Below are 123,264 nucleotides of genomic sequence, written 5' to 3'. Positions count from 1 at the left end.
ACTACTACTACTATTACTATTACTACTACTTTTACTACTACTATTACTACTACTTTTACTACTTCTACTATTACTACTACTACTATACCACTACTACTACTACTATTACTACTACTATTACTACTACTACTATACCACTACTACTACTACTACTACTACTATTATCTATATAATAATAGTTTAAGGACTCGACTTTGTTATCCCTTTTACGCCGCACCCAGTGACCCGATGCCCACGGCACTAATGGATTTACGATCTACGAACCGCGCTCTTTGTTTATCACGTACAGCCATACTCGAAAAATCTGAATTAGCCGACGTTGGGGCCCAAAAGCATCCGATTAACTGCCGATACGACGCCATCTTACGACGCCATCGTATTGGCGTCTGCTGGGCGAAGGCGAAGCAAGCCGTCCGCTGATTGGACAGGCGAAGGCGAAAGCAAGCCATCCACTTAGTGGACAATCCAGAGCATGCATTTGTGCCGGTGTCGGCGATCGTTGTTCATACACGCACTCTTCATTCTCATCTTTCTTCCTAACTCTTACTCGGACAAGCAAATCCCCTATGCCATCCATAATGGTACACTCTATCCATACACCACATCCTCCCTTCCGTGGATGTTCCACGGGTTTCGGCTCGTTACTACTATTATTACTACTACTATTACTACTACTACTACTATACCACTATTACTATTACTATTACTACTACTACTACTATTACCACTACTATTACTACTACTTTTACTACTACTACTTCTATTACTACTACTACCACTACTACTCAGCTAAGGGGAGTGCAGCGACATTCCTTTGGTGGGGCGAGAGGGAGTACGGGGGGTTCACCCATTTGCACTTCGTTCCCTTGGGGGATCTCGGGGAAAGGTGAGATTAGGCCAGGAATATTTTTGGGAATTTTTGTTCATGGTCTTTTTGAGGCCAGTCCGTAGCCTGCCTTGTTTTTTATAATAAAAAAGGTTTAAAAAATCAAACATTTAAACAGCCTTGGACGTGCACCTTGACCCCACGGCCAGGGCACACCGTCTATGAAGACTGTGCCATTAGCATACACATGCACCTCAACCCCAAGGCCGAAGCACATGGTCATTCAAAACACATGCATCCTGAACCCGAAGGGCCACCATGCATGGTCACAATACCACCGTGGGTTTTAACACGGGTATTTGTTCATGGTGCCGGCGATATAGCTCGCCTACTCTTCATGAAGGACACCAATTATAATGTCTGCATACGATATTCCGAGTTTCACGTCCATCCGAGGGGTGGAACACACATTAATGAATCACCTTGCCTGTAAAGCACCGTAAAACACCAGGATGGTCAGTTTATACCTGGGTCGGGATTCGAACCTAATTGGCCAGCTTAGAGGCGTGTGTGTGTACCTGTGGACCATCCTGGCAGCCATTGCAATGCTTTGTGTGAAAAATACAAATAAGCCGAAACATCATGTCGTGTACCCGAGGGAATGAATGTGGGTGATTAGTCAGTTATCGGTGACGTCATCTAAGGATTAAAACGGAGCGCACGGCTTGGCATGTCTGTACCACGTGGTGTCAGTTATCGGTGACGTCGTCTAGGGATTAAAACGGAGCACACGGCTTGGCATGTCTGTACCACGTGGTGTCAGTTATCGGTGACGTCACCTAGGGATTAAAACGGAGCACACGGCTTGGCATGTCTGTACCACGTGGTGTCAGTTATCGGTGACGTCATCTAGGGATTAAAATAGAGCACAAGTTCCCCGCCAATGCCGCGCTGGAGGATGTTATTTATTTATTTGGCATGGGGCGGTGTACTTTGAATGTATCTGCACTTGTTATTGTTCGTCTTTGAACTTCACATCATACAAGTGATACAAATCGCCCTCGCCCCTCCCCTTTTGGTCCCCGCCCCCTCGCCACGCCCCCATTCCCTCACACTTCCAATCCCCGACCATTCTAACCCCATGAGCTAATTTTGATGCAAAACAACAGTTCCGACATATTCTGGCACAGCGACATCATAGTATGTATGTGTATCCACTGTACAATAGTCGGTGGGCCCATTCCCATAAGACCCTTAAAATGCAGTTTTCGTCTGCACCTCTTAGATATTAGGTGTCTGTGTTTTATTTTGTACGTATTTGTATATGAAACAATTTTAGCTCGGGAAACCCTCTGAGAAAGTGTCCATTCTGCTTCAAAATTACATTTCAACGGTGTGACCCCCCCCCCCCCCCCCTGAAATCCGACCGATCCGAAGCCAACAATTATAAATTGGAACATTGTTTTTCCTGTGTATATACATCTTGTGGATCATTTGAAGCGCGTTTCTCAGTTACTCTGACGTGCTGAGTGCAGATACAATGACCACAGACTGTTAAACCTTTTTATGTTGGGCCCATCTGTGAAATCCAAGATGGCCACAACCGATTATGATAAAACATTTTAATTCTCACATGTTCTAATCTAGATAAGGTACATACGTGTATGAACTATCGTTTTGTATGTTTCCAGACATGAGGATACAATGCCCACATTATTTCTTTGGTAAACTACACATAATTGTTGGTAAATGTCAAGTGTATGTCGAACAGCGCTGCAGCAAATTCGAAAAAAATTACTTTCTTTCATTTAGAAAGCAAGTAACCTCAACATGACACCAAACGCAGGTATTCATGTTTTAGTTTGCTAAGAATTATTTGGAGCAGATATGAATCAGAAACAACCAATGAACACAATATAGATATTGTTTTTTTAGCATGGTGGATATATATTATTCACCATATTCTACAGCTAGTGTTAAGATTTCAAGTACTAATATATGTTTACAGTAATTATATAATACTAGCAGAAGTACCCGGCATTGCCGGGCGGGGGAGGGGAGGGGGAAGGGGAGGGGGGGGGAACGGGGGGGAGGGGAGGAGAGGGGGGGAGGGGAGAGGAGGGGGAGGGGAGAGGAGGGGGAGGGGAGGGGGAGGAGAGGGGGAGGAGAGGGGGAGGGGAGGGAGGGGGAGGGGAGGGGGGCAAGAGGGGGAGGGGAGGTGGGGGAAGGGGGAGGGTAAGGGTGGAAGGGGGAGGGTAAGGGGGAAGGTGAGGGGGAAAGGGGAGGAGGTAGGGTGTAGAGGGAAGGAAGGGGGTAGGGTGGAGGGGGAAGGGAAGGGAAAGGGGGGGAAGGGGAGGATGGAGGGGGAGGGGACGTGGGGGAAGGGGAGGATGGAGGGGGAGGGGAGGGGGCAGAGGAGGGGGAGGGGGAGGTGGAAGGGGAGGGAGGAGGAGGGAAGGGGAGGGGGAGGGGAGCGGGTCAGGAGGGGAGGGGGAGGGGGGAGGGAGGGGAGGGAGGAGGAGGGGAGGGGGAGGTGGGGGAAGGGGAGGGAGGAGGAGGGGAGGGGGAGGTGGGGGAAGGGGAGGGGGAGGGGAGGGGGAGGGTAAGTGGGGAAGGGGAAGGGGGAAGGGGATGGGGAGGGGGAAAGGGGAGGGGGAAAGGGGAGGGGATAGGGTGGAGGGGGAAGGGAGGGGGTAGGGTGGAGGGGGAAGGGAGGGGGTAGGGTGGAGGGGGAAGGGAGGGGGTAGGGTGGAGGGGGAAGGGGAGGATGGAGGGGGATGGGAGGACGGAGGGGGGAGGGAAGGACGGAGGGAGGAGGGGAGGGGAGGTAACATTACATTACACACACACAAACTGTGTTTTATGTTCAATGGTCTGGCGGCGGGGATGGAACATCACGTGATCGCTCTGAGCGAATCAGCGCGCTGCCCTGCCACTGGCTCAGATTCCATGTATAATATTCCTCGCTGAAATGCGCTGAGGTAAATATGAATAAAAAATATGGATCTCGTCAAATATTTTGAGGTAGGCCATGTTCTTCCCAGGCTCAATGGCCATGTCTATGCCAAATATCAAGCATGTGAGCCTCTCCGTTTAGAAATCTATAGGTAACATTACACACACACACACACACACACACACACACACACACACACACACACACACACACACACACACACACACACACACACACACACACACACTGTGTTTTATATATATAGATTTATCATATACTTCCAGATCTGAAACAGTGATTCGTCGACGTTGAGGAGCCACGATGCCACCGGTGAAATGGAACCAGTGCGTCTGTCGAGTACAGTGAAACTCCAGGCAAGGAAGTCACGTTCACAACAGCTTCGTGGGGTAAATTGTGCGATGCCACGAAACGTCGGAAAGACCATGTCTACGAAACCCTCAAACAGTACATTGACGGAACAGTTCCACTGCCAGTCGAAGCCAGTAGCATCGTGAAACATATCAACTGCTACAAAGTGTACACCCTCGGAAAGAGTGCACGCTCGATGGAAAAGAAGCGTGTAGCTCGTTCACCACTTGAGGATGCATTTGATGAAATCGCCGGTTGTTCCCCACAAAAAAGATTTACACGCTCTAAAGTTCAACCCACTGATCTGGGAAAGTGTATCATATGCCAAGAGCTATACAAACAAGATAAAAAAGACCGACGAAAAAAACACAAGGCCACACCATTCACATTGCTCTCTGCAGTGGAGAAACTCAAAGAAGCAGCAGCCGTACGTAACGACAGTCGTATTGTCAATCATCTTGCAGGAGGGGCACGTGGTGGCACAGATGCCATCGCAGGGGATTTACTGAAGCGTGACGTATGCTACCATGATTACACAAATTCTTATGCTCTACGGGTCATTTCAGCAAAGGCTTCTTTACCTAAAGACTCCAACCACAGTAAAGATGCTTTGCATGACATCATCACGATGATCCAAAAGTCGGTAGTTGATGAGCAAGCAATATGGACCATGGCGACAGTACGCAACCTGTTCGTTGCAGCTTTGGTTCGTCATGGATCGTGTACGAATCCCAGTTTGCGACATCTAAAAGACAAACTTTTAAACCACTTCGGAGACAATTTGCGTTTCTATCGCCCACCCAGAAAGAATGAATCCGAGGTGTTGTTTTCATGTCAAATGGAAATAGGAACGGTGATTCAAACCTGTCAAGACATGGAACGTGCTTTGAAGGATAAAGATGTCGAAGATGATTTCAATTTCTCACCAGCAGACGACGAGCAAACGCCTATGCGCAAAGCATATTATCTCAGTCTACATATCCGGAAGGAACTCGAAAAAGTTGAAAACATGAGGTGGCCACCAACACCTGATTGCTGCACAACAGAGTTTGCGGAATCCTCTATTCCAAGCATCCTTTTCAACATGGTATCTTGGATAGTCTCCGGAGAAAAACACTTCACTGAAACGCTTGTGAAGCTTGATGATGCCAAACACAAAAAGGTGCTTTCCATCTGCCAAGACATCCTACATTGCTGTAGAGGTGGTAGAATTCTGACCCCGAAGCACGTTTCATTGGCCATGGCTGTTCGAAGAATAACAGGGGGGTACAGAACTGGTGACCATGTTGAACAAATTTGGTCACACTGTGTCTACAAGCAAGATACAAGAAATCGAAAGTGCCATAGGGGAACTTCGCCAACAAGAAGGAGATGCGCAAATCCCATCAAATATCGTCAAATATCGTCAAATATCGTCAAACCTTGGCTGTTATCACGGCTCTGTCCCGACCTCCAACTCCCAGATGCCATTTACACACAGGTAAGATATTGCTCTTTAGAATAAAGATTAGTATTTTTTCATATGTCAAACTTTTAAAAGGACTTTAAAAGACAAGTATTTAAAAGTGTTTGAGCTCTCCCCTTCGGACTTTGTGATTCATTGAAATCAAATTAAAGCCCAGGTACCATCATTCCAGTCGTTAGAATCCTCGGCTTACGCCTCGGACAATACCTCCTTCCAACACGGTACCTGTCGTGGGCTTTATTTTGATTCAATGAATCGAAAAGTCCGAAGGGTCGTGTTCACACCCATAAATAATGCATGCGTCATGAAAATAAATCAATAATATTTTTGAGAAAACATCATCAAATAATGCCTTTACCGAAACGAGCACCTTTCTTGTTGTTGCAGGTGGTGCCTGGATGGAGCCGACAAAACCAGATCCTGTGTCGCACCGATGAGGGACAGCTTTCCCATAACATAGGGTACATGCCTGTGATCAACGAAGCACCCGGAGATCTTTCCACGGTGTAATACAGCTTTGACCAATGCGAGCAACGTTGTGGACCTGCTGGACTGTCAGGCCACTAACACTGAACACGGCAGACCATCTGTTGTAATCACATCTGACCAAGCTGTGTATGCAAAAGCGGTTGAGGTTTGCAACAATCCGCGTGTAAAGAATGACCTAGAGAATATCGTAACATAACAAGGTTGAACAGTCTGTGGTCTCTGTATCTGTAATCAGCATGTTAGAATAAGTTAGAAACCCACTTCAAGTGATTGTAAAGATGTATACACATGCGAAATACAATGTTCTAATTGAAAGTTGTTAGTTTCGGTTCAAGAGGGGGTGACACGGTTGAAACGTAATTTTGAGGCAGAATGGACACTTTCTCAGAGGGTTTCCCAAGTTAAAATGTTTTCTTATACACATATGTACAAAATAAAATACAGAAACCTAATATCTAAGAGGTGCAGACGAATTTTGTTTTTTTAAGGGATCAGCCCACGGACTACAAGCAATTACACAAACCTCCACCAGGCTGAACAGTTTTTTGTTTTTTTTGTATACGAGATCGAGGCTCGTGAAAGAGCTAACATCAATCACACAAAAAGTCAAACCGACACACAAAACACAAAAAATAAGGGGAGCGGCACACAAGATGGGGAGAGAGGGGGAAGGACACAAACACAACATTTGAGAGCAGGGACAACGGGAGAAATGTGGGAGGGGGAGGGCTTTGGGGGAGGTGGGAGAGTATAAAACATATGAACACTGCAAGGACTTCCAGGAAAGAAGTTGGAATTTCAAAAAGAAAGTGTATCTGGGGTAAATTAGCGGGGGTAGAAAAGATCAAGGTTTTGGATGGGGGAAGATAAGAGATGGTGGTGAACAGCTGTTTTAAAGACCTGGAGGGAGGAGTGGGATTGAAGGGAGCGGGGGAGTTTGTTCCAGATGCGGGAGAAAAGAGGAATGAAGGAGTGAAGGTGAGCAGAGAGCCGAGATTTTGGCAGTTTAACCATAAGAGGGTTGCAGGCAGATCTTGTGCGACCTGTAGGAATATTTGGGGGACAGAGCACAGAGAGAGCTGGGGGAGCAAGGCCGGAGAGGAGTCGGTAGAAGACAGAAAGACCACCAACCTGCCTGCAGTGAGTGAGTGAAAGGCCCTCGGAGTTAACTTCATCGCAGGAGATTCCAATGATTCTAAAACCTTTGGTTTCAACAGCGTGAAGCCGAGCGAGGTGTGAGGCAGGAGCACCAACCCAGAGGGGAGAGCAGTATTCCATTGAGCTGCGGATGAAAGCCTTGTATGTGGTGAGGAGCTCCGGTGTGCCAAGGAAGGACTTCGCACGACGGAGGATGCCCAGTCGGCGACTGGCTTTGGAGGCCAGCTTGGAAATGTGGTTTTCCCAAGAAAGATCATGGCAGATAGTGAGACCCAAAAGCTTGAGCGACAGAACTTCTTGGAGAGGATTGTTGAGAAAGTAGATGGGAGGGTTTTCCAGTCGGTCCTTTCGGAGAGACATTGTAAGAGTTTTACGGTTTAAGATTTAAGATTCATTGTAAGACATTTACGGTTTGTATCCACTGATAGGCCGGATCTGGATTCGGACCTGAACCAAGGTCGAATCAGCTTGTTCTTGTTGCTTACCCAACTCATCCACCAAGTTTCGTTATCATCCGGTTTGATGACGTCATCACATTGGATGCTTATCTTACACAAAGCATTATTTACTCTCTTTATATATTGTACAATCCGGTTTGTTTGTAATAACAAATTCAAACCGTAACAACATTCTGTGGACACCTGTATGCCACAGAATGCGTAATTCAGGTGTCATTATTGAACCCAGAAATTTCACCTGTCTGATATTATTACCCTGCGCTCGCGAAGCGAAAAGTGGGGTTAAGCATTCCTGTGCGTACGTGTGCCGTGTCTGCATTTTAAAAATTCATTTTCTCAGCAATCGTTGGTCCGATTGACATGAAATTTTACCATAGAAGCGCCTCCGCCTGTATAATTTTTTTTATTCACAATTATGACGTCATAGGACACGTGGTACGGACGCCATCTTTGAAAAACGTTACACCTCTATATCTCCCAAACCACTCAATGGAAAAAATTGAAACATGGCTCATTTCAAGTAGTCCCCATGGAGAATAAGTTATTTGATGGTGATGTCATCGGTGCCTTAATTATGACGTCATAATTCGACAAGTTCAACGCTTGATCTGATCGGTATGAATAAAACAAAAATTCCTCTGCAAGTGTTCGTCCGATGGACACGAAATTTTCAGAATATGTGGCTGCTCCTGTATAATTTTTTTTCATGATAATTATAACGTCATAGGTCACGTGGTACAGACGCCATCTTGGAAACATGGGAGATTCCAATGATCTTGAAGAGCTTGGCTTCCACGGCGTCAAGCTGAGCAAGATGTGAGGCAGGAGCGCCAGCCCAGAGGGGAGAGCAGAACTCCATCATGCTGAGAATGATGTGAGGCAGGTGTGCCAGCCCAGAGGGGAGAGCATTACTCCATCAAACCGAGAATGATGTGAGGCAGGAGCACCAGCCCAGAGGGGAGAGCATTACTCCATCAAACTGAGAATGATGTGAGGCAGGAGCACCAGCCCAGAGGGGAGAGCATTACTCCATCAAACTGAGAATGATGTGAGGCAGGAGCACCAGCCCAAAGGGGAGAGCATTACTCCATCAAACTGAGAATGATGTGAGGCAGGAGCACCAGCCCAGAGGGGAGAGCATTACTCCATCAAACTGAGAATGATGTGAGGCAGGAGCACCAGCCCAGAGGGGAGAGCATGACTCCATCAAACTGAGAATGATGTGAGGCAGGAGCACCAGCCCAGAGGGGAGAGCAGTACTCCATCAAACTGAGAATGATGTGAGGCAGGTGTGCCAGCCCAAAGGGGAGAGCATTACTCCATCAAACTGAGAATGATGTGAGGCAGGAGCACCAGCCCAGAGGGGAGAGCATTACTCCATCAAACTGAGAATGATGTGAGGCAGGTGTGCCAGCCCAGAGGGGAGAGCAGTACTCCATCAAACTGAGAATGATGTGAGGCAGGTGTGCCAGCCCAGAGGGGAGAGCAGTACTACATCAAGCTGAGTAAGATGTGAGGCAGGAGCGCCAGCCCAGAGGGGAGAGCAGTACTCCATCAAACTGAGAATGATGTGAGGCAGGTGTGCCAGCCCAGAGGGGAGAGCATTACTCCATCAAACTGAGAATGATGTGAGGCAGGTGTGCCAGCCCAGAGGGGAGAGCATTACTACATCAAGCTGAGAATGATGTGAGGCACAAGCACCAGCCCAGAGGGGAGAGCAGTACTCCATCAAGCTGAGAATGAAGGACTTGTCGGTGGACAGGAGTTCAGGTATGCCAAGGAAGGACTTTGTACGACGGAGGATGTTGGAACCCTTTGTTGTTAAAGCCAGTCGGTATTGTACATACTCGTTGTGCTGATTTGGTAATTTATACTTGAATATCAAAATGTAACTCCACAGAACAAACTAAGCCATTATACACCTACTTGGCCCAACTATCAATCAGGAATGAGGTTTTCTTCCCCACCACCATCGTTAATATTTAGATTTTGCAGGTGACGTGAACCTGGTTTTTGAAGCGATTACTTTTTATTTGCCAATATTATGTCACATGAACACTTTCATCTAGAAAGTAAAAATGGCCAATGTATGTGAAAAATTTCTCTCTCCAAAACAACAAACAGCATCAAAGTTACTCAAGAGACCTTCAACTCCATAGTAAATGACAAGTACCCGTGATATAATCTTTGAACATAAACTTTGATTTAAAATTTCCATACATTATGGGTTGCACTCAATTGTAGCATATAGGTAAGATGTGAGGCAGGTACTGTGACGGATTTCGGAAACCCCCGGGGTGGTGCATACCGAAGCACAAAGAACCACAGAGCAGCTACGTCATCGTATTTCTTTTCGCTAAACTTGGGAATCTGACGTTAGGTATTGGAGGGAAATTTGCATTGTGCTCGTTGCAGTGTCAGCTCCATCGCTACCTCCGCCACCGAAGGTGGATGGAAGTTATGTGTTCACCCCTGTCTGTCCGTTTGTCTGTCTGTCCGTGGGTCTGTCTGTCCCCGTTTGTCTGTCTGTCCGTGGGTCTGTCTGTCCCCGTTTGTCTGTCTGTCCCCGTTTGTCTGTCTGTCCGTTTGTGAACAGGATATCTCAAAAAGTTGTCGACGGATTTGGACGAAATTTGGTGGACAGGTTGTGTGTGTGACATGGACGAAATTATTAGATTCTTCACCATTGAGTGATAGGGCCAAAACCAATATATATTATGATATTTCAAAACTTTTTGGACGACTTATGACAAAACTATGTGAATGAGTTGGGTAGGTGACAAGAACAAGCCGATTCGATTTTGGTTCAGGTCCGAATCCAGATCTGGCCTATCAGTGGGATACAAAACATAAACTGTTCACCCTGGCGAAGGTTTGCTCTCTACCGAGTACCGTTCTACTTGTGGACTGCTATTGGTTGATAAATGACAGGATGGTAGTCATTGGGCCACTTCCTTGCTTGATGTTCAGGATTTAAAAAGATAAGAGCACGGACAATCCCCATAGGTTGGCATTCATGGGGAGGAGAAAATTCCTCCTCAGGAAATTCCCCACTGAGTGCGAAGAGAAATTGTTGTGACGTCGTTGTAAATGTGAACTTTGTTGCAGTGCTTTTAGTCCATGAGCCACACCAGATATTGGTACCACCTGGGGTCGCAAAATCTCACCATGTTTTCTTGAAAGGCATATACCCATAGATGGAAAAAAAACTTTGAAGCCAAGCTTGGAACGGTAGCTTAGTGCTAGTAATCACCTCTTAAAGATGGAGGACTGGGCCCGATCCGGGACCCGAAATTATGGGGTAGGGGAAATATAAATTGCGATATCGTTTGAACTAATGGTCCAATTGTTACAAATAACCACTCAAAATGTTGGAAATTTTATGTTGTACATAACTATATCTATTATTTGCCAATATGCTAATTATGTAGGTCACTAGAGGTCAAAAGGTCACAAAATTTGACCCCTGCTTAAAATCTGGCCATCCGTCCAAAATAATCACCACAGTTACCCGACCAATGGGAATTTCTCAGCCAAAATGGGCTCAAATAGAAGTTAATAAGTGTCCAAGTCCATTTTATGCCTAAAAGTGTGGATTTTATTTGTATTTGAGCCATGGTACATAACGGAATTTGACACATCTTTGAAAACGGCCATTTTTAGCCTGAAAAACACAGGCTAAACACATTAACACCGATGCTTTCCATATTTGATGGTCATTTTAACAATCGGTTTGTTTGTGTTTCACACTGAATGAAAAACGTGAAGATAGAACATGGCGATTGTGATATATGACAGGTTTGACTATATGTTCGGCATGAACGGCATATAAATCAAAATGGCGGAGTGTGGAGAGGCAGCCGCCACATCGCCATAATGACATCAGACGTAATGACATCAGACGTAATGACATCACCCTGTCATGTGACCAGATTCTCAGCTCTGATTTGTATGCGTTTGAGGGGACATACATACGTACATAGTATGTACATACATACATACAAACATACAAACACTGTTCTAGACGGCTCTGCCCGATGGGCTACGCCGAAATAACGTTCCTCAAGTGCGAGGCACCCTCGTCAATCATATCAGTTGTGCCAGGTCCATATGCAAAGTTGACCGCAAGTTTAATGTGGGTAGTTGTTTCAACATTGCAAACAAGATATGTGTGGAATTTGCCTTGATTGTCAAGTTTATCAAGTTATCTAGCTCTGTCAAGTCGTGTCCGAATTCTGGTGACATTCATGATCAGATTTCTCCAAATATCCCTATCCTGCACTGCTTCCACAAACTCTGGCAGAGACAACTTGGTTGCATCCTTTATCCCATCCACCCAGTACACCATCCAAGGTCTGTCTCTTCCTCTCTTCCCTTAACCATGACCATACCAGTGGATAAACTATCGGGAACACCTCTTTGTGGTGTTTGTACCCCCCAATGCATGCCTCCGCTTTCTTTCTTTTCTTTCTCTCTTTCTAAATCTGTCATGGCCCTGATGTTGTGAAGGCGGAGGTACACCATCCTGGATGTGGCGGATCCATGGGTCCCTCCTGCGAGATCGATCGACTGTGTCCGTGCCGTGGAGTGCCACAACCAGTTGACTTCCCAATACTATCGTTTTCTGTACTCATGAGGTGTCCAAAGTATTACAGTTTCTGTTTTAACATCAGCATTTCTAATGGACATGGTGGTCTAATTTCCTCAAGAACTGATTTGTTTATTACCTCCACCACCAAAGGTGGATGGAGGTTATGTTTTCACCCCTGTGTGTTTCTCTGTCCGTTTGCTTGTGAACAAAATATCTCAAAAAGTTGTGGACGGATTCGGACGAAATTTGGCAGAGATGTAGTGTATATGAAAAGGACGAAATGATTAGATTTTGGTGAAGATCCGGATTCGGATCCGGCTACTAGAATTTTTTAAGTGATTCTTCACCATTGGGAGATGGGGCCAAAAACTATACATAGCAGGATATCTCAAAAAGTTATAGACGGATTTGGACGAAACTTGGTGGACAGGTTGGGTATCTGACAAGGACAAATAGATTCGATTTTGGTGAAGACCTGAATATGGATTCGGATATGAGAATTATTTAATTTTCTAAGTGATTCTTCACCATTGGGAGATAGGGCCAAAATAGTCAGGTTCACTATGTCAATAAATTATATTTCGTTCAAAATCATGGTAGATTAGCAAACCTATACATTTTTGGAAAGGTTATAGCATAAGGAAACTAAAAATCAATGTTTACATTTGGAGAGATACCTGTATGGCGGCCATTTTGGATTTTCAAAATGGCCACTGTAAAATACATATTTTGTTCTATTTCTGCCTCTAATTACCCTAAAAACTTTTTAAAATATACTAAACCTATATTTTCAGGGACAAGGAATCCAATGAAAGTATCAAATTAGTGCTATGGGGAATGAATGGTAAGACACGAATCGAAGGTTTTGAATTGCAAAATACTGTCTTTATATTCGCGATAAGTTGCATAATCAAATACATGTTATTATTTTGTACAGGCAGTTAATAACATCAAAATGTGTCACAATAATTCATATCACCAAACATACACAGGCAGTCAGCAAAATCATATATACACATGCGGTCAGTATAACTTCACATCTACACAGGCAGTCAATGACAAAATATACACAGGCAGTCAGTGGCATCAAACATACACGATTACAGAATATGCCATTTAGAGTTCGTCATCACTGTCCTGTGCGTCGTATCCGACAATATAGTCCGCATCGTTTTCACAGCCCGTTCCACACAAGCAAAGGTCGGTCAAATTGATTGGCAAATCGAATTGGTCGAATGGTCGATCGAATCGATTGGTCGAATGGAATTGGTCGATTGGTCGAATTGGTCGAATCGGTCGGAATTGGCAAATGTAAACATTGATTTTCAGATTTTCCATGTAATAACGTTTCCAAAAATGTATAGGTTTGCTAATCTACCATGATTTTGAACGAAAAAACATAGTGAACCTGACTAAAAACGATACATAGCAGGAGATCTCAAAAAAGTATGGATGGATTTGGACGAAACTTGGTGGACCGGTTGTGTGTTTGACAAGAAAGAATCGATTCGATTTTGGTGAAGATCTGAATGTGGATATGAGTTATTTAATTTTTTAGGTGATTCTTCACCATTGAGTGATATGGCCACCTAGGCAGAGGTATGCTCTCTACTGAGTGCCATTCTAGTTCTTCTTGCAGTCTATGGAATGTTTAACATTAATCTCAAAGGCTAGATTTCAAAACTGTCAATCTTCTTGGCAGGTTTCCAGAATGACAATGTATATCTGTAGACATCATGTGTTTCCAGCTTTGCCTTCAGGTTTTCTCCTTGTAGTTTGGGTTAGGATACCCTGTTTCCATTACAGTGGAGATGTACAGATTACATACATAATGCAGTTTCAGAATTTTTTGGTCTTGGATGATTTGACTGTCAATCACCTCTCACACCTTGGTGAAAACCTGGCTCTGTACCTCCTCAACATCCCTCTGGTTAAGTTTTTTGGCCTCATCAGTCCTTCTCCAGCACCCAGGGTCTTGCATGTACTTATTGTGACAAGTGCTGTGGAACTTTGGTTAACAAGCAAATAAATCAAAGCCTCTGATCCTCTGATCCTGGTTGTTTATCCTTTCTCTTTTCTGCGACCTCAAGCACTGATTTCCATCCATCACATTCAAAGTTCGGAGTTGTTTCTGTCGTATAAACTCCTTTCTGCTGCATAACCTTTCTCCCTTCCTTATAACATAAAATAAGCGTTTATACAGTCACGTGAAAAAGTATGTACACCCCATGTAAAGTTTTGACTTTTTCAACATATTTCAACATACAGCTATTTGATCTTCATTTCAACAACAGTGATAGATTAAGGTGATACAATATAACAAATATCATGAAACATTTACATTTTGTACTCCATTGTATAATTTAAATAAACATAAATGCAAATTTCGCATGTGGAAAAAGTAAGTACACCCTTGGCTCTAATAGGTGGTATTGCCCCCTTTGGCAGAAACAACCTCAAATAGGCGTTTCTTATAATTGTCTACCAGTCTCTGACATCGACTGGGAGAAATGTTTGCCCACTCCTCCATGCAGAATTCTTTCAGCTGTGCGATGTTTGAAGGGTTTCTTGCATGCACAGCTCGTTTCAAATCCCCCCACAACATCTCGATGGGATTTAGATCCGGGCTTTGACTTGGCCATTCCAGAACCCTCCATTTCTTTCTTTTCAGCCATTCCTTGGTGGATTTACTGGTATGTTTAGGGTCATTGTCATGTTGCAAGGTCCACCTTCAGTTGAGCTTCAACTTTCCAACAGATGGCCTCACATTATCCTCAAGCACCCTCTGGTACAATGACGAATTCATCGTGGATTCTGTGATGGTGAGCTGCCCAGGCCCTGATGCAGCAAAGCTGCCCCAAACCATAATATTTCCACCACCATGCTTTACAGTTGGTATCAGGTTCTTGTGGTCAAATGCTGTCTTTGGTTTTCGCCAAACATGTCTTCTGGTACTGTGGCTTAATAGCTCCACCTTCGACTCATCTGTCCAGAGCACATTGTTCCAGAAGTGCTGATCTTTGCATCGGTGTTCATTGGCAAACTTTAGTCTTGCCCTGATGTTCTTTATAGACAGCAAAGGTTTCCTCCTGGCACACGTCCCATGTAGATCAAATTTGTGCAGCCTCTTTCTAATGGTAGACTCGTGCACTTTGACATCAACAGTGGCAAGAGTTACCTGTAGGTCCCGTGATGACATTCTGAGGTTCTTCGAGACTTCTTTCAGCATCTTGTGCTCTGCTCTCGGGCTGATCTTGCTGGGGCGGCCTGGCCTGAACAAGTTGGCAGTTGTTTGGAATCTTCTCCACTTGTAGATGATCTTCCGGACAGTCGAATGATTGATTTCAAATTGTTTGGAGATCTTTTTAAATCCCATCCCAGACTCGTAGGCATCTATAACCTTCTTTCTGAAGGCCTCAGAGAGCTCTTTTGATCTAGGCATGGTGACGCCGCACACTTCAACAACAAAGAGCAAACCAAACAAAATGTCTGAGGTTTAAATAAGACAGGTTCCTCCAAGATCCCCTCTAACGATGTTCTAATCATTTGCACCTGAGCTGGTGCACCTGATTCTAATTTTAGGTATTTGAAGTAGTGATAGATGTAGGGGTGTACTTACTTTTTCCACATGCGAAATTTGCATTTATGTTTATTTAAATTATACAATGGACTACAAAATGTAAATGTTTCCTGATATTTGTTATATTATATCACCTTTATCTTTCAATATTGTTGAAATGAAGATCAAATAGCTGTATGTTGAAATATGTTGAAAAAGTCAAAACTTTACATGGGGTGTACTTACTTTTTCACGTGACTGTATATACTTATACCAAGTTTGACCAAAATGTCATCACTGGTTCACAAGTTGATGTGACAACATAATTTTAACTTAACATTACCTCTAACCTTTGACCTCTTGGCCCCAAAATGTAATCAGTTCATCTTTTCATCATTATACACACTAGACTGGACGGATTTCTGAGAAATGTGAATGTTAGGTGTATTTTAGGGTAAACGTTGGGAACCTCACTTTTTAACATAATTAGGGTATGCTGAATTCGATTAACCCGATTCCCAAGCCGAATTTTGAGTTTTTGACCTTCTAATTAGCATAAAGAAAATGGCCGCCAATTTGCCATTTTTGGACAATTTCTTTGAACAAGCATTTATACATCATGTATATACATGCAGCTCTTTTACTTTAACTTTACAACTTTTACCCCAAAATGCACCCAGAAGCTTATACATGGCCTTTTTCCATAAATCCGTCTCGTCTATACCTGCACTAAGTTTGAATTGGATTCCTTCAGCCATTCTCAGGTTATAAATCTATTACAGACTTTGACCTTTGACCTCAAAATCAAATCGATTCATTTTTCCATCATCTATCTATAATTCCAGTAATCTCTGTGTGTGTGTACGTGACCGCTGTTTCTCGACAACCACGGGTCCGATATACTTGAAACTTGCCAGGTATATTGCTGGGGACCTGAGGATGTGCCTTTTCAAGGTTTCATATTAATCGGACAAGTAGTTAGCGAGCTATGTCCAAAAAACGATTCGACCAATCAGAGAGCAGCGAGCTCGCTTTGGCTTTGCGAATGGACCAAACCATTTCATGTAAATAGAGGGGGGGGTTCTACCGTACTCGCAAGCCGTTCGCTTTGGCTTTGCGAATGGACCAAACCATTTCATGTAAATAGAGGGGGGGGATTGTCACCGTACTCGCAAGCCGTTCGCTTTGGCTTTGCGAATGGACCAAACCATTTCATGTAAATAGAGGGGGGGGATATAATTTTAGATATATATATAGTACGGGCATGCCCTAGTCTATCTATAATTCCAGTAAACTCTGTGTGAATGTGTGTCTGTGTGTCTGTGACCGCTGTTTCTCGACAACCACGGGTCCGATATACTTGAAACTTGCCAGGTATATTGCTGGGGACCTGAGGATGTGCCTTTTCAAGGTTTCATATTAATCGGACAAGTAGTTACCGAGCTATGGCGATTTAGCCGTTCGCCGTTCGCTTTGGCTTTGCGAATGGACCAAACCATTTCATGTAAATAGAGGGGGGGGTTCTACCGTACTCGCAAGCCGTTCGCTTTGGCTTTGCGAATGGACCAAACCATTTCATGTAAATAGAGGGGGGGGATTGTCACTGTACTCGCAAGCCGTTCACTTTGGCTTTGCGAATGGACCAAACCATTTCATGTAAATAGAGGGGGGGGATATAATTTTAGATATATATATAGTACGGGCATGCCCTAGTCTATCTATAATTCCAGTAATCTCTGTGTGTATGTGTGTGTGTGTGTCTGTGTGTCTGTGACCGCTGTTTCTCGACAACCACGGGTCCGATATACTTGAAACTTGCCAGGTATATTGCTGGGGACCTGAGGATGTGCCTTTTCAAGGTTTCATATTAATCGGACAAGTAGTTACCGAGCTATGGCGATTTAGCCGTTCGCCGTTCGCTTTGGCTTTGCGAATGGACCAAACCATTTCATGTAAATAGAGGGGGGGGTTCTACCGTACTCGCAAGCCGTTCGCTTTGGCTTTGCGAATGGACCAAACCATTTCATGTAAATAGAGGGGGGGGGGGATTGTCACGGTACTCGCAAGCCGTTCGCTTTGGCTTTGCGAATGGACCAAACCATTTCATGTAAATAGAGGGGGGGGATATAATTTTAGATATATATATAGTACGGGCATGCCCTAGTCTATCTATAATTCCAGCAATCTGTGTGTGTGTGTGTGTGTGTGTGTGTGTGTGTGTGTGTGTGTGTGTGTGTGTGTGTCTGTGTGTGTGTGTGTTTGTCTGTGACCGCTGTTTCTCGACAACCACGGGTCCGATATACTTTAAACTTGCCAGGTATATTGCTGGGGACCCGAGGATGTGCCTTTTCAAGGTTTTAAATTAATCGGACAAGTACTTACCGAGCTATGGCGATTTAGCCGTTCGCCGTTCGCTTTGGCGTTGCGAATGGACCAAACCATTGCATGTAAATAGAGGGGGGGGGGTTCTGTGGTCGTTGCGAATGGACCAAACCATTCATGTAAATAGAGGGGGGGGGGTTCTGTGGTCGTTACTGCCACGTGGTTTCAAAGTTTTTTTTTGCTGTTGTTGTTTGCACGCATGTTTTTTTGCACCCACGTACGGGCACGCCCTAGGATGTTTACACACACACACCCCTACACAAATTTTTTTTTTTTTTTTTTTTTGGCAAGGAACGGGCACCCACGTACGGGCACGTCCTGGCTTATATATAGTACGGGCATGCCCTAGTCTATCTATAATTCCAGTAATCTCTGTGTGTGTGTATGTGTGTGTGTCTGTGTGTCTGTGACCGCTGTTTCTCGACAACCACGGGTCCGATATACTTGAAACTTGCCAGGTATATTGCTGGGGACCCGAGGATGTGCCTTTTCAAGGTTTGAAATTAATCGGACAAGTGGTTCCCAAGGTATGGTCACCGTACTCGCAAGCCGTTCGCTTTGGCTTTGCGAATGGACCAAACCATTTCATGTAAATAGAGGGGGGGGGGGGGGGGGTTCTGTGGTCGTTACTGCCACGTCACCGTACTCGCAAGCCGTTCGCTTTGGCTTTGCGAATGGACCAAACCATTTCATGTAAATAGAGGGGGGGGGTTCTGTGGTCGTTACTGCCACGTGGTTTCAAAGTTTTTTTTTGTTGTTGTTGTTTGCACGCATGTTTTTTTGCACGCACGTACGTGCTTGCCCGTACGGGCAAGCACGTACGTGCGGGCACGCCCTAGTAGTACATAATTGCACCAAATGTGGTCAGAATCCCATCACTGGGTCTCAAGTTATCACAGTAACAGGATTTTTACCGAACATGACCTCTCACCTCATGACCCCAAAATCGAATCAGTTCGTCTTTACCTCATTATACATACCTGCACCAAGTTTGACGAAGATCCCCTCAGCCGTTCTCAAGTTATTGCGGTAACAAAAACAAACATAATACCTCTGGTGACTTCGTCGGTGGAGGCATCAAAAAAACCTCATCTATGCCTCATGAAAGAAACCGTTGGGTGTGTGACATCCACCATCGGCCATCGACCAGACTGGTCCTCCGGCTTAACGTCCATCGGGACGGCACACACATTGATGCCAAGAAACGCCAGGATGGCAGTTTATAGCTTGGTCGGGATTCAAACCCACGCTGGACAGCTCAAAGGTGTGTAAGCATGTTTGTTAAAACGCAATCAAAAGTAAAATCAGGATTTTTATGCCTCGTCTCATATATATATATATATATATATATATATTTTTTTTTTTTTTTTAGCTCCTCGTAGGAATTTGATTCCTGTTTATAAAAATTGTAGATTAATTAATCTTCAATGCATTTCTACTTATTCACACATACATACGCATACATATACTTATGCTAACATTCGGGGTCTGCCTAGAAGGCACGTAAGACATCGGCCATTATAAAGCTCGCAGTGTTAAGTGTGGAAAAGTTCTGAGGAGATTGCGGCTGGCTCAATAGCGCAGCGGGCTGTCACCGCGAAAGTGATGGAGGCCCTAGGTTCGAGCCCCGCATTGAGTCAGAATTTTTTCACACTTAGCCCCATGCAGGAATTTGATTCCTGTTTATAATATATATATATATATATATATATATATATATATATATATATATATATATATATATATATATATATATATATATATACATACATACATACAGAAAATACAATAAAAAGTTCGCGGTAGTTTTCAGTGTTTATTGAGCTCATTTTTCATCATCGCCCAGAACCAAATTGTAGCCAGAATGAACAATCGACTAAAAATTTAAAGCCAATATCTACTCTGGTTGAGATGGTTTGGTCATGTGTTGAGGAAGGATGAAAGTGACTGGTTGAGAAGAGTGATGGAAATGAATGTCGAAGGAAGTAGAGGACGGGGAAGACCGAGAAAGACTTGGCTAAAGATGGTGGAAGAAGAAATGCGGGCAAGGGGGTTAACAAGGAGAGATGCAGAAAATAGGGCAAAATGGAGAAGATTGTCATGGGGACCGCAAGGCTAACCCCCGCTCTAGCAGGGAAAATGGCCTTAAAATGCATGTTGTTGTTGTTGTTGTTGTATCTACTCTGCTAGCAAGAGCAGTGTGGATTGTTTTTATTTTGTTTTTATAAAAGTTTGTTTTTTGTACCAAAAAGAAACAAAACTCGAAGAATGACCGAGAAGATGACAGTGGACTGTGGATTGAGGCACATGCACCACCTGGTTACGCAGTTTGTGTTTTGTTTGCAAAGAAAATACAACTACAAGATAATGCAAAACTTTAAAATATATAGACGTGGTGCTTCTGAACTTGAAAGTCCATAGTTATCCAGTTCTGTCAAGTTGTGGCCCAACGTCCACTGACATTCATGATCAGATTTCCCCAAGCATCCCTATCCCAGACTGCTTCCTGATGCTCTGGCAGAGACAGCTTGGTTTCATTCTTTACCCCATACACTCAGCACATTGTAAGGTCTCCCTCTCCCTCTTCTTCCCTCAACCATTCCCAGTGTGATAGTTGACTTCTCCAGACTTCCCTTGTCTGCACGCATGTGTCCAAAGTATGACAGTTTCCATTTAACATCAGCACTTCCAATGTACATGGTCTCATTTCGTCAAGTGCCGATTTGTTTCTTCTTCTTGCAGTCTGTTCCACTCACTCTAATCTTACAACCCAGGAAGATGAAATTTTACATTATTTCCACGTGATCGTTTCCCAATCTGAACACGTCGATCTTCTCTTTTTGACAAGATTTTAGTCTTTTTTAGTTTTAAATAAAGACCGGATTTTTCACTTTCCTTCTCCACTACCTGCAGCAGTTTGATGAAGTCCTCTTTACTTTCTGCCAACAGAAGAGAGTGGCATCATCAGCATACCTTAGATTGTTGACACATCTGCCTCCAATCCTGACTTGAGTCTCTATGCCATCCAAGTTTGATTTCCTCATGATGTACTAGAGCTAAATAGTTTGCCTCCTGAGGCAGGTACTGTAATTGGAGGCAAGTACTTGACACTATACAGAGTGAACAAGTATGGGGAGAGAATGCACCCCTAGCTGTCCGATTTGCCAGATCTTTCAAGGCTCTTCCGACCACACATTCTATCACCACTGGTTCTCGCTAATATTCTTTCTCCGAAGCCTGCAATCATATTGCTATCTCATTTGTATTGCGCTTCGGTAAAATCCTTCCATCTTTCTTTCATCTGTGCTTCTTCTGTCAGACCTTTTCCTGTTCTACTCTCATGGACCCCAAACCGAGACCGAAACTTTCCTGTGATCGCTCTGAACTTTAAAAAAAGATTTTTTTTCCCCCTTTCTCAATTTGACGTGTAGTTTTGCCACAAGGAGTTCATGATCTGTCTCACAGTCTGTGCCTGGCAGAGTATTAGCATATTAAATAAATAAATAAATGAACAGGATTATAATTAAATAATTGACATGTGGGGAAATTACGCGCCCAGACCAGGAATCTAACCCAGGTCCTCTGGTGAACCGTACCAGTGCTCTGCCTGGGTGACCCAGAGGAGGTCTGTGGTGTTTGTAATAGCGAACATGGATTTGTCCCCCCCCCCCCCCCCCATTGGAGGAAGACCCTCTCATGAGCAGGCTATGCTCCTATGATTGCAAGTGAGTGCCGAGTGCCCCGGAAGCCATGACAGAAAGAGAGTGGCAATTCTATGTGTGGGAAATTGCATGCTTGGTCAGGGTCGCCCAGATAGCTCAGATGGCAGAGCACTGGTACGGTTCGCCAGAGGACCTGGGTTCGATTCCTGGTCTGGGCACATAATTTTCTACATATGCCAATTACCAGCAGATTGCTCAGCACTTCTCCATCTACTGTTGATTAGAATGTAGTCAATCTGATTTCGTTGTTGCCTATCAGGTGACTTTCATGTGTACAGTCTATGTACGGGTTGTTTGAACCATGTGCTTGCAATTACGAGATCAGTCCCCACACAGAACTCCAGCATTCACTCCCCTGGTTCATTTTGGATGCCAAATCCGTGCTTTCCTGCAATCCCTGGTGCTCCTGCTTCTCAATTTTTGCATTCAAGTCTCCCATAATAATAAAAAATCTCCTTTTGGCACTTGTTCTCCCAGTTCCTGCAACATTCCATAAAACACCTCCACATTTTCTTCATCTGCAGCAGAAGTTGGATTATATATCAGAATGATGCCTGTGTGCACTGGATGGATGTCATTTCAACCTCACTGTTATTAACCCATTATGGACGAGGTTGTATCCCAGTACTGACTCTGCTGTCTTCTTGCAAATCACTTCAACTCCATGAATTTTACATGTTTCGTGAACAGAACAAAACACTCTGTAATCGTCAGATTGAAACTGCCCCAAACCAGTCCATATAAACTCCATTGTTGTCCTGTCCATCTCTCTTTGTTACATCTACCTTTCCCCGATTCATTGACCTTACATCCCATGTCCAAATTTTGTGACCATTTGAGAAGCCCAGAGTTCGATTTTCAGTTCTGGCAACCTCAGCGACTGAATTTCCTTGTGGGTTTGATCCATTCCCATGAGTACCTTGGCCCAACTCGGCCCAAGGTACACAGTACTTGCCTCCAATTACAGTACCTGCCTCGACAGGCAAACTATTTAGCTCTCGACAAGTCTAGTCTCCTATTCTATTACGGATGATGTCCCTGGTTGTCAGGAATGTGGAGGTGACACAGGCTTGATGGGCCAAGTGGCCTCCATCTTGTGTATCCTAATCTCATCTTTCACCACTTCACACATCGTTGCCAAACTTTAGGCAATAATTTTTGACTTGAACTTTTCCTTATGTATCTAAATTTACTTCCAACTTTGATCTCGTTTGGTCCAGTCAAAAGTAGACTTTTATCAAAGCATTCACCATGCCGGATGACATCATGAAATCCCAGTAGGTTGTTCTTCAATCCCAACCATCATGTGATTGTCGACGTCTCCATTTATTTCGTTCCTCATGGGTTTGGTGTTTTATGGCCTTTACCACCTACCCAATCGCACTGCACATCATCCCCCGTCCTTGATGGATATATCTGCTAGTAGTCAGCATTTACAATTCTACATCCAGATGAGCACAGCATCCCATTTTTGCATCCAAAAACATCCCCAAAACCCCTGAAACTTGCTATCCCATTTTTGATAATTAAATAGATAAATTAGAACAAGGCTGATGGTGCCAATTGACCAATGGAAGGCATAGAATGAAAGCACCTTTTTCATTTACGGTACATTCATTTCAAAATAAAAATGCAAAACAAAGTCGAGAGCCAGAATTAAATATTTACCATAGATATTTCACATCAGCAAAGCAAGTATTTATCGATTTTGAAAATGATTTTTTTTTGACGATTTACAAGTCCTTTTGCATGAAAGTTTTACTTTGGAGCAAAATATAGATTCATTTATTTATTTTCGCAACACTTACATACTGGCAAGCTCACAAATTCATTATTGTAATTCTCAAGCTTTGAGTATTATGGCAGCAAAATACAACTAGAACTGCCACTTTATAACTGCTGGCAGTGATGACCGGGTACTAAGATGTCCCGCTTTGATCAGACACGTGACCCATGACGTCCCCTTTTATCCTTTTGGCCTGACAAATTCGCTCCGGTTGGAGGGGGAGAGGGCGAAAGTTAGGGTGGGTGGAAGTTGGAGGGCCGGGGGGGGGGGTGAGGGGAGAGTTGGAGGTTGACGGGGTCGAGGGAGAGAGTTATTTGGTCGGTGGTGGGGTGAGATAGTTCTTGGGGTTGTGGTGGGGGAAGGGGTCATTGTTTGGGTTGAGGGGTGAGAGTATTTGGTGTTGAGGGGAGGGTTATAGTTCTTGTGGTTGAGATAGAGGTCTTGGAGCCATGGGGAAGGGGAATATATTGAGGTAGGGGTGTAGGGTTGAGGAGTTGAAGAACAAGCTGGGAGTGGAGAAGTGGGGGTCAGGGCATTGTGAGAGGGGGTTGGCCTATACACCGGCCTTTTTCTATCCAAGATGACTGCCAAACCATGTGAACTATGATGTCATTTCCACAATATTCAGCAATGGTGCGAGGTGATATTTGTAAAATTTCATATCGATAGGTTAAGCGGTTTCAGAGAAATATTTTTTTGAATATTTCCCCTAGATCCAATATGGCTGCCAAACCATGTGACCAATGATGTCTTTTTCACCAACAATATATCCCCATGTGTAGTCAAAACATATGGTTAATATTTTGCATCGATCCATTCAGTGCTTTCAGAGAAAGGATTTTTAATTTTTTGCATAAAATCCAATATGGCTGCCAGACCATGTGACCTATCAGAATAGTTTGTAAATATATTCCCTAAGGCTAGTTGATCATGTGTGTGGAGTTTCACATTGATCTAGTATGCCGTTCTGGAGAAGAAGATTTTTTAAGGTTTGCATTATCAATCCAATATGGCGGCTGAACCACGTGACCTATGATGTCATCAATTTATTTTTTTTCTCAGCCAATTTATCCCTAGATCACCGTCAAAATTTTTCATACTGATTGGATTAAGCGTTGTACTTGTTGAATTATGACGTCATAATGAAGGCACCTATGACATCATCATTAACATACGTTATATTCCCCATGGTGCGTTCTTGACAATGTGCCAAGTTTAAATTTTTTCCATGGAGCGGTTTTGGAGATATAGAGGTGCAAAGGTTGTTATTTTTCCAAGATGGCGCCTGTATGACGTGACCTACTATGTCATAATTATTTTAAAATATATATATATACACGAGTCGGTGCCCCAAAGATGAAAATTTCGTGTCAATCAGACCAATGGTTGCAGAGAAAATTACTTTTAAAGGGAATAAACCCACAAAATCCCGGCAGAATAATAATAATAATCTTAACAAAAATAATAGGGTATGAAAGCCTGAAAGGCATGTGGTACCCTAATAATCATCAGCTTGTTTTCTCAGCTTGTGTATTATGTTTGTCAGCTTGTTATTTAAAGTCAACTTGTTACCTCGGCCACCAAAGGTGGATGGAGGTTATGTTTTCACCCCTGTCTGTCCTGTCTGTGAACAAGATATCTCAAAAAGTTGTGGACGGATTCAAACAAAATTTAGCAGAGAGGTAGCGTATGTGACAAGGACGAAATGATTCGATTTTGGTGAATATCTGGATCCGGATCCGGCTAGTAGAATTTTTTAAGTGATTCTTCACCATTGGGAGATAGGGCCAAAAACGATACATAGCAGGATATCTCAAAAAGTTGTGGACGGATTTGAACAAAACTTGGTGGACCGGTTGGGTGTCTGACAAGGAAGAATCATTCAATTTTGGTGAAGATCTGGATCTAGTTAGAAGAATTTAAGTGATTCTTCACCATTGAGAGATAGGGCCAAAAACGATATAAAGCAGGATGTCTCAAAAAGTTATGGAAGAGTTCTGACACTAGGTGCATAAATTGGTTAGGTGACAAGAACAAGCCGATTAGATTGTGGGTGGGGTCTGGATCCAGATACTACTCATCAGTGGGATACAAAACGTAAACTGTTCACCTGACAAAGGTATGCTCTCCACTGTGTACCATTCTAGTTTTTTTTTAATGGCTCATTGCAAGTAGGGGACAGCACAAGTGACCCTCTGCAATGATATCAAGGTAAGGAAGTGAGATTTATAATGAGACAAACGTCTTAAAAGACAAAATTAGAGCACAGGTATTTAAAGCTTGTATGTTACATGTCAGTAACAATTCAAAGTTGCATTGACTGACAGCAATTTGGTGACGATTTCATCTCGATATAATCAGAGGTTACATTTCATTGCAGAGTTCTTTTTGATGTGATGAACGCTTCGCAATACCATTTTCACTCTGCCACTTTATCCTGCACGTCGATGGACACATCCTCTCTTCGTTCAGTCACTTGATCCGTGTTCAACTCTGACAAAAACAGGTGGGAAAAAAAAAATAGAATGGGACATTAATAAGCAATCATAAAAACCACAATATTTTGCAAGCACAACAAGAAAATTGATTACTCTTTAAGTGGTGAAGCCGCTTCAATATTTGGCTATGTCCGTCCGTCAATAATGAAGAAGAACCTTTCTAACCCACCCTGGTAAATTCTAATGGGTAATTCTAATGGGTTCTGAAGGGCAATTCTGATGGGTCCTAAAGGGTAATTGTAATGGGTTTAATTTGTCTCGGCTTTGCCTATTTCATATTTAAAATGCCAAACTGAACCGCTTCCTTCGGACACGGTTGCGGTTTTTTTGACCGCAAAATGTTATATTTGTCCTTATAACTCGTCCAACTTGAAATGATGAAAAGAAAAATGAAGAATTTATTTTTTAAAGATCACCAAAAGCCATTGAGCCACGGCAGAGTAATCAAGTTTGTTTAATATTGCTATTATATCATATCTTTTATATCAGAGCCAGTTTGTTTAATACTACTTTGAGCAAACAGGAATTTTAAGTCGACCCATACAAGGTAGAATAATCTTCAATTTTTTGGCAATGCAGGACAGTATGTTTTACGCACTTGAATTATTTTGGCACTTGGGGGCAGGTGAATGAATGAATGAATGATCGTTTTAAGGCCATTTTCCCCGCTATAGCGGGGGGTAGCCTTGCGGGCCCCATGACAATCATGGCTCCCTGTTTTGAGGCAATGTTTTTATGGCCGGATGCCCTTCCTGACGCCAACCCTTGGTCACGCTCTTACGATGCGCAGGGATACGGTGTACCTATTCTAAATCGGGGTACACACCGTGATCATTCATCCCAGCAAGCTGGTACTCAATTTGCCGACCTCGGAAGGATGACAGGCTGAGTCAACCCCCCTGGCGTTAATTCAGCGATCGACCAGGATTCAAACTCAGGATCCTAGGATCCCAAGCCGGCACCCTAACCGCTAAGCCAACACCAGGCTACTTGGGGGCAGGTGCAATTAATTATATTAATTTTCTGCTACAACGACCAGTTGATGGAACACATCTGTTATTACAAAAATCTACTGCATATATAAGCATATACAGAAGACTCAAAGGACCGAGAGGTACGCACACTCGCTCTAAGCTGTCTAGCCTGGGTTCGAACCCCGACCCAGCTGTAAACTGTCATCATGGTGTTTCACAGGGTGTGTGATTCCATCAGTGTGTGCCGTCTCTCAGATGGACGTTAAACAGGGAGATATGTCTGTGGGTATTAGTTGGTGGACGTTAAAGATATATCACGGTGAAGGTCCTTTGTGAAGAGTAGATGAGCTATCGGCGGAACAAATTACAAATTCCTGGCCCAACTCTGTGGTCGAATGTCAGGCCTGGCCAGCCAGTTCTTGAAAGACTTTGGCCAAAAACCTCCCCTGGCCAACCTCACAAGAATGTGGGAATAATTGTGGCCATTAAAGAAGAAGACTCACCAAGGTCACCTTCTTGTATAACATTGGTTTTGCTCTCCCCCTCATCAACAGGGGGTATTGAGACCTCCAAACTGGGTGAAGCTTCATTTTTCTATTTTAAAAACAAAAGCTCCATTACAAGTTTGTAAAATACTTGTTTGAATGAGTTAGATATCCATCAAAATAACTGAGCAGTTTCAATGATAGTTTAGAGCATTAAAACAGATTACCTTCAAAGCTGAGTTTTTCTGCACCGTAATATCACCACCAACACCCAATCCTTCTGCCGGTTCAATCACCTCTGCATTCACATTTTCAGCATTTCCTGGAGAAGGAATTTCATTCGAACAACAGACTTCCTCCGAATCAGCAAGACTCGTCCCTGTTGAGCAATCTTCTTCATCTGGTATGTGCTCTGCCTCATTGCCCTCCGTGATACAAGCTTTCTTTTCACATACTATAATGTCTGTTTCCTTGGACACAGTATCATTTTCTCCATCCACATTGGCACAGCGAGCCATTAGTGGTGGTTCAGCATCTTTCGAAGCATCATCACTTGGTGAGACGCCATATTCTTGTTGCGGTAGTAAAGACGACAGGTGGGAGGACACTTCATGTAGACTTGGTGAGTTGTTATGATCCCCCTCTTCATGTAGACCGGGTGAAATGTTTTGATCCCCCTCTTCATGTACATTTTGTGAGATGTTATGATCCCCCTCTTCATGTGGACTTTGTGAGATGTTATGATCCCCCTCTTCATGTAGACATGGTGAGATGTTATGATCCCCCTCTTCATGTAGACTTTGTGAGATGTTATGATCCCCCTCTTCTTGTAGACATGGTGAGATGTTATTATCCACCTCTTCTTGTAGACATGGCGAGTTGTTTTGATCCTCCTCTTCATGTAGACTTTGTGAGATGTTATGATCCCCCTCTTCTTGTGGACATGGTGAGATGTTATTATCCCCCTCTTCTTGTGGACATGGTGAGATGTTATGATCCCCCTCTTCATGTAGACATGGTGAGATGTTATGATCCTCCTCTTCATGTAGACCTGGTGAAATGTTTTTATCCCCCTCTTCATGTAGACTTTGTGAGATGTTATGATCCCCTTCTTCTTGTAGACATAGTGAGATGTTATGATCCCCTTCTTCTTGTAGACATGATGAGATGTTATGATCCCCTTCTTCTTGTAGACATGGTGAGATGTTATGATCCCCCTCCATGGTTTCCTCCATGTTAGCATGAGCCAACACCTCAGGCTGTGGAACATCTAAACAAGAACTCTCGACTGGGATGGGAGTGGACATACCATTCGGGGTACATTCACCTTCCAGTACAAAGGTGTTGCGTTCCCCAGGACTACACCCATCAGGTGTTGCCTCGTGGTGTTCTTCTGCCCTCAAGCTTTGCACATTTGTCGGAGTTTCTCCTTCGACAGGGTTGTCACATACTGTTTCTGCAGCGCCTTCTACATCGCGTTCTTCTCCTGGCATGAAGGTTTCCAGTGGCAGAGGGGCAGCAAAATAATCTGCCGAGTGGGACGGCAGAGTGCTGTGAATAAAAGTTGGTCCATCTGATCCTAGAGTTGAAAAGTCATGGTTCTGTGGGGAAGCAGACTCCACCAAATCGGCCCAATCCCCTAAAGACTGATAGCCATTGCCTGGTGAGATGGAAGATGGAGGTGTGGAAGGCTTCACACCTGTATCGAGTTGACTTCGCTCACAACCCTCGATAACAGGATCACGCTCAGGCAGATCCAGGTGTAGCGCTGGTTGACCTCGTAGTGTTCTTTGCTCTTTCGGTCGCATGGCTTTGGTGCTCCGGCCTCGGGGAGGCTTCATGGCCGAGACAGGTACTGAGGTATTTGCTTCATCATTAGAGGCAACTGAAGAAGTAATAGCACCATCATCTGAACCTTCTGGTATGTCGTCCCGGCCTCGACCTCGATTCTGAACCGGCCGATCTGCAGGTACTGGTTGCAGCACATCCTGCTGGATGAATGGGTACACCGTTATTTATCTAAGCAAATATATCGTATCCAAATATTACCTTTCATGAAGTCATGTTTACAATGCAGGATATGAAAGTGGGTGAGGAGGGGGTTATGAGTTTTAAAAAATGAGTTGGACAAAATTGTTGTACATGTAAATGTTTAGGGGAAAGCAATGATTGGGAGGGGGGAGCAGGGGAGGAGGGGACAGCTTCATAAATGGGGTTTGAGCAAGTTGCATACATTTTATGTAAATTGGACTGAACATTGCGAGATCCCCTTCAACCTCCCAACCCCTTCAATACTCATGACATTGTTATTTTTAAAATACAACAAGATAACTCGTGAAATATATATTTCAGGATATCTCACTTGCTTTCTTGTCTGGGTTCAATCCCCAAAAATGTCAGATTTTAAAACTACTGCTTTGATGTTATGGCAACAAGGAGAAGATGCATTTATTGAGCATACTGTTGTGGAAAGAAACAAAAAGAACCACCTCTAGAGGCCATTTTTCCCTGCAGAGCAGGGGTTGGCCTTTTTCGGGCACCTTGGTCCCCTTTTTGAAGCAGTTTTACGGTCGGATGCCCTTCCTGCCGCCAACCCTGTTGGTCGCCTTTTTACAACAAACAGGGAATTACCAGTGAAATGGTACTCAATTTGCCGACTTCGGAAGGATGACAGGCTGAGTCAACCCCCCTGGCGTTAATTCAGCGATAGCCGGGATTCGAACCCAGGATCCTAGGATCCCAAACCGGCACCCGAACCGCTAAGCCAACACCAGGCTGGAAATTGTTGTGGAAGGAAATTAATTGCGTACGTAATTTGTGTAAGTTAAGTGGATTTCCTTGAGCCTCCACCTGTTGTGGCAAACACAAGTTTTAATTGCTTACTTAAGCTTCATAAATACATACGTATATTAATCAGCTTTAATTATGTTCTATGGAACTTACTAAGTGCAACTATTTACTCAGAGCTTTTCATTGACAGGTCATAAATTCGGCTAAAGGCAAATGGTTGCTGGAGCAACCTGCCTGCTCGGAAAAGCTTCCCGCCGTTTGTAACTCTTGAAAATCTTGGAGAAGTGAAGGCCAAATCCATGTTGCATGACGTGCTCCACGCCTGGTGAGCCGATAATTAAAATTACAAAGCATACTTTGTTTTCCAAAAGGTCTGTCTATGAGTTCGTAAAACTTTAACTGTATACCCAAAAGGTTTAAACCATAGAATAAAACACTTTTATTTATTAGTAAGTTTGTATAAATAAATAGTGCAGTTCTGAAGTTACATTAAAAGTGTTAACATTTGTATGAGATTAAGCAGTCGTCCTCCCACTGGAGAAGAGATGGTTGCCTAGCAACTGTGTTGGGGAATCAAATGATTTGCACACTTTCTTTCAAGCCAACACAACTGTGGGTTATGTGAATGTTCTCCCAAGATGAAAGGAATGGACAAAACCAGATTGCCTTTATCACGCTTGAATCTCTTGCAACTTTTCTTATCTCGTTCCCCCTTCCTCTCTCTGCTCCCCTCAGCCCAGCCCCATTTTCATTTTCTTCACAAGTATAAGAAAGGCTGTGCTGCACAAATGCTTTAGGATTTTGCTTCGGAATTGTTGTGTTTGTGTGTGTGTGTGTGTGTGTGTGTTCTTTTTGGATTTCGATTCGTGCCAAGTGGTTTTCTGTATTCCTTTGATGTATATCTTCCTTGTAACATAAGCAAAGTCCTCCACGTTTCATTAAAAATCAGTCGATTGTCTTCTGAACAAGTTTGGACATTAATTTTTGAGTCTCTCTATCATTCAAGGCTAAATTACTTAGTTCCACAACAATACAGTCACTAAGGTTGGGAAGCAAAGTCATTTGTTACATCTCGATCTATATTTTTCAGATTGAAGATCCTAAAGTATCTTTATAAAAAACAAGTACAAAAAGTTTTAATTAAAACAAAAGCCGCGTCGATGTTACACAATGCCTAGATGCAGCTGTGCCTATAACGTTGATGTTATAGGCACAGGACATTCCTATTGATTCGATTACTTGATGTTATTTTTGTGCAAAGTGAAAATATATCTCGGCAATTTCCTGTGTGTGGCGACGAATTTTTAATATATCGGCATTTTCCCGTGTGTTATTTCAGGCGGTGTATGACTGACCATGCCGCGATTTAAAAAAATATCTATCTCGGCAATTTCCCGTGTGTGGCGACACGTGAACGAAGCTATGCTCCTCTCTCCACATTATTGTGACGACGTATAAATTAAATATTTCATCATGACGATTGTCATCAAATGGACGAATTTTTAATATATCTCGGCATTTTCCCGTCTGTTATTTCAGGCGGTGTATGACTGACCATGCCGTGATTGTAAAAAATATATCTCGGCAATTTCTCGTGTGTAGCGACACGTGAACGAAGCTATGCTCCTCTCTCCACATTATTGTGACGACGTATAAATTAAATATTTCATCGTGACGATTGTCATCAAATGGACGAATTTTTAATATATCTCGGCATTTTCCCGTCTGTTATTTCGGGCGGTGTATGACTGAGCATGCCGCGATTGAAAAAATATATATTTCAATGGACTTGAAGTTACAGGCCTTTGAGAATTCATTTCGTTCTATAAAGGGCAACTTTCATCGGATTTTCTTCCCGTTTTTTTTCAACCGAGTCTAAAACTATGTTAGCGACTGTGAAAAATGAAATGATATATCGAATTTGATTTGAAATAAAACTGTGTGAGAGAGGAAGACACCACGGGCCTACAAAACAGGCCTCAAAGCTATGCGAGTTAATAAAATGGTGGATATTTGTTTATATGAAGCCTCTCCCAAAATGGGTGGAGCTATGGTTCCCAGAATGGGTGGAGCTTTGAGGTTTTGTCTTCTCTGCAAGAACAACATGAAGAAGAAGAACAACAAGAAGAAGAAGAAGAAGAAGAACAACAACAACAACAGCAGAGGGCACTCTATGAGCAGCGTCTGCGACGCGGCTAAAAAAAGTAGGTAATAGCGTGCTGACTTTTCGATTTGCTTTCCATCTCACTGGTTAGATTTCTTACTTTGGGTGAGCTGTGCAAGTTGCACTGCATGCAATTGTTTGAAATAATGGAGGGTGGATATGGCACGTATAATAGGCCAAATGTCCACCAATAGTTTCCATATACAAATAATATTTCTATGACCCTGCTATTCATGTGTGAATGGACATCCTCAGCCACCTTCCAACACTGCACCATCTTGATACCTCCAGCCCTACGTGACAACCTCATAATGTCCCTCCTAATACAACAAGCATTCTGAGTATTGCGCTGCAATACATGTCGCCTACCAAAGTTCAAAGTGCCATAACTTTGTCAAAAATGATCGAATATGCAAATTTATGCACGGTTGATGCTGGTTTTCAAACTTGATCTGAGGTATGCTGAGACACATGTGTGTCACGCCTCGCCTCATTGATAAGCCCGCAAGGTCGCTCTGTGGAGCAGCCTGCACGTATTGCACTGTGTGAATTATATAAATTATTACCAACTCACGGTCTGAGGTCCTAGCGATTCAAGAGATATCCATTTTTAAAAAATATTTTCGTTTAATTAACGATATCTGCCAAACCACGTGCCCTATCGCAAATTCCAAAAGGACATTTTAGTAGACTGACATGCTGAACAGATTTGTGAAGTTTCCCCTCGATTGGATCAAAAATGAGGGAGGAGCTCGGTTTTAAAGGTTCATGCTTAAAAACGTCATAACTGAAACCATCATTAATGTATTATATTTTCCGGTTCACGATCAATCATCGATGTGTATATATATGTTGCTCGGCTTGGCTCCGCCCCTCCGGAGAGTGCGCGCTGTGTCGCGCTGTTGACGTTCGTGAGACGAGGCTGAGGACGCGCAGTGCGGCTTGAGGAGAACTCGAGAATAAACAAGAGATATCCATTAAAAAAAAAATTTTTCGTTTAATTAACGATATCTGCCAAACCACGTGCCCTATCGCAAATTCCAAAAGGACATTCTAGTGCTGAACAGATCTGTGAAGTTTCCCCTTGATTGGATCAAAAATGAGGGAGAAGCTCGGTTTTAAAAGTTCATGCTTAAAAACGTCATAACTCAGAAACCATGTGATGCATGACGTCATGCTCACTGACTTTTTTGTTCGTCATGGGTATGCGATTCTGCCTGCAAAGTTTGGCCTCGATCTGTTCAGCCGTTGCAGAGAAAAAGGGGTTTTCGTGTTTTCACGAAAAACAATATGGCGACCGAACCACGTGACCTGTGACGTCATAATTACCATTAAAATATTCTACAGACCGAGTCCATCATATGGTGAAAACTTTATCTCAATCGGTCCTATTATTGCAGAGAAATTGGTTTTTAAAGGAAATTGAAACTTAAAATGGCACCGAGTTAAGGATCATCAGAATTATCAGAATTACCAAAGTTCAAAGTGCCATAACTTTGTTAAAAATGATCGAAACGTCGTGAAGTTCGAACTTGACCTGTAACTTATCATGAGGAAACCATGTGCAAAGTTTGAAATCATTAGCTTTAAGAGTTTAGGAAAAAAGTCCGGAAAACTGTTCTTTGCGTGACGGACTGACGGACTGACAGACGGAGGGACGGCGTGCAAACCTATAGTCCCCTCCGGTGTACACTGGTAGGGGACTAACAAGCATTCTGAGTATTGCGCTGCAATACATGTCCCCTACCGGCAGTCTGTCATCTGGAAAACTGTTGGGAAAATTACCAAAGTTCAAAGTGCCATAACTTTGTCAAAAATGATCGAAACGTCGTGAAGTTCGAACATGATCTGTAACTTATCATGAGGAAACCATGTACCAAGTTTGAAATCATTAGCTTTAAGAGTTTAGGAAAAAAGTCCGGAAAACTGTTCTTTGCGTGACGGACTGACAGACGGACAGACTGACAGACTGACAGCAAACCTATAGTCCCCTCCGGTGTACACCGGTAGGGGACTAATAAATGAAAGCTGTGACTTTATCTTGGTATCAATCCTCTTCCCCGTACTCAAACCTATAAACGTTTCCATGCTATTTATAGTGCCTTACACACTGCGTGGATGCTACGAACCTTTGAAGATGGTGCTGGTGTGTCATCTCGCCATCTCTCATCGTGCATGCTTCCACGCAGGAGGTTGAAACAACAGACAGACATTCATATAGTCAGTAAAGATTCTGGGTGTGCATCACAAACCTACTCGTAAAAACCCAAGGTGTATGGGGTAAAGAGAGGGGGGTCGATTTTGGATGCCGATGTACAGCTATCAGTGTAAAATAATGGTGGATGATGAGAGCAGCAAATAAGTTTCAGAAGAGTAAATATATATACCATACATAGTTTGAAATAAGGGATGGTCCTGGAGCCATTGACCACGAATTGGAAGAAAAAGCAAAAAAAAACAAAAAAAAACAAAAAAACATTTAGCTCCAAGAATACAACAACAACAACAACAACAACAACAACAACAACAACAACAACAACAGGCATTTTAAGGCCATTTTCCCTGCAAGAGCGGGGGTTAGCCTTGCGGTCCCCATGACAATGTTCTCCATTTTGCCCTATTTTCTGCATCTCCCCTTGTTAACCCCCTTGCCCGCATTTCTTCTTTGACCATCTTTAGCCAAGTCTTTCTCGGTCTTCCCCGTCCTCTACTTCCTTCTACATTCATTCCCATCACTCTTTTCAACCAGTCACTTTCATCCTTCCTCAACACATGACCAAACCATCTCAACCTGTTTCTCTTCACAGCATCCATCACAGGCTCTATTCCCATCATCTTTCGCAATTCATCATTTGTCTTCCTCTCTCTCAACGATACTCCACACATCCACCGAACCATTCGCATTTCCACCCTTTCCAGCCTTCGTTGCTGCTCTACGTTCATTACCCATGTCTCACTCCCATAAATCATAACACTTCTCACACATGCAGCATACACCTTTCCCTTCAGCTTCAATGACACTCCCCTCCTCGTCAGCACGCCACTCAGTTCCCGAAACTTCTTCCGTGCACACCTCACTCGAGCAACCGTTGCCGAGTCTGATCCACCTTCTCCATTCAGCATGTCTCCAAGGTAACAAAATGTTGAAAGAAACATGGTAGACATCCAAGAATGTAGAAAACAAATCGGAGCACGAACTACCAGGCAGGTAGACAGACTAGAACAATGCCCACAATACTCTGTGCACATATGCACGCTTGGCACAAAGTTCTGTACAATTTGCCAAATTAAAGAGCCAAAGTACTACTAAACTGCAGGTTCGTGTTCCGATTTGTATATATATATATGCTTACCTGAAATCAGGAACTGAACATGAAAAGTGCTATTGTTCTGCATTGGTAAAACATATATACATAGAAATACCAAGAAATAAAATCTAACCTTCTGTACTCTTGCCTCATATTCATCTTTTGATCCAAAATCCAGATTTATTGAGTAGAGAGCAATAATAACAACTTCACCATTTCTTCACCAAATGGTGACTTCACCATTTCAATATTTATGGAGGGCACTGGAGATACATCACGATGCCCAGGAAAATAAAAGAAAGCCACCTGTAGTCACGATTACGCCCTGCAGGATTTTGGAACTGTGGGCGAGTCATGAAGGCCGCGAGGTTGTGAGGACGGGGGGAACGAGGATTATCTGTTAGACATGACGACAAGTGGGGTGTAAATCAAGCAACATCAAGAAGAGGCAGTTGTCAAATGTAAAGAAAACCCAAAATGAAGTGAATGAACAACATGCAGATGCTCCAAAAAAAATTAATGACAAGGCATCATGCACATGAACAAACAAAAATTCTGACTGAAATGGTTACAATATTTAAACATGCATGGAAGGGAATGGGAACACCTGTTTTGTATTTGTGATTCATGTACATACTGCCATATCTGCATGTCTTTTCTGTAGCAATTGTGGAGAAAATTTTATGTCGTAATGAGTAGATTTAGCCACACATGCCCTGGATCAGGTTTGACTTTCTCTTCAACTCCAGATTGTGCTCGTTATCATTTCATTATGCCCGATGGTTTAAAGTCACTGAGAGCCCGATAGATGGACCGAAACCTCCACGGAAAGACGCTAGGCCAGGTGAGACATGCCTGGCTCAAGCCTTTAAGAGTTGAAGCTTGCGGAGAGTTGAGTGGATGTACCATCGGTTCAGTAGGACTTATTTGCCATATGCTCTGCTCGGCCTCGGTTACGACTCGGCCTCCAGGAGGAAGATTGCCGCAGTGATAACTGCACCTAGAGCCCTGTAGCGGAGTGGACCCCCACAATGGTGCACAGACCAGGGGCTGCATCATTCCACCACCCCCCAATAGTTTTTTCCCCTCTTTTTTCTTCCTTGTGCTGGTACCTTTCCCTGCCGCTCCCCATTACCCTATGGCTGTAAACAGATACAAGTGAAATGGGGAGAGGGAAGGGAGTAATCCTGCGTTTTGTTTTGTATACATAATCGAGACTCGTGGAAGAGCTAGTATTAATACACTGAATGGGATCAGGACACAACAGGACAAAAGTAACAGTTGAAAAGGGGGATGGGGGGAGGACACCAACTGGAGTTGAAGGCAGAGACAAGACAAGACAGAGACAGACTAAGACAAACAATATGTGTGGGGAGGAATGAGGGACAGGAGAGGACACATTGGATGGACAAGATGGATACAAAAGGAAACCCTCACGAGGCGAAACTCTCAATTTTGCAAATTGTTTGTATATGTACTTGAATTCACTGTTTTATCATCAAATAGCTTTCAACTGAGGTGAACATGTCATATTTGTTCTGCAGTCTTAGTAACTGCTGTTAATTTTGGGCTGGAACAAAGCCCCGCCTACCACTCTCAATCGGCATTCGGCTATCTTGGGGGTAGAGCCCCGGTGTGGGCACGACTTTGTAACGGGTCATGCCCGAGTTACAATAAGTTTGAAAACTTGTAAGAATACACAATTATAATTTGGGATGATGGAAGCACTGTAGTTGGAGAGCACGATTGGATCTACTCATGGAGCACACACCGTGAGAAAATAACGTGTTAAAACTGCAAAGTACCATGCTAGCCCAAACCTGCAAGACGAAACCTTACGCCAAAGAGCCGCTTTCGGTTTCCTGAGAAAGCAAAACGGAGATTATTCTTGAAGCAAAGGCCTCACTTGGTCCTTACTCACCTGTGTGATCCCACAAATACCGGTTCTGAAAAAAAGCAAGGAAATAACACAAGGAGGGCTGTCAATTATTGCCAAGTTTACACTTACCTTGGTAAACATTTCCATCTCCATTATCAGTTTCAGCTCCACCTGCATTTTCTTTAAACCTGCCCCTCAGAGAAGGAGATGGAAGGGACACGGGAGAGAAAGCACGATAAATAAATGAAAAAAAGAAGAAGAAAAACAATGATGCATTAATTTTCCCTCAAATCTGCATGCAAGTTCAACAAGGACGTGTCAGCAAACGGGAGAAGACAAAACAATGCTCAAGCTAAGCTTACATGTTCTCCGATTTATTAGCGTCCCACTCACGGCGCCACTCGCCCGCTGCATTGCGATGCCGGCTCAGGCGCTCGCAGTCGATAACTTCGCGCTCATGCTTCCAGCGGGCATATTCAACACGCTCATGTCCCGTCATGGACAACTGCATGTGCATCTCACTGGACATGCCATCACGTGCCCAGCCATCCTAAAAAACAACTGCATGTCACATCATCGCAAGCGTTTTATTCCTCATTTGATCCACCACGCGGTAACCCGGGTTGCCCCGTGATTGTTAATCATTTTACGTAATTAATTAATCTATTTTAGGGGGAGTGTAACCCGGGTTCGCGTGATAGGAAAATCCTTTGTGACAAAAACTCAGCTGGACATAGTCCAGTTGAGTTAAGGTAAGGTGTTGAGGAAACAAATGTACATTTTGATTGCCACTCATGCAGAGGAAACAAGGCAGTGCATGTTTTGTTCTGGGCAATCGTGCCAGCAGTCTAATATACACCGCCCAACGAAGGCACATTCTCATAATGCAGAGGAAAGAAGTGTTGTGAAGTCTTTAAAAATAAGAATTTCAAAAAAAAAAACTTTAGGTTTTTGCCTGACTCTTCAAACTGTATTTCACATGTGCATGGACATGCAATTCACAAATTATGTAAAGTAAAACGAAAAACGGCTTGGAAGTGAAATGCCTGCATACTTAATTAGTAGCGAGGCCAGCAAAATCCCCAAGAGATACTTTTTCTTATTATTTTACAAGTTATTATGCACACGTGCACTGTAAATAAGTTATATCCATGTACACTTTCAAAATGTACACGTACAATTTCATATACTCAACATCACCTACGAGTAACTAAAACCATGTTTGGAAACTGGACAAGGTACGTTTTCATTACAACTAAAATAATCACGATTAATATTTAAGCTTTTAATAAAAAAAACAAAAACGATCCTTTTGTCAATGTTTTGAATGTACTTTATACTGCACGCAGTCAAGATGTCCAGGGGTGTGTTCATTTACCAAGCAGCTTGCTAGAGCTTGCCAAGCCAGCCGTTCCTTATCAACGGTTTTGAATTGAGTGCTTGCTTGAGTGCTTTAGCCATTTGGCGAGCGCTCTACAAGAAACTTGGTAACTGAACACACCCCAGATTCATTACATGGCGATGATAAACATCTAGACCGTGGGTTGTTTCAGCCATATCGATGAATTTGTCCCTCGGGTGGCAGATAGCTATTTCCACAATAAATGGTCATTTTGACGGACCCTACTTTGAAGTGTATTCTTGACTGGATATGTTGGTCAAATAATGTGAGCTAAATTCTGTTTGAGAGCACATGTAATAAAGTTATAATGGAAATAAAATCATCGCCGAGTAGTGCCTCGTTTCATTTGTGTGGGAGTGTATTGCATGAAAGAGTGTGATACAGAAAGCACTTTTTGTGCACTGTTGTATTGTACATCATGTTCATGTCTCTCAGGTTGGCCCTGTTTGAAATCTGGGTGATAATTATTTTAGTTATTGTTGAACACTACGGTCAGTTCTTTCAATTCAGTTAGAGTTCAATCTATTTCTGTTTCATAGTTTTTTTTGGAGAGACCGCAAAACTTCATTACCCATGTAACACATTGGACAGATCGTAGTGCCGAGATTCCCATGGAACTAGCGATTGTTTTGTGATGCTGGTAGTGGGTAAGCGAGGTCTGCTAAGAAACCGTGTTTCAATGGATTGTGCAGCGGTGCTCACCATGCTTACCGATTTGGGAATGACATGATATTACCCACGTAACAATTTGACGGACAACACACTTACGAATTAGTAACATTTTATTCATTAGTATTTACAAAGTAGGCCTTATTTGACATTTGTGAACCGAAGGTATAAGCACCCCTGCATATTTTGTTGCAAGCATAAAAGGTGTACATCTTCCGACTATTTTACAACTCTGCTGTCTTACTCACGCAATATTTTGACAGACATGCGTTACGTGGGTAATGAAGTTTTGCGGTCTCTCCAAAAAAAACTATGAAACAGAAATAGATTGAACTCTAACTGAATTGAAAGAACTGACTGTAGTGTTCAACAATAACTAAAATAATTATCACCCAGATTTCAAACAGGGCCAACCTGAGAGACATGAACATGATGTACAATACAACAGTACACAAAAAGTGCTTTCTGTTTCACACTCTTTCATACAATGCACTCCCACACAAATGAAACGAGGCACTACTCGGCGATGATTTTATTTCCATTATTACTTTATTACATGTGCTCTCGAACATAATTTAGCTCACATTCTTCGACCAACATATCCAGTCAAGAATACACTTCAAAGTAGGGTCCGTCAAAATGACCATTTATTGTGGAAATAGCCAGATATCAACATGACACATGGCAAATTAGAGGGGACGGCTAATATTCTTTTAACCAAACGTGGCTGAAGCACTTTCTTTTTCTGACAGTGGCACAAAATACAACAGAATACTGAGACTGTCATTTACTAACGAGTTATGATCAGGAGGTTACAAGTAATACAACCTCAAACTCTGTGATTGTGGTGACACTATTATCCTCCGCCCTCTCCTCGCTCCCACCCTCTCCCTCTCCTCACTCCCGCCCTCTCCACGCTCCCGCCATCTCCATGCTCCTGCCTTCTCCACGCTCCCGCCCTCTCCACTCTCCCCCCCTGTCTGTCTCTGTCTCTGTCTGTCTGTCTGTCTGTCTGTCTGTCTCTCTCTCTCTCTCTCTCTCTCTCTCTCTCTCTCTCTCTCTCTCTCTCTCTCTCTCTCTCTCTCTCGCCCTCTTTCTCCACGCTCCCGCTCTCTCTCCACGCTCCCGCCCTCTCTCTCTCCACGCTCCCGCCCTCTCTCTCTCCACGCTCCCGCCCTCTCTCTCCACGCTCCCGCCCTCTCTCTCTCTCCACGCTCCCGCCCTCTCTCTCTCTCCACGCTCCCGCCCTCTCTCTCTCTCCACGCTCCCGCCCTCTCTCTCTCCACGCTCCCGCCCTCTCTCTCTCCACGCTCCCGCCCTCTCTCTCTCCACGCTCCCGCCCTCTCTCTCTCCACGCTCCCGCCCTCTCTCTCTCCACGCTCCCGCCCTCTCTCTCTCCACGCTCCCGCCCTCTCCCTCTCCACGCTCCCGCCCTCTCCACGCTCCCGCCCTCTCCCTCTGCTCGCTCCCGCCCTCTCCTCGCTCCCACCCTCTCCCTCTCCCACCCTCTCCCTCTCCTCGCTCCCACCCTCTCCCTCTCCTCGCTCCCACCCTCTCCCTCTCCTCGCTCCCACCCTCTCCCTCTCCTCGCTCCCACCCTCTCCCTCTCCTCGCTCCCACCCTCTCCCTCTCCTCGCTCCCACCCTCTCCCTCTCCTCGCTCCCACCCTCTCCCTCTCCTCGCTCCCACCCTCTCCCTCTCCTCGCTCCCACCCTCTCCCTCCCCTCGCTCCGACCCTCTCCCTCCCCTCGCTCCCACCCTCTCCCTCTCCTCGCTCCCACCCTCTCCCTCTCCTTGCTCCCACCCTCTCCCTCTCCTCGCTCCCACCCTCTCCCTCTCCTCGCTCCCACCCTCTCCCTCTCCTCGCTCCCACCCTCTCCCTCTCCTCGCTCCCACCCTCTCCCTCCCCTCGCTCCGACCCTCTCCCTCCCCTCGCTCCCACCCTCTCCCTCTCCACGCTCCCGCCCTCTCTCTCCACGCTCCCGCCCTCTCTCTCTCTCCACGCTCCCGCCCTCTCTCTCTCCACGCTCCCGCCCTCTCTCTCTCCACGCTCCCGCCCTCTCTCTCTCCACGCTCCCGCCCTCTCTCTCTCCACGCTCCCGCCCTCTCCCTCTCCACGCTCCCGCCCTCTCCACGCTCCCGCCCTCTCCACGCTCCCGCCCTCTCCCTCTGCTCGCTCCCGCCCTCTCCTCGCTCCCACCCTCTCCCTCTCCCACCCTCTCCCTCTCCTCGCTCCCACCCTCTCCCTCTCCTCGCTCCCACCCTCTCCCTCTCCTCGCTCCCACCCTCTCCCTCTCCTCGCTCCCACCCTCTCCCTCTCCTCGCTCCCACCCTCTCCCTCTCCTCGCTCCCACCCTCTCCCTCTCCTCGCTCCCACCCTCTCCCTCTCCTCGCTCCCACCCTCTCCCTCTCCTCGCTCCCACCCTCTCCCTCTCCTCGCTCCCACCCTCTCCCTCTCCTCGCTCCCACCCTCTCCCTCCCCTCGCTCCGACCCTCTCCCTCCCCTCGCTCCCACCCTCTCCCTCTCCTCGCTCCCACCCTCTCCCTCTCCTCACTCCCACCCTCTCCCTCTCCTCGCTCCCACCCTCTCCCTCGACTCGCTCCCACCCTCTCCCTCGCCTCGCACCCACCCTCTCCCTCGCCTCGCTCCCACCCTCTCCCTCTCCCTCCCTCCTCTCCCTCTCCTCGCTCCCAAACTCTCCCTCTCCTCCCGCCCTCTCCCTCTCCTGGTATTCCCATCAGCTAAATGACGGGTGGTATCTTGCGAGACCTGCGGTGCTGCCCCATGATGTTCAGACACATCTTTATACGATGCGGCAGTGCCGAGTGAGTGACGTGACAAGGTGTAGTGAATCACAAGGTATTACATATGCAGTTCAGTCACCTGTGCTACCCCCGCACTGCGTGCTGTGTTAATTCACGGGCAAAATAACCTGCAGGTGGCACGCACTCTCACTCTGCTAAACTCAACCAAAAATACATCTTATTCCTCTTTGTAATAACTGGTCGATGGATCAAAGTACAACGTTCAGGCCCCGTGGTGTTGTGCGATGCCTCAGCGTCATCCGGTCCCAGCTGGTCCACCCACTGAAAATGTTGTGTGTGTGTGTTTGTGTGTATATCTATATATAGATATATATTGTTACGGATCCGGGGGACGGCACTCCTGTTAGCAAGGGGGGGGGTTAATCCCCTTGTCCTGTTAAGCTGGCCGTCCGACCGGTCCTGGTACTTGTTACGCTCTTCTGCGGGGTGGGATTGATCAGGGTTATTGGTCAAGGTGTTGTCCCGAATACCTTCACCAATCCCTCCGCAGAACAGGGAGACCAGTACCGCTCGAACCACGGACAAGATGGTATTTGCCGAGCAGTTTAGCAATCCGCGGTTCGAGCCGTTATCAAGCGACTAAACCCGATTCCGAGCGTTGGCCAAATCGTGCCACAGGTATTCAATCAGGAAAAGACTAAAGCGGTCGGGGAAGAATGAAACCAAAAGGGTAAGAAATAACAGACATTTATTAATTATTTACAACAAACCAAAGGAAGAGCCACGAAAGTAATATACAGTGAAGAAGAAGAAGAAGATACCCAGGGCAGCCTTAAACAGTCTTAATTATTGAACCCCAGACAACACACAGGACAGACAACGGACTTACACAACAAGGGAATAGCAGGCAGGAATCACTGGAGGAGGAGGTGGTCCACGTGGGACAACAGGGCTGGAAGGTTCGGCAGGGTACAGCAAGGAGGTCCGCTCCAGCTCCACGCTCCGGGCTGGAAGCGAGCAGCCGGCGGCTCCACGTATTCGGTTTCACACGGCAGGGGCTGTTTGAAGCAGCGTGTCAGAGCTCCGCGCAGCTTCGTCTCTCTCTCTGCCTTCTTGGTTCCAACTCTCTTCCAACTCCAACTGGTAAAAAGGCTTCGCATCGCGCTTGTATTGGTGTCGGCCGTATCAAGCCGCGGGCTGTGAGGGCACGCCTACCGGGTCGCTCACCGCGGTGCTGGTTGGCTGGTTAACTCCACCTCCGATCATGACGACGTGCCACGCCCATGATTTGGCGGCTCCTCCCCCCTTCTTCTCCGAGATGAGCACATGGGCAATGGCGGCGTGGTGCCAACAAAAACAGCCCAATGCAACGGCGGCGAACGCCGCCTTACTGTTACTTTGCGGAGACGTGGGTGAGGCGATTGGGGAAATGAAAGGGGCCTATCTTATTTGATTAATGCAACGTAGAGTCAAACTATTGGAAACACAGCCTTACCTGAAACACATAATAATGAAATAACTATGAAGACCGTTTGCCCTTCACGTGACTCGTGGTGGTCCCTCTCGGCTCTCCCCCCGTTGGTATTTTTGTGCACATAAGATTGTTCACGGTTCTGTTTAAATATTATTTAAATATGTATAACCTTTCCCCTTCAGTGTTTTACTCAGTGGTATTTTACAACACGCTGTTTTTCTTCCTATTTAAAAGGCTTTTCTCAATTTCCTCTCCAACTCATTCCACCTCAAAAAAAAGAAATTCAATATCTTATACGTCTCCCTCACTACATGGTCTAAATTCACATTCATTCCATCCCTCCTCCATCATTCTGAACTGGATTGCTAACTTGAAAATCACAACAAACCCAATTTGTTTTCAATGTTCGTCTTTCATTAATCATCCACTTTCTAAACTCCCCTCTTGCCCCTCCCATCCAAATCCCTCCCCTTGCACCTACACTCCTAAACTCCCCCCCTACCCCTCCACTCCTGAACTCCCCCCTTGCCCTTCCACTCCTGAACTCCCCCCTTGCCCTTCCCCTCCTAAACTCCCCCCTCACTCCTCCCCTTCAAAACTCCCCCCCAACCCCTCCCATTCAAATCTCCCCCCATACCATTCCTCTCCAATTCTCCCTCCTCCTCCTCAAAGCTGCCTCCTCCCCACTTCATCTCCCTTCTATCTCATACCTCCACCCCCCCCAACCTTCTTCTTTCCTCTGCCCCCCCTCAAACAACCCCTCTCTGTGCCTCATCCCTTCACCTTCAAACCTTTCATCCTCCTCATCCTTCCCTTTCTTGGAACTCTTCTGCAATCGCTGACACACTAACAACTGCTCTCCCTACCTCCCCCTCTCATCCTTCATCTTACCCTACTCCTCCCCTCCCCTGTCCTGTACCCGATGCTCCCCCTCTCTCTTCATTAACGGTATGGACCTCAAACATCCGGGGCCTTCGCTCAAACCTGACTGATCTCTCCATACAGGTTGCTTCTGACAATCCAGACTTGATCTGCTTAACAGAGACTTTCCTCCTTCAAGATGTCTCTGATTCCTTAATATCTCTTCCTGGTTACTCCCTCCTCCGGTATGATAGACCTGAGCCTCGGCCTGGTGGTGGGGTGGCTATCTTTATCAAAAACTCTCTTCCTCACTCTCCTTGCACTGCCCTCTCTCCTCCTCACCCCCAGGAGTACCTCTGGCTACGGCTTCCTCTCCGCTCCCACCTTTTGTTCATATGTGTTCTGTACCGTCCCCCAAACAGTGATGACTCCATCTACATTTCACTGTCTGACAACATGGACCAACTTCTATCCACTCATCCCAACTCTCTCTTCCTCATATGTGGTGACTTCAATTGTCATCATGCCACCTGGTTGGGTGTGGGTTCCTCTCTCACCAGTCATGGCACCTCAGCAAAGGACTTCTGTGACTCAATGGGATTGACACAATCTGTCAATTTCCTGACCCGGATCTCAGCCAATGGAGTATCTTCTCTTCTAGACTTGGTTATGACTAACTTCCCTGCTAATGTCTGCTGCTCTTCTTCTGCTCCAATCGGTTCTTCTGATCATGTGCTTGTCAAAGTGGACATCTCTCTGGCCATTCTCAGAGAGCCTCCTCAGCGTCGACGAGTCTGGCATTTCACTCAGGCCGACTGGGACGGTCTTCAAGCAGCCATCAATCGTCTGGATTGGTCTCCCATCTCCACTGCCTCTGACATCAATTCTTCCTGGGAATTCTTCCAAAGCAAACTGATCTCTCTCATGCACAGATTTATCCCATCTCGCCTTCAGTTGTCTTACCCTTCCTCCCGTCCATGGTACACTGAATCTTGTGGTGAGGCAGTTGCCCTGAAACAACTTGCCTTTGCCTCTTGGAAGGCTAATCCAACTGAAGGAAATCTCAGTTCCTTCCACCAAGCTCGGAACAAGTGTGTGTCTACCCTCAGGAGTGCCATGAAGCACCATCTCTCCTCACTCAAGAATGAACTCTCAAACCTGTCTCCTTCCTCCAAATCCTGGTGGCGTCTGGTCAAATCCGTTTCTGGTGTTTGTTCCCCCTCCATCCCCTCCCTTACCTCAAATGGCCACACAGTTGACATCGCACGTGACAAAGCCGAATGCCTCAACTCAGTGTTTGCCTCAAAATCGTTAGTCCCAAACCCATCTCTCTCTGTTCCCACCTTTCCCAGTCGAACCAAACTGCTCCTGGACTCTGTGACCTTCTCTCCTGACAAGGTGGAGGAGTTTTTGTCAAACCTCGACTCTGATTCTGCAACTGGACCAGATGGCATCAGCCCACGGGTCCTAAAATCCTGCTCTGCCGCTCTATCTCACCCTCTCTCTGTTCTTTTCACCCTATCCTTTGCTCAAGGTCATCTGCCAGCATCCTGGAAATCAGCAAACATTACCGCTTTACACAAAAAAGGTGCAAAAACAGATCCTTGCAACTACAGACCAATCAGCCTGCTCCCAATTATCAGCAAAGTCATGGAATCCATCATTGCTTCGGATATGAAATCTTTCCTCTTCTCCAATGGCTTGATCTCTGATCATCAATTTGGTTTCAGACCAGGTCACTCTACTCTGGACATGCTGCTTCTGCTGTCTCAACAATGGATGGAGGTCCTCAATGCCAAACCGGAAATCAGAGCTGTCTCCCTTGACATATCACGTGCCTTCGATACGGTCTGGCACCCAGCTCTGCTCACCAAACTCTCCTCCTATGGTATCCATGGAAATCTCCATGCATGGCTTGCGGACTTCCTCTCTGGTCGTAGTCAACATGTGGCCCTGAATGGATTTCTCTCATCTCCCCTTCCCGTTCAGGCTGGAGTTCCCCAAGGCAGTGTGCTGGGCCCTGTGCTTTTTCTGGTCTTTATCAATGATCTCTCCGACTCTCTGGAAAATCCTCTCTATCTCTTTGCTGATGACTCCACTCTCTGCCGCTCCATTCCTCTTCCCTCAGATCGGCAGTCTGCAGCCTCCTCACTCTCTGAAGACCTGGACAAAATCACAGACTGGTCAAACATGTGGAACATATCTTTCAATCCTGACAAATCTCACACTCTTACTATGTCTCTCCGAAAAGATCGACTGGACAACCCTCCCATCTACTTTCTCAACAATCCTCTCCAAGAAGTTCTGTCGCTCAAGCTTTTGGGTCTCACCATCTGCCATGATCTTTCTTGGGAAAACCACATTTCCAAGCTGGCCTCCAAAGCCAGTCGCCGACTGGGCATCCTCCGTCATGCGAAGTCCTTCCTAGGCACACCTGAGCTCCTCACCACATACAAGGCTTTCATCCGCAGCTCAATGGAATACTGTTCTCCCCTATGGGCTGGTGCTCCTGCCTCACACCTGGCTCGGCTTCACGCTGTTGAATCCAAAGCTTTCAGAATCATTGGAATCTCCCGCGATGAAGCTATCTCTGAGGGCCTTTCACTCACTCACGGCAGGCAGGTAGGTGGTCTTTCTGTCTTCTACCGACTCCTCTCCGGCCTTGCTCCCCCAGCTCTCTCTGTGCTCTGTCCCCCAAATATTCCTACAGGTCGCACAAGATCTGCCAGCCACCCTCTGATGGTTAAACTGCCGAAATCTCAGCTCTCTGCTCACCTTCACTCTTTCATTCCTCTTTTCTCCCGCCTCTGGAACAAACTCCCACACTCACTTCAATCACACTCCTCCCTCCAGGTCTTCAAAACAGCTGTTCACCACCATCTCTTATCTTCCCCCATCCAAAACCTTGATCTTTTCTACCCCCACTAATTCACCCCAGATCCACCTTGTTTGAAATTCCAACTTCTTTCCTGGAAGTCTTGGCAGTGTCCATATGTTTTATACCTCTCCCACCCCCCCCCCTTCCCATGCCTCCCCCCCAAAGCCCTCTCCCTCCCACAGTTCTCTCGATGTCTCCATGTCTCTCGGTCCCTGCTCTCAAATGTTGTGTTTGTGTCCTTCCCCCTCTCTCCCCATCTTGTCTACCGCTCCCGATGTTATTTGTTTTGTGTGTCTGTTTGTCTTTCTGTGTGATTAATGTTCGCTCTTTCACGAGCCTCGATCTTGTATACAAAAAAGAAAAAAAGAAAAAAAAGAGGGCCGATGGTTCGCTACATGTTGCGATGTGGACTAACTAGGGGACGACCTTTGATCTCGACAATGAATGGAGGTATTTACACAAAGAATTATTTACAAAGTGGTATATTTACAACACTTTACACAGTGCAGGGTTCTCAAAACCCCAACACAGTACCCTCATTCCTCCAGGCACGTCCCGGGCCGAAAAAAACTTTAACTTAATGTGACACTCAGGTGTGATAGCCCTCTACGATTAACCTCACCCTTGAGTGCGACAGTTTTAAAACACAATTAAGTATGTCCCCCTGCTACGTTGCATCCTACCTAACAGATTCACACCCACAGAATAACCGAATTGCGGAATTATTTTCAAACTACACATTTACGGTGGGGAGCATTATTTACAAGACACTATGTGTATTTACATGGCAAGCCCAGGACCTGTCATTTTGGGAAACAAAAAGAATCCTGCGGGAGGGAGGAAAAGCATGCACTGTACCGATACACCACCCTCACATGCCCGGGGATGCAGAATTGATATTGCAATGCATCCCCGAGCATGCAAGCACCAAAAACACCAAAAAGCACCAAAGCAAGCACCATCAAGCACCATCCAGTGCACATTGCACACACACTTCAAATAACAAGCAACAAACGGTTGTCCGGTTCTTGTTGCTGCTCCCTCTGCTGGCCGATGTTTCTTCCTGATGTTGTCCTTCTTGTGGCTTGCTGCCTATTTGCACATAATAATAAAAAAGCACAAAACATGTCAATTTTTATTTGGGGCCCATAGGGGCCAACTATGGGTGGTTCACCTGTAGGGCAAAAGGGGCCACCTCGCCGTGGTCCGCAAGCCAACTCTTCCCTGGCCATCCTGGCCGGTCCCAGCAGAGGGGCCAGGCCCCACACGTGGGGTCCATATGGGTGTGGTGCTTAGCCACAAACGTGTGGTCCATAAGGTGGTGCTATGCCGCAAGTCGTGCGGTCCATAAAGTGGTGCATCGGTCCAGGCAGCTGGCAGCGGCGGCTCGGGCACACAGATGCGGCTCCCGCACGCTTTCCTCAGTGCTCAGAGAGCACGCGGTCCATGAGTGGGGAAGGAGGACAAAGCAGAGTCAGCGATGGGTACGGGCGCAAGGGTACACATTAGAACAAGGCAATGCAGAGGTGAGGTGCGCACGGAGAGCGAGCGGAGAAAGCTCGTCCCTATTGTACGTCACCCCCCCCCCCCCCCCCCCGGTCACCTAATCTACCTTTGCCCCGTACCCCATATTTACCAAATTTACTCATTTACAAATTCGTCACTACGTCTCGTCCTCCCCATATCTCCCCTAATACCAAATTCATCCACAATCCCAATTTCTAACCAAATTTGCCATCACCCAATTCATCATCAATCCCTCTTAAGGAGGAAGGGATGGAAGACAACACAATGTCATGATGCGTCTTACTTCCCCAAAACATTTGCACAAAAAGAACCAAACCATGGTGTGGCGTGGAGTCCTGTCGTCACCTCAGGTGAGTGGATGTAGATGGTGCGAGGAGATTTCAATCCTATCCTCTAAATGACTTTACCACTTTTACTCTACCCGGGGTCTTTCCCTGCAAAACCATTGGCCACTTTACTCTATGCGGTTCTAAAAACCGAACTCCCATTGACCAAACTGTGATGCTCACCAATTTGGGGTCTCACTCCCCCGATTCAACTCCCTGTGCCTTTGCACAATTTCAGGACTGGGTCGTGTGGCGCTCCCAGCAGGTCCGCTCACCTGCACACCTCCGCCACTGCAGTTGCCTCCAAGCTTACCTGCTCCTTCCCTAACCTATCTACTTGGGGAAGGCCCTCTGGCGCTCTCCCCACTCGGTGCCCTCTCTGGAACTGGGCTACCCGGGTCCGTCCTCCGGATCCTCGGGCCCCATTCACAACTCCACCGGCTCCCAGAGCCCACCTGCGGCCTCACCTGGCCGACATCCTCACAGTGGCGGAGTGCCAATTTAACCATACACACTAACAGGCCACACGCCCAGCCATTTCCACTTCACTAATGCACCCATCCAACCACCATTCTACCACACGCACCACAGATGCCAATATCCACCACAATTTACCTACACCCTCTACCTACTCTTCAACTACCCTCCCCGGGTATTCGTGAAAGGGGTCCACCTCTCCCCCAATCACACCTTCGCACCATGCACTTCCACTCCACATTTTCCAGTATACTCACTCCACACCATCCATTCCATACTCCATTTACTCCAGACCAGTTATTCCATTCAACCATTCTCCATACACCTGTTCACTTGCACACCTGTTCCGTCACACCTGGTGCTCCCTGCACCCTCCTTCCTCCGGGACCATTCGCTCAATACAACTCACAATCACACTTTTCACCATACGCTGCTCCATCACCTCCTTCACACACACTGCACCATTCACTAGCATTGCCTCATTTGCTCAACACCAAGATTCTCACACACACGGCCATTCTCAACCAATTCCTAATTTGCTCACTACAAAGATCCTCACACACACGGCCATTCTCAAACAATTCCTCATTTGCTCAGCACCAAGATCCTCACACACACGGCCATTCTCAACCAATTCCTCATTTGCTCACCACAAAGATCCTCACACACACAGCATCATCTAACTAGCTGGTGCCGTTCTAACTTAGTGCATCCCCAGTCATCCCTTACACTATTGCACATACCACGTCCTTATCATCCACTAATCTATTCTACGTCCCCCACTACTTGTACAATGTCATTGTCACTACTTAAATCTCAGTTACCTATCGTCAGCTATTTCCCTATACATTTATCCTAACCCGCCCTCGGCGAACTTACACTGCCAAAACCCCATAACTATTGCTCATGTGCCCGGGGGTTGGGAGGGATGGTAGAGTTACCATCCCTTTACCCATATACCATTCGACAATCAAAGGCATCAAATTTCAACCAAATTCGCCCATCCAATTTCGCCAATCACATCTGCCAATCAATTTACCCATCAAATTTTGCCAATCAAATTTCACTGCTGCTATCACCATCACAATCATCACATGTCCACTCACTTGAGCCTCTCGGTGCATCGTTACATCGTTAAAACTCGGCTTCGCAAAGCCGAGCAATGAATTCGGGTGGTTTGGTCGCCTGCAGGTTGGGTCCGTCCGGCATTCGGTTCAGGGGAGGAGGTTTGGTTGGGCCAAGGTTTAAAGCACCATCCCTACGCAGGGCCTTTCGCTCCCATGCGCGGTGGGCCAACCTTGCCCGGGTGGAACGCCGCCACCACAAGGGGGCGCCGTTCCGATCCCTCCTACCTTCCCTCAAACTGGACCGGTCGCCTTGCCCAGCAAAGCCCGGACTGGACCGTGCCGGGCGGGGCCCGACCCGGATCGTGCACGGCGCTCCGAAGAGAAGCGACGCTGCACCGATCCCCGCCAGCTCCCGCAATACCCACAGCCTGGCACGGACCGAGAGCTCGCATCGGTTAAGCATCGGTCTAACGGCTATCCCGTTTAACGTCGACGCCTTCTTTGCATTCTCACACCACGCGTTCCATCTTCCACTCGCCCATCTCGGCGTCTCAGCGCCTCTCGTGCATCCCATGCATTCTACTCGCACACCCATTCCACCATTCGCACACTCTATCACACACCCGCTGTTCGCACACTCCATTACACACCTATCTGCGGCACACCTTCCTTCCACGCACTCCTTGCGTGCACTCACCCCCGTTACGTACTTCCTAACACTCACGGGTGTGCGCTCTCTCGCACCCCCGTCCAGCGCACACCTACCCATGGGTGTGCAGTCCGTCGTCGCCCACCCAATCATGCGCTCCACCACCAACTCACTCTCCGGGTCACTCTCACCCTCGCACGTAAACTCCGTATCGCTCTCACTCTCTGTGTCGCATTCATTCTCACTTCCACACTCTAACACACTCACTCTTCGACGCACACTTTTTTCTTACACGCGCGCCATTCTTTCTCACACCACGCAACACGGACCTCCCACAAATGCCCGGGTGCCATGTCGACCCCAATCGCGCGACAAACCCTCTCGTGCCAAACACTTTTCCGAAAAACCTTTTCGCACCATACACAGCCCGTCTCACCTTGGGGGTTCTTCTTCCTCCTAGCTCCAACACCTGCAAATCTTTATAAGGATTAAGCACGGCATCGTGATGCGAGCACGGACTTTGCACATTTTTCATCTTTTCCTCCTGCTGTTGCTCTACCAAGTCCGTCTCTCCAATCGCAATTTCAACTATTTCTTTTTCCTTATTCACCTCGACGACCGCTGGCTTTATTAAAATTCCCTCTTCTACCTCAGCGGTCGCCGGCTTCCCCATACCCCGGGTCGCGATTTCTACCCCGGTCCAGTTACCTGTGCTTTGCTCCACCTCGCTCAACCCGCGCTTCTCAACCCGCTTTACCTCGTCGCGTACTCCCGCGACCTCCTCGCCCAACCTGCGGTTAACCTCCCTCTCCAATTCCTTCTCCTCATACGTGGCTTGCCCCCTCGCCAACCCCTCATTAATTTCTTTGGCTTGGCCAATTATGCCCCCCAGTTTGTCCCCTAATCTGCTTCCGAATCCCTCCAATTTGCTTCCTAACTTGTTTCCTACTCCTCCCAATTTGCCTTTGAGCCCCCCTATTTTGCCTTCGAGCCCCCCTATTTTGCCTTCGAGCCCCCCTATTTGGCTTCCCATGTCATGTCTCAATTCCCCAATTTGGTTACTGGTACCCCTCGCTTCGTCCCTCATTGCTCCAATTTGGCCTCCCAATCGCTCACTGGTACCCCTTGCCTCGTCCCTCTGCATTTCTATAGACGCTCGTAGTTGCTCTATGAGCAAATACAAGTCCCACCCAGCTGGCACCGTGGGCTCGGTTCTTGCCGCCATGTGCGAGGCACCATTTTGTGCCCCTCTAACCTCGTGTGTGTCGCCGCCATCTTGTGCGCCTGAAACCCCCTCTACCGCATCCTCATTGCTTTCCTCCTCTCCCTCTCTCAATTCCTCCCTGGGGTCCTGGGTTGCCTCTAACCCTTCTTCTACCTCCCCTACCGGCATCCAATCGCCTTGATCATCCATGGCACGACTTCAATTTAGGATGTTAACCAAAATTTCGGCCGCTCGTAATTTCGACCAAATTTTTTGATGGATTAAAAAAATTTGGTTCGGGCCTCAAATCCCACTACCCGACACCAATTGTTACGGATCCGGGGGACGGCACTCCCGTTAGCAAGGGGGGGGGGGTTAATCCCCTTGTCCTGTTAAGCTGGCCGTCTGACCGGTCCTGGTACTTGTTACGCTCTTCTGCGGGGTGGGATTGATCAGGGTTATTGGTCAAGGTGTTGTCGCGAATACCTTCACCAATCCCTCCGCAGAACAGGGAGACCAATACCGCTCGAACCACGGACAAGATGGTATTTGCCGAGCGGTTTAGCAATCTGCGGTTCGAGCCGTTATCAAGCGACTAAACCCGATTCCGAGCGTTGGCCAAATCGTGCCACAGGTATTCAATCAGGAAAAGACTAAAGCGATTGGGGAAGAATGAAACCAAAAGGGTAAGAAATAACAGACATTTATTAATTATTTACAACAAACCAAAGGAAGAGCCACAAAAGTAATATACAGTGAAGAAGAAGAAGAAGAAGAAGAAGAAGAAGAAGATACACAGGGCAGCCTTAAACAGTCTTAATTATTGAACACCAGACACACAGGACAGACAACGGACTTACACGACAAGGGAAGAGCAGGCAGGAATCACTGGAGGAGGTGGTCCAGGTGGGACAACAGGGCTGGAAGGTTTGGCAGGGTACAGCAAGGAGGTCCGCTCCAGCTCCACGCTCCGGGCTGGAAGCGAGCAGCTCCACGTATTCTGTTTCACACGGCAGGGGCTGTTTGAAGCAGCGTATCAGAGCTCCGCGCAGCTTCGTCTCTCTCTCTCTGCCTTCTTGGTTCCAACTCTCTTCCAACTCCAACTCCAACTGGTAAAAAGGCTTCGCTTTGCGTTTATATTGGTGTCAGCCGTATCAAGCCGCGGGCTGCGAGGGCACGCCTACCGGGTCGCTCACCGCGTGCCACGGCCGTGATTTGGTGGCTCCTCCCCCCTTCTTCTCCGAGATGAGCACATGGGCAATGGCGGCGTGGTGCCAACAAAAACAGCCCAATGCAACGGCGACGAACGCCGCCTTACTGTTACTTTGCGGAGACGTGGGTGAGGCGATTGGGGAGTTGAAAGGGGCCTATCTTATTTGATTAATGCAACGTAGAGTCAAACTATTGGAAACACAGCCTTACCTGAAACACATAATAATGAAATAACTCGGAGGTCTCGCGAGATCTCGGAGACGGTGGGAGGGATTTTCGAAGCACCACACGGTCTCCACGTTTTTCGAAGTTAAGTCTGTTCACAATTGTATTTTGTCGAAACTGTATTTATCTTTCGGTGTGTGAAGTTATTGTGTGCAACTTTGGTTGTTTCTCGGTGTTTATCTTTCATAAATTGATCGTCTGTTTGCCGTGTCGCGAGCAAGGCCTTTGCCGCGTCGCGAACGATTTGAAATCGAAGTTAAGTGATTGTTCCCATTTGTATTTTCGTTAAAACTGTATTTATTTATGGTGTTGTACGTATATTGTGTCCCGACGAAGATTTTTCGGTGCAAATCTTTCATACCTGTATTGAAAATCGTGTTAATTCGTGTCGTGTCTTGAGGCCTTGTACAGTGTGCACTGTACAACCTTGAGGCTTTGTTTTTCTCTCAGTGGTCCGTCGTTTGTGATCCAATAACTTTCGTTCTCTGTATTCCCAGTCTTTTCACCCATAGCCTACTTCCTTGTGTAAATCTCAACTCAAAAAAAAAAAAAAATTTTTCCTTCTCTGTTCTCATTCGTTTATTCATTCTTATTCGTTCGTTCGTTCTTCGACCACGTGTTTCTCCCCCATTTCCCCAGATAGTTTTCACTCATTAACCTTCAATGTTTACACTTTCCCCTCAAGTTATGTATTCCGTCATATTTTATAACACCTTTTTCTTCTTCTTCTTTAAAAGGCTGCTTTCGACTTGCTCACCAAATCAATTCATCCCAAAAAAAATATCCATCTCCTATAGTGCCTTTTTTCTACATTCCCTAAACTCTCCTGCACTCCATCCTCCATCCAGCGTCCTTAAACGTATTTTTAACTCGAAGGTCACAAGAAACTCATTTTGCAATAAATGTTCGTTTCCCATAAATCGTACACTTTCAAAAATCCAATCTCACCCCTCCCCTCCAAATCTTCCCCATAACCCCTCCCCTCCAAATCTTCCCCATCACCCCTCCCCTCCAAATCTTCCCCATCACCCATCCCTTTCAAATCTCCCCCCTTGCCCCCTCCCTCCTAAACTACCCCCTCACCCCTCCCCGCCAAGACGCCCCCTCGCCCCTCCCCTCCTAGACTCCTGCCTCACCCCTCCCCTCCAAATCTCCCCCATATCCCATCCCTTTCAAATCCCTCCCCTTGTCCCTTCCCTCCCAAACTCCCCCCTCACCCCTCCCCTTCAAATCTCCCCACCCTCATTGCTTCTCAATTTCCCCCCTCTCACTCCCCCTCCTCAAAGCGTCCTCCCCGCTTCTTCCCCCTTCAAACTCTCACCTCCATCTCCCCCAACCTTCTGCCTCGCTCTTCCCCCTCCTCAAATAACACCTCATTGTGGCTCACCCAATCACCATCAAACCTTTTGTCCGCCCCATCCTTCCCTTTCTCCGAGCTATTCTGAAATCTCTGACACACCTTCAACAGCTCTCCCTACCTCTTCCACCTCTTCCACATCTTACCCTACCCCTCCTCCCCCCTGTTCTGTATCCGATGCTCCCCCTTCCTCTTCATCAACGGTATGGACCTCAAACATCCGGGGCCTTCGTTCAAACTTAACTGATCTCTCCATACAGGTTGCTTCTGTCAAACCAGACGTGATCTGCTTAACAGAAACTTTCCTCCTTTATGATGTCTCTGATTCCATAGTATCTCTCCCGGGCTACTCCCTCCTCCGGTATGATAGACCTGAGCCTCGTCCTGGAGGCGGGGTTGCTATCTTTATCAAAAACTCTCTTCCTCACTCGCCCTGCACTGCACTCTCTCCACCTCACCCCCAGGAATACCTCTGGCTACGGCTTCCCCTTCGCTCCCACCTCTTGTTCATATGTGTGTTGTACCGTCCACCAAACAGTGATGACTCCATCTACATCTCGCTGTCTGATGATATGGACCAACTTCTATCTACTCATCCCAACTCTCTCTTCCTCATATGTGGTGATTTCAACTGTCATCATGCCAGTTGGCTGGGTGTGGGTACCTCTCTCACCAGCCATGGCTCCTCAGCAAAGGACTTCTGCGACTCACTGGGACTGACACAATCTGTCAATTTCCCGACCCGGATCTCAGTCAACGGAACATCTTCTCTTCTGGACTTGGTTATGACTAACTTCCCTGAAAATGTCTGCTGCTCTTCTTCTGCTCCGATCGGATCATCTGATCATGTCCTTGTTAAAGTGGACATCTCTCTGACCATCCTCAGAGAGCCTGCTCAGCGTCGACGAGTCTGGCATTTCACTCAGGCCAACTGGCACGGTCTTCAAGCAGCCATCAATCATCTGGACTGGTCTCCCATCTCTACCACCTCTGACATCAACTCATCCTGGGAATTCTTCCAAAGTAAATTGCTCTCTCTCATGCACAGATTTATCCCATCTCGTCTTCAGTTGTCATACCCTTCCTCCCGTCCATGGTACACGGAATCTTGTGGTGAGGCTGTTGCCCAGAAACAACTTGCCTTCGTCTCCTGGAAAGCAAATCCAACGGAAGGAAATCTCATTTCCTTTCACAAAGCCCGAAACAAGTGTGTGTCCACCCTCAGGAGAGCCAGGAAACAATATCTCTCCGTTCTCAAGACCGAACTCTCTTATCTGTCTCCCTCTTCCAAATCCTGGTGGCGTCTGGTCAAATCCGTTTCTGGTGTTTGTTCCCCCTCCATCCCCTCCCTTACCTCAAACGGCTACACAGCTGACTCCGCACGTGAAAAAGCTGAATGCCTCAACTCTGTGTTTGCCTCTAAATCTTGTGTCCCAAACCCATCCCTCTCTGTACCCACCATACCCAGTCGTACCCTGCTGTTCCTGGACTCCGTGTCCTTTCCTCCTGACAAGGTGGAAAAGTTTCTGTCAACCCTCGACTCTGATTCTGCAACTGGACCCGACGGCATCAGCCCACGGGTCCTAAAATCCTGCTCTGCTGCTCTATCTCACCCTCTCTCTGTTCTCTTCACCCTCTCTTTTGCTCAAGGTCAACTGCCATCTGCTTGGAAATCAGCCAACATCACCGCTTTGCACAAAAAAGGTGCAAAAACAGATCCTAGCAACTACAGACCAATCAGCCTTCTCCCAATTATCAGCAAAGTCATGGAATCCATCATTGCTTCGGATATGAAATCTTTCCTCTTCTCCAATGGCTTGATCTCTGATCATCAATTTGGTTTCAGACCAGGTCACTCTACTCTGGACATGCTGCTTCTGCTGTCTCAACAATGGATGGAGGTCCTCAATGCCAAACAGGAAATTAGAGCTGTCTCCCTCGACATATCACGTGCCTTCGACACGGTCTGGCACCCCGCTCTGCTCACCAAACTCTCCTCCTTTGGTATCCATGGAAATCTCCACGCATGGCTGGCGGACTTCCTCTCTAGTCGTCGTCAACGTGTGGCCCTGAATGGGTTTCTCTCATCTCCTCTTCCTGTTCAGGCTGGAGTTCCCCAAGGCAGTGTTCTGGGCCCCGTGCTTTTTCTGGTCTTCATCAATGATCTCTCTGACTCTCTCGAAAATCCTCTCTATCTCTTTGCTGATGACTCCACTCTCTGCCGCTCCATTCCTCTTCCCTCAGATCGGCAGTCTGCTGCCTCCTCACTCTCTGAAGACCTGGACAAAATCACAGACTGGTCAAACAAGTGGAACATGTCTTTCAATCCTGACAAATCTCACACTCTTACTATGTCTCTCCGAAAAGATCGACTGGACAACCCTCCCATCTACTTTCTCAACAATCCTCTCCAAGAAGTTCTGTCGCTCAAGATTTTGGGTCTCACTATCTGCCATGATCTTTCTTGGGAAAACCACATTTCCAAGCTGGCCTCCAAAGCCAGTCGCTGACTGGGCATCCTCCGTCGTGCGAAGTCCTTCCTCGGCACACCTGAGCTCCTCACCACATACAAGGCTTTCATCCGCAGCTCAATGGAATACTGTTCTCCCCTATGGGCCGGTGCTCCTGCCTCACACCTAGCTCGGCTTCACGCTGTTGAAACCAAAGCTTTCAGAATTATTGGAATCTCCCGCGATGAAGCTATCTCTGAGGGCCTTTCACTCACTCACCGCAGGCAGGTAGGTGGTCTTTCTGTCTTCTACCGACTCCTCTCCGGCCTTGCACCCCCAGCTCTCTCTGTGCTCTGTCCCCCAAATATTCCTACAGGTCGCACAAGATCTGCCAGCAACCCTCTGATGGTTAAACTGCCGAAATCTCGGCTCTCTGCTCACCTTCACTCTTTCATTCCTCTTTTCTCCCGCCTCTGGAACAAACTCCCTCACTCCCTTCAATCCCACTCCTCCCTCCAGGTCTTTAAAACAGCTGTTCACCACCATCTCTTATCTTCCCCCATCCAAAACCTTGATCTTTTCTACCCACGCTAATTCACCCCAGATCCACCTTGTTTGAAATTCCAACTTCTTTCCTGGAAGTCCTGGCAGTGTCCATATGTTTTATACCTCTCCCACCGCCCCCTTCCCATGCCCCCCCCATGCCCCCCCCCCCCAAAGCCCTCGCCCTCTCTCAGATCTCTCGATGTCTCCATGTCTCTCGGTCCCTGCTCTCAAATGTTGTGTTTGTGTCCTTCCCCCTCTCTCCCCATCTTGTCTACCGCTCCCGATGTTATATGTTTTATGTGTCGGTTTGTCTTTCTGTGTGATTAATGTTCGCTCTTTCACGAGCCTCGATCTTGTATACAAAACAAAAAAAAAAAAAAAAAACTATGAAGAGGGCCTATGGTTGGCTACGTGTTGCGATGTGGACTAACTAGGGGACGACCTTTGATCTTGACAATGAATGGAGGTATTTACACAAAGAATTATTTACAAAGGGGTATATTTACAACACTTTACACAGTGCAGGGTTCTCAAAACCCCAACAATATATATATATATACATAGTCACGTGAAAAAGTAAGTACACCCCATGTAAAGTTTTGACTTTTTCAACATACAGCTATTTGATCTTCATTTCAACAATATTGATAGATGAAGGTGATATACTTACTTTTTTTTTTCTTTTTTTTTCTGCTCTTTTTCTCTTTTTCTTTCTTTTTCTCTTTTTCTTTCTTTTTCTTCTCTCTCTCTCTCTCTCTCTCTCTCTCTCTCTCTCTCTCTCTCTCTCTCTTTCTTTCTCTTCTCTCTCTCTCTCTCTCTCTCTCTCTCTCTCTCTCTCTCTCTCTCTCTCTCTGCAGCATAACGCAAGCTTCTTCATTCTCCAGAAGGAGGTTCACTTTCTGTGATTATTCTGTCTTGCCCATAACTACAGTAGCTCTGCCCTTAGCAGTGGGAAAATGACACCATTCTAATCCACTTTAAAGGACAATATTGTTCACTTGTCTCAAGCTTCGTATATGTGTGATCTGGTACAGAGTTCAATTGATAATCAAAGCACAAGACGATAAGCTTTTCTTTTAATTTGCTACTATGAATAAATACAATACATTATTGAAGACACAAAAAAAAAACCAACGAAACATTTGGTGCATGTTTATGTCCATTTGTTCATCGACCTCACCTGCCTCTGTCTTCGCTGTCTGTCCATGCCCATTTTGACATGCTCAAAATCGGCACCCCCCCAGTTGGTTCGATGTCTGCGACTGTCCTGTCTCCTATCTCCTCCTCTACTAGGTACCGGCCCCGTGCGCCACGAATCGTCCAGGAAGTTCCGCACAGGGTTTTTCTCACTCCTGCCATCCTGTAAAAAGCAAAGGTGGGGGATTACTTTACAATTTACATGAACGTTCACAAACTTCTTCTTGGGAATTTGCTTTGAAAGGGAAATGGTAATTGCAAACTTGATGAATGAATTAATGAAAGTTGTGATTCATACAGTAAGACATAATATGAGCTCAAATCAAGCAATATCCTGGAATTTGACTAACTTTTGGTTACGGAGCACCAAATGGTGGCTCGCCTTTTGGCCCACTACACTGTGGCAGCGTGCCACGGCCCGAGCCAGGGTTGGGGCGCAAGCAGTCCCACAAGATTACCGAGAGAACCATGGGGGTGACCAGGAGAATTGTTTTGGTGATAATGGTGCGAGGTGGTGAGAGCAGTTACTAAAGCAGGTAGAGAATGGTTCCAACACCAGAGTGAAATTGAGACATTGAGCTGCCAGTTTGAGCCTCTTCAAAAAGCTAGTACTGCCAGGTCACCCGAGCCAAGACAGCTCTAGTGCCACGCCGTGCTCGCGTGACATGTTGGACACCATTTTTTTTTTTTCTTCTTCATCACCACAACGACCACCACCACCACCACCAAAGGAAAAGTCTCTCTAATGCTTTCCCATACGCAATTATTTTTCGGCCTCTCCCTTTGTGCATTAATCCCCTGTCCATGGATAACTTTATGGGCCCCTGTAAAAATTAAGTAGATTTTAAAAAACTTTCAAATTTTGCTGCAAAAAAAGGAATCTGTAAAGTTGTTAAAATATTTTTATTACTATTATTTACAGAAGTACATTATGTATTATAATGAAATGCTCACCCGCTGTCCACGTTCATAATCTGCGATCAGCTCCATCTCTTCACTCATCTTCTCAATGTTGAGTCTTCGTTTTTCTTCCCGCTCCTTAAAAAAAAAAAAAAAAAAAAAAACCCACAGAGAATAGGCATTATTTAAGAAATATAATTTCCACATCCAATATCCTCAATAATCGGCTTTAAAGATCATTTCGGCCCACTTTGCCAAGTTCAAGGAAGTGTTTTTTTTGGGCAATGTATTGACCTGAAAATCACGAATCACGAATCAGGAGAAGGGACATTCAGTTATCCCAGTTATGTATGTTTTATGTGTCTGTGTATGTTTTCATGTTCAATGTGTTAGCTCTTACATGAGCCTCGATTCTGTACACAAAAAACCCCCAAAAAACAGGGGTCCTTAGTACAATTCAAACACAGTTATGCTGTCTTTTGAAGCCCCCTCTTAGTTTCCTTTCTATTCCACTTTTCATCTACATTACAGCTGAATGAATGCACTCAGTTTTCGAACACTTTTCGTGACAACCTTAAGTTAAACAAATCGGAACAGTTTACCTGACAGCGTTTATCCTGCAAAATCGATTGAGAAGACCTGTCACCTTTGCCACGGCCTCGACCCCAGCCACGGAATCCACGGCCAACCTCACCACTCATTGGAACGTAATCCGTTCGTGGATCCTGGCGCTGTAACAAAATCCTTTCCTGCTGGGTTTGCACAGAGCGGTAGACAGTAATGAACACTTTAATGGGCAAATACCAGGTGAATATGCAAGCACACAAGGGGGGGGGGGGGGGGGGGGGAGGGTGTTCAGTTCAAGTAAGTTCAAAAATAACGTGAATCTGAGAACATTAGGGCAAACCACATTAGTACTATACAGTAAGACCCCGACATTCGCGGGGGATTAGTCCATGGGCCCAGACCTGAAATTTCACTTATCGGTACCACCTGGGGGGGGGGCAAATTCTCGCTATGATTTTTTAATTGGTATATATCTGTAGATCATATTTTGATATGATAGCCATCCCAGAGTAGTAGCTTATTGGTAGATATCACCTCTTGAATGCATCAACCCTATGCACGTAAAACCCCCAAAAAACGCACTCCATGAATTTCATTCATTATGCAAATATACCTCCAAGTGAACTAGTATAACATAATAAGCACACAATAATACATACAATACCTTGAGTCTCCTTTTCCACACTCAACCACTCACAAGTTGATATATTTTGCTATTAATGTGGAAATTATGCTAGAATTGCAATGTAAAATTTTGTTGATTTTTATAAATTATGTGTGTTATTCCCCTGAAATATATTTTGGTGCCATGCACAGGCCCCATTTGAACTCAGTTGGCTTACACAATGTATCTAGGATACAAGAATGTATGAAAAGTGATTATTTTTCTTTCTCCAATAACCTAATAGATTGATATCTAAATTTTTCAGCAAACAAAGTTCAACAGATGTGTAATCATAATTCTGCGGGTTTTATACAAACTGCCAAATGATACTCACAACCATGTACTTATAAAATCTGTAACAGATACAAAGTCAAACAGATACACAAGTCACAAATGAATATCCCAGTTATTGTGTTAAAGCTTTAATAACTGAATGCCAACACAGTACCCACAAATATGCAATGTTCTTGAAATTTCAATGATCATGGATCACAATCACGGACTTTGCTCCTTGATGTCGTCTCTTATCTGCAAAGCAGCTTTTGTTATGATGTCTCCAGGGCTGACAGATTTCAACCTGTTCAACTCTGCCTTTAGGGAGATCTCGCGAGATCACGGCGAGGTCACGTCTTTTCGAAGCTGTTCCATGCACTCACGCTTTCGAAGCTAAGTGATCTTTCACAATTGTGTTTTTGTCGAGACTGTATCTATCTTTCGGTGTATGTACCTATAGCGTATCTTTTGGAAAATTTTCGGTGCTAATTTTTCGTACATGTATACACAGTCGTCGGTGAATGCGTATCGAGTATTCTGAGGCCTAGTACTCGTAGGCTTAGGTTACCGTACCGTCTCCGACCTTGTGGTTTTGTTTTTCTCTCAGCGATTCGTCGAATGCGCTGCAATTATTTTCGTTGTCTGTTTCGTCCCAGTCGTCCACCCAATACCTCCTTGTTTAATATCTCAAAAAAAAAAAACCAAAAAAAATATTTCCTTCTCAGGGCTTATTCGTTTATTTGTTCGTTCGTTCTTCGTTCACGTTGTTCACGATCACGTGGTTAGAAATGTATAATCTCTCCCCTGAACAACTATTTTCTCTCATATATTATAACACCTTTTTCTTCTTCTCCTACAAAAGGATGCTTTCGTCTTGCTCACCAAATCTATTCATTCCAAAAAATATATATAATACCATCTCTTACAGTTCCTCCTTTCTACATTCCCTAAACTATCCAGAACTCCACCCCTCCTTCAGCATCCTCAAACGTATTTTTGACTCGAAGGTCTCAAACTCATTTTGCAAAAAATGTTCTTTTCCCATAAATCGTACACTTTTCAAAATCCAATCTCACCCCTCCCCTCCAAATCTTCCCCATCCCCCCTTCCCTCCTAAACTCCCCCCACACCCCTCCCCTCCGAGACTCTCCCTCGCTCTTCTCCTTCTAGACTCCCCTCTCACCCCTCCTCCTCAAAGCATCCTCCCTGCTTCTTCCCCCTTCCAACTTTCACCTTCATCTCCCCCAACCTTCTGCCTCGCTCTTCCCCCTCCTCAAATAACACCTCACTGTGCCTCACCCAATCTCCATCAAACCTTTTGTCCGCCCCATTCTTCCCTTTCTCCAAGCTATTCTGAAATCTCTGAAATCTCTGACACACCTTCAACAGCTCTCCCTACCTCTTCCTCCTCTTCCACATCTTGCCCTACCCCTCCCCCCCCCCCCCCCCCCCTGTTCTGTACCCGAGGCTCCCCCTTCCTCTTCATTAACGGTATGGACCTCAAACATCCGGGGCCTTCGCTCAAACTTGACTGATCTCTCCATACAGGTTGCTTCTGACAAACCAGATGTGATCTGCTTAACAGAAACTTTCCTCCTTCATGATGTCTCTGATGCCTTGGTATCTCTCCCAGGTTACTCCCTCCTCCGGTATGATAGACCTGAGCCTCGTCCTGGAGGTGGGGTTGCTATCTTTATAAAAAACTCTCTTCCTCACTCGCCATCCACTGCCCTCTCTCCACCTCACCCCGAGGAATACCTTTGGCTACGGCTTCCCCTTCGCTCCCACCTTTTGTTCATATGTGTGTTGTACCGTCCACCAAACAGTGATGACTCCATCTACATCTCGCTGTCTGATAATATGGACCAACTTCTATCTACCCATCCCAACTCTCTCTTCCTCATATGTGGTGATTTCAATTGTCACCATGCCAGTTGGCTGGGTGTGGGTACCTCTCTCACCAGCCATGGCTCTTCAGCAAAGGACTTCTGCGACTCACTGGGACTGACACAATCTGTCAATTTCCCGACCCTGATCTCAGTCAACGGAGCATCTTCTCTTCTGGATTTGGTTATGACTAACTTCCCTGAAAATGTCTGCTGCTCTTCTTCTGTTCCAATCGGCTCATCTGATCATGTGCTTGTAAAAGTGGACATCTCTCTGACCATTCTCAGAGAGCCTCCTCAGCGTCGACGAGTCTGGCATTTCACTCAGGCCAACTGGCACGGTCTTCAAGCAGCCATCAATCATCTGGACTGGTCTCCCATCTCTACCGCCTCTGACATAAACTCATCCTGGGAATTCTTTCAAAGTAAATTGCTCTCTCTCATGCACAGATTTATCCCATCTCGTCTTCAGTTGTCATACCCTTCCTCCCGTCCATGGTACACGGAATCTTGTGGTGAGGCTGTTGCCCTGAAACAACTTGCTTTCGTCTCCTGGAAAGCAAATCCAACGGAAGGAAATCTCATTTCCTTTCACAAAGCCCGAAACAAGTGTGTGTCCACCCTCAGGAGACCCAGGAAACAATATCTCACCGTTCTCAAGACCGAACTCTCTTATCTGTCTCCCTCTTCCAAATCCTGGTGGCGTCTGGTCAAATCTGTTTCTGGTGTTTGTTCCCCCTCCATCCCCTCCCTCACCTCAAACGGCTTAACGGCTGACTCCGCACGTGAAAAAGCTGAATGCCTCAACTCTGTGTTTGCCTCTAAATCTTGTGTCCCAAACCCATCCCTCTCTGTACCCACCGTACCCAGTCGTACCCAGCTGCTCCTGGACTCTGTGTCCTTTCCTCCTGACAAGGTGGAAAAGTTTCTGTCAACCCTCGACTCTGATTCTGCAACTGGTCCTGACGGCATCAGCCCACGGGTCCTAAAATCATGTTCTTCCGCTCTTTCACTCCCTCTTTCTGTTCTCTTCACCCTCTCTTTTGCTCAAGGTCATCTGCCACCTGCTTGGAAATCAGCCAACATCACCGCTTTGCACAAAAAAGGTGCAAAAACAGATCCTAGCAACTACAGACCAATCAGCCTTCTCCCAATTATCAGCAAAGTCATGGAATCCATCATTGCTTCAGATATGAAATCTTTCCTCTTCTCCAATGGCTTGATCTCTGATCATCAATTTGGTTTCAGACCTGGTCACTCTACTCTGGACATGCTGCTTCTGCTTTCTCAACAATGGATGGAGGTCCTCAACGCCAAACAGGAAATTAGAGCCGTCTCCCTTGACATTTCACGTGCCTTCGATACGGTCTGGCACCCCGCTCTGCTCACCAAACTCTCCTCCTTTGGTATCCATGGTAATCTCCACGCATGGCTGGCGGACTTCCTCTCTGGTCGTAGTCAACGTGTGGCCCTGAATGGGTTTCTCTCATCTCCTCTTCCTGTTCAGGCTGGAGTTCCCCAAGGTAGTGTTCTGGGCCCTGTGCTTTTTCTGGTCTTCATCAATGATCTCTCTGACTCTCTTGAAAATCCTCTCTATCTCTTTGCTGACGGCTCTACTCTCTGTCGCTCCATTCCTCATCCCTCAGATCGGCAGTCTGCAGCCTCCTCACTCTCTGCAGACCTGGACAAAATCACAGACTGGGCAAACAAATGGAACATGTCTTTCAATCTTCATAAATCTCACACTCTTACGATGTCTCTTGATACCGACTCCTCTCTGGCCTTGCCCCCCCAGCTCTCTCTGGGCTCTGTCCCCCAAATATTCCTACAGGTCGCACAAGATCTGCCTGCAACCCTCTTATGGTTAAACTGCCAAAATCAAGACTTTCTGCTCACCTTCACTCCTTCATTCCTCTTTTCTCCCGCCTCTGGAACAAACTCCCTCACTCTCTTCAATCCCACTCCACCCTCCAGGTCTTTAAAACAGCTGTTCACCACCATCTCTTATCCTCCCCCATCCAAAACCTTGATCTTTTCTACTCCCACTAATTTCGGTCCCCTTGTGTTTTATACCTCTCCCCCCCCCCCCCCCCCTTCCCACGCCTCCTGCCCCCAAGCCCTCTCCCTCCCACACTTCTCCCTGCTCTCAAATGTTGTGGTTGTGTGCTTCCCCTTCTCTCCCCATCTTGTCTTCCGCTCCCTCTTTTTGTATATTTTGTTTGTCTGGTTGATTTGTTTGTGAAATAAATGTTAGCTCTTTCACGAGCCTCGATTCAGTATACAAAAAAACAAAAAAAAAATGTCATTTTAGCAAGCTCAATCATGGTTAAGCTGTCTGGGTATACCAGAAGCATTCCTTTAGAATCTGAAACAATGTGAAGTGCCCCTTCGAATTCACTTTCTAATTTACACCTAATATGCTTTTTGGTAGATTCTTTGACTTTTTCGATATCAATGGAATTCATGCTTTTCACTACTTTAGATGTGAAATATGTCATAGGCAGTACAGCTGGATTTGGAAAGAGTTCATTCCTAATATACGAGAAGATTTCATTGTATGATTGCTTCTCTGCTTCATCATATCGAGCTTCAGTGTCTTCAACCTGTTCCTCAGCCCCAGCATCACCGCTGATGTCAGACTCATCCCTTGTATAAGCACGATAGCAAGATCTGTGGTAGTGCCCTTCAGCAGCTACAAGCTCCCTGCTCACTATAGCAAGCATCCTTTCATCCATTTGTCTGAGGGCAGCCTTCTTTATTTTAGCATCAGCATGTAATTCTGAACATTGTATGAGAGGTTCCCTTGTCCTCTGACCCTTCATATATTTGCTTTTCTTCTGACAGAAGATGCATTTTTCATCATATACCCTTGATGTGCTGGGGGCATATCTCGATGGCCTTTTGGAACTGCCTTTTGGGCTTTCATCACAGGGTTGCTCTTGGGCAATGATGGAATCGAGGGCTTTCTTCATGGTAAAAATGCTACGGCAGTTGCGGTGGTATTGTACAATGGGGATTTCACCATCAGGTAAGTCTCTGGCAAAATCCAAAATGGGACCATGTTGTCGAATGCGAGCAACTCTCAATAAGAGATTTCCATGATTTCAGGTCTTGTGGGGATACCAATGGATCATCAGGCTTCTCCTGATCTGAACAATGTATCATACAGTCCATGCGTGCCTGCTTCCATGGTAAGCTGCTATCCTTTTCAAATGTAGCCTCCATTGTCATTCACAGTGCCACAGTGAGCCTGCAACATACAACCATTCATCCATGGGAGATATTACAGCTTAAAATACCTGCATTGATTCTTGTTATATGAAAACGGTTAACATAAAAATGCATTTAACCAGTCTGAAAATGTTATCTGTTACATATCTTGGGTTAACAATTTGAAAATCAATTTAACATATTGAATCCTGGGTGAACTATTTAAAAACAAGCATTCTGAGTATTGCGCTGCAATACATGTCCCCTACCGGCAGTCTGTCGTCCGGAAAACTGTTGGGGAAATTACCAAGGGTTATTTACCCACAGGTTCTGAATCGTTCCCAATCGCTAATTACCTCAGGACAGGCTCACCTGTGATTCGCACTCGGGACTTCGATTTATACAACTTGCAGATAGGTCAGCAGAAGCACGAGAAAATAAGTTGTTGATAAAGAACCTTTCGAGTCGCTAAATATCAGTAATTTATTATATTTTCCGGTTCACGATCAATGATCGATGTGTATATATATATGTTGCTCGGCTTGGCTCCACCCCTCCCGAAAGCGCGTGCTGTCACGCTTTTGACGTTTGCGAGACGAGGCTGAGGGCATGCGGTGCGGCTTGAGGAGAACTCTAGAATAAACAAGAGATATCCATTAAAAAAAATATTTTCGTTTAATTAACGATATCTGCCAAACCACGTGCCATATCGCACGCAAATTCCAAAAGGACATTTTAGTAGACTGACATGCTGAACAGATCTGTGAAGTTTCCCCTCGATTGGATCACAAATGACGGAGGAGCTCGGTTTTAAAGGTTCATGCTTTAAAACGTCATAACTCTGAAACCATGTGATGCATGATGTCATGCTCGCTGACTTTTTTGTTCGTCATGGGTATGCGATTCGGCCTGCAAAGTTTGGCCTCGATCTGTTCAGCCGTTGCAGAGAAAAAGGGGTTTTCGTGTTCTCACGAAAAACAATATGGCGGCCGAACCACGTGACCTGTGACGTCATAATTACCATTAAAATATTCGGCAGACCAAGTCCCCCCTACGGTGAAAATTTGATCTCAATCGGGCCTATTATTGCAGAGAAAGTCTTTTTTAAAGGAAATTAAAACTTAAAATGGCACTGATTTAAGGATCATCAGAATTATCAGAATTACCAAAGTTCAAAGTACCATAACTTTGTCAAAAATGTTCGAAACGTCGTGAAGTTCGAACTTGACGTGTAACTTATCATGAGGAAACCATGTACCAAGTATGAAATCATTAGCCTTAAGAGTTTAGAAAAAACGTCCGGAAAACTGTTCTTTGCGTGACGGACTGACGGACGGATAGACTGATGGACTGACAGACGGAGGGACGGCGTGCAAACCTATAGTCCCCTCCGGTGTACACCGGTAGGGGACTAATAAAAAAAAAAAAAAAAACACCTTTAGAGGCCATTTTTCCCCGCAAGCGGGGGTTGGCCTTTTTCGGGAACTGTGGTTGTTGTTGTTTTTCGGTCCCCTTTTTGAAGCAATGTTTTACGGCCGGATGCCCTTCCTGACGCCAACCCTTTTTGCCGCCTTTAACGACAAGCAGGGAATTACCAGTGAACTGGTACTCAATTTGCCGACCTCGGAAGGATGACAGGCTGAGTCAACCCCCCTGGCGTTAATTCAGCGATTGACCGGGATTCGAACCCAGGATCCTAGGATCCTAAGCCGGCACCCTAGCCGCTAGCCCAACACCAGGGACTCATAACCGGTAGCTTAACTCATAACTACACCATAACTACACTCATAACTACACTCATAACTACACTCATAACTCATAACTACACCGGTAGGGGACTAATAAATGTCACATAATTACATTTACCTTTTACAAACATGAGGCTGGCACCAGGTTCACAGCTTTAAGTTCGAAAGAATAGTTACATTCATTATCTTACATCAAATATTTAAAAATAGCACTCATGTACATTTGGACCCGCTGGTACAGAGCCTCAGAAAAAAGTGATACATATTTGAGACAGAAGCAAATGATCACGAGTTAGCAATTTTCAATCAAATTCTTCAATGCATATGATTCACATGGAACTGAGAACAGTGAAATAACTAAATCACACAATTATTTGCTAGTTGAAAGCCATAAATTACCTCAATTCCTCTTAAAATGTCCGACTCTGCATCTCCCTTCAACATGTGCATCTGGGGGTTTCCCAGGGGATTCCCTGGTTATGTAGGATTATCCTCTTCATGGTCCAGAAGGCTCCCAATAAGTATGCCTTGGAATAGGATCTTTTTTTTTTTAAATAAACTGATGATGACAGGATGCACTAAACATATTTCCTGACTACTTGTTAGGTTATATTGGCATTGATAACTTTTAAAATTTATTGCTAATTAATGGAGCAAACACCTTTGATTTAAAAAAAAAAAAAAAAAAGAAGATTTTCACAACTGTTTGAGAAAGGAGCAAATGTTCAATTACACGAAACTAAATATTTTTAATAAGTGTTAAATAGAATAAAAATTTCCTTGCACATCGTTTTGGGATCACATTTTAAAAACACAGACAATGTTCACTTCAAGCAGGAATTAACAGATTTTTATGTTTCTTCTATGAAAATCAAAAATTAAATACATTTCAGACAACTGAATAAACCCTAGTTTAATGGAATCTCCAATGTAAAACTTCAAACATAACAATAAGCTTGGAAATTTCGTTAAATTGGAGCTACAATGCAAAATGCCTAGTTCCGGTCACTGTTTGCATTTTGGGGGTAGGGTAAGGAAAACGTCTGTAAAATCAACAAATTACCATAGATCATCATAGTTTTTGATTCCCCCAAAACATAATTAACCCATTTGGATGATACACTAGTATTATGGGGAACCTATAGGACATCTCAAATATATTTTTTAACAAATCATATTCATAAATTCCCCAAATTCAATCAAATTTTACATGCAAATCAGCGCTATTTTAACTACCAACTCAAAAATGTGTATGCTTAGCTCAATATATTTGATTGTAATACTAAAAGCAACTTTTTTGAATACCTAAGGCATATTATTTGCTGATAATTGACTAATAGGAATATGTTACATCATTTTGAATGATACTACCAATATACGCAAATACCGGAGGGTACCGAAACAGTAAATTGCAAAATAAATAGACTAAGCTACCCTTCTGGAAAGGCTATCACATATTAATTCACTTATATGGACCCAACCAATAATGTAGTACCACTAAAGTTTTGCCCCCCAATATGGTACCGATATCTGGTCTGGCCCATGGACTAGATGAGTTCCTCAAAAATGCCACGAAGGTCAAATCCACAAATGTTGGAGCAATGCTTCAATGGGAAAAAGGGGGATTGGTTCCCGGTGGTTCGTGATTCGTAAGGGAAAATTTCAAAATTTTACGAGCACTAATGCACATCATTACAGTTTCATTAAAAAAGCTTGCAAATAAAAATCCTATAAACCTTTTGCAGTGAGTGTCATGTTACTTCAATATCAAAAACGAACCATTTGTTTTGCTTCGATTTTGCGTGATACCCAAAGCACGGCTTGATCCCGGAAATAGTTGACATTTCAACAGCTCAGATTTTAAGCTTGAAGGATGATACGATATTCGGTATTTATATCTTACGAAGATAGACGTCGAGTTTAAATTGCATAATTTTAAACACCCTGGCATCACCAGTCCTTTTGTTAGAATTTCATTTTCTTTTCGATCCAAAATAAGAGTTCATTTTTACTTACCATGAACCAGCCTCGCTGATCGGCGTAAGATTTACACCATGGATATCTTGCACCGATCAACAAGGCTGGTTCATGGTAAGTAAAAATGAACTTTTATTTTGGATCTAAAATAAAATGAAATTCTAACGCAAGGACTGTGATGCCAGGACGTTTAAAATTACGGTATGCAATTTAAACTCATCGTCCATCTTCGTAAGATCACTGCATTTGAAACCATTATCAATGGTTGTGAAGAGACAGGGCAGAATGTAGAATCATACGAAAGGAATCATAAGACTTGAAACTGAACAACAGTTATATAATTAATCAATCACAATTCCCGATCAAAATTTTTTTTAGTGCCACGATAAACCGGAAATATGCTGCACATAGGGCCGTGAATGTAGAAGCAGGTCACAATGTATGAACCGCAGTTGTCAGGGTCTGACAGTGTATGTATGTATGTGTATATATATATATATATATATATATATATATATATATATATATATATATACATATATATATATATATACATATATATATGTATGTATGTATGTATGTATGTGTGTATATATATATATATATATATATATATATATATATATATATATATATATATATATATATATATATATATATCTATATATCTATCTATATATATATATATATATATATATATATAGAAAAAAAAATATATATATATATATATATATATATATATATATATGTAGGGAGCTGTAATGCCCCCCCCCCCTTTGAATATCCTTGCTGCTTTACCAATTACCAAGTATAACCAATTATATGTTTTGTTTTGACTGACTGCTGTACTCTTTTATAATACTTAGTTCTTTCTTGTGCATTGAGGATGTGTAATATCCTAATAAGGAGTTCTTTGCCTGTGAGCTCTCGGTCTGCGTGGGCACAATCTCTAGTTCCCCTTCCCTGGCCTTGGAGGCAACTGTTATCTCTCTGCCTCCCTCTAGACTTTGCCAATATCCTGTATTTGACACATTTATGAGTGTCCCCTCCCTTTGTACTTTCCCAAACAAGGTTTCTATACAGAAAGTTGTAAACATGTTGCCACATATGGCTGACCATCTCCTTATCTGAGTTAACCTATGAGTGGCCTTGATGAGCTTCCTCTAACTAACTGAACAACAGGATGGGACTATGGTGGGGGGACCAATGAGCCCATTCTGTCTCTGTATCTTGTGAGCTAACCCCACCCCTGATCTTCCTTATATAAAGCAAGGTTTAATTGAATTAGTGCAGAGCATCTTGTTGTACTGTTGGTCATTTCTTGTGAGTTTCAATGCAACTTCTTGCTGTCCTCAAGCTTGTGTAATCGAGTTCTAATAAATATATCCGTTGCTCCTTTCCTCTGAGTCTTCTGAGTCCCAAGTTCTAAGTCTCGATCCAACAACTGGTGGCAGCGGTGGGATCAGTCTGTGCAGTCCGGGACGCGGTCCCAGGCAAGTGAGTGGTGAGAGACCAGCTGGCAATTGATCCAGGTCAGGTGAGCTGTGGTTTTCTTTTGTTTTTCCTTTTTTAGCCTGGGGGTCAGTCCAAATTGTAACCCACTCTCTCTTGCTCGGTTGCCGTTTGTTCCGTTCCCTGCTCATACCTGTTCCACGAACCTAAATTTAAATACGGACCGCTTGGGTCCTGGAGCAACTGATTGTTTATGGACTCGTCAGGGTAACGTTACGTAAGGGAAAGTGCCCCACGTTGGGCACCTGAGGTTAAGGGGTAATAGATCTCTGGGTTGTGAGGGTAAGGATAAGGGCGGCGTCCCAATCCAAGGCCTACCCGGGAGACGTCGGACTATTAAGTAAGATTAGAAGTATTATAAGGGCGTAGGACGCCAGGAGAGTACAGTAAGGTTAGGTTAGACGGCTGTGTAGGCGGACGAGCCTCTCAGGAGAGTTAGGTAGTGCAGCTGTACCGCGAGGCGGACGATCCTCACGAGTACAAGGCCGCGAGTTAGGTAGACAGCTGTACCGCGAGGCGGACGATCCTCACGAGTACAAGGAGAGTTAGGTAGTGTAGCTGTGCCGCGAGGCGGGAGATCCTCACGAGTACAAGGCTACGTCGGTAAACTAAATTTTCCTAGGATGGGTAACAGTATGGGTAATAAGACAGTAAAGGCAGGTGAACCGCTTAGAAATACCCCAGCATTTTTCATGTTTCGGAGGTATGGCTATGATGCTGTGAGACCAGGGAAGTCATGGGTTGCGCTGACGAAGGATTTAGGAGAACCGTGGCCCGAAGGAGGGTCTTTTGCGCTGGAGAAATTGGACGTGTTGTATGAGACATTAGAAAGTTTTGAAAAGGACACGAAACACTTCCCGCCGGACTATTGGAAAGTCTTTGGCTGGTGGAAGGAAGAAGCGATGAAGCGACACGCAAAGTCGAAACAGGCCAGCTTGGCTGGTGAGGTAACAAAACTTAAGGGTCTGAGGAAACAGGCGAATAAGGTGCAGGATGAAGCGCTTAAGGAAATAGAAAAGCAGGCCAACGCGCGACTGATGTCGCTCGTTGAAAACCCAGACCCCGCGGGAGGGGAGGTAGCGACCAATCTACCCTCCCCAGCCCCAGACCTAAGCCCTGTCCCGGGGTTTCAGGCACCACCTATCCTTTCTGCGCCCCCGCCACCACCTCCCTATAACCCCGCTACCATCGCGCCCCAGATACCCCAGAACCACCCGAGCCAGGGAAGGCCGTTTGCTCAACTCGGGGCTAACGGGATAGATGACGGGACCGACATTGCAGGGTTCCCGCCACCGATAGGACAGGATGGGTTATACCCCTCGCTGGTAGGTTGTAATGGGAACGAGACCCCCCGAACCACCGGAATGTCTAGTTTATACCCTCCACTGAAGAAAAGTTCTGGATTAACAGAGGGAGAAAAATTGTGCCCCTTACAAGTTATCGGAGTCGATGCTCAAGGTCATGGGGTTCGAGAAAGGGTACCATGGAAAGAATCCGCTCTAACAGTAATGCGGGAAAGGATCCAACATTTGCTTATCGAGGACCCAAGACAGATAGCTCCGACTATAGCGAATTGGATCACATGCGAGCATGGCGATTGTGAGGATATAACCCATATGGGCACTTCTGTGCTCCCACCCAAGGTATGGGATAAGGCTAGGCAAAGAGCACAGTGGCCGATGATAGACCCAAGGGCGATGGGTGCAAACCAGATAACTGTAGCACAATGGGATGATCTAAAGGTCCGGCTGCTAGAGGCTATTGAGCAGGCGCTGTTGCCAGCAGGAGGTCCGGATTGGGGAAAAATTGGGGCCATAAAACAAAAGGCAGGAGAATCAATTGGGGATTACCGGGAAAGGTTGGAAAGAGCCATCGCGCGTTGGGGAGGACTGGGCCCGATGCTGTTGGCCGAACTACCCAACCCATTGGTAAACCAATATTTAATAGAGGGGCTTCGGCCAGCATTAAAGAAACAGGTACAGTTAGTCCTTTTCGGCTGGAAAGGAATGACAACCAACGAATTATGCGACAAACTGGAACAATGCCCGGGCTCCTCCTTAGAGGAGAAGAAGGATATTAAGGAGGAAATATTGCAAATGTATGTTCAGGAGAAACGGGCTCAATTTAATCAAAATAAAAAGGGGGATCAGAGTCAGAACTACATACGCGAACAGTGCCAGAAGTGGGGACCTGTTCGAGGTTTAGAGGAACATAGGAGGAGTTGTTGGCCTCTTTTCTATAAGGGCCAATTCCCCAACGGAGAGTGGATCCACAACGAAAATGAAAACTGCGACGGTTGTACTGAGCAAGACTTTGGACTAATTAATATGAACGAGGTAAAACAACAATGGACAATACCACCCCCTCTTCCCCCTCCTCCTCAAAACCCTCAAACTTGGACTGTGCAAGGGCCCCCTCCCCAAAATTGGTACCCACCAAGACCCCTTCTCCAAACCCCTGGACCACCCCCCAATAGTGGGATGCAGAATGGACCCAGGGGGAACTGGGCCCCGCCTCGGGGTCCGCCGCAATGGCAACCAGTAAACCAGTCACAGTGGGGAGCGCCAGAACGCCGGCTGGGCGGAAGGGGAGCTGTAGGGGGACGACCTATGCCCTCCGCACCACCGGTTCCACAGGAACCGTGCTTTTATTGCAAGCAACTGGGACACTGGAGAAGTAATTGCCCAAGTGCTGCTCGTAAGGGGTTTCCGCCCCAATACAATAGAGGGGCTTATTGACGGGACGCTGGCGGGTCGCCCAAGGAGTGTCCTCTCTTGACCATGACACCGGCAGAGGAACCGACCTTGATGTTGGACGTGGAGGGAAGACAATTAGAATTTCTCGTAGATACGGGTGCGACTCGCAGCACAATTAACAAGGGGCAATTGCCCTCTTTGCGCCCCACGGCGAGGAACGTTCAAATACTGGGTGTTTCGGGCTTACCCCAAGCGCTTCCTGTTTCGGAGGAAGTGCGAGTAACATGCGGCCCGCTGGAAGCTAAACATGCTTTCTTGATGACCACTACCGCCCCGACAAATTTGTTGGGACGGGATTTATTGTGCCGATTGGGCTGTCAAATCTCATGTACAGAGGAGGGAGTTTTTGTAGACGTCGCTAAATCTAAACGCGACTTGGTAATGACGGCATTGTCTCGGCCCGGCCCCACCGTGTATTGGTGGCGCATGGATGAAGGGGCTCTGGCTACTTGGACGCATATCATAGATAATGTGTGTTTGGACAGTTCAGTTCTGCGAGATTGGCTACAACTGCACCAAATTTCGATAAAAAACTTAAAGGATAATCCACCCCATTGCACTGCGTACTATGATGCAACGGGCGAGGACGAGAATTATCGAGAGAAGGTTAAGGAAAAGCTGGGCGAGCGCATGCCTTTACACTTATCACGGATATGGATCGGCCGTGAGGGGATAGGTATTGAGGCAGTCCTAACCTCGAGTCAGCGTGCGTTGACCCAATACCCCGAAGGAGCGGCCGCCCATGTTACCCTCACCACTGCCAAGGGGTGGCCGCCGGAAAGTGTAGGTTGGATGGTAGGGCGGTTACGAGAAGTTCCCCTACAAGGTTATCGGTGTAAGAAGGGCCGCTGGACTTTGAAACGGCTCCAAAATGGTGAAGGGTTCTCAATTGACTTCAAGACACAACGGAGGGATGGAGTGTTCGAAGTAGCAGAGTTGCCCCCCAAGGGCACCTATGCCATGAGGGCAGTGCTAACGGACCCGGGTGAGTCAGATTACCTCCTAGCGGAGGTGCCAGACAATTTATGGCCTAAGAGCGACGGTGAGGTTGGACGGATGCGAGACGCCAAACCCCTAGTGATAGCAGTGCAGCCGGGGATGCGCTTGCCAAACGTAAAACAGTATAAGCTACGACCTGAGGCCGACGTGGGCATAGCACCAGTAATTCAATCCCTAGTGGAACAGAAAATTATCGTGGAAACTAACAGCCCATGCAACACACCAATTTTGCCAGTAAAGAAGCCGTCGAAGGACAAATGGAGGTTTGTACAGGATTTAAGGGAAGTGAACAAGGTGATACAGGGCATACACCCATTAGTTCCAAATGGAGAAACCCTTATGATGTCCATCCCGCCGGACGCAACATATTTCACAGTTATCGACCTTTGTTCTGCGTTTTTCTCTGTGCCCATCGCGCCTGAGTCACAATACTTGTTCGCTTTCACCCATAGGGGGCGCCAGTATACTTGGACAGTACTACCTCAGGGGTTTTCAGATAGCCCCACTCTGTTTTCCCGGGCGCTACACCGCGACCTGGCGGATGTGGAATTGAAGGGAGGGTCAGTGTTGCTGCAACACGTTGACGATTTGTTGATTTGCTCCCCTTCAAAGGAGGCGTGCGAAATGGATTCCTTGGCCCTATTAAAGGCCTTGGCGGCCAAAGGCCACAAAGTAGGCAGACCAAAACTTCAGTTTGTGCGGCAGGTTGTAACTTACTTGGGACACGCCATTTCGCACGGAAAACGAGAATTGGATGCTGGACGGGTGACCGCTATTATGGAGCTGCCTCGCCCTCGCTCGCAACGGCAACTGCTGCGCTTCCTAGGTATGACGGGATATTGCCGCACTTGGATACTTGATTTTGCGCTGCTGGCTAAGCCATTATACGAGGCGACCAGATCAACCGCCTCGGACGAATTGGTATGGACGGAGGAATTGAGGCGATGTTTTGACGGGCTGAAAAAAGCGTTGGTCACGGCACCGTCATTAGGACTCCCGGATTATGCGAAACCATTTACCCTTTACACTCACGCCGTGGGGGGTTTCGCCCAGTCAGTTTTGACACAGACCCATGGGGATAAGGAGCGGCCGGTAGCCTACTTCAGTAAAAGGTTAGACCCGGTCGAACGAGGGTTTCCGGTGTGCCTGCAAGCCGTGGCAGCGGCCAGTTACGCAGTAGAAAGGACAGCGGACATCGTTATGGGACACCCAGTAACGCTACGGGTACCGCATTGCGTCACTTCGCTGTTGTTACAGCGAAGCACACAGCATTTGTCTAACACTAGATTAATGCAATACGAATCCGCACTGATCACTGCAGCCAACATCACGATCGAACGTTGCACGACACTTAACCCAGCCTCACTGATGCCCACCCCTGAGGAGGGCGAACCCCATGTGTGCGCCGACTTGGTGCAGCTAGTCTCCACGGTGCGATCGGATTTAAAGGACAATCCCTTAGAATACCCCGACTGTACATATTATGTCGATGGATCAGCGAGGCGCGCATGGGACGGATCCCTGTTGTCCGGGTACGCCGTGTGCTCGGATAGCGAAACGGTAGAAAGCGGGCGTCTTCCACCTACATTTTCCGCACAGCAGGCGGAGCTGTGCGCCTTGACCAGAGCGTGCAGCTTGGCGGAAGGCCTTGCCGTCAACATTTACACAGATTCGGCCTACGCTCACGGCGTAGTCCACGATAAAGGGGCCATCTGGAAGATGAGAGGTTTTCTCACATCTGCCGGTTCAGTAATAAAGAATGGCGCGTTGGTAGAAGGGCTCCTCCGAAGCATTTTACTTCCCCGCGCTATCGCGGTAATTAAATGTCGTGGTCACCAAAGGGCGGACACTGACGTTGCCCGGGGCAATGCAAGGGCGGACGAGGCGGCAGGAAAGGCCGCCAACCAACAGATGGAACGCAACATGCCGATGGTGACACGAGCACAGAAGACAGCCGCACAGATCGCTGACATACCGACTGCGGGACCACCCGCCACACCAACTAAGGACGATATCATAAATTTGCAAAACGCTGCACCGACGGCCGAACACGAGGACTGGCTCAAGCGAGGGGCAACACGCCTGGGGCCAGGAGAAATATGGACCCTTGAGGGGAAACCCATAGCACCCCAGGCTTTACTGCCTTGGCTGGCACGCATGGCTCATCAGAATGGTCATATGTGCCAGAGGGGGGTGATGGGACAGATAAACTACACTTGGGCAGCGCCAGGACTGTCACGGATTGTATCCGAAGTGTGCCGATCGTGTGTGGTCTGCCAGCAACACAATAGAGGGGCGCCACCGAGACATGCACATGACGGGGGACGGCCCCCGCCTAGTGGGCCGTTCGCAACTATCGAGTTTGATTTTACAGAATTGGAACCAAGCATGTCGTTTCGCTATGTGTTGGTAATCGCAGATACGTTCACCAAATGGGTCGAAGCTTACCCATGCGTCAAGTCCGATGCCCCGACAGTAGCGAAGCGCCTCGTAAGGGATTTTATGTGCAGATTTGGCATTCCCCAGATAATTTCGTCAGATCAAGGGGGCCATTTCACGGCGCAGGTGGTCAAGGGCATCCTGAAGGCGTTGGGCGTTAAACAGTCCTTCCATTGCGTTTACCACCCACAGTCATCGGGACTTGTGGAACGAACGAATAAGACTTTAAAGAATAAACTAGCGAAACTTTGCGCAGACACGGGCTTGAGGTGGCCAGAGGCTCTCCCGCTGGCATTGATGAGCATTCGTTCCACCCCGGGTCGCACTACGGGCCTTTCCCCCCACGAAATATTAATGGGACGACCTATGAGCTTGCCCGTTTCAGCACCAACAGACATGTCCACCCTTGCTTTGCCAGTAATGGATGACATGCTTTTGAGATTTTGCATAGGCTTGTCCAATGTGGCACGCAGCATCCATGCTCGAGTACGAGAGGCGCTGCCTGAACCAATAGGCCACGCCATCCACGACTTCCAGGCCGGCGACTGGGTGCTCGTAAAGCACTTCACCCGCAAGGCTGCTTTGGAGCCACGGTGGAAGGGACCATTCCAGGTGCTACTGGTCACACCGACGGCAGTCTTCTGCGAGGGTAAACCTTCGTGGATCCACGCCACCCATTGTAAGTTGTCCATTCCCGCACCACAAGTCACACAAGACACCGCACCTCTCACTGCTGAAGACACCACACCTCACACTGCTGAAGACAATGCACCGTCTAGGGCACCACAGTCTCCTAAGGGCGGCGATGACGGTCATGATGATGGGAATGCTGGGGAACTGCCGAAAACCCCCTGCCCGAGATAGGCTCTTAAACTTTGAACTATCGAGAAAGGACCTCCCCAAGTACCCAGGACCCGACAACTATTCAGCATTTCCCCTTTACCCTGTCAAGTATATAACGGCTCGCTGGGGAGACAAAATAGCGGTGAATTGCTGTAACCTGGAAACAAGCTTTAAGTGGTTATCTGTAAGATGGGTGGAAGCTATAGTGGTACACAATAACACACCACAGGCACGCATGACAAGAACACGCCTAGTCCTGACTAAGGTTAGGAAAGTGGAAAATGGAACATACACAGGGGACATAAGCAGTCGATATGCCCCAGGATATCGATGGGGCAAGGGCATTGAGAATACTACCCTCATGTTGCATTATACCCCCATTGGTCCGGATACAACAATGATACTCGAATGTGGAATATGGCCCCCTCGCACGATAATCCCTAATGGAACTGCATCTTACCTTCGACCTAGTTGCGCCGCTTACGTCATTAAAACCCCGCCTGCCCAGAAAGTAAGAAGGAAACCAGAGGAGAACACATACTGGAAGGTCGCACGGCATATGGCCACAATACAGAACAGGACACGGTGTTGGATGTGTATGCACCTTCCCCGTACCAGCACAGCAGGAATACCAATGGTAGTGTTACCCTTATCACTCAATGATTTGTGCTCAAAGCCACTAGACACCAAATGCCTTAGTACAACCTTGACAAGCCAAGGTTCTGATGGAACCGCGTGTAAACGAGTTTTCCAGTACTCCCCCCCCCCATCCAGTCCCGACACTTTGAGGTACGTCCGGCGCCGGTTTGGGTTAAGCCGGCGAAGGGGGCCCTCTGCTTAGAAGGAAAGGGCCAAATAACGGTAGGCAAATCCGTGTGTAGAGATACCCTCCTCGCGGACCCTAGGGAAGGGAAACACATGCTGTTAGTAAATGTTACAAGTTCGCCCTTACATAACCTCACACACCTCCAGTTGGCATGGGAAGGGGAAAACGGGACAAACACTATCGCAGACCTTCGCTCTTGCATGATCACTCATTTAGTGGCTCCACACGGGACCATGTTTGTATGCGGGAACAAAGCTTACCCGTATTTACCTGATAATTGGGGAGGAACTTGCTATCTAGGATCAGTTTTCCCAGAAATGGAAATGCGACAACACTTGTATAATACCCCTGCACTCATAAGGACACCACGAAGCACCTATTGGCACGATGACGGTACCACCACCTTACATGGCGCTGATTGGGAGAAGGCCGTTAGTTTCTTTTTCCCATGGGCTGGGACGGTCATGAGCAGTTACCGTATTGACAAAATTGCGTTAATCTTAGAAAGTGTGGCCAACGCCACCGCTACAGCACATGACGAAATGTTGGACACAGTTGTCCACCTGCGTACAATGGTTATGCAAAATAGGGTTGCGTTAGATATGCTACTGGCAGAACGAGGAGGGGTATGTGGGATAATTGAGGGTAGATGTTGCACTTTTATTCCTGATCCCTCACAGGGGGTCAGTGCTGCTATTATAAGGTTAAGGGAAAATGCTCATACCTTGACAAGGGACCGAATGGACCGGGAAGCCTCCCACCAGTGGCTTACTGACTGGTTCAAGGGATGGACAGGTACGATAGTAAAGTGGGTATTAACCGCCTTGGCAATAGTCCTTGGAATCGTGGTTTGTTGTGTGATAATCAAGGCTTTAGTCCTTGCGTGCGTGAGAAAGTTTACCACAGGATGGACATTGAAGACGACAACAGACAAGGCCATGGTGCTGGTCGATAAGCTGATCTCGGGTCCAGATGACACACCAGCTGTCGACGCAACTGCCGATCGCGGATCCTGGAACGACGACCTGAACGAGTCAGTGGGCCGCGACAATGAGATCTCCGCTTCCGAAGATTGTTCTTCCATTGTTGATATTACCGATAATGATGTCGATTACACTTTTGCGGACCTCGAAGCATTTCAGGCTGCCAGGAGGCCATTTACTCTGGGCCCCAACACGTCGCATGCAGACGTCAACGAGTTCCTAAGGGACTCCTCTCGTTTCTTCTCGATGTGCAAGGCCGTGACTATTGGTGGCCGCCGACGCCGCAGGCCTACGCCACCTGAGAATAATGTTACTGTCAATGTTACCAATGATGATGTGGGCCACTTGCAAGGGTCCCCGACTGATGTTTATGTTTCAATGCAGGCTTTGCCTCTTTATGTTTCACGAGCTCACCTTTATGTCTCACAAGCCCACAGTGAGTCAAACGCCACTGACCCAGTCCGGGATTTGGACCCAGCTGCAAACCCAAGCCCGGATGGAGAGGAACTCGATCGTGGAGATACTCTGAGTTCCGAGTCCGATTGTTTTACGAATTCGTCCAGAGATAGCAGCGATGCAAGCAGCATCGCCTCGGACGATCTCGACTTTGACCCAAAGGAAGTTTCTCTCCCACCTTTGGACCGTTATGCTTTATTTCATGGCCATAGGTTTGAGCCACCTGATACTGACGATGTTGTGTCTTCCCCAGATCACCAGCATGTAAGAGACCTCATGAACATGAATATCGATTGAGCGCTGGAGATCTACAAGGATTTCACCTGGGGAAGCCTGGGCGAGCTCCAGTCAGGGGGGAGTCCGGCTGCACCTCTGTGGGCAAAGGGTGGGTCGGAGATCTTCCTGGGTGTGGACCCCGGTGGAACCAGATGTCTTCGTTGTGGATTTGGCGCGCTATTCGATCTTCATGCCTCTACGGTCTCACCTCATACACCCATCTACACCTGACTTACATCATACATCCACTTACACCCACTTGCACCCACACACCCGTGGATCATCCTGCTGAGTGCGATGTGCGGTACTGGGTACGGGACATGCTCACTGGGCTGCATTCGCGCGGTACGTTACGTTTAGTGAATCCTTTACACTGTCTCTCTCACCTCTCTTGGTGGATTTTGTATGCCATTTGATCACCCTGCTTTTACGGACTTACATTGCATACTCACATACAGACGCGAATCATCCTACTGAGTGTGTGTGGTGCTTTGGTACGGGACATGTTTACTGGGCTGCCTTCGCGTGATATGTTGAATGACTTTCCTGATTGGTTTTGTTTCTGCTTTGTTTGAAATAAAGGCCTTTGATTAGCTCGTAGATAACTTTGTATCTTAGATCCAAAAGGGCGGTATGTAGGGAGCTGTAATGCCCCCCCCCCCCCTTTGAATATCCTTGCTGCTTTACCAATTACCAAGTATAACCAATTATATGTTTTGTTTTGACTGACTGCTGTACTCTTTTATAATACTTAGTTCTTTCTTGTGCATTGAGGATGTGTAATATCCTAATAAGGAGTTCTTTGCCTGTGAGCTCTCGGTCTGCGTGGGCACAATCTCTAGTTCCCCTTCCCTGGCCTTGGAGGCAACTGTTATCTCTCTGCCTCCCTCTAGACTTTGCCAATATCCTGTATTTGACACATTTATGAGTGTCCCCTCCCTTTGTACTTTCCCAAACAAGGTTTCTATACAGAAAGTTGTAAACATGTTGCCACATATGGCTGACCATCTCCTTATCTGAGTTAACCTATGAGTGGCCTTGATGAGCTTCCTCTAACTAACTGAACAACAGGATGGGACTATGGTGGGGGGACCAATGAGCCCATTCTGTCTCTGTATCTTGTGAGCTAACCCCACCCCTGATCTTCCTTATATAAAGCAAGGTTTAATTGAATTAGTGCAGAGCATCTTGTTGTACTGTTGGTCATTTCTTGTGAGTTTCAATGCAACTTCTTGCTGTCCTCAAGCTTGTGTAATCGAGTTCTAATAAATATATCCGTTGCTCCTTTCCTCTGAGTCTTCTGAGTCCCAAGTTCTAAGTCTCGATCCAACATATATATATATACAATTTATGTTTGTACCATATGTATATGTATGTATGTATATACATATACAATTTACATGTTTGTACCATATAATAATAATAAAAGATTCACCGGAGGTACACCCTTTGGTTTTCTCATGGCAGTGTCATTGTTTGTGGTTTCCCGTGGCCGTCGGTCTTCGTCAGAATCTTTTCGCGGTCGTTCCTTGTCTCGTGTTGCCCAATTTACACTGCCTAGTCTCTTGCCTTCATCTGAGCTTCTACCCTGTGATCCACCACGAAATGGAGGCCGTGAAGGTGAGGGCGGTGCTTTTAGATCAACGGCCATACCTTCTGCTTCTGCATGCTTCTTGTCTGCCTGGATTTCCTGTGGGCCACAATGATGGGGAAGAATAAAGCAAGACACGTTTAGCTCATCTCATACGAAATTGTATATTTTTCTCCAATTCACTGGAGCTCAAATACACTTTCATGAAGTTTTTTTTATCCCATGAAAAAGAACAAAGATTTTAAATGACTTGAGGATTACGAAAGAACGATAAATGCAATTAAGAAGAGTGCTGTAGACATTTATCTAAAATGTGATTTAAAAAAACAAACAGCAAAGTCATCAGGAGGAACACAGAGGTTTAAATGGAGAAATTGATCAAACACTTTGCAAGAGTTCGCTCATCCACATGAATGAAAAATATAGATCTTTAATCATAATCACCGCGTATCTTTTCATGATTGCTTCATTTTTCTTGCGAATTGCTTCCATGCGCCTGTCCAAATCCACATCTTTATCGGGAACTTTAGAACCTGGCACAGATGTCTGACAAACATTGGGATAGAGAAACATGTTCCAATATATATATATGAAACACCTGTATATATGTATACAAGTTTGAACCACCACCACCAACACCAACACCCCCAATGTACAACACAAGGTCGTTTTTTTCGCAAGGGTCAGGGCAATAATTTATTGTTTGTTCAGAGTGCTGGCAACTACTAGCCTACTCCTTGCAGACACTGTGGGATCTTTAACATCCACTAACTAATGCAAGCAAATGAGACACCTGCTTGAATCCGAGGGATGGCACACACATTGATGAATCACCCTGCATGCGAAACAATAGGATGACAGTTTTTAGCTGGTCAGGATGCAAACCCTGGCTAGACAGCTTAGAGTCAAGTGCACACAGATATAGGCTATCCTACGATTCATACAACCAATTTGATTCATACAGCTGCATGAAGGAGTAAATTCATTTTATTTGCCAGATGTAGGATGCCCCTTTATATGAACTTTTCTAGAGCATTACTTGGTTCCCCCTAAGAACACAAGGGTAGTCCAGCATGCACACAAGATTCTTTGAATGTCCCTTCTTTTCTATAGTTTGCGACATGGCACATACTATATAAAGGAGCCTTTTCTATCCCCCTGGCATTTTTCCCAAGATCATTAATACCATTATTTTTGCTCAAGGTCATCTGCCATCTGCCTGGAAATCAGCCAACATCACCGCTTTGCACAAAAAGGTGCAAAAACAGATCCTAGCAACTACAGACCAATCAGCCTTCTCCCAATTATCAGCAAAGTCATGGAATCCATCATTGCTTCGGATATGAAATCTTTCCTCTTCTCAAATGGCTTGATCTCTGATCATCAATTTGGTTTCAGACCTGGTCACTCTACTCTGGACATGCTGCTTCTGCTTTCTCAACAATGGATGGAGGTCCTCAATGCCAAACAGGAAATTAGAGCTGTCTCCCTTGACATATCACGTGCCTTCGATACGGTCTGGCACCCCGCTCTGCTCACCAAACTCTCCTCCTTTGGTATCCATGGAAATCTCCACGCATGGCTGGCGGACTTCCTCTCTAGTCGTAGTCAACGTGTGGCCCTGAATGGGTTTCTCTCATCTCCTCTTCCTGTTCAGGCTGGAGTTCCCCAAGGCAGTGTTCTGGGCGCTGTGCTTTTTCTGCTTCTTTTTTTTTTTTTTTTTTTTTTGTATGCAAGATCGAGGCTCGTGAAAGAGCTAGCATTAATCACACAAAAAGTCTAACCGACACATAAAACACAAAAACAAGGGGAGCGGCAGACAAGATGGGGAGAGAGGGGGAAGGACACAAACACAACATTTGAGAGCAGGGACATCGGGAGGACATGGGGGGAGGTGGGAGAGGTATAAAACATATGAACACTGCAAGGACTCTGGGGTGAATTAGCGGGGGTAGAAAAGATTAAGGTTTTGGATGGGGGAAGATAAGAGATGGTGGTGAACAGCTGTTTTAAAGACCTGGAGGGAGGAGTGGGATTGAAGGGAGTGGTGGAGTTTGTTCCAGAGGCAGGGAAAAAGGGGAATAAAAGAGTGAAGGTGAGCAGAGAGCCTAGAATCCTAGATGTTGGCAGTTTAACCATAAGAGGGTTGCAGGCAGATCTTGTGCGACCTGTAGGAATATTAGGGGGACAGAGCACAGAGAGAGCTGGGGGAGCAAGGCCGGAGAGGAGTCGGTAGAAGACGGAAAGACCACCAAACTGCCTGCGGTGAGTGAGTGAAAGGCCCTCGGAGTTATCTTCATCGCAGGAGATTCCAATGATTCTGAAAGCTTTGGTTTCAACAGCGTGAAGCCGAGCTAGGTGTGAGGCAGGAGCACCGGCCCAGAGGGGGGGAACAGTATTCCATTGATAAATTTTACTGAATTACTGATTACTTAATTGTACTGATTACTGAATGCATCGTGGTTAGACAGACACCAAATTGCATATTTTAGAAGGTGTGGTAATTATACAATGCTTAGATACCCACTACAATGGTTGAAATCAAGGCGTCAGTTAGACAAATGCAATATCCTGCAATGTGTGTCCGATTGTAGGAACAGTACCAGTAAATCAGAACATAATTCCAAATACTAGAAACATTAATGCAAAGAGTTTTCACACGTCTCATCATTTATGGAGAAGATGGACTTGAGATATTACTTTAAAGACGGTATAGAACACATAAGTGCATTACAGAACGAATGAAACATCCAACTCTGGGAATGGGATGTCATTAAAACTCACCATCTTAGCTTCAAAGTTGCTGCTCTGGGGTATGGAACTTCAGAGACGACCTGAACACAGGCATTGGCTTGTGAGAAAAACTACAGAGCAAGCAGAAAACCATTCCCTCAATCTCAAATGAATGACAACAACAATGGGGTCCATCATTATGCAAATTACTTGTGACATCCAGTCGTCTGTTTACAATTAATAATAATAATAACTGGATTTATATAGCATCTTTTGCGTATGGATTCAAGGTGCTAAAAGAAAGAAAGAAAGAGAAAGATAAGGGGTTGGGGGGAGATGACGTGAAGTTCTCTTGGAAGTGGTTAGCCAAGGCTCTTATGATATCGAGGACTTGGAAAGATAAAGAATGACAAAGGACAGCATCTTGCTGCATCCATTCTTTTTGACAATTTGCAGATTATAGAGGGAAAACAAAATTGCTTCAAGAAAACCACGACTCTGCAGACGATGGTCCTGGTTTGCGAGCGCAGAGAAACCGAAGAAGTCTCAGGTTTCCAAGTCCACAATCTGCAAGCGTCGTCCTGCCCGTGTGGAACCCATGCCATTGCGAACGTTTCGTGGTGAACGTGGATGGATCGTTAAGCGAGGAGAAAGAGGAAGCAATGGCGGCTGGAATTGTCGATAACTATTTTATTAGATGGAACTAATTGTATTTTGCTAACTATTTTGTTCGGTGGATAACTATTTTGCTACCACGGAGACATGCTGAATGGAGAAGGTGGATCAGACACAGCAACGGTTGCTAGAGTGAGATGTGCATGGAAGAAGTTTCGGGAACTGAGTGGCGTGCTGATGAGGAGGGGTGTGTCGTTGAAGCTGAAGGGAAAGGTGTATGCTGCACGTGAGAAGTGTTATGATTTATGCGAGCGAGACATGGGTAATGAATGTAGAGCAGCAACGAAGGCTGGAAAGGGTGGAAATGCGAATGGTTCGATGGATGTGCGGAGTATCGTTGAGAGAGAGGAAGACAAATGATGAATTGCGAAAGATGATGGGAATATTGCCTGTGATTGATGCTGTGAAGAGGAACAGGTTGAGATGGTTTGGTCATGTGTTGACGAAGGATGAAAGTGACTGGTTGAGAAGAGTGATGGAAATGAATGTAGAAGGAAGTAGAGGACGGGGAAGACCGAGAAAGACTTTGCTAAAGATGGTGGAAGAAGAAATGTGGGCAAGGGGGTTAACAAGGAGAGATGCAGACAATGGGGCAAAATGGAGAAGATTGTCATGGGGTCCGCAAGGCTAACCCCCGGTCTAGCAGGGAAAATGGCCTTAAAATGCATGTTGTTGTTTGTTGTTGAACTAATTGCTGTTGCAATTATTACTAATAATGAGCCTGGTGTTGGGCTAGCGGCTAGGGTGTCAGCTTAGGATCCTAGGATCCTGGGTTCGAATCCCGGTCGATCGCTGAATTAACGCCAGGGGGATTGACTCAGCCTGTCATCCTTCCGAGGTCGGCTAATTGAGGACCGGTTCACTGGTAATTCCCTGTTTGTCGTTAAAGGCGGCAAAAAGGGTTGGCGTCAGGAAGGGCATCCGGCCGTAAAACATTGCTTCAAAAAGGGGACCGAAAAACAACAACAACCACGGTTCCCGAAAAAGGCCAACCCCCGCTTGCGGGGAAAATGGCCTCTAAAGGTGGTTTTTTTTTTTTTTTAATGAGCATTTTAAGTTTCATGCTCCGGGTGGAAGGTGCAATGGATGGGCCGCCATTATTTCTCTCCACACAGCACATCAATCCAGAAGTTCCTGTTCGGGGTTTGCTGCCCATGAACCTCAGATTGGCAGTTCCTCCTTCCAGTTCATCAAAGCTGAGTTTTCCAGACCTCATCCATTATGACTATTCTGTTACGTTTTCTTCCCTGTGTTTTCATCCAATCTTCCATGTTAAATCGTACCTCGTCATGTTGTATTGTCAAATCAGTGTTCTGGTGGCTCAGGCCTAGTCCTCTGATAGCCTGCATGCAAATTATGTCTCTGCTCTGATGCCACATGCCTTGTTTCGCTTTTTTTTCTCCCAAGTCTTGTCCTTTCGGCCTCCTCACCTGTATCCTATTCCTCTAACCATTACACCACTGAGTCTGGTTAAAGTCTGCTTAACCTCTCTTGACCCAAAGTATATTATTTACATTCTGGAACTATCATCAGATAAGTTTGAAAAGTTTATTTTTTGTATACAACAAGGCCTTAAATATCGTGGGGGTTACGTTCCTGGAAAATGAAGCGATATTTAAAACTAAGGGCCAATGGGAAAAAGGGGGTTAGGGTCCTGGGCTTCGTGAAATATACAGGAAGGTGAGGAGCAGCCAAATATATACACATCACAATTGAAATAAACATGTAAAATAAATATAAAATAAACACAAACACAAGACCTTTCAATTTAGTCCAAAACAGTAAGTTGAATTTTTACAAAACTGAGGTGAGTGAGGTAAAAAATATATATATATATTACATACTGTACAGTAAATATAAAACACAAGACTTGGCCAAAGAAGATTTGATTTATCTGTATGCAGCCTGTGGCCGATTGGCTGCATCATTTTCTGGGGGTGTGGTTGTGCCGCTGATGCAGTGCCCCTGGTTACCAGTAAGATGGTGTTAATTTTGCCGACCTCGGAAGGATGACAGGCCGAGTCAACCCACCTGGTGTTAATTAAAGGTACCGACAGACTTGAACTCAAGACCCTAAGATCTTAAGCCAGCCACCTTAACCATTAAGCAAACACCAGGCTGAAGATGATGATGCTGTTGGAGCAGGGATGGCGAGCACGCCCACCCAGCATCCCCATCCTTCCAGTACCCACCCTCCTCCCTCACCCTCATCTCACGCCCATCCAGCATCCATCCTCGTCCCTCACCCTCCCAGCTTCCCCCTCGTCCTCCCAGCTTTCCTCCTCATACTTCCAGCTTCCCCATCATCCCATGTCCTCCAGGTTTCCCCCTCGTCCCGTGCCCTCCAGGTTTCCCCCTCATCCTCCCAGCTTCCCCCTCGTCCTCCCAGCTTTCCTCCTCATACTCCCAGCTTCCCCATCATCCCATGTCCTCCAGGTTTCCCCCTCGTCCCGTGCCCTCCAGGTTTCCCCCTCGTCCCGTGCCCTCCAGGTTTCCCCCTCACCCTCCCAGCTTCCCCCTCGTCCTCCCAGCTTTCCTCCTCATACTCCCAGCTTCCCAATCATCCCATGTCCTCCAGGTTTCCCCCTCGTCCCGTGCCCTCCAGGTTTCCCCCTCGTCCCGTGCCCTCCAGGTTTCCCCCTCGTCCCGTGCCCTCCAGGTTTCCCCCTCGTCCCGTGCCCTCCAGGTTTCCCCCCCTCTCCCCCACCCAGAGCCCTCCCGGCCAAATTTAAACCGTAATAAAAAATGAATGAAATGGGATAGAATGATGAGGTTTGATGCTTGCGAACGAACATTTCTTAAAGTTTTATTGTAAAGATCATTACATGCCATCAATCATCATTCATCATCAATTTGTCACCATGCAAGTTGTCTGGGGGAGGGGGAGGGGGAGGGGGAGGGGGAGGGGGGTAACTCTCTTACGAAGATGGTACTTCTTCATCTTATGGCACTTCAGCGAAGAACCCTGCGACTCCATCTGTGAACTTTGAACCGAGATTTCTCCCAAATAGCAAATCCTTCTGGACTTCGCGATGACTACCTTCCCCGCAAATGTCTCCTACTCTTCCTCCTCTCCAATTGGTTCATCTGATCTGATGCTTGTGAACGTCAACCTCTCTCTGGCTACTCAGAGAACCACCCAAAGTGTTCTAGCTTCTCCGCAGGTCTCGACTTTGTAAACAAAAATATATAATTCACTAACCAAGCAAGACAAGCGTTACGATTTGGACGAGTGCCCCATTACGTAGTAACCACAAGTAGTAACTGCAAAGAAAGCAGTTAATACTAATAGCTTCTTCTTTTTTTAACATTCGTAACACGGTTCAAAATAAATGAAGTATTCAGAGTGAGAAACCGCAAGAGTTAACCGCCTTACCAACGCATCTTCCACAACACCGAAACACCTTCAAATGGAATTCTTCTTTTGCCGCTTCTTCTTCTTCTTCAGATTGGGTGGGTTTTTTTTGGGGGGGGAGTTTTAAAGGTCCAGCTATTTCCGGTACAGTCTGTCGACGTTGTAGATACACGATTTAAGAAAATTTAAGCTCGTTTTTGTATATTTTTCCCTTAAGCTATGATAAATGACGTCGCAAATTTCCCTTAAGAATAAAAAAAATATGATGTTGAATCGTCGTCACGCGAGAATAAAAGTTGTTGGGCGGTGTATAACTTCCTAAAACAATTTTCGTCGTTTTGCTTTCCGTTGAAAATGTTTTTTTAGTTAAACTCATAGATTCGCCAGGATTAAGGTGAAAATAAATCGAAAAGTCAAAATACACAAGGAAATAACAACAGGGTTTATTGCTTTGATAGGAATAAATAAGGAATGCAGTTATCGGTCGTTCAGACCACTGATTTTCAATTCACTTCAGTGGTTCAGACGTGAAATTATGATGAATTATGAAAGGTGAGGGTATGGGATGAAGGGAAACACTATATATGTCCAGTATGAGTAAAATAACAGATGTATGTATCAAAATCATGAATAATGCTGCAGTTTGAGGTATTCAGTGCGCAGGTAATACTAATTGGCGGGAGGGGTATTGCTTTTGCGTCCTTTCTTTTTCTCGATCTCAAGTCTGTTCCTCTCACGCGATCTCTCTTTACTTTTCCTCTTTTTTCCTCGTTCTTTCTTCTTTTCTCTTTCGGTGTGTGTTGATTTCGGTACTTATTATTCTTCTCTTTTATTTCCACAAAGGCTGACGTTTAAGTTACCATTTCTTCTTGTTTGTTGTCATAATATCCTAATGAATCTGCCTGTGTTAGTGTGTTGGTGTAACCAAACGTTACATTTTAGCGGTTACCGAAGACTATAAGAAGAGGCCATTTCGTTGGGTACAAAAGGTTGTTTATTGTACAGAAATCTCCAGCAACTGCTAGCGAAGTTAGCGAAGCGAACGGAACTTCGGAAGTCGTAACAGCTTATATAAAACCAAGCACCCTCTTCGGAGGGCGTGGCTCCAACAGCCGCGCGTGCGTCACGACGGCACAACGAAACGCCCGTGTGCGTGGGTTAGACCAAACCCATCGTAATGGTAACCGTCACATGCGGATAAGTTAACCGCGAAAAGTGAATAAGGTAACCGCGACATGTGAATAAGGTAACCACTACAACATCCCGATATGTTGATAGAGAAATAAATACACAAGAAATATGTCGTGCATAGCACGATACTTGCGAAATACGGTACCTAAAATAAGTTGTTGGCCTATGATGACCTAAAAAATACTTCGTGGTTGAATTCAGTGTCCAGATATGCAAATCCTCTTCAAATTTCAAATTAATTGGATGAAAATTGAGGATTTTAGAAAATTGGCCTAGATGTTGACCTTTTGGCCGATCTTGACCTCAAAAATACTTTGTGGTCGAATTCAGCAACCAGATATGCAAATCCTCTTAAAATTTCAAATGAATTGGATGAAAATTGAGGATTTTCGAAATTCGGCCTAAGTTGACCTCAAAAATACTTTGTGGTCGAATTCAGCAACCAGATATGCAAATCCTCTTAAAATTTCAAGTCAATCAGATTAAAATTGAGGATTTTAGAAATTTGAAAAAAAAGTGGTTGACCTTTGGTCTATCTATGTTGAACTTTTGACCATTTGACCTCAAAAATAAATAGTATTCTGTCAGACCACCGACTCTACCATTTGTTGAAGTTTCCTGAAGATCAGTTTAAAATTGTGACCTGTGGGCAAGTATAAGTGAGCGGACAGACAAACACACAAGCCGGAGTGATCAACCTACTTGGCAAAAAAAAACCACATTTTTTGCCAAGTAACAAACAGACAGACAGGATAACGCACAAGACCAACCAATATACCTGAAAAATCTTCGATTTTCGCAACTAATAAACGAGTTCCTTCGCAGTGAACTTCAACTGAGCATTAGGCTCATTGAGCCTGCACAATGGTTGACAACCAACGGTTTGTCTATGCTCTATTCACGATCCTTGCTTCAAACGCCGAGGGACAACCAATGAAGCAGCACGGTCCATTCTAAAAGTCTGGTTTGGCTCGACCGGAGTTGCACCTTCGAACCGCTGACCTTCCAGACTCGGGGCAGACGCACAAAGTCTAAACCATAACACCGCCCAACGAGTCTGGTTAAAAATGGTACATTTCCATTACGTTATATCATGTGTTTATATTTACCACAAACTTTCTGCTTGCAGATGCTGAATTGTCAAGAATATTTATTGTCAAGATTAATGACCAACGACACCAAAGAGGGAGCGATTTCAATCCAGCGATCATGGCGACCCACGTGGCAACGGCCATTGGCGAGGTGGCTTTCATTGCTAATACCATTCATACATCTTTTACAATAATGCATTTTACAATAATCACTTATTTATATTCGATAATTATTTGTTTCTTATTGATTTATGCCTTGATTGTTACTAAAAACCGTTTTATTGATTGTTTTTGCTTTTTTCACCTGAACCTGAAGGCCATAGAATGCCTCCTACTGCAGAAATACCTTACAGAGAGGAGATTAAAGAGTGCAGAGAAACGTAACTCGAGTTGTAAGCTTACAGTGTATGTACGCACCACTGGTGAGGAGTATGGTTTACTGAAACCACAGTTTGAAATATCAGGTATGTGTCATGCTCAAATCAAATGGAGGATGTGGGTTTAAGTAAGTAATGCCTAAAGGTAGCGCCATCGCCATACTAAAATACGCAATTTGCTTTCGGTCTGTCTCGGTGTATTTCTGACTGTGGTACATTCGGTCGTTACTTTTCCAATCTCAAGCAAACCTGACAGTAGGACTAAGGGTCACACGATGAAGGTTGTAGCAACTACATTGGCCCCCCTCCTCAAGGGGGTTTCCTGTCTTGGGCGAAATCTGTATTAAGGTGTATAGATAGCTTATTGTGGCGTTTTTCCAAGGCCTCTTCTAATAACAAAATTAATAACACAAATGAAAATAGCATAATATTGTTATTACAAAACAATATTAATATGAATAATATCACCCCTTTACAAGGGGTTTTCCTTCTTGGACAAACACCGTGTTAACATGTATAAATAGCTTATCGTGGCGTTTCTGGGACAAGCCTACCAAAAGTAAAAAATATTATAAACCACAAACATACATGATTACCTTTTTAAACAGTCGTTACTGCTGTTTACCACTAAACTGAAAGAAATCTATAGGGATCCCGACATCCTTGAGGCATTATATGCTTATCACATCCACCAAAGACTAGCAGGCCTGAGCCTAGATCTACTGTAATGTATATACTCCAGAGAGGATAATAACATTTCTCTTCCTGTCACTCCTGTAGGGTGTGGGTTTACTAGTTTAATAAATTTGGATTATACACTTTTGGAGAGAGAATTCCCATATAAAAACCCATCTGGCTCACTAATGACCGACAGAGAGTGGAATCTGCCTGTCTACTCTATGATAGAACATGCTTGCAAACTGCAAGCAGATGCTGGGGTGCATCCTACATACAGACATAATAAATATAAGCCTTATATATTTAAGTTTCAAAAGTTGTGACATAAAATTATTGTTTATATTCCAATGAGGAGAGAGGAGAGGGTATTGCATTTCTGTCTGTCTGCAGATAATGTGCTAATGTAGGCCACAAATGCTACCTGGTGGTAGCCAGTATTACACGTTATTTTTTTCAACCTCGTACCTCTTTAAAGTATCCTATGTACAATTAGAATGTCCATAAAGTACATACTATTACAAGATGACCGTGTCTATAAAGTACGTACTATTACAATGCAAACACATCTATTAAGTACATAATATTAGAATGTGAGCACATCTATAAAGTATGTACTATTAGAATGGAGTACGTCTATAAAGTATGTAATATTAGAATGCGAGTACGTCTATAAAGTACGTAATATTATATTGTGAGAATGTCTATAAAGTATGTACTATTAGAAAGTGAACACGTCTATAAAGTACGTAATATGAGAATGCGAGTAGGTCTATAAAGTACGTAATATTAGAATGCGAGTAGCTCTATAAAGTACGTAATATTACAATGCGAGAATGTCTATAAAGGATGTACTATTAAGAATGTGAGTGGGTCTATAAAGAACATTGGTGCATTTATAAAGTACGTCTACGTTAGTAAATAAGTGTTTCTATAAAATACATATGAATGTCTCTAAAATACTGTTACAGCCACGTCTTTCGGGTCTACTATAAGGGGACTCGGACTTACAGGGCCTGAGGCCACCGAGCATGAATAACTTTGTGTCACGGTGGGTTGCTCGGCAATCAAGAACGTCAATTAGTCAACCATGTGGTCCAGGGTCCTCTGTCCAATTACTGTTTACCTAGAGGTCATGTGGTCTCACAGCCGGAGGACGCATCCTCGGTTGTGCACTAATCTTGTTTTAATTGGGGCGGCCGAACAACTGCTAGTGCATACCAGACTTGAATGAGAGCCAAACAATTGGAGAATGATAATCTCTCAGACTAACCGAAGTGCGGGCAATGCTGGACCAATGGAGGGAAAGGACAGACACAGAAGATTGGAAAGAGAGTTCAACGAGATGGGAATTTATTATTTACAACGTGAAGGGGAAATGCAAAATGAGGGTTCATGCGGTGCTATGCAGCACCAAGCAATCATCAAAATGAATCATAATCATAATCATAAAATGAATCATAAAATACATAAGCAAGCAATCATCAAAATGAATCAAAGAAAAAGATTCAGCCTCAATTTGCCGACCTCAGAACAATGACAGGCTGAGTCAACCCCCCTGGGGTTAATTCAGCGATCGACCGGGATTCGAACTCAGGATCCTAGGATCCCAAGCTGGCACCCTAACCACTAAGCCAACACCAGGCTGTACAGCACAATAGAAAAATATATACAAATTGTGAATGTCTCTTTCATTCCTGTTTGTGAACAGTGGTGTATTCAACTGCTTGGTCCTCTGAGGAAGCAATGCTTGAACTTCAACGAGGTATGCAAAAATGTTATTCCTTTCAGTACATTATTTTTTATTATTGCAACGATTGTACGGGAAATCTTATTGTTCATCTGCCATCTTTTTGTTCCAGAAATTATTGTGGTTTTCCGACATCATGGCTTTGAGGCTACAAACGAATTGTGTTCGGTGAACGATGAACGATGTATTACATCTCGGTTCTGTGTAAGAATTTTTTTTAAATTTCAAAGTAATTTCAGTCGAGATGCAGTGCTGAATATTTCTCACCATTCTAGAGCTAGGAAAGGACTGGTAGGATGGCCTAGAGGTATGTGTACTCACCTTTCACCTATTTAGCCCTTGTTTTAATCTCAACCCAGCTATAAATTGTCACCCAGGTGTTTTGCAAGCAGGAAAATGCACCAATGTATGTGCCGTCTATCAGGAGGATGGTAACCCAGAGGACCCGCCTGTCACCAGCACTAGGATCATTGTTAGACATTGAAGACGCCCCAGGTGTCCTTCGCGTAGAGTAGAGTAGAGTAGAGTAGAGTAGAGTAGAGTAGAGTAGGCTAGCTATTGTCAACACTCTAGCAAAATTCCCATTTCCTACCACCTTCAGTCGCACATTAGGCCTGGCCAACTGGTTCATGAAAGACCTGGGCCAAAAACTTTCCCCGGTCGACTCCACAAGACGGTGCAAATAATTTGGGCCAGTAAAGACGCAGAGAGTCAAGAGCCAGTATATCTCACTGCACGCATATCCTGGCCATTGACTTGAGGAAAATGCTCAGTCTGTCTTGTAATGCCATTATTCTACGCTATTAGCCATGGATGGGTCACTTTAATATAATATGCAAAGAATTTTACAAATAGCTTCAGCAAATTTTGAAAGCTTACTGTAATGGTAATGTAATCACAAGGCTGTGGGGTAGCATCATTGACTGAGGGCACAGCTGTGCCACTGATGCAATGCCCTCTGCTGGTTACGGCAGGAATTTGGCATTTGTTCAGGGTGCCAGCAATAACTTGCCGACTCTTCGCGAAGGACACCATGGGATCATTAACGTTCACAAAGAATGCTGGCAGATGGGACACCTGTTTAATTTCCATCTGAGGGACAGCACACACATTGATGAATCACCCTGCCTGTGAAGCACCGGTATGACAGTCTATAGCTGGGCCGGGATTCAAACCCAGGCTGGACAGCTTAGAAGTGACTGTGCATACTAGTGGACATGCCAAGTGCTTTTTGACTTCAAGTCATGATGCAATGGTCCCCTTTGGCATGGAAGTTCCTTAGGGCCATAGGAACAAAATTATCCAAAGACACAAGTTTTATCTTAAAATCCAAGATGGCTGCCATCGCCCATCTTGGAAAACATGGCTGACCCATAGCCCAGGAAGAATTTGTCATAGCAACTATTATGATACATGTTTCCCAGCTAATTTGAGGTCACCTAACACATTTCTGGCATCACTTCTGCATTGTGGATGCATTTAAAGGTAAAGTCAGGTAAATGAAACATAAATTCGACATTTTTATAAAATTAATGCCAACAGGCTTTTGGGGTATTTTGATAACATTTTATTTATGAGAAAGGAAGTTAGACTTTCTCATTCAATTTTTTGCTGCAAATGACCCATTACATACGTTTCTATGTTTCAGATTCAAAATGACTAATCCAAAATGAATACTGGCAACTGTAAAACCACGCCTGCTAGCATGGACACTCGTGACTGGAGCTTATGTTACATATGTCAATCAGACGAAAGAAATAAAGCAACTATTGATCCCTCATCATCTGTAAAATTGAGAAACAACCCTGACAAACTTTCAGCCACTTACAAAGAAGTTGTGGACAATATCCAGGAACTTAAGGAATTAGGTGAACTGCCTGACTTTGTCGTCATAGATAACATGGTGGTGGTGGTGGTGGTGGTGGTGGTAGTACTCAGAATATAGTGCAGCTGATGATGTTTAATCAAGTAGTGTGGCACAAATCTTGCAGGAATGCTGTCGACAATCAAAAAGTGGAGAGAGCGAGCAATAAGCATTAAAGAGAAGAGTCAGTTAGCCCAGTGAAAACTCGCCGCATGAACAGTGGTGCCAGGTCCATTACACAGGCCTCACCCTCACCCTCTAAATGTTTCAGCGAACCAGTCGACACTCCATGTCTCTTTTGTGACGAAGTGGGCAAAAAGAGAGAGCTGAGGAAGGCTGCTACTCTTGGCTTGGATAAGAAAGTCAAGGATTGTGCTCGAGTGTTAGGCGACAAACGTCTGTTGTGTAAACTTTCTGCTGATGACTTTTGTGTAAACTTTCTGCTGATCGCTATTAATGCTGTTTATCATCGTGCGTGCCTGACTCGGCTGTACAGGAAAGTGGAGAAGGTTGGATGTGACATGACTCAGAGTCATAACACTCAGGTGATACGAGCACATGTTCTCAATGAGTTACTTGACTTCATTGAAGATAACCGTGGTTCAGGGAAGCCGCTAGCAATGGCTCACTTTATGACCCTCTATGAGTCTATGACAAGCGCCTTGCTGCTTTCGCTTTTCCCGACATCAAATGTAATACAACACGCCTTAGAGAGGATATTGAGCGCATGATTCCTGACATCAAGGCAGTACAAATGAACCGTTGCTGGTCTCTTGTTTTCGACGATGATCTATCCAGAGCTATAGCTGACATGAAAGACAATACATCAACTGAAGTCTCCACCCTCCACAAAGCAGCCAAGATCCCCCGCGAGATTATCTCCACATGAAGCAGGCTTTCAAAGACTCCTTCTCAACCTCAAGTGAAACTGAATCCATCCCACCCACGATTAAATCATTCTTGCACATGCTTCTTGATGGACCAGGTATCGATCGGCCACCTCCTGGATCTGAGAAGTCCAAGGTTGTAACATCCATTGGGCAGCAGATTTACGTCTTCACGCATGTATTAAGCCCACCTATTTATACATTATTTTAACTATTCAATTCTTTCTCTTGTGACTTCAGAGTGGACACGTGTGGGGTAATACGCTCAACAAAGCTCCAGCTCCAGACTCTCCAAAGGAATGGGGATGGCAGCAAGAATCACCCAAGTCTGCGCCAACTCCAGGCTACACCACAAATCCCACCATTTCAAGAAACTTGCCATTTGTCAGTGTAAGACAGACTGTAGGGCTCCTTGTAAGTGCTGCATGCAGGGGCAGCCATGCATGTTTCTCTGTAGCTCTCAACGTTCATGCTCCAACACTGGTATGATGTGTGAGGTACAGACAGATGAGGAATTAGCTTAGTTAGATAGTTAGATAGAAGACTTGGCTGAATGTTAGATAGTTAGAAAGACGTTGGAAAGTTAGATGGAGGACTTAGCTGAACTAAATAATGTCATGAATCTGCTTACACTGTTACTACATTGTGTTATTGTATATTTGAATTTTTCTAGTTATTGGTCGAGTATACTATGTGCCTATTGTACTATTTAGATATACAATAAGGAACTATCTTATTACCACAAATTACCTGACCAAATATTGTGTTCTGTATGTGAAAACCAATAAATAACGTTATGAAACCAATAAACAATTATAATTTGAAATTTTCCCCCAATTTGACCTTTAAGTGCATCCGAGATGCAGAAGTGATGCCAGAAATGAGTTAGGTGGCCTCAAATTACCTGGGAAACATGTATCACAATAGTTTATATGACGATTGCTTCCTCGACTATGGGTTGGCCATATTTTCCAAGATGGCTGACAGTGGCCATCTTGGATTTTAAGATACAACTTGTGTCTTTGGATAATTTTGTTCCTAGGGCACTAAGGAAGTTTTATGCCAAAGGAGACCTTTGCATCATGACTTGAAGTCAACACCCTATTTTAGCACGTAATGTCCACTATACGTCTAGGCCATTCTGCTAGCCCGTGTACCATAATATCACACACTTACGTCATGACAACTTGTCTCCCAATATTCCAGTTTGTCATGACAATGTATATTCGTATATCAATGTGCACTGACACCTTTGGTTTTCCTTGTTCTACGGTATGTACAAAGTTCCTCAGCATGAGGAACTGTAACAAAACAAGGCAAAAAAAACATTTTCCCATCTTTGGGGCAGTGATGTGGGAAACGACACTTCCCAAGATGAAGTTCTGTTTTATAAATTCCAGGTGAGTGCTGAAAAATGTGACATGCTACCTGAATGCCTTTTCATGAGCAAGTGCCTTCACAGGATCAACATCGCACACCCAGAGGTAGAATGTTATTTCAACATCAGACGTAAACGGCAAACACACTCATTCTTTTATTTATTAATCCTATAATGATCTGTGCATTTCACAAGCTGTTTCTTTTATGTGTCCTGCAGATGCTCGTTATACTTTCCGTTACAGTGAATGGGGAGAATTCACTTACCACATATAAGTACGTATTTTTTTTATCAATCTTACGCAATTTCAAATAACGCTCTTTAGTACAAATATTATGGTATAATACATTGTTTCAATCCACCAATATTTCTGAACAGAAACTGCAACAAAATGCAAAGCAAGATCATGGATAACAAAATGCTTGCAACCAATATTGAGCACTACAGCAAGTACGTTTTGATGGGCATTTCATTTTTACTCCTTTATATTATCAGGTTTATATTCTGCATCATGTATGATAACACTTCTTATTTTGGTTTCTTACAACAGGGTTAACCCATCTTTTGGTATGGCTTGTAACAAAATATTCTTGACCAAGGCCTGCTCTGTGCAAATACCCTGTACGATGGATGAACATACTTTTGACGATGGATACATGATGGATGGACAGAGCTATGACCAAGTTATTCGCCTCATTCCAGCTACTGCTGTTGTCTCTACGCAGAACACCGTAGCTACGGCGATGCCTTGTTTTTCCTTTGTTAAAATATCCTTTCCTCTGATTGAGTTCAAAGATGGTCACGTTCAGAAGTATGTGTTATGGATTATGGAAGAGGCCACCAATGATGGGGATCCTTGACAAATTGGACACATCATATAAATCACAGAAACATTTGGTTACCTTGTTCAAAGAGCAAAGTCAAAATGGGAATTACCGTATTTTTTGGCGTATAAGTTGATACTTTCTTTCCCAGAAGTCCGGGGCTCGACTTGTACTCAGAATCGTCTTAACTTTGGTTTAAGATATTCAATTGCATAATTATTTTTTTATCAAAGTGCTTTTTCTAAAATAAATTGTATAATTGTTAATTTAGAACACACTACGGAAATCATTGCCTTACTACATCATCTCAACATGCCTTTCGTAAAGTCACGCAAGCCGTACATGGCAGCCTTTAAGTTGGAAGTCGTTAAGTTCACTGAGGAAATGGCGGGAATATGGCTGAATACAGGAAATATGGATTCAGTAAGAAATGTGTCGCAGACTGGCAAAATGTAATGTTTAAAATTCTGTTCCTCTCTCTATATGATAACAAACATGTTAAAAAATATTTACATTCCTAATTTAGCCAAAAAGTCATCCCACAGACGAATCTATATAATAATACCGTAAGGACTCGACTTTGTTATCCCTTTTACGCCGCACCCAGTGACCCGATGCCCACGGCACTCATGGATTTTCGATCTACGAACCGCGCTCTTTGTTTATCACGTACAGACATACTCTAAAAATCTGAATTAGCCGACGTTGGGGCCCAAAAGCATCCGATTAACTGCCGATACGACGCCATCTTACGACGCCATCGTATTGGCGTCTGCTGGGCAAAGGCGAAGCGAGCCGTCCGCTGATTGGACAGTCGAGTGGTGTGAACATGGGTGGTGTGAACCAAATGGTCTTTTTATTCCCTTGAACATTTTAAATTAGGATATATAAGGAAACGGCTTTATCGTCATTTTAATAAAGTTAAATGGAGTGACGTTGCGATACTCGGGGTGCGTTGCATAAATCCTCGTAACTCAGAGAGGTGTAGCAGGTGGCGAGACGTAAGGAAGCTTAAAGATAACAAGCTGAAAACAGACGAACGATATGTCAATCTCTTTCTACACCGAACGGAAATAAAAGTATGAGAGCGGGAAGGCATGGCCTGAGCACTTCGAGCAGAGAGGACTGATTGGACTAAACTTAAAGAGAAAAAATTGGAGCTTAACGGAAGAAGAAGATCCCATGAGTGCTCCCCTATGCCATCCATAATGGTACACTCTATCCATACACCACATCCTCCCTTCCGTGGATCTTCCACGGGTTTTGGCTAGTTCAAATAAAATAAAACCACCTTTAGAGGCCATTTTTCCCCGCAAAGCGGGGGTTGGCCTTTTTCGGGAACCGTGGTTGTTGTTGTTTTTCGGTCCCCTTTTTGAAGCAATGTTTTACGGCCGGATGCCTTTCCTGACGCCAACCCTTTTTGCCGCCTTTAATGACAAACAGGGAATTACCAGTGAACTGGTACTCAATTAGCCGACCTCAGAAGGATGACAGGCTGAGTCAACCCCCCTGGCGTTAATTCAGCAATCGACTGGGATTTGAACCCAGGATCCTAGGATCCTAAGCCGGCACCCTAGCCGCTAACCCAACACCAGGGTCAAATAATATACACAAAACGGCTCAATAATGTTCATGACCCTGGAAGTACCGTAGGCATCGATTGTGTGTGTGTGTGTGTGTGTGTGTGTGTGTGTGTGTGTGTGTGTGTGTGTGTGTGTGTGTGTGTGTGTGTGTGTGTGTGTGTGTGTGTGTGTGTGTGTGTGTGTGTGTGTGTGTGTGTGTGTGTGTGTGTGTGTGTGTGTGTGTGTGTGTGTGTGTGTGTGTGTGAAAATAACACCTCGATTGTCCTGACAGTTTTGCAAACTACCGTAGTTGATGTAGCTTCGTCTTGTACTCCAAATCGACTTATCTATGAATGAAGGGGAAAAAGTTGCTTAGAATAGTAGGTTCTAGAATCTAAGCCAGTTGTGCGCAACCTTAGATAATTATAGGGCTACAGGTCTGGCCCTCCAACAAGTCCAAGCTCTTCAATACCCATTTACAAGCCAAAATGATACATTTTAATTTAAAATAACTATATATTCCATTGGCATAGATGTTGATATTGTAAGACTGTATGTGGCTCAGGGTCTACAATAACCTTGGCACTAACCCTGCTGTGCTTAAGATGAACTTATTCCTTTGATCTCATCAGAGTTGAGATTCTTACATTTCTTACAGATACCCTTGTAGATGTGGTGCAAGTCTCATTCACAAGAACTGGTGATTCAGGATCTTTCATAGATTTGTTCACAGAATCTGGTCCGTGTAAAATGTAAAACTAGGGATGTCACAGGTAGATGAGCTGCGGGCCTTGGGTTGCCCACCACTAGTCTATATCCTTTAGCATGACAATCACCTGGGTTTCAATCTGGGCTCAGCTACAAACTGTCATCCTGGTTTCTTGCACTCCGATCAATGTGAAACTTTAAACATAGGAGGGACTCCCCATGTAGCATATTTTATTGATAACTCTGACATCATTGGTCACATGGTATGGCAGCATTTTTTGGATTAAAGGAAAAAGTTGACTTTTTTTTTTCTGAAACCACTCAACAAAAAAAATTGAACCTTGGCATATGTCATCAACTCCCCATGCGTTATATAGGGTGATAACAATTATATCATCCGTGAGTTGGTATTCCAGCCATAATTGGTTGACTCAAAATCCTTGTCCAAAAAATCTGAAACTCCATACTGTATATCTGATCTACGACCTGATAGAACCACCTTTAGAGGCCATTTTTCCCCCCAGAGCAGGGGTTGGCCTTTTTCGGGCACCTTGGTCCTCTTTTTTGAGGCAATGTTTTATGGCCGGATGTCCTTCCTGCCACCAACCTTGTTGGTCACCTTTTGCGACACACTGGGAATTACCATTGAGCTGGTACTCAATTTGCCGACCTTGGAAGGATGACAGGCTGAGTCAACCCCCCTGGTGTTAATTCAGCGATCGACCCGGGATTTGAACCCAGAATCTTAGGATCCCAAGCCGGCACCCTAACCGCTAAGCCAACACCAGGCTCGATCTATGACCTGATGCGAGTGAAGAATTAAATATATGGCGTCGTGTGGTCTCGTGGCCATATTGGATTGAAAATAAAAACATTTTTAAAATCTTCTTCTTTAGAACCACTTAACAAATTGATGCAAAACTTCATACATATGATCGAATAGCCATGGGGAATATAGTTGTAATTATTTTTCATATTTACTTTAATTGATTCAATTTAGCCTTAATATGCACAAAGGTGGTTGTTAAATATCCTAATAACCAATCAATAAAGCTACGAATAACGGCAATGTACGTGACTTAATAGGGTGCATGGATGAATGAATGAATGAATGAATGAAATGAATGATCGTTTTAAGGCCATTTTCCCCGCTAGAGCAGGGGTTAGCCTTGCGGGCCCCATGACAATCATGGTTCCCTGTTTGAGGCCATATTTTTATGGCCGGATGCCCTTCCTGACACCAACCCTTGGTCACGCTCTTACGATGCGCAGGGATACCTATTCTATATTCGGTCACAGGGATATTCGGTGTACCTATTCTAAATCGGGGTACACACCGTGATCATTCATCCAGCAAGCTGGTACTCAATTTGCCGACCTCGGAAGGATGACAGGCTGAGTCAACCCCCCTGGCGTTAATTCAGCGATCGACCGGGATTCGAACCCAGGATCCTAGGATCCCAAGCCGGCACCCTAACCGCTAAGCCAACACCAGGGATAGGGTGCATGGATGATATGAGTATATGGGCCATAACAGCAATGGGCCATAATAGTAGCATGTTCAGTTAACGATGGTATTTTTGTTCAGAACGAGTGTGTGAGGCGAGACTATGCACTCTACCGAGTGCCGTTCTCGTTTTTTATTTGAGTTCTGAAGCATTCCTTCCAGCTCCTTACCCAGACACTCCGTAAAGGCTGGACCATTAAGTGTGTTGCCTCACAATGTAAAGGGACAAGCATCGTTCATTCTTTAGTTCAGTGAAAAATTTTAAATCTCACTTTAAATAAACATAGTCCAGCCTTTATTGGCACACCTTTGATGTAATTATTTATTTTATTATCTTTTATGAATCTTGTACAATGTTATTTCTTAACAATGTAAAGTGTTTGTGTACCTCCCAGCAAGCCTGCCAGCATTGAAGTGGAGACGGCTTAAGGAAGATGTTGTAGTTTTTTTTGAAAACCCACATAACCTGGCAGACTGGAGTGATTTCGATGTGTCTAGTTTGTTTTTAATGAGCGACTCATCTTTTGAAGGTAGGCATCAACCCTTAAATCACAAACTTGGTCATTAACTTTGCTGAGATTTTTTTTGGAATGAAATCTGTAAACATCACGCTGCCTTCTGAGTCTAGGCATAAGCAGGATAGGAACTATAAAGTATGAGGGCAGTCAAAATTATTAATATATTATATATTGATTTTATCTAATATCTGTATGACTAAATGTAATAGCACACTGTGTACTTGTCACCCTGGCTCAGAGGTAGTTATGTTGTTCAGGACAACATGTTATACAATCTGTCGAACACAAGAAGTTTTTCAAAACAGTTTAATCACCCCCTAGCAGAATATCCTTTCCTTACAGTATACAATACACATTTGTATCTGGAGATCATTGGGGTCACCCCCCCCCCCCCACCCTGAATCCCCAGTAATTTTTTTTTTTTTACTGCGTACAACCTTCCAGTGCACATGTCTAATACATCCAGCAATTTTTTACTTATTCCATCTAGTTTTTCAGGAGTGTACAGAGCCTTGCCAGACTCAAATAGACACACACACTTCTCAAATTATGGTACGATTCATTATTTGTTCGCAGGAACTGTTGATCCTGACATCGTGTTCAGCACAAACGAATTTGAAACTGATCTTGACCAATCATCATTGTTGGTATTCTTGTTCTTTGAATTCACCTCGACAGTGCCTTCCAGCTTACCTGAGTTAAGAGGTCTTACAGAGTTATTTATCCCTACAACAATGTCTTTTGGTTGCTTAATGCGTTTTCCACAGCAGCTAATGCAAACAATGGTTTTACAAAAAAGTTTCATGTGATACTTCCACTGTTTCCTAATCAATTATTGTTTCCAGTCTTTTTCAGGAAGAGTGTGCAGATTCTGGCACGTGTTCTTCCAGCAAACATACTCAATATCAAAAAAGCAATCGGCAATGCAATAAAAAGAACATTATTATTAAAGAAAAAGCAAGAAAGTGTGAGCTAATCATTTGTTGTACATTTAAATGAAAAAAATATATTAACGATTTTAACCAACCATACATTCAAAATTACTTTTATAATTCTACACTTTTCTTTTCTTTTTTTTCAACAGTTGCATTTGAAAGCAGAGAAAGCAATTCCCATCATCACAGAGGCCATACACACCATTGTGGCTAGTAGCACAAATGGATATTTTCGTACCAACTGTCTGCAAATGTTCAAGGTAAATAACTTTCATTCATATGGACAATACGTATATCACAATGACAACTAGAGTGAGGTCGATGTTGCACCATCGTAAATCCCCACGCTTCCCACCTGAAGCAAAGTTGAATGATGGCAAAAGGTTTCACCAGGAATTACCCAATATCAAATTTTGAATTAAAAAATTTCCTCGTTTTGACCCGTGACCCAAAGTCTCCACCCCTGGAGCATGAACGGGAGGTCAAATCCCAAAAATCGTTAAAAATTTCATGCACCCCTAATGTTGACTGCATATACAAAGTTTCATTTAAAATGTGTCTGCAATTGCATTTTTACCTCTGCCACTGAAGGTGGATGGAGGTTATGATTTCACCCCTGTCTGTCTGTCTGTCTGTTTGTTTGTTTGTCTGTCTGTGAACAAGATATCTCAAAAAGATGTGGATGGATTTGGACGAAGTTTTGCAGAGAGGTAGTGTATGTGACACGGATGAAATGATTAGATTTTGGTGAAGATCTGGATTCGGATCCGGCTACTGTAAGTTTTTTAAGTGATTCTTCACCATTGGGAGATAGGGTCAAAAACGATACATAGCAGGATATCTCAAAAAGTTATGGACGAGTTATGACAAAATTATGTGCATAAATTGGTTAGGTGACAAGAACAAGCTGATTAGATTAAGGTTCAGGTCTGGATCCAGATAGGACCTATAAGTGGGATACAAAACGTAAACTGTTCACCTGGTGGAGGTATGCTCTCCACTGAGTGCCATTCTAGTTCGGTATGTGACCTTTCGACCCCACCCCAGGGGCGTGCCAAAAATGATGCTGCTCTCATGCCTTGCCATGTGGTGATTATAACTACCAAGTTTGGTGAATTTCTGCACAACCATTTAGGAGGAGATAGTGTGACGGACAGGCAGACAGAGCCAATTAAAATATCCCACCTTTTTTTTTTAAGCATGGAGGTAGCAAGACAGAGCATTTAACAATGCAGAACCCCGCCGGGGTATATAGATTACATTAGATCAGAGAACGTGCAATCTGCATGCGGACTCACACACTCACTGACAAACAGACCGATTACAGCAACTCCTCTCATCCCTTTCAATAGCTAATTACTATAACTCATGTAGGAAGAGGCCAATAGTAAAGCCTTTTTAAACTATTTCAAGTATAAGGGGATTGATTGTCCATGGTGCAGAGGACGCATTACCGACCTCACTGACAAAATGATTTGTTTTTCAGGCTACGTATTCGAAAGACTTGGCGAAAGGAATCCAGAAATCTCTGCAAAATCTAATCACAAGCAAAACAGATTTCAAAAATGTAAGACCTATTTACTTCGACTGACAGTGTCATTGTTATTGCTAGTGAATTGTAATCGTGAATAATAGAGCTCGGTTTTTCTCCTGCACAGGTCTGTCAAAAAGCAAACAGTCATTCAGAAGCAACATCTGGATCATTTTCAAATGATGAAAATCAGAAGAATAATGTAATGGCCTGTCTGGACAAAGCAAATGACGACCTTTCTACTATTCCACCTCACCCTCAGTGTCACCCGTCAAGTGAAGATAGCGAAGTCGTACTTTTACAATCAAATGAAAGTTTTGCGAACACGGGAAGTAGTCAGACAGAAATATACCCGGGTTTAAGCCAATATTTAGAAGAAAAAAGAATGATACAGGATGTGTCACCCAAAAGAACCCTCCCATTAAGTGCAGAGTTTTTACAAAAGGGGTGCGCAATAGATATATCACAGGCCTCTCACCATTCCTCAAGAGACGCTCCAGAAAAAACATTATCCTTTCTCGAATATGCTCAAAAGAATACATTTAGCCAGTTTGTAAACCCTCTGGGAAATACCCGTAACCCAGGTGAAGCGATTAAAAGATACCCGGAACATGCATATCATGATACGCGGAACAAAAGACTTTGTGCTGGGATAACTTCCACCAACTTCAAGACAAGAGCACTTGGCTCAACTAACCACGAGGATTCAAAAGAAAATTCGAAATCACCTTACGAAGTACCTTCTGGAACGATTACGTTTCCTCAAGAGTCCAAGAATAAAAGCAAAGAAGCACACCTGCTTGTGTGTTCAGGTAAGAGCAACTGTGATCCTCCGAGCACAATGATAATTAGAAAGAATGAGGGCAAGATATTGGAAGGACTTGAGTGGGTGGGCAGATATAAATTGATGACTGAGTGAGGAATATTAGGTTCAGGTGGAATATCTTTGTGCAGATTGGTAGGATAGGCCAGAAGTCCCTTTTCTGTGGATGGCAAGTTAATGATATGTGGGTTCTGTGTTATATGCTGCAATTCTCATGTGAGAATCTGGACTGTATCATGTTTTGGAAGCCAAACAGAATTTCCTCATGCACATTGCACAAAACGGTATCGAATATTAATTGCGTCAATCCTGACTGATGACGCCGCTACCACACTGACATTGGCCCAGCGTTCGAACCGATCCTCCTGACCTTTACAAACATCAGTTTGCTAGCTGAGATTCGTGTTGGAAAACTGCACGTGGTACACGCTATTTCTCATCTACCAACTAGCTATGCATAGAATGTCCACAAGACCCAAAACACCACTCATGATGACGAGAGATTGTTGTGTTTTAGTACTTCCGCCACCAAAGCTGGATGACGGTTATGTTTTCACCCCTGTCTGGTTGTTTGTCTGTGAACAAGATATCTCAAAAGTTGTGGACAGATTCGGACGAAATTTGGTGGAGGTTGGGTATGTCGCACAGACGAAATGATTTGATTTTGGTGAAGATCCGGATTGAGGTGCGAGAATTTATTTCTTTTTTAAGTGATTCATCACCTTTGAGTGATAGTGCCAAAAACGATATGTAGCATGATATTTCAAAAAGGTGTGGATGGCTTACGACAAAACTAGGTGGATGGGTTGGGTAAGTGACAAGAACAAGCCGATTATATTTTGGTTCATGTCAGATCCAGATCTGACGTATGAGAGAGTAAACACTTCTCTTCCCCCTCACTTTTGCACAGGATCATCCACCATCTGCTTGGAAATCAGCTAACATCACTGCTTTACACAAAAAAGTTGCAAAGACATCCTTGCAACTACAGACCAATCAGCCTGCTCCCAATAATCAGCAAGGTCATGGAATCCATCATCACTTCTGATATTAATCCTTCCTCTTCACCAATGGCTTGATCTCTGATCATCACTTTGGATTCAGACCAGGACACTCTGCTTCTGCTGTCTCAACAATGAATGGAGGTCCTCAATGCCAAACAGGAAATCAGAGCTGTCTCCCTTTCTTTTTTTTCTTTTTTTTCTTTTTTTTGACATATCTCGTGGCTTTAATACGATCTGGCACCCCGCCCTGTTTACCAAACTCTCCTCTTATGGCATCAATGGAAATCTCCACGCATGGCTGGTGGACTTCCTCTCCTGTCGTAGTCAACGTGTGGCTCTAAATGGAATTCTGTCGACTCCTCTTCCAGTCCAAGCTGAAGTTCCTCAAGGCATTGTTCTGGGCCCTGTATTTTGTCTAATCTTCATCAATGATCTCTATGACTCTCTGGAAAATCCTCTATATCTTTTTGCTATTGACTCCACTCTCTGCCGCTCCATATCTCATCCCTCAGATCGGCAGTCTGCAGCCTCTTCACTCTCTGCAGACCTGGTTAAAATCAGACTGGTCAAACAAGTGGAACATGTCTTTCAATCCTGACAAATCTCACACTCTCACTTTGTCTCTCCGAAAAGACCGACTGGACAACCCTCCCATCTACTTTCTCAACAATCCTCTCGAATGAGTTCTGCGATGATCTTTCCTGGGAAAGCCACATTTCCAAACTGGCCTCCAAAGCCAGTCGCCGACTGGGCATCCTTCATCGTGCCAAGTCCTTTCCGGGTACTTCTGAGCTTCTCATCACATACAAAGCTTTCATGCACAGCTTGATGGAATACTGCTCTCCCCTCTGGGCTGCTGCACCTGTCTTACACCTAGCTCGGCTTCACGCTGTAGAAACCAAGGCTTTTAGAATCATTGGTATCTCCCATGATGAAGCTGATTCTGAGGGTCTTTCACTCTCACCGCAGGCAGGTTGGCTATCTTTCTATCTTCTACCGACTCCTCTCTGGCCTTTTGTGCCCTCTGCTCTGTCTGTGCTCTGTCCCACAAATATTCCTGCAGGATGCACAAAATCTGCCAGTATCCCTCTTCTGGTGAAACTGTTAAAATCAAGACTCTGCTCACCTTCATTCTTTCATTACTCTTTTCCCCTCCTCTGGAACAATCTCCCACACTCTCTTCAATCCCACCCCTCCCTCCAGGTCTTCAAAACAGCTGTTCACCACCAACTCATATATTCCCCCATCCAAAACCTCGATTTTTCTACCCCCGGTTAATCCACCCCAAATCGACCTCCTTCAAATTCCCTGTTTTCTTTCCTGAAAGCCCTTGTGGTGTCCATCTTATTTATCCCGGGTATCCCGCCCCAACCCTCTCTCTTACACAGATCTCCTGATATCCCTGTTCCCTACTGTTGTTGTGCTTCCCTCTCTCTTCCCTTCTTGTGTCCCACTCCCTTTACCACATGAGTGATACAGGCACACCCCCCAGAAATGATGCAAACTAGATGTGCAAAATCAATAATCATGCTATATGTGTTAACCATGAACTGACCTTTTCATAAAGTGATCACAGTGATGTTGTTTTATTTTAATTCAAATATCCATTCATTTGTTCTGACCTCTCACAGCAACTCATGGAAACTGGTTCGATGCTTTTGGAAATCCTCTCCCAGAAGAATGAACATCAAGTTTTTTTCATTTATCATCATATGAACTTTTTTTTTTTTAACATTAATATTATTGATTTAGAGGCAAAATACCACATTGCCAGTTTGTTTTCATACTGATTTGAAGAATCATATGAACCTTTTTTTTTTTTTTTACATTAATATTATTGATTTAGAGGCAAAATACCACATTGCCAGTTTGTTTTCATACTGATTTGAAGAATCATATGAACCTTTTTTTTTACATTAATATTGATTTAGAGGCAAAATATACCACGTTGCTAGTGTGGAAGAATAAATCATTCAAAGTCCTCCACTTTGTCATGGTTTACTATGAAGCATTTATTTCCTTCAAGGGGGGGAGGGGGGGGATTATGACTTTACTTACAGCAGAAATACACAGATACTCAAAAACACATCAACAATTACAGGATGAAGTCATCCAGCTCATATTTCTCCTCGATCCTTTGTTAACAACCCCTTTTATAGCACACCAAGGGCGTAGGGTTGTTTTTTTTTTAATCAGAAAATAAATATATATATATATTTTTTTGTATACAAGATCGAGGCTCGTGTAAGAGCTAATATTGATCACAAAAAGACAAACTGACACATAAAACATATGATAAAAGGAGTGGGAGACAAGATGGGGAGAGAAAAGGAAGCACACAAGTACAACATTTGAGAGCAGGGACATCGGGAGATCTGTGGGAGGGAGAGGGCTTGGGGGAGGAGGCTTGGGAATGGGGAGGAGGCATGGGAAGGGGGAGAGGAGGCATGGGAAGGGGGAGAGGAGGCTTGGGAAGGGGGTAGGAGGCATGGGAAGGGGGGGAGGCTTGGGAAGGGGGGAGGAGGCATGGGAAGGGGGAGAGGAGGCTTGGGAAGGGGGGGGAGGCTTGGGAAGGGGGGAGGAGGCATGGGAAGGGGGGTGTGGGAGAGGTATAAAACACATGGACACTGCTAGGACTTCCAGGAAAGAAGTCGGTATTTCAGAAATTAACGGGGGTAGAAAAGATCAAGGTTTTGGATGGGGGAAGACAAGAGATGGTGGTGAACAGCTGTTTTAAAGACCCCCCGGTGTTTGCATGCAACCTGTTGCTGTGTGTCCCGGTGGCTGGACACAGTAAATATATGCAAATACGTATATGTATCTTTAATAATACACACGCTATTGCAAAGGCTAACTTTAACCACCATCCGAGTGCGATTGAAGAGAGTGAGGGAGTTTGTTCCAGAGGCGGGAGTAAAGAGGAATGAAAGAGTGAAGGTGAGCAGAGAGTCTTGATTTCGTCAATTTCACCAGAAGAGGGTTGTTGGCAGATCTTGTGCGACCTGCAGGAATTTTTTATTTTTTTATTTTTTGTATACAAGATCGAGGCTCGTGAAAGAGCTAACATTAATCACACAAAAAGTCAAACCGACACATAAAACACGAAAATAAGGGGAGCGGTAGACAAGTTGGGGAGAGAGGGGGAAGGACACAAACACAACATTTGAGAGCATGGACATCGGGAGAAATGTGGGAGGGGAAGGGCTTGGGGGGAGGTGGGAGAGGTATAAAACATATTGTTACTGATCGCGGATTAAGATGTTATTTACCGAGCGGTGGTATTGCCGCGACCGTTACAGGATCCCTGACTCACCTGATTCACCCAGGACTTTGGCCCGATCGCACCGCAGCTGCTCAATGAGGGGAAAAGACTAAAACGACGAATGCAAAGAGGAAAAGGAATAAAAAACGAATAGACGGACAGAAGAGTAATTGGATTTATTATTTACACAAGCAAAAAGGAGCAATCAAGGTTTATTTACAACACATAAGACGCAGGTGACACAGTGCAAATTTTAGCTTACCTACAGACTTAATTAAATACCCAGGGACAGAACAAACAAAACAATCTCACGTACACAAGAAGGGTGGAAAGGCAGGAGGTGGATGGCTGGAGGGAGAGGAAAGGTCCAAGGGGGTCCTGCAGCTCAACCGGCGCGTTTAGCAGCCGCCGTTCCTTTTCGGCCCTGCTCCAAACCGCCGTTCAGGCCCCTTTGGCTGTTGGGTGTTCTTGCTGCTGCGGCCTCCGCTGCGTTTCCAGGACTTGTCTGACTCGTTGGTCCACACCCTCAACTCTTTCTTGGTCCCTCACTCTTTTCCACCGACTCCTCACCGCAACCAACGCAACCACTTGACCACCACCTCTACTGACTGACTCTTCACCACTCTCCACTTGACGACCGACTCTCAACCAACTCAGACCAACTCACGACTCACTTCCGTTTGCGCCTTTTATAGCGCCTCCAGCGATTTAGCCGCCGGCGTTTTGGACACGCCCATCGGGGTGCTCACCTCGGCCCTGGTTGGTCGCGCGACCCTCGGGCTCCGCCCTCGATGACGACGGGCGGGTACGCCCCTCCTCCCCTCTATGACGAGGTGGAGTCACGCCCTTCTTCTCCGACCCTGCCTCGTGGTCAATGGCGGTTATTGGAGGGGAGGTGATTGGGAATCGAGGGCTCAGCAATGACGAGAGGGGGATGTGATAGGAAATGGAGGTTTTGGGGATGGGAATGAAAGGGGATCTATTCTCTTTCACTGGTGCAATGGAGTACTTCAATTAATGGGAGACACAGCCTTACCCTAGAACACAGAATAAGAGATAACTATCAACAGGGGTATTCTATTACTTGGCTGACGTGTATGCTTGTGGACTAATTATGGGATGCCCTTTCACCTTTACACAGCTCCGGAGGTAGGGGGGCGCAGAATAACAAATAATAATAATAGTACAGCACACAATCAACAAAAAATACAGTCCTCATCTCCGCAACACTGCACCCTCCTCCTCTTAGGCACGTCCCGGGCCTACAACTTTTATTTTTAGTGTGACACGTAGGTGTAGTTCCCTCTATTTTTAACCTGACCCTGAGTGCGACAGTTTTAAAACATAAATAAATGTGTCCCGCTGCTCCATTGCACCCTGCCTAACAGACTTACGCCCACAGTTAACCTAATCGCGGAATGGTCTTCAAACTATACACTGACGGTGGGAAGCGTTATTTACAATTGACGCTACTTTTATTTACAAGACTAACCCAGGACCTGTGATTGTTCTTTCTGGAGGGGAGACAGTCTGCTCTGCATCAATGCACCATTAAAGCACCCAAAAACGCACCAATACACGCCCCAAGCACCAATCGGTGCAGTCATCACTGTTCAAGTGTTCAACAATAAAAAATAACCAAACAACCCCTAACCCTGCAGGTGATCTCTTGCTCTTCGGCTCCCTCTGCTGGTTATTATTATTTGTTCTTCCAGATGTTGTCATTCTTTTGCTTTGCTTACTGGCGGCCTATTTGCAATAAAAGAATGCACCTAACGTGTCCGTTTTTATTTTATTTATGGCCCACAGGGGCCGACTACGTGTGGTTCACCTGTGGGGCATCGGTGCCCTGTGGCCAAGGTCCGCCAGCAAGATTTCGGGCCCTCATGGCCGGTTCCAGCAGAGGGGACATGCCCCAACCCATGGGGTCCATAAGTGGTGCTCGGCCACAGATATGTGGTGCATCGATGCAGACAGCTGGTTCTGGGAATTTCGGGCGCACAATGGCCGACCCACGCACGCTCCCCTCGGCACCCATTGGCGCACAGGTCATGTGGGAGACAAAAGGGGAAAGACAATTGAGCGAGGGGTAAGGTCACAAGGGTACACATCAATAAGGCAATGCAAGGCGAAATGCGTACGGAGGGCGAAGTGAGAAAGCTCGTCCCTACCGTACGTCACCCCCCTGTCACCTACCCTACCCTTGCCCTTACCCCATATGTACAACAATCTACACATTTACAAATTCGTCACTACTGTCACGTCTTCCCCATACTTCCCCTATACCAAATTCGTCTCCACAATCCCTCTACTTCAAAATTTGCCATCACCAAATTTATCATCAATCCTCATAAGGAGGCAGAGATGGAACATCAAAGCACAATGTCACACCCACGTCATGATGCGTCTCACAATCCAAACATTTGCACAGTAAAAAATAATTAAACATGGCATGGTGCGGAGTACCTGTCACCTCAGGTGAGTGGATGCAGATGGTGCGAGGAGACTTCATCCTAACTACTTTCTAAATGACATTAACACACTTTACACTACCCGGGGTCTTTCCCTGCCAATCCATTGGCCAGCTTACACTATGGGTTCTAAAAACCAATTCCCATTGACCAAACTGTGGTGCTTCTCAATTTGGGGTCTCACTCCCCCGATTCATCTCCCGGTGCCCTCGCACAATTTCTGGGCTGCGACGTGTAGCTCTCCCAGCAGGTCTACCCACCTGCACACCTCCACCACTGCAGTTGCCACCCGAGCTTACCTGCTCCTCACCCTAACCTATCTAACTGGGGAAGGCCCTCTCCTGGCTCTGTCACCCCCTGGTGCCCTCTGGCACTGGGCTACCCGGGTCCGTCCTCCGGATCCTCGGGCCCCATCCACAACTACCGGCTCCCAGAGCCCACCTGCGGCCTCACCTGGCCGACATCCTCACAGTGGTGGAGTGCCCAAACCAACTACACACACTAACAGGCTACACGCCCAGCCATTTCCACAACACTAATGCACCCATCCAAAGACCATTCTTTCACTCGCACCACAGATGCCAATATCCAACCACAATTTACCTGTACCCTCTACCTAACACTTACACTACCCGCCCCGGGTATCCGTGATGGGGGTCCACTCTTCCCCCATTCACACCTTCGCACCATCCACTCCACTCCACAATTCCCACCATACTCACTCCACAACCATCCATTCCAATACTCCATTTATTCCATACACCTGTCCTCCATTCACCTGTCGTTGCACACCTGGGCAATCACACCTGGTGCCACCTGCACCCTCCTCCTCTTCCTGGACCCGTTGGTCAACACAACACACATCACCATCACTCACTCAAACACTGCTCCACACACCTGTTCAGTTGCACACCTGTGCAATCACACCTGTTCAATCACACCTGTTCAATCCTCAAACACACGGCATCATCTCAGCTAACTACTCCACTCTGAAACTTGCGCTTCCCAGTCGTCCCTTTAAACTATTGCGCTCCCACGTCATTATTATCCACACTAATCTACCTGCGTCCCCACTACAGGTATCAGTCACTATCTAAACCTTAACGTTACCTAATGTCATCTTCGCTAGATCCCTATCAATATAACCAAGCCCTCCCTGGCTCGGTTGTCATAGCCACCCCATAAACTATTGCGCATTTGCCCCCACTCTGTGAGGGATGATGGATTTGCCATCCCACCACATCGGGGGTCTCTCCCTATGAATTTTGTTCGTCCAAATTCAATAAACCAAAAATTTGCCATTTACTGCAAACACCATACCATCATCAAATTTTGCTTTTTTTTTTTCTTTCTAATTTCGGGGCCAAAACACTATCCTCATCACCCGTCTACTTATTACATCCTCTCGGTGCGCCAATTCCCTTCTAAAGCTCGGCTTCGTACAGCCGAGCCATGAACGCGGGTTCTTTTGTGCCGGCGGCTGGATGCGTCCGGCACTCGGTGCAGGGACGGGGGCTTACCCGGGCCGAGATCCCACGTACCACCTCGGCGTGGAGCCATCCAATGTCCCGATCTCGACCTGCCGGCACGTCTCAATAGAAAGTGGTCGCCATGACGACCCTTCCTGTCGGGCTGCCTGCTCCGCCTAGTGGAGCCCGGACGCGGCCGTTCCAAGCGAGGCACAGCGTGGATCGCGTACGGCGGTTCTTTCGAAACCGCCGTGGTTCGGATCCCCGCTGGTCCTCGCGGCACGCGAAGCTGCCCGACGCGCACCGAGGGCCCGATTCGGCTATAAGTCGTTCTAACCTCTAACCCGGTTACCGTCGATGCTTCCTTCACCTGGATGCTTACATGCATACGCTACCCCTTTCTTGCTCATACATCCAGCCGTTTCCATGCTCCTCGTCGTACCTTCTCTAACACACCCAGGTACCCTCATTCCACTCCCAGCCTTGGTCACACACCTGACCACCGAACACTTTGGCACACATTCGTTGGTCGCACACCTCACCAACACACCTCTTCGCGCCCCCTCCTCGGTCACCTCCTCTGTGACAATCACAGGTGTGCCCTCACTCGCACACCCAACCACGTGCCTCACGACCAATTCCAGCGTGCATTCCCACACACGCTCTACCATTCCAGGTGTGCTTCCTTTCTCACCTGTCACAACCAACTCACACTCCGTGTCACTCTCACTACTCTCACCACCACTCTTGACAATGCACTCACCCTTACTCCCGACAGCGCACTCTTTCCTCATGCACCCGTCCGTTACACACCTTTCTCGCGCATCCTCTCGCGCACACTCTTTCGTTACATCCTCTGTAACTCTCACCACAGGCGTGCATTCTCCTTCACTCTTGACAGCGCACTCTTTCCCCATGCACCTGTCCGTTACACACCTTTCTCGCGCATCCTCTCGCGCACACTCTTTCGTTACATCCTCTGTAACACTTACCACACCGCGCTTCCATGTGCTCCCTCGCACACGCGCTTCGACCAACTCACTCTTGACGGCACACTCACTCCTCGGCGTGCACTTTTTCCTCACACACCCCATGGTCGGACATTCTCGCACACCTCTTTTTTCGCACACCAGACCTGTCGCACACTTCACCAACGGCCTCTCACGAACACCCGGATCCAAACCAATCCCCAAGCCGACTGAATCTCCCCTCACATCATATACATTGCCACTCACCTCCGTACCTCGTCGTCGCACCTCCTCTGCCACCTGCAAACTTTTTATTTGGTTAGTGAGCACCTCATCATGATTTGAACACAGACCTTGTACATATTCCATGACTTCCTCCTTTATCTCCCTCTTAGTTTCCCTCCGTCTCTTCTTAATTTCACTCACCCCCTCTTCCACCTCCTCTAATTTTTCCTTTACCTCCTTCATCTCCCTGTGCGCCCCCTCTATCTCTTCCTCTAACGCCACTTTAACCGTTTCTATGTGCGTCCTCACTTCTCGGTCCTTCGTCTCTATTACTTCTGTCACCTCTTCCAACTTCTTCGTCAACCCCTCATGTACCATCTGACATTCCTTCTGTGTCGCTATTAATTCATTTTTTATGTCCTTTTGTGTCGCTTTTAACCCCCCGATTATTGCAGTGTTCTTTTCCACTTGGTCCGCTAGTTCCCTTTGTCCGACTGTCAGCTGTTCTACTCCCTTCGTCAGATCCTCTATGCCCCCCTGTAACCTAGCCGTATTATTCCTCACTTCTTTCTCCATACGCTTCTCACCTCGCTTTACCTCCTCGCGTAGCCCCAAAACCTCCTCACTTACCCCTCGTCGTATTTCCTCCATCTCTTTTGCAGATGCCACCCTCATCTGTCCCAATTCATCCCTCTGAGCATCCAGTTTACTTTCTAACCCGATTTGCACCTCCTCTATCTGGTTCCCCATTCGTTTGATTTCCCGGGCAGATTGTTCCCCTATTTCCCGCAATTTGTCCTCCATCCTATTTTCTAACCCCATTAACCCATTTTTCACCTCTTTTATCCCGTTGTCTAACCCCTCAAAATTATTGTCTAACTTCCCAAATTTCTTGTCTAACTCCTCAAAATTATTGTCTAACTTCTCACCGGTACCCCTCGCTTCGTCCCTCATTACCCCCATTTGCTCACTCTGAGCATCCATCCGGTTCCCCATTACCCCCATTTGGCCCCCCATCTTCCCAATTCCCAATTCCAAATCCCGAATCGTCCCGAAATATTATAACCTCCTCCGGAGGTCTTGAGAACTGTACCCCTGGTGTCGTGTCATTTTAACCCAGCCGTTGTGTCCTTTCCTCAATTGATTTAGCGTAGCGCGACTCGGCCAACGTTCGAGTATAATCGGGTAAACTGTGCAGACGCGGTCATACCAAACCGCTCGGTAAACCAACATCCACAACCGCGTCTGTAACATCCGCGCCGAAGATCGGCCCCCCAATTCCACTGCTTCGCCGATGACATCCAGCTTTTCATCTCCACCAAGTCCATCTCCACCGCCACCCACTCTATCCTGACAAACTGCATCACTGAAATAAAATCCTGGCTTCAAATCAACTTCCTCAAACTTAACTGTGATAAATCTGAAATAATCATCATTGGCCCAAAAACGCTCACCAAGTCCACCCATAACTTTGCCCTCAACATCGACGGTTTCCCAGTATCCACCTCCCCTCACATCCGGAATCTTGGCATCATCTTTGACCAAACCCTCTCCTTCGACAAATACACTAAACAGATCACAAAGACAGCCTGCTTTCACCTGAAAAACATCGCCCGTCTCCGTCCATCCCTCTCCTCCGTGGCTGCAGAAACCCTCATCCACGCCTTCATCACTTCCCGTCTGGACTACTGCAATAGCCTCCTTTATGGTTCACCCTCAACAATCACCAATAAACTCCAATACATTCAGAACTCCGCTGCCCGTCTACTCACCCATTCCCGGACCCGTGACCACATCACCCCCGTCCTTTACAAGCTTCACTGGCTCCCCATCTCCCAGAGAATCCAGTACAAAATCCTCCTCTTGACCTACAAAGCCCTCCATAACCTGGCCCCATCCTACCTGGCTGACCTCCTCTCCAGACACACTCCCACCCGCAACCTCCGCTCTGCTGGTACCAACCTCCTGACCCCCCCCATCCGGACCAAATTTAGATCCTGGGGGGACAGGGCCTTCTCCATCGCTGCTCCCACCCTCTGGAACTCGCTACCTCACACCATCAGAGACTCCTCCTCACTCACCACATTCAAAACATCACTCAAGACCCACCTGTTCAACACTGCATTCAACATTTAACCCACAGCATCTAACCCCTGACTATCTCCTCTCCTTCTCCCTCCTTTGTGCTTTGAATATTTCCCTATTGATTCTTCTTTTTTGCAATTGTCTTTATGTTTTGCTATGCATTATGTTTTGCACTCTGTCAAAGCGTCTTTGGGCTTCCTGAAAAGCGCTATATAAAATAAATGCATTATTATTATTATTATTATCTCTCCCATACTGCTTTTCAAACCTCTAATTTGGTCTCCCAATTGCTCACTATTCTTTTCCATAAGGGCCTTCATTTGCATCATAAAAAGGTTCAAATCCACTAGCGGCGCTGCTGCGGTCGCGGGCGCGGCAAAATTTGGTGCCGCTCCACCCACGTACGCGAGGACGCCATTTTGCGCGCCTGATACTCCCTCAACCGCCTCCTCATTGCTCCCCTCCATTTGATCCTGGGTTACTCCTAACCCCTCTATCTCTCCCACCGGCATCCCGTCGCCTTGACCAGCCATGGCGCGATTTCAAAGTTCAGGTTTTGTAAAACAAAACAAATTTCGGTACTTTATAATTTTGAGCGCGTTAAGCGCGCTTTGGGTCCGATCTCACTTCCTGACACCAATTGTTACTGATCGCGGATTAAGATGTTATTTACCGAGCGGTGGTATTGCCGCGACCGTTACAGGATCCCTGACTCACCCGATTCACCCAGGACTTTGGCCGGATCGCACCACAGCTGCTCAATGAGGGGAAAAGACTAAAACGACGAATGCAAAGAGGAAAAGGAATAAAAAACGAATAGACGGACAGAAGAGTAATTGGATTTATTATTTACACAAGCAAAAAGGAGCAATCAAGGTTTATTTAAAACACATAAGACGCAGGTGACACAGTGCAAATTTTAGCTTACCTACAGACTTAATTAAATACCCAGGGACAGAACAAACAAAACAAACTCACGTACACAAGAAGGGTGGAAAGGCAGGAGGTGGATGGCTGGAGGGAGAGGAAAGGTCCAAGGGGGTCCTGCAGCTCAACCGGCACGTTTAGCAGCCGCCGTTCCTTTTCGGCCCTGCTCCAAACCGCCGTTCAGGCCCCCTTTGGCTGTTGGGTGTTCTTGCTGCTGCGGCCTCCGCTGCGTTTCCAGGACTTGTCTGACTCGTTGGTCCACACCCTCAACTCTTTCTTGGTCCCTCACTCTTTTCCACCGACTCCTCACCGCAACCAACGCAACCACTTGACCACCACCTCTACTGACTGACTCTTCACCACTCTCCACTTGACGACCGACTCTCAACCAACTCAGACCAACTCACGACTCACTTCCGTTTGCGCCTTTTATAGCGCCTCCAGCGATTTAGCCGCCGGCGTTTTGGACACGCCCATCGGGGTGCTCACCTCGGCCCTGGTTGGTCGCGCGACCCTCGGGCTCCGCCCTCGATGACGACGGGCGGGTACGCCCCTCCTCCCCTCTATAACGAGGTGGAGTCACGCCCTTCTTCTCCGACCCTGCCTCGTGGTCAATGGCGGTTATTGGAGGGGAGGTGATTGGGAATCGAGGGCTCAGCAATGACGAGAGGGGGATGTGATAGGAAATGGAGGTTTTGGGGATGGGAATGAAAGGGGATCTATTCTCTTTCACTGGTGCAATGGAGTACTTCAATTAATGGGAGACACAGCCTTACCCTAGAACACAGAATAAGAGATAACTATCAACAGGGGTATTCTATTACTTGGCTGACGTGTATGCTTGTGGACTAATTATGGGATGCCCTTTCACCTTTACACAGCTCCGGAGGTAGGGGGCGCAGAATAACCAATAATAATAATAGTACAGCACACAATCAAAAAAAATACAGTCCTCATCTCCGCAACAATATGAACACTGCAAGGACTTCCAGGAAAGAAGTTGGAATTTCCAAAAAAAGTATCTGGGGTGAATTAGCAGGGGTAGAAAAGATCAAGGTTTTGGATGGGGGAAGATAAGAGATGATGGTGAACAGCTGTTTTAAAGACCTGGAGGGAGGAGTGGGATTGAAGGGAGTGGGGGAGTTTGTTCCAGAGGTGGGAGAAAAGGGGAATGAAATAGTGAAGGTGAGCAGAGAGCCTAGATTTTGGCAGTTTAACCATAAGAGGGTTGCAGGCAGATCTTGTAAGACCTGAAGGAATATTGGTGGGACAGAGCACAGAGAGAGCTGGGGGAGCAAGGCTGGAGAGGAGTCGGTAAAAGACAGAAAGACCACCAACCTGCCTGCGGTGAGTGAGTGAAAGGCCCTCGGAGTTAACTTCCTCGCAGGAGATTCCAATGACTCTGAAAGCTTTGGTTTCAACAGCGTGAAGCCGAGCTAGGTGTGAGGCAGGAGCACCGGCCCAGAGGGGAGAACAGTATTCCATTGAGCTGCGGATGAAAGCCTTGTATGTGGTGAGGAGCTCAGGTGTGCCAACGAAGGACTTCGCACGATGGAGGATGCCCAGTCGGCGACTGGCTTTGGAGGCCAGCTTGGAAATGTGGTTTTCCCAAGAAAGATTATGGCAGATAGTGAGACCCAAAAGCTTGAGCGACAGAACTTCTTGGAGAGGGTTGTTGAGAAAGTAGATGGGAGGGTTTTCCAGTCGGTCTTTTCGGAGAGACATAGTAAGAGTGTGAGATTTGTCAGGATTGAAAGACATGTTCCACTTGTTTGACCAGTCTGTGATTTTGTCCAGGTCTGCAGAGAGTGAGGAGGCTGCAGACTGCCGATCTGAGGGATGAGGAATGGAGCGGCAGATAGTGGAGTCATCAGCAAAGACATAGAGAGGATTTTCCAGAGAGTCGGAGAGATCATGGATGAAGACCAGAAATAGCACAGGGCCCAGAACACTGCCTTGAGGAACACCAGCCAGAACAGGAAGGGGAGATGAGAGAAACCCATTCAGGGCCACACGTTGCCTATGACCAGAGAGGAAGTCCGCAAGCCATGAGTGGAGATTTCTATGGATACCATATGAGGAGAGTTTGGTGAGCAGAGCTGGGTGCCAGACCGTATCGAAGGCACGTGATATGTCAAGTGAGACAGCTCTGATTTCCTGTTTGGCATTGAGGACCTCCATCCATTGTTGAGACAACAGAAGCAACATGTCCAGAGTAGAATGACGTGGTCTGAATCCAAATTGATGATCAGAGATCAAGCCATTGGAGAAGAGGAAGGGAAGAGGAAGGATTCCAATTCAGAATCATTGGAATCTCCCGCGATGAAGCTATCTCTGAGGGCCTTTCACTAACGCACCGCAGGCAGGTAGGTGGTGTTTCTGTCTTCTACCGACTCCTCTCCGGCCTTGCTCCCCCA

General features: G+C 45.5%; 2 protein-coding genes across 12 annotated transcripts; one reads left to right on the top strand and one right to left on the bottom strand.

Moving 5' to 3' along the window:
• Positions 1 to 25,897: 25,897 nt before the first annotated feature.
• On the bottom strand, positions 25,898 to 90,920 carry LOC137438132 (uncharacterized). 7 transcript variants are annotated; one of them, XM_068133099.2, is made up of 14 exons: positions 90,837 to 90,920; positions 86,837 to 86,886; positions 84,497 to 84,598; positions 83,897 to 84,151; positions 61,649 to 61,798; positions 61,101 to 61,184; positions 60,130 to 60,309; positions 38,222 to 38,409; positions 37,989 to 38,047; positions 36,287 to 36,377; positions 34,802 to 34,850; positions 27,946 to 29,709; positions 27,737 to 27,827; positions 25,898 to 26,254 (listed from the first exon to the last, which is right to left on the bottom strand). In XM_068133099.2, exons 2-14 carry the CDS (start codon positions 86,837 to 86,839, stop codon positions 26,181 to 26,183), a joined length of 3,090 nt encoding a protein of 1,029 aa, XP_067989200.2. In that variant the 5' UTR covers positions 86,840 to 86,886; positions 90,837 to 90,920; the 3' UTR covers positions 25,898 to 26,180. The 7 variants fall into 7 exon arrangements, with proteins under 7 accessions (XP_067989200.2, XP_067989201.2, XP_067989202.2 ...); XM_068133100.2 differs by having other exon boundaries at positions 27,946 to 29,706; XM_068133101.2 differs by having other exon boundaries at positions 61,649 to 61,795.
• A 351-nt stretch (positions 90,921 to 91,271) lies between these two features.
• Positions 91,272 to 111,422, top strand: LOC137438131 (uncharacterized). Of its 5 annotated transcripts, XM_078766555.1 has the most exons (13): positions 91,272 to 91,367; positions 93,136 to 93,248; positions 93,414 to 93,561; positions 95,861 to 95,914; positions 96,012 to 96,103; positions 100,051 to 100,134; positions 100,248 to 100,303; positions 100,407 to 100,478; positions 100,579 to 102,122; positions 102,448 to 103,114; positions 105,724 to 105,852; positions 105,993 to 106,114; positions 106,232 to 106,295. In XM_078766555.1, the coding sequence occupies exons 1-9, from the start codon at positions 91,361 to 91,363 to the stop codon at positions 100,886 to 100,888; spliced, it is 936 nt and encodes a 311-aa protein (XP_078622681.1). In that variant the 5' UTR covers positions 91,272 to 91,360; the 3' UTR covers positions 100,889 to 102,122; positions 102,448 to 103,114; positions 105,724 to 105,852; positions 105,993 to 106,114; positions 106,232 to 106,295. The 5 variants fall into 5 exon arrangements, with proteins under 5 accessions (XP_078622681.1, XP_078622684.1, XP_078622683.1 ...); XM_078766558.1 differs by lacking the exons at positions 91,272 to 91,367; positions 102,448 to 103,114; positions 105,724 to 105,852; positions 105,993 to 106,114; positions 106,232 to 106,295 and adding an exon at positions 91,948 to 92,039 and having other exon boundaries at positions 100,579 to 101,007; XM_078766557.1 differs by lacking the exons at positions 91,272 to 91,367; positions 102,448 to 103,114; positions 105,724 to 105,852; positions 105,993 to 106,114; positions 106,232 to 106,295 and adding an exon at positions 91,949 to 92,061 and having other exon boundaries at positions 100,579 to 101,994.
• The last annotated feature ends 11,842 nt before the right edge of the window (positions 111,423 to 123,264 follow it).

This window comes from Myxine glutinosa, chromosome 12 (assembly GCF_964187855.1).
Source record: "Myxine glutinosa chromosome 12, kmMyxGlut1.1, whole genome shotgun sequence".
In the NCBI taxonomy this organism is placed as follows: Eukaryota; Metazoa; Chordata; class Myxini; order Myxiniformes; family Myxinidae; genus Myxine; species Myxine glutinosa.
This window is presented reverse-complemented; position numbering and strand designations above follow the sequence as displayed.

Bases quoted from the DNA above. Each gene is read 5' to 3' on its own strand.
- LOC137438132 (XM_068133099.2), bottom strand. The intron at 61,799-83,896 runs GTGAATCTTTTA...GTGCAAACCCAG, and splicing joins AACCAAAGGGTGTACCTCCG to CAGGAAAGGATTTTGTTACA. The intron at 61,185-61,648 runs GTAAACTGTTCC...TTTTTTTTTAAG, and splicing joins TGCAGGATAAACGCTGTCAG to GAGCGGGAAGAAAAACGAAG.
- LOC137438131 (XM_078766553.1), top strand. From the start codon at position 105,597: ATGTCTAATACATCCAGCAATTTTTTACTTATTCCATCTAGTTTTTCA. The intron at 105,853-105,992 runs GTCTTACAGAGT...TATTGTTTCCAG, and splicing joins CAGCTTACCTGAGTTAAGAG to TCTTTTTCAGGAAGAGTGTG. The intron at 106,115-106,231 runs GTGAGCTAATCA...TTTTTTCAACAG, and splicing joins TAAAGAAAAAGCAAGAAAGT to TTGCATTTGAAAGCAGAGAA.